Below are 144,179 nucleotides of genomic sequence, written 5' to 3'. Positions count from 1 at the left end.
TGTTCAATAAATAATTAAAAGAAAGAATGAAAAGATGAATGAATTAATTGTGACTATACATGGTGCTGATACAGCCATTTTGCATCAGAGTTTGTTCCTTCCACTCTGGGTCTGCACAAGAAGGGTTTTCTAACTATAAATAGACCTGCCCTGGTCTCCACCCCAAACTCCACTATTTCCCATAGTTACTGTGATCACTGGCTCTTCCACAAATTTGCAACATTTGCTGCTTTTAACAGGAAATCCAGAACTCAATCCTACTGTGAGATGAAAAACAACTGGGTTGTTCCAGTCCTCAAAATTTTGGCACAGAAAGACTCCTGGTATTGGACTCTCTTCTCACCCAAGAGACAGGAACTTTCTTACAAACACCACAAGGAGCTTCAGCTGAGAACAGGAAGGATGAGGAGATAGAAACACCCACCTTCAAGTAACCTGATATTCTCCTGGTTGTGCAATCTCTTCAGAGCTAGGAAAAGCCACTTCCTTATATAAACTTCAGAAACATCAGAAATGAAAAAGAAAATGTCATATCCATAATCCTCCAGCAAGAACATAGCAGTGGAATGTCTGATAAACTTTGTTTGAAAAGAGTGAGAGGGTCCATAAGGGGGTAAAAGAGGGTAGGAGAGATAATGAGTGTGAAAGTGTGAGGCTCTATTCCTTCAGAGTAAGAAGTGGGCAATCTGCACCTAAATAATCTTCAATGAGGTTTATATATGTAACATACTTTCATATTAAATGCTTTATATTTTTGATTAAAGTTTCTAACTAGAAGGTTTTTAGATTCCTTTTCCTATGGAAAAGTATCTTTATGGGCCCAGGAAAAGGCAAAGTTTCTAAGCATAAAGCTTTCAGAAACACTACAAAGTACCTGGTGAGGCGTTTTTGTCCAGGAAGCTGACTCCAGGACAGAAAGACTCTATGAAATTGAAATAGGGTCCCTTCAGTAGAGACCTTGGAATATTTCCCAAACACAACTCATCTTTCCTCTTCAGAAATTAAGACCCTACTTGTATCCATGAGGTTCTCTTCCCCCATTTATCCTAGTAATATATACCCCATTTACATAGTTTTTCAAATTTAATAAATGTATTCAATCATAAAATACTATTAAAAGTTATATGTGTATGTTTTCTTTAATATATAGCAAATGCCAAGATTAATATAACCATAACAAAACATCACATACATGGTATTTCAGGATAACTTATTTTACTTAGGTGAATGTACACATTTTAGAGAATTATAGCATTTTGTTTTGCACAAATAGCTAGATAGTCAAACTACCTCTGGGGGTCTTGACATGGAATCCAGTTCACCTGGGGATCTGGAATGTTCTCCAGATAAGGGAAAATGGTTTCCCTGGTAAATTGCCAACCATAAAGGGCATCTTCCGGAGTCACAATGATTTGAGCACCCTGTTCAAAGCAAGCCAAAATCAAAATAATTCCTCATGTACAGCAGAGAAAATTTGACACTCCAGGCTCCCACCAGCTTTCATTCTTTCCCACCAATTCTGACCAGCAGAAATAAAAGAATACCTTCTCAGCTGCCTGTTTTATCATCTCCCCCAGAATTTCTAGATTCTTGTACATCAGGATCAAGGCATCATCTTGAGAAACCGCTGTTTCTGTTATATTTGGCAATATGACAGCATGTTCGTAAACAGCAGCTTTAAAAGTGTCCTGTGCACTGGCATGCAGGATAATTAGGGCAAAAACTGCCACGGAGGATGGAAAAGAGGACACGATCATGGCCAAGGTCTACTGACTTCTGAAAATGAAAGCAACATTCTCGTAGTATTTATAGAAGGGGGGGGAGATTTCTATAACCTATCACTGTTAGATTTTAGGCTTGTATTTTATAATCTTATGCATATATTATGCCTGACAATTCTTGAGGAAAATAATATACAATGAATACAGTCAAAAAGAATTACAAGGCTTGTGGATCACACTCCCTTTATCCAGTGTATGGACGGATGAGTAGAAAAATGGGGACAGAAAAATTAGATGAAAAATAAGGTGGTGGGATGGTTTGGGTGTTCTTTTTTTACTTTTATTTGTTATTCTTATTTTCACTTTTTCTGGTACAAGGTAAATGTTCAAAAAATAGGTTGGGGTGATGAATGCACAGCTATATGATGGTAGTGTGAACAACTGATTGTAAACTTTGGATGATTGTATGGTATGTGACTATATCTCAATAAAATTGAATTTAATAAAAAGAATTACAAGGCTTGAACAACATGTACCATTGATAGGAGGCCAAATTTTATAAAACTAAAATTCAAATATCATACAATCGGGTCCTTTCATTAACAGAAAGAATATAGTAACTAAATCAACTCTGCTGTGAAAAATCCTATCACAACAAACATTTCAGTTACTAAATTACAAAAACAAAGTAACAACTTATTTCAGTTCTGTTGAGTAATATATCATGTTTGTTTTTGGAGGAGGAGAAACTTTAAAGATCATTTACTCTTAGGAGAATGTACTACACAACAAAATTTACCCAAATTGACACTCTGTCCTGACTTACTTTTTGCCCTTGAAGACGACGTGCTGTTTAAGAGTGGGATGTCTGCATCCAGTTTGCTTGCTGCATCCCTAGCACCTAAAGCACGGCCCCTCCAGGTGCTGATCTCTGGGATTTGGCCAGAGGAGAGAGCTTGGGGGACCTGAAGATTCAGGACACCATCAGGGACCACGTCTTGTTTTCCCCAAATTTCCTGTTTTTTTCCTCTCCTCGTGGCTGTAGAAGATAGGAATAATATTGGTTAGGGTCTTTGGCCTGTAGAAGAAATTATGATGGGAAGTCAAGATAAGCAAGTTCTCTTTTTTCTCTTTGTAGCATTTCAAAATCTCCTCAAAAAAAACTGAAAATCTGAGTCACAAAGGAAATTGCTAGAAAAACCAGAAGCAAGTAAATGATGCAACAATTTAAAGATCTGTGAGAGGTAAAGAAAAGCATATCTTCTTCACTGACATTTGCCATACAGGTAGTTGATAATTTTTTTTTAAATATTCAGAAGTAAAGAACTTCAAGAGTTTGCATTTTCATGTTTATAAAGGTGATTGATCACATAAAGCTTAAAGTCTGAAGTTTATCTCAGTTATGGAACAGAGTCACGTTACTTTGCCTCAAGGAACGATGACTAATTACAAACCACTTCTAACAGTGCCTACTCCCTATTTTTCATTTTGTGATTAATGAAATTAATTACAAGGGAGAAAAGTTAAAAATAAAATAAAAATTATTTGATCAAAGAGTCACTATATAAAGCCCTGGCTCAAATTTTTTTTCAAATTGGAAATCTGGTCACCTCTCAATTGGGCTAGTTTGTAAGCTTGCAATTTTTAAAAATTCATTTCCTCCAGTCTCTCAAGTGTAGGAAGCTAAGAGGTCTAGCTTCACTTGCACTTATGAGGTGTGCATTTTTAGATGACCCCATTTCTTTGAACCTCTTTTTTTCCTCTAAATGTCCAAGTAATCGTGCCTGTACCACCCCCTTCACAAGATTATTCTAAGAGTCAAAAACAAATGAAAGTCCTCGGTAAGATTATCAGAGGGGTGACAGTAATTAACAAAAATGGATAACAATTTAGTAAAGTAAAAATTGTAAGGCACACAGAATTACTATTGTTCCATGAAACTAATCTAGTCTATTTGAGGTACTGTGCTGGAGAGCTCCTGGGGACAGGGTGGGGGGGACAGAGTACCAAACACCAACCCCTGGATCCTGCCAAGCCAGGCCTGGAAGAAACCCTCCAGCTGGTGGCAGAGACAGAGCAGGACACCAAGGAAGGAGAGGAGCGGCTTGGATCCTGACACAGCCACAGGATTTGGGGGTCTGTCCCCTCTCAAATATGCAACGATGATAAGTGAAGAGAGATACGAAGAACTGGAGCTAGCATGTCCTTATGGCAGCAAGAATGGTGGATCAATGAGAGAAGCAAGAAGAAACCAAAAAATCCAGACCCTTATTTAAAACTATTTTCCCTGAAAAAATATTGAATTGTTTTGATGGCCAAAAACAACGTTCCTGTCTTCACCCCATTGAGGTCACTAGAGGTGTCTTTCTTTAGCAAGATTGTTTGAATCAACCTCCATGAAAAGGAAAATGTTTTGAGCAGAGCCAACTGGGACCTGATTGTCCTTCTGTGCTGGGTCCCACTCAGGTGAGGTGGTCTCCATCTCCGGCCATGAGTGGGCGTTCAACTCACCTGACAGTTAATGCAACTGAAAGTCAGAAACAATCTGGGAGGGTCAGAACGTCGCAGCCTGGGATTCCCTGAAGGGTCTACTGAAGGCAAAGTCTGCACCACATGAAATTGCCAACTTTCAGCTGGTTTTTACCTACTGAAACAGCAATTTCATGTGGTTCAACCTAAACTGCTTTCTTCTCTCAGAATTTCGGGAATGGGGGAGACCCTCTGGGCTGGTAGCGTGCTCCCATTGTCTGTTGTCCCCACTTTCTGAAAAGAAAAACAATAAAGAGCTCTCCTGGGCACTGTCTCAGTGCCAGTCATGAACTTTAGTGCTGAGCCAATGCACCCCAAAGCTCACTGCCTCCGTCAGCAGGTGCTTTTTACATTTCTCTTGGTTGGATTCAAAGCTTTGGGAAAAGTCAGGATGACTGTCACAATCAAAAAAAATCCAATGGAGCTGGATGAAACTCTTGTTTATTTAAGTACAGTCTGATTAAAAAAAATTAGATAAAACTGAAATTTCAGTTCATTACAGAGGAAAAAAAAAGAAAAAGGTAAATTAAAAATAGAAATGTGTCCAGCTGTGGTAATTTACTGTTTTACCAAACAATACGAGAATGTCATAAAAATTCACCAATAATTCACCCTGTTCATTCATAATGAACAAGGAAGATAAAATGCATATTTTATTTTTTTATTAGAGAAGTTGTAGATACAGAAAAATCATGCATAAAATACAGACTTCCCATATGCCACCCTACTATTAACACCTTGTATTAGTGTGGTACATTTGTTGCAGTTGATACAAGATTTTTTATAATTGTGCTAATAACTACAGTCCATGGTTTAACTTAGGGTTCATCATTTGTGTTGAACAGTCCTGTTCTAGTTTGCTAATGCTGCTGGAATGCAAAACACCAGAGGTGGATTGGCTTTTATAAAAAGGGGTTTATTTGGTTACACAGTTACAGTCTTAAGGCCGTAAAGTGTCCAAGATAACACATCAGTAATCGGGTACCTTCACTGGAGGATGGCCAATGGCGTCTGGAAAACCTCTGTTAGCTGGGAAGGCACGTGGCTGGTGTCTGCTCCAAGTTCTGGTTTCAAAATGGCTTTCTTCCAGGACGTTCCTCTCTAGGCTTCAACTCCTCAAAAATGTCACTCTTTGTGGGGCGTTTGTCCTCTCTTAGCTTCTCCAGAGCAAAAGTCTGCTTTCAAAGGTCATCTCCAAAATGTCTCTGTAAGCTGAAGCTCCTCTCTCAGTTCCAGTGCATTCTTCAAAGTGTCCCTCTTGGCTGAGCAGCTTGCTCCTTCTGTCTGATCTTATATAGTGCTCCAGGTAATTGAATTCAGACCCACCCTGAATGGGCAGGCCAACACCTCCATGGAAATTATCCAGTCAGAGTTATCACCCACAGTTGGGTGGTGTGCATCTCCATGGAAACACTCAAAGAATTACAATCTAATTAACATTGATAGGTCTGCCGACACAAGATTACATCAAAGATAATGGCGTTTGGGGGACGTAATACATTCAAACTGGCACAAGTCCCATGGATTTTTTTTTTTTAATTTTATTCTAGTAACATATATACCACCCCAAATTTCCCTTTTTAACCACATTCAAATATATATTTCAGTGCTGTTCATTGCGTTCACAATGTCTTGCTACCATCACCACCTCCCATTACCTAAATTGTATATTTGAGGTCTAGGAAAACCGCTCACAGCTTCCATTAGGGTGAAGCCCTCCACTCCTCTGGGTCCCCTCTGCTTTCTGCTTTCCAAGGCCTGGGCTCTGGCAGTCAGCTGGCAGACTCTAGGTTTTGCTTTCTGACTGGCCCAGTACCTTCTGGGGCAACAGGGGTGGGCAGGGAGAGCAATCCCAGGAGCAGCTGTCCAGGGGACTCGGTACCCTTAGGAACAGCCAGGAGAGAGAGCATCTACTTCTCCTAACCAAGAAATTATCATTTCTGGGGTTTTCTTTCAAGCACCCATAAGGCCAGGTGACACAGGCCAGGTGGAATGACATGATTTCTACTGAACAGTGACAAAATTCAGCAAGAGAAGTAACAGCAATAGAACCCAGGCCACTCTTACCTGCAAGAACTGTTCATGTCATCTTCTTTCTCTTTAGCACATTATTCTTTTACTGTAATGCAGATCCTATTCTAGACCTTTCCCCAAGGTGTAGATAGCAAAATTATGGATGATCCGGCATCTAGCTATTGTTAACTTGCGTGGTATGATTTTTTTTCTCGCAACAGGTATGAGAGGCCATATAGGGTAATGGTTGAGGACATAGACCTGAGGCAAGAATCCTGGGTTGGAACAAGTTAGTGGAACCTCTCAGTACCTCACCTTCAAATTGATGGTGATATTGGCAGACAGCACAACGTGTGTGCCAAATAATATTTGCCGTTGTTATTATCACCTCCTTCCCACAAGGTGGAGGAATTTATCCCAGGGAAATGAAGGCTTACGTTCCTGGAAAATCCTGGACACAAATGTTCATAGCAGTTTTATTTGTAATAACCCAAAATTGGCACCCAACCCATATGTCCTTCAACACGTGAAGAGTTAGACCAGGGAACATGTACTCCTCAGCAAAACGAAGAAATGAGCCACCAACACACACAACAACTTGCATGATCTCAAGGGCATGATGTTGAGTGAAAAAAAAGCCAAATCCCAAATGTCACATACTCTTGATTCCATGAACATTCTTGAAGTGAGAAAATTATAGAAATGGAGAGCAGATGAGTGGTTGCCAGGGATTCAGGAATGGGTGGAAGTGGGAGGAAAGCGGGTGTGGCTATTGAAGGACAACATGGAGCATCCTTGTGCCGGGAATGTTCTGGATCTTGACTGTCTCGGTGGTGTCCATGTCCTGGTTGTGATACTGGCAGATGTTACCATTGGGGGAAACTGGGTAAAGGGGACACAGAAACTCTGTGTATTATTTCTCCCAACTGTGTGTGAATCTCCAATTACCTCAAAGCAAAATTTTAATTAAAAAGTAAAACCTATGTGTGATTTATTTTTACACCACCTTGCATTGGTGTGGTCTGTGTGTGAATTTTTAATTTGTCCTTTTTCTTTTCCCTTTGGATTAATTTGCAGGTCATCTCATATATGTATAGGTTCCAATATAATCTTAGCATAAATGATACCTCTTATTCACTATTATATTATTCTACATTCTTCTGCCTAAAATACTAACTTTCATTTTTTAAAGGGGCTACCTTTTAATCTGAGCCCCAATGCTACATTTAGAAGAATATAAAACATATTTAAAAATTAATAAACACACACTCATATTTCCTTTATAGTTTTGACTTACTCTTGTGCATATTTTAAACTCTTTTTCATTTGTTTTAATACTTGCAAAATTATAAGTCATGAGTCAACCAAGAGATAACAAACTGAGCTGCAAGGCAACAAAGACATTTGTTTGGGATCTTAGAATTGCAATTCTGGGAACACAGACTCAAGGAACAACCCAAATTATGTCCTGTGTTGTGTATTCCAGACAAGGGTTTTTAAAGAAAAAGAAGATCACATAAGTTGTTTAAGATTGGTGAGTATATAGGGTACCCCAAATGTCCTTTAAGTTAGACAGTTTACTGATTTCTTTATCTTGTGCTTTGTTTATGGTGTCCAGATGTCCTTAGGGTTTCCAAGAACAACGGTGCCTTTAAGGCTTTGCATGCTTCAGCGGTTTGTGTTATCTGGCTGAGATTTGCAGAAGCCTAACTTCCTGAAAGTCCTCCTGACTCCATTTTAAATCTCTTAACCATAGTAACTCTACTTTGCTGTATTTCTTTTTAGTTTTGTCATTACAGAAATAAGTTTCCTAAGTGCAAACTTCGAGAACAATGGCTTGGTGCATTAGCGTGACTTAACAGGTAGTTGCAGCTGTTATCCTGGAGATGAGACAACAAACAAGAGGCATTGTGGTGACCATAATAAAAAAGGATTAGCAATGTTTGAAATATGCTGCAAATCCAGTCTCCCCAAGATCTAAGATTTAGCCAACTATATAGGTCTCAAGCTTCAGTGTTTCCTGGTTCACGTAATATTTGAATTTTATCTTTGAAGTCTTTAATGTTTATCTAGCTTTGAATGACTATAGGTGAGGCCAATACCTGGGGCCCTTCCTTGGGGTCTAAATCAGGGCAGACACAGCAGTTGGACAGGTTGCCTAGGGCAGCAGCCAAGGCTGGAAAAAAATGGTGATAAATGGCAAGGGAGCAGGAGGAAAGGGGGAAGGGTGAGAATGAGGAGATTTAAAGGGGTAGGATTCATTTTGGGAGGAACAGAGAGGGACTGGGGTATGAAAGGAAGACTGAGGAAGGAATGAAAAATGTGAATCAGAGATAATAGGATAATTATGAAGATTATAGCAGACGTTACTGAGTTCATTTCAGTCTGATGAAAATCAGGTCTGGTCCTGGTTCTTGGGTTGAGCCATCTACGTCAGATGCCACCTACTTCTGATACTTGGTAATTTTGAGCTTTAGGTCTCCAGTAGGAATGCATTTCCAGGCAGGGCTGGGAGCTTTCTTTAAATGGGAAATACGAATCCAAGAATGAATACCACCTCATTTAGCTGCTCCTGGGTTAGTTAAAAGTACCTGATAGGGTCCTTTCCCACAAAGTTGGAGTGCATCTTTATGGAGGTGTCTTTTCCAGTATGCAAAGTTGCCAGGCTGAAGATTATAGTTTTGAATATTTGTCTCCTGAGAGTGCACATTAAAAGGATTTCTCTACCAAGGTTTCATTTGTTTTTATGGTTTTGATTAATTCCTGACAATAGATCAGCATATTTCTTTTTAGGAGGCTGGGCTCATATATTCCAGAGTTTATTCTCATTGGTCTCCTTGTTATAATTTCAAATAGGGATAAGTTATGTTTTCCAAAAGGAGTGGATTTTAAATATAGTAAGACTATAGGTAATACTTTTGGCCATGGTAGATTGAGGGATTCCATGAATTTAGCTAGTTGAGTTTTAGTTATACCATTTGTTCTTTCTATGAAGCCTGAGGATTGTGGATAACAGGCACAATGAAAATAGTGTAAAGTAGGCTATATTTTGCATACTGTTTTCATAATTTGTCCTGTAAAGTGGGTTGTTCGGTCACTGTGAAATTCCAAGGGAATTCCCTAACTTGGAATTATTTTTTTCTAATAATAATTTGTGATAGTAGGTAGCAGCAGTAACTTGTCTACAGGGAAAAGCTTCAGACCCATGGGAGTGCATACAAATTACCACTAAAACATATTTATATCCTTGGGATGGGAGCTTACCCATTTTTTCAGTATTCCAGTAAGCCATATTATGAATAATTTTCAAAACTTTTTCCGGGAGGCGATTAAGGAAGACTGGTTTACCATTAGGGCCAAACCATGATTTAATTGCAGGCTTGTAAAGCAGACAGTGTTTTTCTACTTTTCCATTTCCTGGGTAGGAGCATTTTGCTGAGCCTCAAGGAGTAATTTTTTTTTTTCCTTCTTATGTTTCCAATGGAGTTATTTGGTTCAAAAGTCATTATAGAAACAGGAATAGGATTAGACTGTATAGCTGTACTTTCTGCAGCTGTATCTGCCATATGGTTGCCAGTGCTTTCTTCTGTATTTGCCCAAGAATGACCAGGAATTTTAATTATAGCCAAAGCCTTTGTTAACAGATGGCATCTAGCAATTCTGTAACATTGCTGTTCTGTTTTCTTTTTTAATTTTTTTCTCATTGGAGGTTAACAGAAAACAAAAACCTGTTTCCATAAAATCCCCAACTCATGAACAATCCCACAGGCATACTGACTAACTGTATATATTTGCTGTTTCTCCTTCTGCAAGCTCTTGTGTGGGCAAAAATCTCAGATTGCTGGGCTGATGTGGCATTAGGTAAGGAAGTTGCTTCTATCATTTCATGGTTAGTAGTATTAGCATATCCAGTACAATAGATTCCCAAATTATCTTTAAGGTAGGAACCATCTATATACCAGATAACATCTGCATTATCAACTGGTGTTTCTTGTAAATCTATTTGGGGGGTTAACAATTGGTTAGTTAAAGCTATACTGTCATGAGGAATTTCATCAGAAATAATAGGAAGTAAAGTAGCAGGATTAGGGTTGTGACAATGAACAAAGGAGACATTGGGAGGAGAAAGTAAGAGAATTTCATAAGAAGTTAATCTATTGGTAGAAAGGGCTTGAAGGAAAGAGGGACAAAAATGGTTAAAGGAGATCCCATAATTGATTCTTCAATTGATCCTAAAAGTTTTGCCATCACAGCAATGGACCTCATGCAAGGGGGGGGGGGGGGGTCCCTGTCCCTTGGCCATGGCATCCAATTGCTGTCTCTACTATCCTAGAGTTCTATGGTGGTCTCCATACTTTTGTGGAAGGAAACCTAAGGCATTCCCTTCTCATTCATGGACGAGTTGAAAATAAGTAATTTGTTATCAGGGTGTCTCAGAGTGCTGAGCAAATTATGCTTTATTTCCTTAAAGGAATTTTGACTAGTTTCATCCCAAATAAAGAGCTCAATTTGTTCAGCTTTCAGCAAAGTAGGTACAGGTTGGGCCAGCAAAGAAAAATTAGGCAATTTTTACAGTATCCTGCAAGGCCCAAAATCTTCTTAATTGATGTTGGGTCTCGGGAGGAGGGAAAGTCAGAATGCTTTGGATTTGGCCAAGGTCTAGGAGAAGATCCCAGGGGCCAGTATAAGTGGGACAGAAAGAATGGGGCCCATATCAGTAGGCACATGGACCCTAAATGGGAATAGTATCTAAAAAAAAGGGTGGTGTTTAAATTTTAGTTCTTTGACTGAAAGGACAGGGGTAATGTGGGACTGAATTCCTTGTCCTGATCTGCTGAATCTGGTCCTGAGGGTTCCAAATTAATTTCCCTCTTTTGGGAGAAAGATATGTGTGCTTGGAGTAGTCTAAGGAAATCTCTTCTGAGAAGGTGAACTGGGGCAGAGACTAACAAAAATTGATGAGTGCCTTGGAAAGGTCCTAATTAAAAGGAAATTAGGAGGGATTTAAAGATAGTCATGGGTTCACTGGAGACTCCCACCACTTGAATTGTTTCTGTACTCTGGAGTGGAGGATCAAGGAAGGCAGTGGGATCTAAGACAGAGAAGGTGGCCCCAGAATCTGATAGAGATTGTTTCCAATGATCAGATCTATTTCCCCTAAGGCATGGATAATTGGAAAGCCCTCCTCTGTATCCCCAGAGAAGCCCTAGCAGCCATATTGAAGGCACCTTGCTTTTTCAGGGGGCAAAGAGAGCATTCAGGGGCTTCAGCTATTTTCAGGTGTTTGGCATAGTTTCTTTTCCAACTTATTTATCTGCTCTAATTAGAAACTCATGGTTTGTGCTATTTGTACTTGCACTGTTTTAGCTTGGAAGGATTTCTTTTTTCAGCCTTTTTAAAGATTGATCTAATAGATCTATAAGATTTACTAAATCATTAGGTTCTGTTGTGGCCCAATTTAGTTTTTTACCTTTCAGAGTGGTACTCAGTTCTTCTGAAAGGCTAACAAAAGCAGAATTTAAAAGGGTAGAGTTTTCATAGTTAATATAGTCAAGACCTGAGATTTGTTTAAATGGTTTTTTTTCTGAGCCTGTATAATATTCATATATGGGTTTTACTGTGTGCCTTTCAGGGGATAGTTGTTTCACCTGGTGGACAGCCTGTGAACAGGTCCCCCTAGTTCCATGGAAGTTGTCTTGAGGGTGGTGGGTGACCTTGTGTCAATCTAGCCTGTCCGTGGCCACCTCATCCTTTCACAGGGTCTTGGTCTTCAGAAGCCGAGGTTTCTCAGCCTGTCGACCAAAATAATTATTTGATTGCTCACAATCAGAACATAGTTCATGTTGATTTTTAGGGAGGTGTCCCACCACTGAAGAGAGCTCAGTGGGAGTTTGAAAAGTCTCATTTGAGTACTCACCCAACAAGGAAAGATTCCTGTATACTCATAAAGGGCAAATAAAATGAGTGCTGCCACCAGCCCAGAGCAGAATTACCAAAGTTCAAATACACAAAAGGACTGCTGGAGCAGCCAAACTCAAAGAACCAAAGTTCAAAGGCCCTTTACCACAAGAGACCCAAAGAAAGGCCAGAACATCAACTAAAAAATGGGAAGTTCAGAATCGAGAGGACTCATCAGTGGAGTGGACAGAGCCGTCGGGGAGATGGCAGAGCACAAGGGGCTCTTGCAGTCACCATGCTCAAATCCAGTGGTGGCTCTGGAGTCAGTCAGGGATTGCTTTGCATCCTACATCTAACAACATATGGTGTCAACCAAGAAAACAAACTGAGCTGCAAAGCAACAAAAGCATTTATTGGGGGTGTTAGACTTACAATTAGGGGAACACAGACTCAGGTAGCAACCTAAATTTTGTCCGTTCTTGGGTCTTCCAGATAAGGGTTTTTAAAGAAAAGAAGATTACATAAGTTGTTATGATTGGTATATATTCAGGGTGTTCCAAATGCCCTTTAAGTTAGATCGTTTACTGATTTCTTTATGCTGTGGTTTATTGATTGTGTCCAGATGTCCTTGGGGTTTTCAGGAACATTGCTGCTTGAGGCTATGATCCATCAGTGGTTTGTGATTTCTGGCTGAGATTTGCATAAGAGCAACCTCCCAAAAGGCCTCCTGACTCCAGTTTAAATCTCTGAGCCACAGTAACTCTATTTTGTGTATTTCTTTTTACACAAGGAAGGGGTAAAGTTGGTTTCTGATGAAGCATCTTTAAATATACAGGTATCCGTGGTATGTATTGACCACAGAATATTAGAAATAGTAACAGAGAAAGTTCTCACCAGAAAGCTCCAATCTTTGCATTGAACTTGAACTCTCAACAGTCAGCTGTGATGGTAATGGTAAAACAGGTTGGACGTATTGAACTATTGATTCATGGAATCCTGATTTGGGGCATCCCAGCCCAGGCTGCAGCTGCCCTGCTGGCAGGTGAGAGCCTGATTCCTGCTGACCAGAATCTGGTGCTTTAATGGCAGCCCACATGGCAGTAGCGGGACTCCTGTCCATCTGTCGAACCCTGGTCACCCAGCTGAGGAGGGGCAGCCCATGAGAGCAGGCACTGAGGTTCAAAAGCACTGAAGTGAGGCTCAAGAGTGATCAAACCTGCTCTGAACTTCACACTGGTGCAGCAGGCCAGGGTCACACTCCATCCTGGTGCCGCTCTGCAAAGGGGGTGACAGGGCAGCTGGGGCCCCTCAGGCCCTGGACCACCCTCTGGAGGTCTGATGACCAAAGGGCTCAGGGGAGAAGGGAAATGAAGATTTTAGGGTGTGTATGTGAATATTCCACGTTGGCAATTAATACCACAAAATCTTCCAAAGCATCATACCAAGTTACACTCTGGCCAACAGTATAAGTTAGTTGCACATCTCTCTATCCCCCTCAATCCTTGGTATGGTAATTATTGTTAATATTTTTCATTCTGGTGGTGTGAATCGGTATCCCATCATGGTTTTTAATTGCTGTTTCCCCATCTCACTAAGCACTGCCACCTCTACCCTCAAGCCAAAACCCCAGGAATCATCCTAAATTCCTCTACATCACCCCTCACTCCCATGAGCAAAGCCTGTTCCACTTCCCAATATATCCTTTCCCCTGTCTCCAGGGCCACCGCTCTGGTCCAAACCATCATGTCTCTCTCAAAGCTTCCCAAGGTCTGTCTCCATCAGTACTAACCCCATCCCACTCACTGTCCACATACAGTGAACCTCCTGAAACCTGGATCAGTGCTGGCCTCTCACAGTTGAAGATGGCTCCTCCAACTGCCTCCTCCTCTACCTACTAGATTCCAGCCACATGGACCACCGCATCTTTGGCCATGCCAAGCTCTTTATCACGTGCAATGGGCCGCTCCCCTTCAGAATGAATAAATGGCTCCCTCATTCCCAGCCTTCAAATCTCAGCTCAAAGGGGTCCCCTCCACACCCTGTTTTTCCTTCCCAACATATCTGTAAGAAAATTAGATACTTGTTTCTTGTTTCTCTCTTCCATTGGAATATAAGTTACATAAAGGCAGAGATTGTATTTATCTTAATCACGGTTAAATACTAGCCCCTAGCACAATGCCAGTCCAGAAAGGGCACTCAGTAAATATTTTAGAATGAATAAATGGATAAATTTATTTCTTCTTAAAAAAAAAAGATAAATGTGGCTATTCCACCATAAAAATGGATCAGGAGGTATCAGATTTGCACAAAAGAGATCCTCTCATTTCAAGCAACAACAACATGACTTCTACATGAAGTTGGAGGAATCCTGTCATGGTTTAAAGCTGTATGTGCCCCAGAAAAACATGTTCTTAAAGTTAATCCATTCCTGTGGGTGTGATCCCATTATAAGTAGGACCTTTTGATGAGGCTACATCAATCAGGACATGTCTTAATCCTATTACTGGAGTCTTTTTTTTTTTTTTTTTTTTTGGAAAATTGACCTGTTTTTAATCATCTAAAAACAAAACATGACACAGCACAACATCACATTTCCTTTACCATCTATAATTCAGTTATATCCAAACACTCTAAGACCAACAAAATAACCCCCTGCCCAGGAGCAAGAAATTAAAATGAGACGCCGAAGACACACGAAGGTGAATGCTGGAGATCAAAGTTCTGGCTATAAGTCACAAGTCTTCCATTTAAACACTCTCCAACGCTTTTTGTTTCAGTTTGTTAAAGTGTTTTACAGGAAGTTCTTTAAAATAATTTCATTCCAGACACCAGGCTTCTACAATAATATACAGCTCCATGGAATTTGTTTTCATCTGATTGACAGAAATAAAAAGTAATTTTTTTTTTGTCTTATTGGTGGCATAGAGAAGTAAAACTATCAGCCAGATTCCTTTATAAGAAATGAGGAAAAGAAAAGGAAAAAAAAGATCTGGGCCATGCTGTGTGCTGGTTTCTATTTGTCTTTCCAAGGGTGTGACTTCAGAAGAGTTCAGTCACACGCCACTACAATGATTAGAATTAGTAACCTTTTTTTTTTTTAGATGATAAAAAGGAAAATATCCAAATGGACATAAAAATGGTCAAAAGATTTTTTTTACCGCAGGTCAATTTGTTTCCAAAATAAAGATAAAAAATAAGCATATATTGGGATGGTAACTCTGTTGGACATTCCAACTCATCCAGTCACTTGTCCCCCATATAGGAAAGGGGAGCAGGCATTAGGTTTTATCAGTAATGTGAGTGTAGTAACCAGATGTATTAATGGCAGCTCATTTGAGGTCCATCCGTCCTTCGAGTAATGTAGGAAAGCATGGCTGCAGTTCTCTGACTGCCCACTTCAGAACACATTCAGCTACCATGAAAACTAAAAAGGAAGAGAAAATATATTTATTCCAAGATCCATTTACTGGCAGTTTTTAAGCGCCCTTTCTTCTGTAGAACCCAAGCGTGGTGACAATGTGCTAGGAGCTGCTGCGTTTCCCAGCATGAGCGCCCATCCTCTGAGGGTCCTTAGAGGGATAGTGGATTGGTCCTGGAGCACTCTTGAAGGGAGGGGGTGGTCCCATTGGGTGGAACATGTGTGGTCCAAAACCTGGGGGTGGGGGCGGAGCAATACCAGGGGGTGGAGGCAGGGCAATGCTCACCACGGCTGGAGGGCCTCTTGGGGGTAGGTTGAAGCAGTTGGCAGAGGGTTCTTCTGTGCTGCAGGAGGAGGTGGAGCAGCTCCTGGCAGCCCTGGAACAGGCTCTAGCTTGATTCCAGAGTCTGTGGTTCCATCCTTCTCTTTTTCTTTTCCTCTAGCTGCTTGGGTTCTTCCCCATTTCATGTTGAGCCTGCGGCCATTAATAATCAATTTATTAAAGGATTTTTCAGCAGCCACTTCTGCAGCTTGCCTTGTGGCAAACTGGATGAAAGCACACTGCTGTCTCTGTACAACATTTATTGTCCAAATCTCTCCAAACTGGTAGAAATGATTTCTTAGATCTGTCTTAGTAATAGTATCTCCCAGACCACCAACATATAGAGTTGTGATGGTCTTGTCCTCTGGTGGGTCCAGACGAGGCATTGTTGAAGCCCACTTTAGAAGCTTATCTGCCACAGGCTCACTGATTCCATAATATCGGTCTTTGATATTCTGATCAGCAAGGGGGTCATCTGGATCTGTAGGTTTCTCATGTCTGTATGGACACTCCTCTCCTCTCTTACATTCTCCTTTCACCCAGAAGGAGCAAATGTGGGGTCAATTCCGTTTATAGTAGGGTGTGGTCCGGGCCAGTTTGAGCAGCATGCCACTGGTGGATGTGGCTTTCCCCAACATACCAACTGGTCCTGTTCCATCAGAGTTAGAAATTTCTCTTTCCATATTCTGTGTGTAGTGCTCTTTGTTGACTTCTGACTTTGGCATGTCATCCTTAAAAGATAATCCCGCATCACAAGCCTGGATGGGCAGGCCATATTCTAGGTCCAAGAGGCAGGTCTGGCGGACATTCTTCAATTTGCTGCAGGTTTGGCATTCTTCAGTCCTCTTGAAATGCATGCAAACCCCGGGGTACCAGCGAAACACTGTGAATGGCCTGGCACAGATTTTGCATTCCTTCCCGTACTTTTCTTTGGTCATTCAGATATACGGGTTTCCTCCAAGACATGTCTGGCACAATATGGGGAAGTCTGCATCCTCCCAGTTCTGCCTGCTATAGGTGTTGGAACCCAGAGAGGTTGCCATCTTGAGAGCATCCGGAGGCAGCGGTGGTTTTCCAGATGGGAGAGAGGACTGCCACAATCCCGTCAGGCTCCGAGCTGGAGTCTTTTATAGTGGAATGAAATTCAGACAAAAAGAGAGAAAGCCTTGGAAGCAAGAAGCTGAAAGCGACAAAACTTGGAAGAAAGGGGAGAGGCCAGCAGATGCTGCCATGTACCTTGCCAAGTGGCAGAGGAGCCCAGGATCACTGGCAGCCAGTCTTTGGGAAGAAAGCATCACCTTGACGATATCTTGATTTGGACATTTTCCCAGCTTCAAAACCATGAACAAATATATTCCCATCATTTAACCCAACCTATTTCATGGTATTTGCTTTGAACAGCTTAGGAAACAAAAACAGATTCTGGTACTGAAGAAGGGGCACTTCCCAAATTTGGGTCCATTGCTCGGCGCGGCTAATAGAAGTCACACTGAACCCGGCTGAAGAGGAAAAAGATGGTTTATTATTTTACACCTTTGGAAAGCAGGGGAAGTTTTCCCAAATATGCCTCCCAGAAGTGATTCTCCAATTCAGGTTTTATCCCCAGGTTCAGAGACAAAGAGAGATAATTATTCAATTAACATAGACAAAAGGCCCATCTATCTGGGAGGTTTGGGGCAACTTCCCAGAGATTCTTTAATTGGCTAAACCCATTAGAGAGAAAGGGAGTAAATTTAGTTATTTCCCATTTTCTTCAGGAGCCAGGTGGCAAGGTGCAAACTTTACATTTACATATCATGTAACAGGTTTGGAGAACTTCAGTAATTTAGTTATTTCCCATTTTCCAGTTTTCTTCAGGAGCAAGGAGACAAGGTGCAAACTTTACATTTACATATGTTTGCAGACTTACATTTAAAAATCGCTTCTTTGTGACAACGAGAGCTTCCACTGTATCCTGTCTCTAGCTTTAAATGTTACATTTCACAATTTCTTGCTTGCTTGCAGTTTAAGATTGTATTTTAAAAGTCAATGTTGCAGTACTGGGAGAGTGGGATGCAGCTATTGCAAATACCAAAAATTTGGACACGGCTTTGAATTTGGGTAATGGGTAAAGTCTGGAAGAATTGTGAGGTGCTTGATAGAAAAGGCCTGGGTTGCTTTTAAGAGACTGTTGGTAGAACTATGGATGCTAAAGGGACTTCCAGTGAGGCCTGAGACAGAAATGATGAATTTGTTATAGGAAACTTGTGTTAAAGTGGAGAGAACTTGGAGAAATTGAGTTTTTTTTTTTTTTTTTTTTTTTAATTCAGTTTTATTGAAATACATTCACACATCATACAATCATCCATGATATGCAATCCACTGTCCACAGTATGATAACATAGTTATGCGTTCATCACCACAATCTATCTCTGAACATTTTCCTTACATCAGAAAGAACCAGAACAAGAATAAAAAATAAAAGTGAAAAAAAAAACACCCAAATCATCCCCCCATCCCACTCCATTTGTCCTTTAGTTTTTATCCCCATTCCTCCACTCATCCATACACTAGATAAAGGGGGTGTGATCCACAAGGTCTTCAAAATCACACTGTCACCCCTTGTAATCTACATTATTATATAATTGTCTTCAGGAGTCCAGGCTGCTGGGTTGGAGTTTGGTAGTGTCAGGTATTTACTTCTAGCTATTCCAATACATTAAAGCCTAAGAGGTGTTATCTATATAGTGCATAAGAATGTCCACAGAGTGACCTCTCGACTCCATTTGGAATCTCTCAGCCACTGAAACCATTTTGTCTCATTTTGCAACCCCCTTTTGGTCAAGAAGATACTCTCAGTCCCACGATGCCGGGTCTACATTCATCCCCGGGAGTCATACTCTGCGTTGCCAGGGAGATTTACACCCCTGGGAGTTGGGTCCCACGTAGGGGGGAGGGCAGCGAGTTCACCTGTCGAGATGGCTCAGTTAGAGAGAGAGGGCCACATCTGAGCAACAAAGAGGTACTCAGGGGGAGACTCTTAGGCACCATTACATACAACTTTAGACTCTCCTTTGTGGTAATGAGCTTCATAAGGGCAAGGTCCCATGCTCAAGGGCTCAGCACATCAAACCACCAGTCTCAATGTTTGTGACAACATACGCTAGGGGATCAGCATCTCAAAGTTTAGAGATAGGCCTTACAATTCAGGGATAGACTTAACTGCTGTAAGAGCTTACAATCTAGGTACTATTACAATTATTGTGTCCACGTTAGGCTATGTTCTAAGATTCAATTCTGAGTTTACACATTGTAGTTAGTCCATATTGGTGAGGCATCATTGGTCTCACCATGTTTTCTCCAACACTTTTACTCCTATATATATATTTTCCTACAATTTTATAGACTTATATTCACATACCATACATTTATCCACAGTGTACAATAAGTTGTTCATGGTATCATCATAAAGTTGTACATTTATCACTACAATCAGCATTTGAACATATTGATTACTACAAGAAAAATTGGTTTTTTTTTTTTTTTTTTTTAGCAATAAGAAAAAATGTTAAAAAGAAAAATAACATGTCATACAATACAATATACTACTAAGGACAGCAAATAACACCACTACCAAGAATCCCATATTACTCCCCTATATCCCTTTCTCATATACATTTAGCAATGGCATATTGCCTTTGTTACATTTAATGGAGGTATATTACAATGTTACTGTTGACCATAGACTCCAGTTTGCTTTGATTATGTTTTTTCCTGAATACCATCCCTTTTTCAAATTTCTACATGGTTGACATTCATTTGCTTTCCCACATGCAAAAACATTTTTATATTTGTATATTTAGTAACAGTCATTGGCCACTCCAGTTTTTGCCACGTTATACAGTCCCAGTCTTTATCATCTATCGTTACCTCTGGTGTCATACATTCTCCTATCCCACCTCTTTCAGCTTTACTCACAGACATCTTTGTTCAGTGTACTTACAATACCGTGCTACCATCACACAGCATTATGCTATCTATTTCTGGATCTATGCGATCAATCCTAAACATTCTGTAGTCCTTCAGCATCAAATGGCTGATCTCTGCCCTCTTTCTATCTCCTGGTCGCCTGTTTGTCAGCTTTTAACTCCCAAAGTTTGTTCATTAATATCTGTTCATATTAGTGAGACCATACAGAATCTGTCCTTTTGTTTCTGGCTAACTTCACTCAACATAATGTCCTCAAGGTTCAGCCACATTATTACATGATCCATGTCTTTGTTCTGTCTTACAGCTGCATAATATTCCATCATGTGTATATACCACAGTTTGTTTATCCACTCGTCCTTTGATGGACATTTGGGCTGTTTCCATCTCTTGGCAATTGTGAATAATGCTGCAATAAACATTGGTCTACAAATGTCTGTCTGTGTCTTAAGTTTCAGTTCCTCTGAGTATATACCCAGCAATGGAATAGCTGGGTCATATGGCAAATCTATATTTAGCTTCCTGAGGAACCTCCATACTGTCTTCCAGAGTGGTTGCACCATTCTACATTCCCACCAACAATGAATAAGTGTGCCTCTTTCTCCACATCCTCTCCAGCACTTGTCATTTTCTGTTTTTTGGATAATGGCCATTCTGGTAGGTGTGAGATGATATCTCATTGTGGTTTTGATTTGCATTTCCTTAATAGCCAGTGAAGTTGAGCATTTTTTCATATGCTTTTGAGCCATTTGTATTTCCTCTTCAGAAAAATGTCTGTTCATGTCTTTTGCCCATTTTTTAATTGGATTGTTTGTCTTTCTGTTATTGAGATGCAGGATTGCTTTATATATTCGGGATATTAAACCCTTATCTGATATGTGGTTTCCAAATATCATCTCCCATTGTGTAGGTTGCCTTTTGACTTTTCTGGCAAAGTCCTTTGATGTACAAAAGTGTTTAATTTTGAGGAGATCCCATTTGTCTATTTGTTCTTTGGTTGCTCGTGCCTTGGGTGTGAGGTCTAAGAAACCACCTCCTTTCACAAGATCTCTAAGATACTGTCCTACATTTTCTTCTAAGAGTTTTATGGTCTTGGTGCTAATGTTTAGGTCTTTGATCCACTTTGAGTTAATTTTGGAATAAGGTGTGAGATGGACATCCTCTTTCATTCTTTTGGAAATGGATATCCAATTCTCCAAACACCATTTATTGAACAGGCTGCTCTTTACCAGTTGCTTTGGCTTCACTGCCTTATCAAAGATCAGTTGTCCATAGATGTGAGGGTCTACTTCTGAACACTCAATTCGATTCCATTGATCAGTATATCTGTCCTTATGCCAGTACCATGCTGTTTTGAGCACTGTAGCTTTGTAATATGCTTCAAAGTCAGGTAGTGTGAGACCTCCCACTTCATTCCTCTTTCTCAAGACATTTTTGGCTATTCGGGGCACCTTACCCTTCCAAATAAATTTAGTTATTGGTTTTTCTATTTCTTTAAAGTAAGTTGTTGGGATTTGAATTGGTATTGCATTGAATCTGTAAATCGGTTTAGGTAAAATTGCCATCTTAACTATATTTAGTCTTCCAATCCATGAACATGGTATGTTCTTCCATTTTTTCAGGTCTTGTTCAATTTCTTTTAGCAGTTTCTTATAGTTTTCGATGTAAAGGTCTTTTGTGTCCTTGGTTAAGTTTATTCCTAAATACTTGATTCTTTTGGTTGCTATTGTAAATGGGATTTTTTTCTTGATTTCCTCCTCTTGTTGCACATTACTTGTGTATAGGAACACTACAGATTTTTGCGTGTTGATCTTGTAGCCTGCTACTTTGCTGTATTCATTGACTAGTTGTAGTAGCTTTGCTGTAGATTTTTCCGGATTTCCTACATATAGAATCATGTCATCTGCAAATAGTGAAAGTTTTACTTCTTCCTCTCCAATTTGGATGCCTTTTATTTCTTTTTCTTGCCTAATTGCTCTAGCTAGAACTTCCAGCACAATGTTGAATAGCAATGGTGATAGTGGGCATCCCTGTCTTGTTCCTGTTCTTAGAGGAAAAGCTTTCAGTCTCTCCCCATTGAGTGTGATGTTAGCTGTGGGTTTTTCATATATTGCCTTTATCATGTTGAAAAAGTTCCCTTTTATTCCTATCCTTTGAAGTGTTTTCATCAGGAAAGGATGTTGAATTTTGTCAAATGCCTTTTCTGCATCAATCGAGATGATCATGTGGTTCTTCTGCTTTGATTTATTGATGTGGTGTATTACATTAATTGATTTTCTTGTGTTGAACCAGCCTTGCATACCTGGAATAAATCCCACCTGGTCGTGGTGTATAATTCTTTTAATGTGCTGCTGGATTCGATTTGTGAGTATTTTGTTGAGGATTTTTGCATCTATATTCATTAAAGAAATTGGTCTATAATTTTCTTTTTTTGTAGTATCTTTGCCTGGTTTTGGTATTAGGGTGATGTTGGCTTCATAGAAAGAGTTAGGTAGCTTTCCCTCTTCTTCAATTTTTTTGAAGAGATTGAGCAGGATTGGTACTAATTCGTTCTTGAATGCTTGGTAGAATTCACATGTGAAACCATCTGGTCCTGGGCTTTTCGTTTTTGGGAGCTTTTTGATGACTGACTCAATCTCTTTACTTGTGATTGGTTTGTTGAGGTCATCTATTTCTTCTTGAGTTAATGTTGGTTGTTTATGCTTTTCTAGGAAGTTGTCCATTTCATCTAAGTTGTCTAGTTTATTAGCATATAGTTGCTCATAGTATCTTCTCATTATCTCCTTAATTTCTGCAGGGTCGGTAGTTATATTTCCTTTACCATTTCTGATTGCATTTATTTGCATCTGCTCTCTCTTTTTTTTTGTTAGCCTAGCCAGTGGTCCATCGATTTTATTGATTTTCTCAAAGAACCAACTTCTGGTTTTGTTGATTCTCTCTATTGTTTTCCTGTTCTCAATTGCATTTATTTCTGCTCTAATCTTTGTTATTTCTTCCCTTCTGCTTGCTTTGGGTTTAGTTTGCTGTTCTTTCTCTAATTCCTCCAGGTGAGCAGTTAACTCTTCAATTTTTGCTCTCTCTTCTCTTTTAATATAGGCATTTAGGGCAATAAATTTCCCTCTCAGCACTGCCTTTGCTGCATCCCATAAGTTTTGATAAGTTGTGTTTTCATTGTCATTTGCCTCGAGGTATTTACTAATTTCTCTTGTAATTTCTTCCTTTACCCACTGGTTTTCTAAGAGGGTGTTGTTTAGCCTCCATATGTTTGTGAATTTTATGACCTTCTGCCTTTTATTTATTTCCAACTTCATTCCATTGTGGTCTGAGAAAGTGTTTTGTATAATATCAATATTTTTAAATTTGTTGAGACTTGCTTTGTGACCTAACATGTGGTCTATCCTAGAGAATGTTCCATGAGCACTTGAGAAAAAAGTGTATCCTGCTGTTGTTGGGTGTAGTGTTCTATAAATGTCTGTCAAGTCTAGTTCATTTATCATACAATTCAACATCTCTGTTTCTTTAGTGATCCTCTGTCTAGATGTTCTATCCATTGATGAGAGTGGTGTATTGAAGTCTCCAACTATTATTGTAGAGGTATCTATTTCTCCTTTCAGTGATCGCAGTGTTTGCCTCATGAATTTTGGGGCATTCTGGTTTGGTGCATAAATATTTATGACTGTTATGTTTTCTTGATGAATTGACCCTTTTATTAATATATAGTGTCCTTCTTTGTCTCTTTTAATTGTTTCACTTTTGAAGTCTAACTTGTCTGATATTAATATAGCTACTCCTGCTTTTTTCTGGTTGTTGTTTGCATGAAATATCTTTTTCCAACCTTTCACTTTCAGTCTATGTTTGTCCTTGTGTCTAAAGTGAGTTTCTTGTAGACAGCATATAGATGGGTCCTGTTTTTTAATCCATTCTGCCAGTCTGTGTCTTTTTATTGGGGAGTTTAATCCATTTACATTTAGTGTTATTACTGTAAGGGCAGTACTTTCTACTACCATTTTGTTTTTTGGAATTTATATGTCATATCTTATTTTTTCCTCTCTTTTTACCTTTCCTGATAATCTTCATTTCTGCACTCTTCTCCAACTCTCTCTCTCCTGTCTTTTCCTATCAGCCTGTAGCACTCCCTTTAGTATTTCTTGTAGTGCTGGTCTCTTATTCACAAACTCTGTCAGTGTCTGTTTGTCTGAAAATGTTTTAATCTCTCCCTCATTTTTGAAGGAAAGTTTTGCTGGATATAGAATTCTTGGTTGGCAGTTTTTCTCTTTCAGTATCTTAAATATATCATGCCACTGTCTTCTTGCCTCCATGGTTTCTGCAGAGAAATCTGTACATAGTCTTATTGACTTTCCCTTGTATGTGATGGATTGCTTTTCTCTTGCTGCTTTCAGAATCCTCTCTTTGTCTTTGACATTGGACAATCTGACCAGTAAGTGTCTTGGAGTAGGTCTATTGGGATCTATTCTATTTGGGGTACGTTGTACTTCTTGAATCTCTAATTTTCTGTCTTTTATAAGAGTTGGGAAATTTTCAGTGAATATATCTTCTATTACTCTTTCTGCCCCTTTTCCCTTCTCTTCTCCTTCTGGGATACCCATAACACGTATATTTGTGCGTTTCATGTTGTCACTCAGCTCCCTAAGACCCTGCTCATATTTTTCCATTTTTTTCACCAGCTGTTCTTTTGTGTGTATGAATTCGAATGACCTGTCTTCCAGTTCACTGATCCTTTCTTCTGCCTGTTCAAATCTACTGTTGTGTCCCTCCATTGTGTTTTTCATCTCCTCCATTGTGGCCTTCATTCCCATGAGTTCTGCCATTTGTTTTTTTAAGTTTATGAATTCTTCTTTATGGTCAGCCAGTGTCTTCTTTATATCCTTCAGCTCTTTTGCTATATCTTCCTTCATTTCATCAAATTTATTTAGCATTAGTTGCCTCCACTCCTGTGTCTCAGCTGAGCTATTAGTTTGTTCCTTTGGCTGGTCCATGTTTTCGTGTTTCCTGGTATGGCTTGTTATCTTAAGTTGTCTAGGCATCTGATTCTCTTGATTAGTTTATTTTGGAGCTTGTTTTCTGTCTTTTACCTAGTGGTTTTCTTGTTGGTTGGCTTTGTTCTCTGGCCTCTGTTATTCAGTTCAACTTATTCTAGACCTCTAACTTAGGTTCTATTTAGTTGATCACAATTTTTCCCCTCTTGTTTTTTCTGTTTCTTGCTCTGCCTCTATGTAACCTTTTTGTGAGTGGGTCTCCTTGGATATGGTCGACCCTAGTCAGATTTTCCCAGTCTAGTGAGGCCTAGGTCTCATTGGGAGGGTATGGAGTTTTCCTGAGAATGAGACCCTCCTATGAGGCCTTTAGAATTGGTGCTTTTCCTCTCCTGTCCAGCAGGTGGCGCTGGCCAGCCCGCAGCTCCCCCACCAGTGTAAGGAGGTATGGAGCCTTTAGTTCTCCTGGTGACTCTGAGCCTGTCAGGGGCGTGGCTGACTGAAGCTGGAATCTGAATTCCAGCCCCTGGGGTCTGAATTCCCAGAAGGAGGACTGCCAGTTGAGCTGGGCCTCCCTCCACTCTCCCAATCCTCAGACCTCCAGTTGTCTCTCAGGGACACTATTCCCTTCTCCTCTCTCCTCTTTGGGGCCTCTCAAGGTAGATTCCTTGGTCAGCCTGAGTTACCAATTAAAGATGGGGCTGGAGGCCTTCAGTAGTGAACACGGAATTCAAAGACACTGTGGGTACTCTGTCTCCCCTCAAGCCCAGCCTAGTCCCTCAACCTGGGCTTTCCGATAGAAAATAACCACATATATTACTTTTAGATTAAAAAAAAAAAGTAGAAAAGAAATCAAGAAAAAGAAAAAAGGGAAAAAAAAAAAGAGTCTCTTTTAAATGTCTTTCCCCAGCCTGGAAGTTTTGTCAGTGTCAGAATAGAGCATTTAAAGATACGCTTTGGGCTATTGTCTGATAATTACTCTCCAACCGCTTCAGTTCCACCCCTGCCAGGGGCTATTGAAATGCAAAGAGATAAGGGATCAGTGAGAAGCCAGAAGGGACAAAATGTAAGGGAAAAAAAAAATGGCTTTTTTGGAGTCTGGGAATGGGTGCCCGCTTTTACGTGCCCCCACTTCTTGGAGCCCAGCCCTTCGTTAGCACCCCAGCTCCCAAAGTTAGTTAATTAATTTGTTAATTAATTCTGCAGTTGAGGCTGGGTTGAGCCTCCCTTCTTGCCCTCAGCAGATTGCTGTTTTTTGGTTCTTCCCCCCCCCCCCCCTTTCAGGAAGCCGGTAGCAAGACTGTCTGTGAGGTCTGGGTGGGGAGGGGCGCCAGACCCCTGGACCTGGGAACTTACAATGTTCGCTGCGATCTCAGCTTTTCCTCCAATTCCAAACTTGAGTCCAATGTGTGACTGGTTACTGGAGACCCCGAAAACGCTGTTTCATATAGTTCTTGGGTAACTGCCAGCTGCTCTAGGGGAGAGACGAAATTCAGCTGCTGCTTCTTTTACATGAGGATCGAGGTCTCCAGAAATTGAGTTTTGATGTCAGATGGAGGGCAGAACTTAAAAGTGACGAACTTGCATATTTAGCTGAGGAAATTTTGAAGCTGTGTGTGGAAAAGGGCAGCCTGGCTTCTCCTTGCAGCTTGTGGTAAAATACAAGAAGAAAGGGATAAGCTGAAACTGAACTCCTGGACACAAAGATCAGAAATTGATGATTTGGAAAATTTTGAGTTTCCAGAAAATGAGTCCCCAGAAACTAGTGCCCCAGAAACTAGCTCAGTTTAACTGAACATGGAACCAGTCAGCAATTTCTGTGCAATTCAGGATTGGAGATTCAGTTATCGAGGAAGGATCTGTGGAACGTTCTCTTGTCTGATGGCTTGGATCCCTGCGTATCACATGCTTACATGAAAAATGAAAGATTTTTTGCAATATCTATATGAACAGAACCACTGCCAGCTAGGCTAACGGGCAGAAAACGGATAGAGTGAAGGAAAAGTCACTTCAAGGGCAGAACCATGGAAGCTGAGATCTGGACTGGAGACATCTTCTCAAGCCAAGAGAGCAGACCCACCCTCGAGTGTGGAAAGGGTGACTCTGCCTTGGTGCTTGGAGAGGGCACGTCTTCTGCCCCGTTGTTCAGGAAGAGCAGCTGCTACCCCAATGCCCAGAGGGTAGAGCCTGTGTCTCAGGGTCACCGCCCGATGCTTGGGGAGAGTGGAGCCTTCACCCCAGTGTTTGAGGGGAGCATGGCCACTGGGCAAGCACTGGAAGGGGTGGGGCAGCTGCTTCATCAGGCCTGGAGGACAGAACATCATACAATAGATGACTCTCAGACCTTGAAATTTAATGGAGCATGCCCTGCCGGCTTTCAGAATTGTTTGGGACCCATGACCCCTGTTTCCTTCCAGTTTCTCCCTGTGGGAATGGAAATGTTTATTCTATGTCTATCCCTCCATTGTATATCAGAAGCATGTAACTTGTTCTCTAGGTTTCACAGGTTCACAGACAGAGGGGACAGATCACACCTATATCTGATTTTGTTAAGACTTTGTATTAAGCATTTTTTTTCTGAAAGGGCTTAAGGCTTTGGGATATTGTGATGGAATGAATGTATTTTGCATAGAGAAAGAATATGTCTTTTGGGGGTCCAGAGGGTGGAGTGTGGTAGTTTGAAGCTGTATGTACCCCCCAAAAACATGTTCTTAAATTTACTCCATTCCTGTGGGTGTGGACCCATTATAAGTAGTGAGGCAGGATAGAAAAGGGCATCAAGGTTGTGCTTCCTGATCTTCTATTCAGCTTCAAAGGAGTTAATGCAGAGCTGCAAAGCTTCAACTGCTGACTTCAAGGAGCCAAACTTTCCCCTGAAGCTCTGAAGCCTCCCCAAACCATAAACACTTGTAAAATCATGAGCCCAAAGCAAATTCTCAGTTAATAACAAAAAGCATGGGGTCATAAAGGTTGTTAAACATCTGCCCAAAGACAAATTTTAGATATGCAAGGGCAGGTCACAAGTTCTAATAGCCATCTCCTTCTAGAACAAAGGAGACACCTAGCTAATGCAAAACATAGCTCATACAAAACTTTGAAGCCCCTAGTGTTCAAAGGTTACTATGGAAACCTGCTACCAGCAAAACTTTTCCATGTAACAAGGAAACCCACTCCCAATCAGGGCATGTTTCTCCTCAAACATGCCCACACTCTCTGTTTAGAGTGTCTTGTCTTTTTCTTTAATAAACTTTACTACTTATTTCTACTGGCCCTTCTCATCTCTGACTTCTTTCTGTAGTGAGAGTCCCAAGCCGGAACAGGTTTCAGCCCTGGCACTATTGTCAGCCAGTTACTTTAGGACCTTATGATGAGGCTACTTCAGTTAAAGAGTGACCCACCTCAATCAGGATGCACCTTAATCTTATTATTGGAGTCCTTTATAAGAGAATGAAATTCAGACACAGAGAAAGTCACAGAAACAAGAAGGTGAAATCAAGAACACTTGGAAGAGAAGGGAGAGACCAGCATACACTGCTGTGTTCCTTGGCATATGACAGAGGAACCAAGGATAGCCGGCAGCCAGTCTTTCTTTCAGGAAGAAAGCATCACCTTGATGATGTCTTGATTTGAGTATTTTCCTGGTCTAAAAACCGTGAGCAGATAAATTCTCATTGCTTTATCTGACCCATTTCATGCTTTAGCAGCCTAGGAAACTAAAACAGTACCCCAGAAAAACTTGTGCTTAAACTTAATTCATTCCTGTGGGTGTGAACTCTTGTAAATAGGACCTGTTGATGTGGTTACTTCAGATAAGGTGTGGCCCAGGATGGATTTTAGTCCTGTTACTGAAGGCCTTACACAGAAGGTCACAGAGAGAGAAAAAGCCACAGAGGGAGCAGCCAGAAGCTGAAGGTCAACAGAACCCAGAAGGGAAGGGAGAGACCAAGAGAGGCCACCATGCGCCTGGCCATGAGACAGAGGAGCCCAGGACCAAGGATCACCAGCAGCCAGACCCAGAACGCCAGTCTTTGGGAAGAAAGCACTGCCTAGATAATGCCTTGATTTGGACATTCAGCCTCAAAACTGTGAGCCAATAAATTCCTATTGTTTAAGCCAACCCATTGATATTTGCTTTAGCAACAAGGAAACAAAAACAAACTCTTTCTCTAACATACAAGCATTCCTATGGGATCACTTGCTTCAAGAACAGGATACATCTACCAAAAGAAAGAAGAAGAAGAAGAAGAAAAGATGGTAAAGATGAAAGACAGAGACATTAAGGGAAATGAATGTTATACCAAGAGATGTTTATACATCCAGGTCATAACTGAAAACATCATGAAAATGGAAGTCATAAATAATGTTACCCTCGTACCTTTCACACAAACAAAACCGAGCAGAGCTGAAGGCTCTTAAAGAGTTTCTGCATGACCCGCAGGAATTTTGCCTTTTGAACAAGAAAATAAATCGTGTATCTTTTGAAAACTGATTTCATACTAAGTGGTCTATATATTTTGAATTATGGTTGTATACTTGTAAGATATCAAATCAATTGATTTATTTCCCTGTCTTTTAAAAAAAGATACATTCACTGAATCAGTGCACTTAGAATAAAAAGTAAACAGAGGAAACAGGACCCTAAGTAGAACAAAATGACATCTTCAAGGACAGGAGTAGCCCCTTAAAATTATAAACTTGCTGTTTTTCAATTACTCTTTTCATGCAGAATGTTTCAAATATGGCTAGTTCAGCAGGCCAGTTTTTCAGGATGACAGTCCACATAGCCCAACTTGGGGTCATCTAAAAATACCCCCAGTCTTGACACTTTCTGGATGCTGGTGAAGGGTCCCTGGAGGTCTGTGCATGGGACTGAGAAGACTTTTCCAGCCATGGTGCCTGAGGCCAGAAGTGCCCATTTCCTGACTCTGGATCAAGCAGGATTCTGAGGCTCAATTTCATAAGGCAAGAGAGCAGTTCGTTCCTCCTCTGTGCCAAGGATGTTTTCGGGTTCAGATCTACATTGAGGGAAAGAAGAGAAGAAGTTCAATATTTCTCATCTTAGAAACACCCAATACCTACTTGTCTGCCAACTATCTCCTTCCACTGACTGGAAGAATGGATGTAAAATGGCATTTATTTCCACGCCCACAGGCCAACTTTTAAAGAGAGGAAAAAAGCCAGAAGTGATCATACCTTCGTCTTCTCCTTGAGTGCTCCAGTAGATAATAGAAACCCATCACTAACCCCTTTAACACAATAAAAGATATTGGTTAATGTAAATTCTGTAAGTCAAGTTTTTCTACAGAATGAGGAAAAATTAAAATAAAAGACTGGTTACTCACACTTGTCAGAGCCCACAGACCTTGTACACCTGCTGCCCATTCAAAACCAATTTTTTCATACAGAAATCCACCCAGCACTGGTCCTACAAAAGCACTAACAAAGGAAAGAAGAAAGAATGTTAAATAGTGCAAGAAAGAATGACTTCTCAAAAGCCATGATCCCCTCAATCTTAGGTCTTTGTTAAATTGGAATTCTAAGTCCCAAAGAAAAAAAGTCAATTTCTGAGCATAGATAGCATTGGATATATTAAAAAAAATAATTCTACCTGATAACAATGATTTTACAGTTTTTAAACAATTCTAAAATGTTAACTGCTTCTGAAAAGTTGATGCCTTATATAAAATAAAAAATTTGAAAGACAACATTCATTCAAAGCCATGTTTATATTATCTCTCTACACTTGTTCAGATGAAAAAAGGTTTCTTCTCTTCAGTATTTGCATTTAAAATAACTTCATTCAGTACGTATTTATTGAAGATATACTACATTGCCAGCATACAATTACCCCTCTGACATAGCAGAGGTTGAAAAATTAACACAAGAGTGAATGAATAAGTAATAAAAAAATCTGAAACATGCACCTGCTGAAGGAACTTAAAAATATCATTTAGTTAAGACAGAGTATATGAGACTATTGGGATTAGGTGTTAAACCCGCTAGTATAATCACTGATCTCGGAGTCAGAGGGGTTGCATTAGAACTCCGGCTCTGCCCCAGATGAACACTGTGTCTTTGGACAACTCATCCGACCTCTTGGCATCTCAAGTTCTTCGTAAAGTAGGAACAGTAGTTTCTATCTTGCAGGTTTGAATGAAATTCGACAACTACTCACCCAACTGACCACGTTGCACCAAAGAGCCCTGAGACAAGTCCCAGCGTACTCAATCCTTCTTCAAATCCATTTTCACTGCAAGGAAAGACAAGCATATATCCATTATCGAAAGGGAAACCAGCAAGAAGACACGTGAATGCCAATAATGAAGATAACCAGGCATGATCTGGACAAAGCCAACAGCAAAACTCTCCATTTCTAAGATGAAAAGCTGATCTAATCTGAAGGACTTTACAAAGTTATTTTTACTCCAGGTTTTTCTAAAAGTAGTTTTATCACCTATGTAAGATACATATATATATTAAGAACCATGACCCATTCGTAGTAAATGCTCATAAAAATATAAAATTAAGAAATTCTTAAAATGAGATGTACATTAAAGGGGAATCATGGGCAACTTTTAGAAAACAAGGGCCGCTCCTTACTCTGATGAGGGTTATTGGATACAATAGAGCCATAGTGTGGGAGATTGACTTAGGTACCCCCAAAAGCCTCATTCTTCATCTTACTCCATGTTCCTGTAGGTGTGAGTATATTTGTAAATGTTAAGGTGTGGAAACTAATCAGGGTGGGCCTCAATCCATATGACTGGAGGCCTTAGAAAAGGAAGAAACTGGAAGCCAGAGTTCTGAGAAAGCACAGGGAGGAGCTGGAAGTCAGCAGAAACCAGAAAAGAAACCCACATCACCAGGTGACACACGGGCAGAATACAAGCCCAGGAACCCCAAGAATTGACCGTATCCAGCACCAGAACGCTACAGATACCAGGAGAAAGCAAGCCTTGCCAATATCTCGATTTTGGACTTCTTCTAGTCTCAAAACTGTGAGCCAATGAATTCCTGTTGTTAAGCTAAAACCAGTTTGTGGCACTTGTGATAGCAGCTTTGGCTAATTAAGACACATAGATACATCCTATGGATTGAGTTGTGTTCCCCAAAAAAGATGTGTTCAAGTCCTAACGCCTGGCTCTGCGGATGTGAACTTAGTTGTAAACAGGGAGGAAAAGTGCCCTGCCATGTGACGGAAAAGCCACGGACCAAGGGTCACCAGAAGCCAGCCCCAGAATGCCACAGTCTTTGGGGAGAAAGCACTGCCTTGCTGACTCCTTGATTTTGGAATTCTCCTAGCCTGAAAACTGTGAGCCAATAAATTCCCATTGTTTAAGCCAGCTCACTGTATGGTATTTGTTTTAGCAGCTTGGATACTAAAAAACTGCTCAAACTGACTATTTGATTCTTCATCATGGTGCCCTATCAAATGGAAGACTGCTGGCCAGGTGACAGATGTCAGGTCACTCTAGGCTCTTTTTGTCTGTAGGAAAGCAACAATGCTGAGGTCTTTTTGTTTTGCTTTGACTCTTTAAAATTATACACACACACACACACACACACACACACACACACACACACACCAAGGTATACACCTAGCCAAGCCTCTATCCACAGCCCATTTTACCTATTACTGTTTTAATATTACTATCTAAAATCATTTATATTAGTGTATTATTTATGCTACTTATATTAAAATAATCTGTGATATATAATCCTGAAGACTTAGTGTTGGGAGAAACAACGTCCCATCAAAACTGAGAAATTCAAGAAAGCCTGGGATGCTCACTGCTATTCACAACACAGCTCTACAAGCAATGGAAATACTTACTATGCACAGCTGAGGAGCTCCGGGAAGGTTGGAATTATACTCATCCCAGCCGAGATGCCGTTGACAACCAACACCAACACCAGCAGCCAGAGCTGACTGCAAAAGAGTTTCAGAGGTTTAAAAAAAAAAAAAAATTATCATTTTAAGAGACACAAAAGCATAATTTGTGGGCTTGGTTCAAACAATTAAAAGAGAACAATTAGGCTTTTCTGCCAAGATGGCTGTGGCATAGCCAATGCCTATTTGCATGGCCAATCCTTTCACTCCAACAGAAAACCTAAATTATCTCCCCCTTAGGTAGAATCTGTCAATTTAATCAAGTTTCCTAGATACTTCTGAGCCTCTGCTCTAATTATTAAGATCAATGTCGTTGTGTTCCCTGAAAAATCTACATCGAGGGTGCTTTTTCCTATAGAAAATCTAATCCACGGTTTTTCACCATTTTTAGCATGATTCATCTTTTCCCAAGGAAGCAGTTAAAATTCCAGATTGCATGACTAGTCTCATAGGTTAACAGGCAGTGCTGATGTGGAATATCTGTTACAAATTAAAATTCAAAAATAGATATTAAAATTAAAAAAAAATTTTTTTTAATCTAAAAAAGCCCTTTTACTTTCTTTGCCATCCTCATGCTCATCTGATCTCATTTGATTCCATTCTAGCACCTTTTAGTCCATTTTGGGGGGGAGGGGGAATCAACTCACCCAGGGAATCAATCCCTCTGGCCATTCTGAAGCCATCCTGGCCTCTTCTCACCACACAGACTCCTTTCAAAGTGGATATAATGTCAGCAATAAAACCAATCTTTCATTTGGCTTGGTTTTGATATTCAATTGATTGAAAAGGGATTAAAATTCAGGTAAAGGGAAGGGCTGAAGGAACACATGCCCGTCACTTTACACACATCGCCCTGTTTAATCCCTGCATGATGCTATGATGAAAACAGTATCCGCAGCTACTGCTAGGAGATAAGAAAACTGGGGCTGAGGCTGTTGGAGTTTAAGTGTTTTGCCCAGGTTCACACCTGGAAGTGGCAGATCTGCATGCAAATCCAAGTCTGAAGGACTTTGAAATCCTGCTCTTTCCATGAGACCATGCTTTATCCCAGAGGTACCTGAAAAAATCTAAGAAGCTCACTCTATTTTATCAAATAAACTTTATACAAGCTTTAACTAGCATCTACCGCAGGCTAAGGATGACAGAGGGGCAAAAAGGATTTGGTCTGTGCCTCTTGGAGCAAGAAGGAATAGAGAAAACAAAAATACATACTGAGAACAATCAACTAAAGGTAGATAGCATCAAATGCTACTTTTTAAAAAAATTATAAACAAGCATTTTTCTCTGTTGATATAGATTTTATGCATTTCTGTTTGCTTCCACCAGTGCTAGCTTCTAGTAAGGTAAAAGACTGTCAATCTTAGAAACAATTACATATAGCCCTAAATAAAGGAAATTATTTAAATAAGGTAAAAAATTCGAAGACAAAAAAAATTTTTACACCATTTTAAAAATAATTCTTAATTGCTATTTGGTAAAAAAAATACAGAGGAAGAAAAAAATTACCTTTTAATGTGCAAGACTGGGATGGGTCCTAAGAGCATATAGCACCCTGCAGTGATTATGTTTCCAAAAACCAGAAGCCATTTCCTTAGATGCTAGTAAAGAGAAATAAGAGGCCAAAGAAACTCTCAGAGTCAGAGACTCTCCATTAACAAACCCATGTAAAAAATCATTAAAGGACATATCATGCTACTCAAAAATCCAAACGCTTCAGAGAAAATAAGTAGATGGCAAACTCAAAAGCCAGGATAGAGGCATATGGTATCACCTGCTATACTACAAAACAAGGAGTGAGCAAGCGCAAAGATTCCTTGTTCCGAAGAAAACACTACAAGTTTTGTACATGATGAACTATCCACACATGACAATTTAAACAGCGGTCATGACAGAGAGCCCACAGAGTAGGTGAAATACCTAGAAAAATCCCATTATTTATCAGGTAAACATCTGCTAAAGTGGTTCCTTATAAACTACTTGAAAGCAGCCTAAAAATTTCAGGGGCACAAAACTACATAAGACCAAGGCCTAGAACCAAGTTCCAAACACTGTTTAAGACACTTGATTTCACCTGGAATTACTAAGACATCACCATGAAATTTAGGTCTAGTTAAATTTATATGCAAATCTAATGAAGAGGGGGAATGTAAAAACAAGCAATAAGGTTTTAGAAGTTTGAGATTGGACTGACAGTACTAATGCTGCATGCCAGTCATCTAGACCAAATCCTTCAGACAATTAAAAGAGAACAATTAGGCTTTTCTGCCAAGATGACTGTGGCATAGCCAATGCCTATTTGCATGGCCAATCCTTTCACTCCAACAGAAAACCTAAATTATCTCCCTCCTAGGTAGAATCTGTCAATTTAATCAAGTTCCCTAGATACTTCTGAGCCTCTGCTCTAATTATGAAGGTCAATGTCATTGTGTTCCCTGAAAAATCTACATCAAGGGTGCTTTTTCCTATAGAAAATCTAATCCACGGTTTTTCACCATTTTTAGCATGACTCATCTTTTCCCAAGGAAGCAGTTAAAAGTGAATCTGCTCAGGGTGATGTCGGGTTGGAAGACACTGGAGCCTTTTCATCACTCAAATAACATGGTAATTCTCATCAATGTACCCCTAGAATTCTGGAGGTGCCATTGGAAAACCATTGGTCTAAAATGCAAACATGCAAAAGCAATTCTTGAATATAAATTAAGTGTACATACTGGCGCCTTGTCACTTAGTAGACCGAAGAGTGGGGAAGCAATGGAGTAGGACAATGCCAAACCCAGGAATACGAGTCCCACATATCCAGCTGGTAAATTAAACTGTAAAAGAAATCCTGTATTAAAGTTACATGGTGAAGTCATTTTTAAAACAAACACCCATCTTTTCCTTCTACCATTTCTACATCTCTTATTAATTGCCAGGAGTCCACTAATACCACTCAGCATTCTTCCTATTCCTTGTCTTACTTTTCTGTAAATGTTTACTTTTTACCTATGGGGAAAATAAGGAAAAAAACAAAACAAAACAAACAAAACTAACCAGTGGTCAGAAGACGTAGATTGCTTGCTTTTGTAGCATTTGACATTAAATATATAATTTTGCATGTATAAATCACAGTATTTTTAGGTGAAATCAGTGCTTCACAAACTTTCGTGTGTGTACAAGTTACCCAAAAAGCTTGTTTAAAGAGGCTCTTGGACCCCACCCGGAGTTTCTAATTCAGAAAGTCTGGGATGGGGTCCAAGAATTTGCATTTCTAATTAGCTCACACTCAGACCATACTTCTGAGCAGCTCTGGTCTAAAACACTGATGATATATCTACCTATCTCACAGGGATATTAACATCTAATTAACAAATTAGATAATATAAGTTTTAGAGGGCTTTTTAAACAAACATTCACATACTGCTACTATTGTTAACATGATATAACTGCCTTTTTTGCAATCCGAGTTATCATTTTCTTTAGTTTCAATTATATTTCTTAATTAAGCCCATAGGATTTCTTTGACTCAGTATAGAGTTTAACATTTAAACTGTTTAACAGTTTTTAAGACAAAGTTTAACTCATGCTAAGAAATCAGTTCTTTAAAAACTGTAGGGAGATACAAAAGTCAGAATCATCCTCTTCTAATTTTCCAACTAGAGGGAGACAGTTGGCACCAGGGCATCCTAAGAGGCTGGATTACTAATGTCACAGCAAATGCCAATCAAAACAACTGATAAGGCTGAGTCAGGACGGTGGCAGGGTAAAATAATTTGATATAAAAACTGAGAAGAAAATACAGTTTTAAAGATCTTATCAGTTATCCATGAGCATCTTGAGTTTCTTCGTGATTGGTTACAGATTTTTTTCACTATCTAGATATAACTTCACACGAGCACAGAAAAATGACTCTTGAAGGGATGTGCTGTTGAACACGCATTATGAACACAAAATGTTTTTCTTAAGTGCTCTCTCATGGATGTTACCTGTTTAAGTGAGATATTATACTAAATTGTGGGCCAGGCACTAAAATTACAATTCTGAAGTTTAACTGAAATGCCCAAAATGTCTTTAGTGACCTCAAGTGGTAGCATCAAGCAAGAAAAATTAATTTCAATCCCTGCATCATGTGATAGATCAGTGTTCAGAAACCATTTGAAAATACTGTATTAAACACGTGATTGGCACTTAAATGTAGGCAACTGTGCTACTTTCATTCTAGTATAATAAATAAATAAATAAATAAAGTCAGTATGGGCTTCATTAGTATATCTGTGTCTACTGACACGTTACTTATCCAGTATAACTAACGACAAGACTTGGTAATGACCTTTATGACATCACAGTGTTCTTTCAAAAATATCTAAGAACAAATTTCCCTGGCATCAAACTTTTAGAATTCAAAATTGATTTTTTCAACCCTAGAAAAGCAGAGCGAGACTCTTGGTCCCTTTCCCCCACCCCAGATCCATATAGTCTAGGGTCACCTGATTATATCCAATAGCCTAAAAAGTTAGTAGACCCAGAGAGGATTCATTAGAGAAGAAGAAAGAAGGACACCTCATATTAAACGAGCTACTCAGTACCCCAAATGCCTCACTGGAATTCAACCAGAGGAAACGTCTCCTTGGGAAGCAGCAAGGATGGTGGCTGAGACAGTCCTACAGCGGCACAAGCAAGGTCTGGGCAAGAAGAGACCAGCGTTTTGGCCACTTATGAAAAGCTCTTTTGTTTATTCTGAATTAGATCCAATTCATAGGGACATCACAGGGGGAAGGCGCAGGCCACCTCGGTGCAGTCCCCATTCTGCCTCCTTCTCACAGCCACTCAAGGTCCTTCGACAAAGCAGGTTGGGAGGAAGCTATCACGTCCGCCTGCCACAACACAGGACTGCTCAGCAATCGGGTGACTTACCTTCTCCAAAACAAAGAGAGACAGAGTAGGATCGAGGAAGCCCAAACATGCACTCAGCGAACTGATGACAAAGGCTATCAGGGCAACCTTGGGTAAAGTGATCAGTTTCCAGAATGAGTGCTCACCCGGATCAGACTCTTTGGGTAAAAATGAAAAGAGAAAAATATATGATCTTAGTCATTAAAACCATTTAACTTACAAAAATAAAATCAGTAAGGCCAATTTTATCTGGTCGTCAAAATAACTGCACCTCTTGAGTTTTGCCTAAAATTGTGTATCATCTATATTTGCATATGAGTTATTCAGACCTAGCGCACACATTCAATTTTCTTAAAAATAAATTTTCAAATTCAAAAAGAATCAACTAGAATCAGTGAAGGAGGGGAAGGGGGTCTTGGGTTACATATAGCCTAGAAGCAAGGAAGGTCTTCCCCAGATAGCACAGACGACTCTCAAGTTTAATTTGGTGCAGTGGAAAGGCATTGTGAGAGTTTTACCAAAAAACAAAGTGTGTGTGCTGAGGAGGGGCACTTTTTTTTCCACTGGAAAGAAGACCCTGGGTTGAAAGGGAGCTTCTGAATCATGCATAAGCTGCAGCTGATTCCAGGTCACGTGAGAACCAGCCTTCCTTCCCACCACTCCCTCACCTGTAACCCAACCTCTTCACTGGTCCAAGCAGCAGGGATGGCTCTTAAGTCTCCAGTCATGTCGTATGACTCCTTTCCCTCTGCTAATTTTCCAAATTCAATTCACTCTGTAAGCTCTGGCTCTGGCCCTAATTCTTCTACAATTTTTACCTTTCTGCAGCTTCCTGCTGCATTTCCAGTCTATGCCATATTAGCGCCTACATTCTATTCCACTTTACATTGTTTACTTGGGTTTGGTGACTTCTCTACCTTCTATTTAATTTTTTTTTCACAAAAAGTCAGAATTAAATTTTATTTCACATTGATACAAACTGTGAAAAACAATTACATTTTCCCACACTACAGCAAAACTTTTCAATGGAATATGGTAACTTAACCATAAGTAAGATGTTGATTTTTACAACTGAATATAACTGTTATATTCTTCAAACTAAAGGACAATGTGTTTGTAAATGATTGTTTTAAAAGTTTTATATCCAGACATAAACATATGGCTTCTATATTCTATACTGAATATAGAATCTATATTCTAACATTCTATATTGTACACTGCCAAATTATTTTCATTATCAATTAGCACCCATTTATACACTTGCAATCCCATCATTGTTTTGATCAGTTGGAATACAGCCCCCAAATTAACAATGCAAAAATACCAAGCATACACTTCAATTAAACATTAAATCATGTGGTAATTATACCATACGAATAAAGTCCTGACTACCCTTTATTACCCAGAAATGTAAATAAGTTTTACCAATAATCTGAAAATACTAACTATGTAAAACCAAAGGATTACTATTTTTATATTTGCACAAAAATTAATTTAAAAAATCATTTGACTAAAGTCAAAATTTCAAAGAAGTTCACTGGCAGATAAAAACAAAATAAATTTTTCTGATGGATTCTAATTTTCCACAGTAGCTGGTTTCAAACATGCACAAAGTAAATAAAATTAAACTCTATGCTACAAGAAGAATCATCTTAGATCAAATTATCTTAGAAATTATAGTTTTTAAGATCATCTTCAATATTTCAGAACATACTAAAGTATGATCTAATTATTCTTCCAGTTGATTATAGAAAATTAAAAATCACAGGACTGTTCCCTGAACTAAGGATTCTAATAACTGAATAAGTCTAAATTTGGATTAAGATACAATTGAAGAGGAGGCGGGGCAAGATGGCAGACTGGTGAGCTGTATGTTTTAGTTACTCCTCCAGGAAAGTAGGTAGAAAGCCAGGAACTGCGTGGACTGGACACCACAGAGCAATCTGACTTTGGGCATACGTCATACAACACTCATGAAAACGTGGAACTGCTGAGATCAGCGAAATCTGTAAGTTTTTGCGGCCAGGGGACCCGCGCCCCTCCCTGCCAGGCTCAGTCCCGGGGGAGGAGGGGCTGTCAGCTCCGGGAAGGAGAAGGGAGAACTGCAGTGGCAGCCCTTATCGGAAACTCATTCTACTGATTCAAACTCCAACCATAGATAGACTGAGACCATACACCAGAGAATCTGAGAGCAGCCAGCCCAGCAGAGAGGAGACAGGCATAGAAAAAAAAAAACACGAAAAACTCCAAAATAAAAGCGGAGGATTTTTGGAGTTCTGGTGAACATAGAAAGGGGAAGGGCCCTGAGGCGCATATGCAAATCCCGAAGAAAAGCTGATCTCTCTGCCCTGTGGACCTTTCCTTAATGGCCCTGGTTGCTTTGTCTCTTAGCATTTCAATAACCCATTAGATCTCTGAGGAGGGCCGTTTTTTTTTTGTTGTTTTGTTTTGTTTTGTTTTGTTTTGTTTAATCCTTTTTTCTTTTTCTAAAACAATTACTCTAAGAAGCCCAATACAGAAAGCTTCAAAGACTTGCTATTTGGGCAGGTCAAGTCAAGAGCAGAACTAGGAGAGCTCTGAGACAAAACGCAATAATCCAGTGGCTGAGAAAATTCACTAAACACCACAACTTCCCAAGAAAAGGGGGGTGTCCGCTCACAGCCATCATCCTGGTGGACAGGAAACACTCCTGCCCATCGCCAGCCCCATAGCCCAGAACTGTCCCAGACAACCCAGTGTGACGGAAGTGCTTCAAATAACAGGCACACACCACAAAACTGGGCGTGGACATTAGCCTTCCCTGCAACCTCAGCTGACTGTCCCAGAGTTGGGAAGGCAGAGCAGTGTGAATTAACAAAGCCCCATTCAGCCATCATTTCAGCAGACTGGGAGCCTCCCTACACAGCCCAGCAGCCCAGAACTGCCCTGGGGGGACGGCACTCACCTGTGACATAGCACAGTCATCCCTCAACAGAGGACCCGGGGTGCACGGCCTGGAAGAGGGGCCCACTTGCAAGTCTCAGGAGCCATACGCCAATACCAAGGACTTGTGGGTCAGTGGCAGAGACAAACTGTGGCAGGACTGAACTGAAGGATTAGACTATTGCAGCAGCTTTAAAACTCTAGGATCACCAGGGAGATTTGATTGTTAGAGCCACACCCCCTCCCTGACTGCCCAGAAACACGCCCCATATACAGGGCAGGCAACACCAGCTACACACGCAAGCTTGGTACACCAATTGGACCCCACAAGACTCACTCCCCCACTCACCAAAAAGGCTAAGCAGGGGAGAACTGGCTTGTGGAGAACAGGCGGCTCGTGGACGCCACCTGCTGGTTAGTTAGAAAAAGTGTACTCCACGAAGCTGTAGATCTGATAAATTAGAGATAAGGACTTCAATTGGTCTACAAATCCTAAAAGAACCCTATCAAGTTCAGCAAATGCCACGAGGCCAAAAACAACAGAAAATTATAAAGCATATGAAAAAACCAGACGATATGGATAACCCAAGCCCAAGCACCCAAATCAAAAGACCAGAAGAGACACAGCACCTAGAGCAGCTACTCAAAGAACTAAAGATGAACAATGAGACCATAGTACGGGAGATAAAGGAAATCAAGAAGACCCTAGAAGAGCATAAAGAAGACATTGCAAGACTAAATAAAAAAATGGATGATCTTATGGAAATTAAAGAAACTGTTGACCAAATTAAAAAGATTCTGGGCACTCATAGTACAAGACTAGAGGAAGTTGAAAAACGAATCAGTGACCTCGAAGATGACAGAATGGAAAATGAAAGCATAAAAGAAAGAATGGGGAAAAAAATTGAAAAACTCGAAATGGACCTCAGGGATATGATAGATAATATGAAACGTCCGAATATAAGACTCATTGGTGTCCCAGAAGGGGAAGAAAAGGGTAAAGGTCTAGGAAGAGTATTCAAAGAAATTGTTGGGGAAAACTTCCCAAATCTTCTAAACAACATAAATACACAAATCATAAATGCTCAGCGAACTCCAAATAGAATAAATCCAAATAAACCCACTCCGAGACATATACTGATCACACTATCAAACACAGAAGAGAAGGAGCAAGTTCTGAAAGCAGCAAGAGAAAAGCAATTCACCACATACAAAGGAAACAGCATAAGACTAAGTAGTGACTACTCAGCAGCCACCATGGAGGCGAGAAGGCAGTGGCACGATATATTTAAAATTCTGAGCGAGAAAAATTTCCAGCCAAGAATACTTTATCCAGCAAAGCTCTCCTTCAAATTTGAGGGAGAGCTTAAATTTTTCACAGACAAACAAATGCTGAGAGAATTTGCTAACAGGAGACCTGCCCTACTGGAGATACTCAAGGGAGCCCTACAGACAGAGAAACAAAGAAAGGACAGAGAGACTTGGAGAAAGGTTCAGTACTAAAGAGATTCGGTATGGGTACAATAAAGGATATTAATAGACAGAGGGGAAAAATATGACAAACATAAACCAAAGGATAAGATGGCTGATTCAAGAAATGCCTTCACGGTTATAACGTTGAATGTAAATGGATTAAACTCCCCAATTAAAAGATATAGATTCGCAGAATGGATCAAAAAAAATGAACCATCAATATGTTGCATACAAGAGACTCATCTTAGACACAGGGACACAAAGAAACTGAAAGTGAAAGGATGGAAAAAAATATTTCATGCAAGCTACAGCCAAAAGAAAGCAGGTGTAGCAATATTAATCTCAGATAAAATAGACTTCAAATGCAGGGATGTTTTGAGAGACAAAGAAGGCCAATACGTACTAATAAAAGGGGCAATTCAGCAAGAAGAAATAACAATCGTAAATGTCTATGCACCCAACCAAGGTGCCACAAAATACATGAGAGAAACACTGGAAAAACTAAAGGAAGCAATTGATGTTTCCACAATAATTGTGGGAGACTTCAACACATCACTCTCTCCTATAGATAGATCAACCAGACAGAAGACCAATAAGGAAATTGAAAACCTAAACAATCTGATAAATGAATTAGATTTAACAGACATATACAGGACATTACATCCCAAATCACCAGGATACACATACTTTTCTAGTGCTCATGGAACTTTCTCCAGAATAGATCATATGCTGGGACATAAAACAAACCTCAATAAATTTAAAAAGATTGAAATTATTCAAAGCACATTCTCTGACCACAATGGAATACAATTAGAAGTCAATAACCATCAGAGACTTAGAAAATTCACAAATACCTGGAGGTTAAACAACACACTCCTAAACAATCAGTGGGTTAAAGAAGAAATAGCAAGAGAAATTGCGAAATATATAGAGACGAATGAAAATGAGAACACAACATACCAAAACCTATGGGATGCAGCAAAAGCGGTGCTAAGGGGGAAATTTATAGCACTAAATGCATATATTAAAAAGGAAGAAAGAGCCAAAATCAAAGAACTAATGGATCAACTGAAGAAGCTAGAAAATGAACAGCAAACCAATCCTAAACCAAGTAGAAGAAAAGAAATAACAAGGATTAAAGCAGAAATAAATGACATAGAGAACAAAAAAACAATAGAGAGGATAAATATCACCAAAAGTTGGTTCTTTGAGAAGATCAACAAGATTGACAAGCCCCTAGCTAGACTGACAAAATCAAAAAGAGAGAAGACCCATATAAACAAAATAATGAATGAACAAGGTGACATAACTGCAGATCCTGAAGAAATTAAAAAAATTATAAGAGGATACTATGAACAACTGTATGGCAACAAACTGGATAATGTAGAGGAAATGGACAATTTCCTGGAAACATACGAACAACCTAGACTGACCAGAGAAGAAACAGAAGACCTCAACCAACCCATCACAAGCAAAGAGATCCAATCAGTCATCAAAAATCTTCCCACAAATAAATGCCCAGGGCCAGATGGCTTCACAGGGGAATTCTACCAAACTTTCCAGAAAGAACTGACACCAATCTTACTCAAACTCTTTCAAAACATTGAAGAAAATGGAACACTACCTAACTCATTTTATGAAGCTAACATCAATCTAATACCAAAACCAGGCAAAGATGTTACAAAAAAGGAAAACTACCGGCCAATCTCCCTAATGAATATAGATGCAAAAATCCTCAACAAAATACTTGCAAATCGAATCCAAAGACACATTAAAAAAATCGTACACCATGACCAAGTGGGGTTTATTCCAGGCATGCAAGGATGGTTCAACATAAGAAAATCAATCAATGTATTACAACACATTAACAAGTCAAAAGGGAAAAATCAATTGATCATCTCAATAGATGCTGAAAAAGCATTTGACAAAATCCAACATCCCTTTTGATAAAAACACTTCAAAAGGTAGGAATTGAAGGAAACTTCCTCAACATGATAAAGAGCATATATGAAAAACCCACAGCCAGCATAGTACTCAATGGAGAGAGACTGAAAGCCTTCCCTCTAAGATCAGGAACAAGACAAGGATGCCCACTATCACCACTGTTATTCAACATTGTGCTGGAAGTGCTAGCCAGGGCAATCCGGCAAGACAAAGAAATAAAAGGCATCCAAATTGGAAAAGAAGAAGTAAAACTGTCATTGTTTGCAGATGATATGATCTTATATCTAGAAAACCCTGAGAAATCGACGATACAGCTACTAGAGCTAATAAACAAATTTAGCAAAGTAGCGGGATACAAGGTTAATGCACATAAGTCAGTAATGTTTCTATATGCTAGAAATGAACAAACTGAAGAGACACTCAAGAAAAAGATACCATTTTCAATAGCAACTAAAAAAATCAAGTACCTAGGAATAAACTTAACCAAAGATGTCAAAGACCTATACAAAGAAAACTACATAACTCTACTAAAAGAAATAGAAGGGGACCTTAAAAGATGGAAAAATATTCCATGTTCATGGATAGGAAGACTAAATGTCATTAAGATGTCAATTCTACCCAAACTCATCTTCAGATTCAATGCAATCCCAATCAAAATTCCAACAACCTACTTTGCAGACTTGGAAAAGCTAGTTATCAAATTTATTTGGAAAGGGAAGATGCCTTGAATTGCTAAAGACACTCTAAAAAAGAAAAATGAAGTGGGAGGACTTACACTCCCTGACTTTGAAGCTTATTATAAAGCCACAGTTGCCAAAACAGCATGGTACTGGCACAAAGATAGACATATAGATCAATGGAATCGAATTGAGAATCCGGAGATAGACCCTCAGATCTATGGCCGACTGATCTTTGATAAGGCCCCCAAAGTCACTGAACTGAGTCATAATGGTCTTTTCAACAAATGGGGCTGGGAGAGTTGGATATCCATATCCAAAAGAATGAAAGAGGACTCCTACCTCACCCCCTACACAAAAATTAACTCAAAATGGACCAAAGATCTCAATATAAAAGAAAGTACCATAAAACTCCTAGAAGATAATGTAGGAAAACATCTTCAAGACCTTGTATTAGGCGGCCACTTCCTAGACTTTACACCCAAAGCACAAGCAACAAAAGAGAAAATAGATAAATGGGAACTCCTCAAGCTTAGAAGTTTCTGCACCTCAAAGGAATTTCTCAAAAAGGTAAAGAGGCAGCCAACTCAATGGGAAAAAAATTTTGGAAACCATGTATCTGACAAAAGACTGATATCTTGCATATATAAAGAAATCCTACAACTCAATGACAATAGTACAGTCGGCCCAATTATAAAATGGGCAAAAGATATGAAAAGACAGTTCTCTGAAGAGGAAATACAAATGGCCAAGAAACACATGAAAAAATGTTCAGCTTCACTAGCTATTAGAGAGATGCAAATTAAGACCACAATGAGATACCATTTAACACCGGTTAGAATGGCTGCCATTAAACAAACAGGAAACTACAAATGCTAGAGGGGATGTGGAGAAATTGGAACTCTTATTCACTGTTGGTGGGACTGTATAATGGTTCAGCCACTCTGGAAGTCAGTCTGGCAGTTCCTTAGAAAACTAGATATAGAGTTACCATTCGACCCAGCGATTGCACTTCTCGGTATATACCCGGAAGATCGGAAAGCAGTGACACGAACAGGTATCTGCAGGCCAATGTTCATAGCAGCATTATTCACAATCGCCAAAAGATGGAAACCACCCAAATGTCCTTCAACAGATGAGTGGATAAATAAAATGTGGTATATACACACGATGGAATACTATGCGGCAGTAAGAAGGAACGATCTCGTGAAACATATGACAACATGGATGAACCTTGAAGACATAATGCTAAGCGAAATAAGCCAGGCACAAAAAGAGAAATATTATATGCTACCACTAATGTGAACTTTGAAAAATGTAAAACAAATGGCTTATAATGTAGAATGCAGGGGAACTAGCAATAGAGAGCAATTAAGGAAGGGGGAACAATAATCCAAGAAGAACAGATAAGCTATTTAATGTTCTGGGGATGCCCAGGAATGACTATGGTCTGTTAATTTCTGATGGATATAGTAGGAGCAAGTTCACAGAAATGTTGCTATATTAGGTAACTTTCTTGGGGTAAAGTAGGAACAGGTTGGAAGTTAAGCAGTTATCTTAGGTTAGTTGTCTTTTTCTTACTCCCTTGTTATGGTCTCTTTAAAATGTTCTTTTATTGTATGTTTGTTTTCTTTTTAACTTTTTTTTCATACAGTTGATTTAAAAAAGAAGGGAAAGTTAAAAAAAAAAAAAAAAAAAACAAGGAAAAAAAAAGATGCAGTGCCCCCTTGAGGAGCCTGTGGAGAATGCAGGGGTATTCGCCTACCCCACCTCCATGGTTGCTAACATGACCACAGACATAGGGGACTGGTGGTTTGATGGGTTGAGCTCTCTACCACAGGTTTTACCCTTGGGAAGACGGTTGCTGCAAAGGAGAGGCTAGGCCTCCCTATGGTTGTGCCTAAGAGCCTCCTCCCGAATACCTCTTTGTTGCTCAGATGTGCTAAGCCAACTTGAAAGGTGAAATCACTGCCCTCCCCCCTACGTGGGATCAGACACCCAGGGGAGTGAATCTCCCTGGCAACGTGGAATACGACTCCCGGGGAGGAATGTAGACCTGGCATCGTGGGACGGAGAACATCTTCTTGACCAAAAGGGGGATGTGAAAGGAAATGAAATAAGCTTCAGTGGCAGAGAGAATCCAAAAGGAGCCGAGAGGTCACTCTGGTGGGCACTCTTATGCACACTTTAGACAACCCTTTTTAGGTTCTAAAGAATTGGGGTAGCTGGTGGTGGATACCTGAAACTATCAAAGTACAACCCAGAACCCATGAATCTTGAAGACAGTTGTATAAAAATGTAGCTTATGAGGGGTGACAAGGGGATTGGGAAAGCCATAAGGACCACACTCCACTTTGTCTAGTTTATGGATGGATGAGTAGAAAAATAGGGGAAGGAAACAAACAGACAAAGGTACCCAGTGTTCTTTTTTACTTCAATTGCTCTTTTTCACTCTAATTATTATTCTTGTTATTCTTGTGTGTGTGCTAATGAAGGTGTCAGGGATTGATTTAGGTGATGAATGTACAACTATGTAATGGTACTGTGAACAACTGAAAGTACGATTTGTTTTGTATGACTGCGTGGTATATGAATATATCTCAATAAAATGAAGATTAAAAAAAAAAAAAAAAATAATGCTGAGCAAAATAAGCCAGGCACAAAAAGAGAGATATTGTATGTTACCACTAATGTGAATTCTGTGAAAAATGTACAATGTTTTATACTGTAGAATGTAGGGGACCTAGAAATACCAATTAGTGGAGGGGGAATGATAATCTAATAAGAACAGATAAACTATGGAGGGTAATCTCAATGTTATGGGAATGCTCAGGAATGATTATGGTTTGTAAACTTTCTTGGATATAGTAAGATCATGTTGGAAGCAATAGAGTTATTTTAGGTTTTTTTTTCTCTTATTCCTTTGTTTTCTTAGGGGTTGTTAATTTTCTTGGGGTATGGTAGGAACATGTTGGAAGCAATGTAGTTATTTTAGATTATTTGTTTTTCTTACTCCTCTGTTTGGACATGGTTTATTAATTTTCTTGGGGTATGGTAGGAACATATTGGAAGCAAAGTAGTTATTTTAGGTTATTTGTTTTCCTTAACCCATTGCTTTGTTTGAAATGTTGTGGGGTTTTTTTGGTTGTTGTTTGCCTGTTTGTTTTTAATTTTTTGATAAACAAAGTTAAAAAATTGAAAAAAAATCAGTAGAAAAATGGGAGTAAAAACTAAATGACAAATAGGGTGGGATGGGGGGATGGTTTGGGTATTCTCTTTTCACTTTTATTTTTTATTCTTATTCTGATTCTTTCTGATGTAAGGAAAATGTTCAGAAATAGATTGTGGTGATGAACGCATAACTATATGACCATACTGTGAACAGTTGATTGTATACCATGGATGACTGTATGGTTTGTGAATATATTTCAATAAAACTGAATTTAAAAAAAAAAAAAAAAAAAGATTCAATTGAAGAAATACATAGTACCGAAGTTTTAAGTGATGTCTGGTTTCATTATAAGGATAAATACATCATAAATACCATATGTCCATAATTCAGAATGTCAAATTACAGCATCTATTAACACCAGATGTCTATGGCAGGGAAGCAATATTTGGTCTCCTATGAAGGATAATAAAGGAAGAATATGTGTCTTTTCTAGAGAAGTGAAAAGAGTATTAAATGGAAATGATAGGAAAAAAAGTCTGGTCCCCCAAAGAAAAGGGCCATTAACTGAGAAGAGTAACATCACTCTTTTGTTAACACTTAGAAGTATTATCCCTATTAATAATAATAGGAATAATATAATACCATCTCATTATTTTGTATCACAATTATTATGTACGTATAAATACGTATATAGAAATATAGCCACTGTATGGTGACTAGGCAGTTTTGGAATAAATCCATAGTCTAAGTTACAGCGAGCTTAAATCATTTATATCTTAAATGCTCATTTATACCTAAACAAATTTTCTTTAAGCATACTAATAATTTCCAAATGATGTAATAAATATTCTGGTTGCAGTACTTTATTATTTTTCTGACTTGCATTTGGGAAAAAAGCCAGCTGCTTCACCTATTTTAATACTAGAATTACTCTGGGATCACATTATACAGATACATGTATAGAAACTTAAAAGAACATACATTTCCCCTGAGGAGACATTATTTAATCTGTGTAATTGGTATGTATTTACAAAACTTTGTAACACTGCAAACAAGAAGTTTCAGGACTGGGCACATTTAACAGTTTCTACTCTACTACAATGATGCAGGTGTACTTCTACCCAAGGCCTCTTAGTGATGCTAATCAACTGATGGTAGGATTTGATCAATGAATTGCTTGATAGCCATCATTTCCTAGTGACATGAATTGTGCATAAAGCCCCCTTAGGTTTTGAAGGTTGCATTGGCTGGATTTACCAATGTTTTTAGCTTTTCAGCAATAAGAGAACCAAATATTAGGGGAACTAAAGGGTTGCACTCTTCATGGCACTGCAGGATAGACGTATTTTTATTAGCACCACTGATAAGAACCTATGGAAATGAATCCCAAAGTGGAAGCCAGCAACTGAGTGCAACTACACCTGCCAGTTTCTGCTGTGTGGTAAAAGCAGTATATAAAGATAAAGCTCCTTGGAAAAATCCTCCTAAAATAATTCTGTTAAATCAAACTCCATTCTTCACCTCTTGATCTATCAGAGATTTGACATTTTCTGCTGCCTGCTTGATTCCAGGTTCACCTTCTTGTGAATCGGGTGAAAGCCCGATGATATCAAATCAAGAAGGCATACTCATATTCATATTTAATGTAACAGAAACAACCGGAGCATGTGGGCAGATACATTTGATATGTGAACTTCTGATACCTACAAAGGCTTCTGCCCATCCATGCCCTATGTCTCCCAATCCGTGAAGAAAAATAACCGCCAAGGTGACCACCAGGGCGGCGGGCACGATGGCGGGCAGCTGGGCTGACATGTTCTTGCTGCACGTGCACGGCTCTGCCACCGTGATCTAAAGCAGAAGGGAGAAGGAGCTGGCACAGGTCCTGGCCCCAGACCAGCGAGTGAACAGCAGGGCATCCCTTCTATTTAATTTAAAGAATAAAATCTTTGCTGAGCCAGGCACCATGCCAAATTCTGGGCAAACGATGGTAGTAAGACAGATGCAGACCTTGTCCTTACAGAGAAGTTACCATGGGGAGTGGAGAGAGCCAGAATGGGGTTGGGAGAGTTCAAAAAAGCCAGATAGGGCTGGGAGATGGTTCATTTTTGTGTGTCAACTTGGTCAGGCCATGGTGACCCCGCTGTATGGTCAAACGTGAATCTAGATGTTGCACTGAAGGTATCTGTAGATGGGATCAGCACCTACAATCAGCTGGCTCTAAGTAAAGGAGATGACCCTCCATAAAGCGGATGGTCCTCATCCAGTCGTTTGAAGGCTTTAGGAGTAAACACTAAGATTTCCTGAAAAAGAAGTTCTGCCTCAAGACTGCAACATCAGCTCTTGCCTGAGTTTCCAGACTGCCAGCCTGCCCTACGGATTTTGGACAGGCCAGCCCCCATAATCAGATGAACCAATTCCTTAAAAATAAATGAATACATCTCTTTATATATATATACACACACAAGCATACCCATACCCTATTGGTTGTGTTTCTCCAGAGAATCCAACTGATAAAAGTTACATAGGGAAGACTTTCCAAAAAATCTAAGCTGGGGCCTAAAGGATAAGCTTGAGATGAACTAGCAAAAAGGGTGAAAAGAATAACCTGGGTATATTAATCCAGGAATGACATACTCAAAGATTATGAAATGAGTCTGTATTGGATGAAACAAAAGGGGAGTTGGAGGATCGACATTGGGTGGGGGCATGGAGGCCGGGGACCATTGAGGTAATGGGAAGGGCTCACACTGCAGAAGTATGTAACCATCAGATCATGCAGGACCTTGTAAGATATGCTAAGAAGGCTGAGAAACTACCACGAGGAACTGTAGGCAGGAAATGAGAGTCAGATTGGAGGTAGAAAGAAATCTCTTCTGTTGCCTCATGGAAAATAGGGGTGGTAGGCGGGGAGGCAGTTAGAAGGCTGCTGCAGTCATCCAGACCAAAGGTGATAACAGCCGGGTTGGACATGAAAGCTCTTTGAGAGCCTAGATCAGCCCCTATATGTCTCCCCTAGCTCTCAACACAATATTTGACTTGTTGCCTTAATGATCAAGTATGGGGCAAGACACAAAAAACTCACAAAGTGTAATTCAACTATCTTAAGCGCTGCATTTACACTTTGTCAGGAGACGAGGGGTAAAGTTAAACTTTGGTATTAGTTACTTCCTTCTCAGCAAATATTCAACTCAACTCTGAACCAAACAGGAGACCAGTCCAAGATGCTCAACTTCAGAAACAGCTTTGGGTACGCTTAGAAAGGACACGAGCGCCACCGTGTGGCTCACTGTGGGAATGCCAGCAGGGAGACTGCATTTTGAAATTCTATGTTAAATAGATGGTAGTCACTTTCAAATATAAATTATAAAATATTCAAGCTTTAAATGGTTACACTTTTCATGCATATGAAATGAAGTATGGATTTATGGTATCATATGTACAAATTATATTATAAATTGTTCCCTTCCCTAAAATCCAAGAAAAGGGGCTATCACCGTAAGGATATGCAAGAAGGTCCATAAAAATGAACGTGCAGTGAGTTTAATCAAGCTGTTGAAGAAGCCCAAGTAAGAAAACTCGAGGTGATACCTGTTTGTGGTACACACATCAGAGTCACCAGGGGAGCTTTTCCAAGCTACTCAGGTACTCTCTCTACTCCCCAGGAACACTGATACATTCTTGGAGGCCCATGACCCTCTAACTGGAAATCTCTATCAAGTAAACTACTGCTAGAGATGCGAAAGTGGGATGTCACCCAGGTGTGAGGGAGAGGAAAAAGCTGCCACAGTACACTGTTTACCCAATATCTATCTTATAACCAAGAAGGTGAGAAAACCCACCCAAGAAGAGGTGATAAAAATTAGGTTTTGAAAGATGAGAAAGAGTTAGGTAGGATGGGGGAGGGGTGAGGAAAGGCTCTTCCAAATCGTGTGATTGCAATGCTTAAATCTAGCAGCAGGTTCCTCCCGGCTTTCAGCACAAAGCTCACATTTCACAGATGGAGACATTTCCACAAGGGGATTGACATGTTCTTGTCTGTAACACATGCTTTAGAAGTACTTCTTTGGCATAGTATAGGAGCTTTAGAAGTACTTCTTTGGCATAGTATACTGACCAGATACAAAGGATGAGAGGGAGGGACCAAAGGTGACTCTAGTCACATTGTCTGTGGGTCTAAGAGCAGGTAAGGAAGTGGGTAGAATTTGTGGAATATGAAATTCAGCCAATATCATCAAAATAAAAGAAAACATTTAATTATATAGCTTCTATTTATAAGCTTTTTTAAAAATAATAACAAAAAAAATTACTCCTTAATGGGAACATCTAAATCTACATTTATAGCCTTCTCATTATCAATCTGAGAGATTTAGAAAATACTAGCTGTTGTTGTCTTTGTTTTCCCGTTCAGTCTTAATAAGAGATCCTTCAGAAGAAAAACAGCAAGGCCTCAAGCAGCAAAATGTGCTGGATTGAGTTCAGCACCAATCTCATATGTTCTAAACACCATGCCCTATCATGAATTAATTAGTAGGTTTTAGTAGTGTCTTTTTTGCTTATATGGTGTGGTAAAGTGTGAACAAAACTCTCCTCCTACATGAGACTGTGGCTTCCCATTAACTCTAACTGTTCCCCTAGTCACCTGGTAAGGATAAAATGCCACCTCTGTTACTGAGCAATATGGCTATGATAAAAATAACCCCTGATTGGTAAACTGCAGCTGGACAGGCACAAATGGAAATGGACCAGAAATATGTGACGACGATGTCACACTCTGAGCTGACCCTCATGCGGGGCCTGGAAACCACATCCATGGAGCTGTCGGAGAGGTGCACTCCTATGGGGTACATAGCTTCTGCACCAGGGTGACTGCAGTCACTGCCTGAGCGGGTGCTGTGTCCTTATACCTGGGCTGTGCTTTCCGGACCACTGCAAGGAATCCTGGGAAGGAAGGGCTGGTACTGCCCTCCCCACACACAATCTTCTAAGAAAACCAGTGCTATATGTGACCCATGGTTACATGTGGCTCCATATGGTGGTCATCACATATGGCGATGGGTTTTTACCAAAACATATCTGCTAGTTCGCAAGGTCAGAAAGAATTTGTGATATACAGAAATCTATATAAACTCATTGCCGGCAGCAACATTTCTGAAAACAGAATTAGATTTTTCAGGGAGCTCAAAAACTCTATTATTTATTCCATAAAAGAGGGAGGCTATGAAAAATTGGTCTTCCACAAAGGCACAATAATACTTATTACTCATTTCAAGAATCATAAATACAAGTGTGGTCTTACCATAATTAGGTAAAATGTACATGCTGAGTGGAACCAGCAGCAGAACCACGCATCCCAGAAAAATGAAAGGCACCTCATAGCCAAAGGATTGATACAAAAAGCCACCAAAAGGGGGGCCTAGCACTAGCCCCAGTCCAGAAAAAATCTCAAGAGTCCCCTAAAAGTAGGAAAACAAAAGAAAATAGAGTTAGTATATTTAGTTGAAAAATTTACAGATAAATATCCAATAGACACTATCCAGAAAAAAAAAAAATTCCACTCACTTCACAATTCACACCCCCAAGAAAGAAAAAAAGAAAATTCAAGGTGGATCAAAAATTTAAACATACATTGTGAAACCAAAAAAGAACTAAAGAAAGAAAATATGGAAGTGTTTTTCTTTTTTTAATTTTTATGGTAGGGAAGATTTTCTAATTATGGCAAACTCAACAGACATAATAGAAAAGTTTGACAGATGATTATAAAAAAATATGAAAAATCTATGCATTGCAAAATGCACTTTTATCAAAATCAAAAGACGAATGGCCAACAGGGAAAAAATACTTACAAAAGACTGATTTTGCATATCCATAGAGAGAGCTACTACTAATCAATGAGAAAAAAATAAAACACAATAGGAAAATGGGAAAAAGGTATAAATAGACTGTTGACACATAAAATGAAATACAAATAGCTCTTAGACATATAAAAAGAATCTCATCCTCACTTTTAAAAGAAATGAACACTGAAACCACAAGACATCAATTTTCACCTATCAAATTGGTATGACTAAAAAGGTTGAAATTTTATGCTGCCAAGGATGTGGGAAAAGGTGCACTTTCATACACTGCTGGTGGAATGAATTCTGGAGAGCAATTTGACAAAATCCATCAAATTACAAATGCACATACCCTCTGACTCAGAATGCCACTTTGTCGGAATTTGACAGATCCAGCCATACAGATATAACAGGCTGTAGGTACAAGGTTCTGCATTGTAGCACTGTTCATAATAGCAAAAGATGTAAATAACTGAAATATCCATCAACGGGACTGCTGAAATAAATTAGGTGACATCCATACAGTGAAATACTACAGAGTCATTACTGAGAAGTAAAGAGTAAGAAAGCTTGTTATATGTAGAAAGATCTCCAAGATGCATTGTTAGTGAAATCTGCAAGGTACCAAATGGTGTATAGAGTAGGCTACCCCCTGTGTAAAGAAACTAAGCGGGAGGGAGTCAGACTCTCAGTGTGTGTGTGTGTGTGTGTGTGTGTGTGTGTGTGTGTGTGTGTACAACTACATGGGATCTCTCCAGCAGAAACTTGCATTATCTGTTGCCTTCTGGGAGGAAAAACAGACAACCTGGATGGCTGGGCAGTTATGGAAGGGGAACTTTTCACTATATTCCTTTTTGTAACTTTTTAGTTTTGTACCATATAAAATTATTATTTGTGGTTAATTAAAGTTAAAATAAGCAAAACAGTGCAATGGAAGAAAACCACTTACTTATTATAGAACTACTAAAGAAACTGCACCATTTTATGCAACCCTAGTTTCTAGGGGCTTCAAAGAGACACCCATGGCTCACAGTCTTACATCGTCAGACCTCACAGAGTACACAAAGGTGATAACAAGAATCCATTAATGACGTTGAACATTTCACAAAGAATACAGTAATCACAATAGGGCCAACCTGGTCACATGCAATGTCAATTGTACTGGTTTTTGGCTGCAATTTTGTACAGAATTTGGTAAGGCAGCCTTTGGTGTGATGGCTAATTTCATGTGTCAACTTAGTTAGGTTAGGTGTCCAGTTTTGGTCAAGCAAGCACTAGTATGATTGCTACTGTGAGAGTATTTCGTAGATGGATGGATTTATATCATTAGTCAAATGATTGCATCTATAGCTTATTGCATCTACAATCAACAAGGGAGATTGCCCTTCGCAATGAGGGGAATCTCCTCATCCAATCAGCTGGAGGTCTTATAGCCAGAACTGAGGATTTCAGAAGTCACAAAAGAATTTCTGCCTCTTCTTCAGCCACTCAGCTTCTCTTCAGGAATACAAATTCACCTTCATTGGAGTTTCCAGCTTAGGGCCTACCCTACAGAATTCAGACTTGCCAATCCCCAAGTAGTGTAAGCCAACTCCTATAATTAATCTCTTAATAATTATTAAGAGCAAATATTCTTAAGAACCTGTCAGTTCTGTTTCTCTGGAGAACTCTCACTAATATGACTAGTTTTCCCCTGCTGGTCAGAAGATCCAATGGACTGTGGCCAACAGCATAGGAATTTCTTTGACAGAACCTTCCAGAGTGTTCCAATTCTTTAGGAGTCAACAAGCATTGTTTGAAAACAGTAGTCCAAGGTCAAACTGAGTTCTGAAACACTGAATAAAGTTAAATGCACATCTTTACTACAGGATGTCACGGTCTTAAACGCTAATGTGAACTAGACATTTCTAAGTTGAAAGCCAGCATATGGCGCACTCCAAACACACTTAGCCACAAAACCTTGTTTTATGGAGCATGTTAAGGGACTAGTGATTTACTGACCCCTTTTTGAGCAATGTGCTGCAGCTGCAAGCCAGTGAAAGCCAGAATGGCCGACAAATACCAGAAGCCAGGAAGAGGCAAGGAAGGACTTTGACACCTTGATTTCAGACTTCCAGCCTCCAAAACTGTGAGTCAATAAACTTCTGTTGGGTTAACCCACCTAGTTTGTGATGCAGCTCTAGGAAGCTAAGACACCGGCCTGCATGCATTTCAGCAAATGCACAAGAACGTAAATTGATATGATGCCACCAGCTTCTGGATTTTTATGGCAAAATAAGAGGATGCTCCTCGAGAGCACAGAAGAGCTCGAAAGACCTGGAGATGACCTCCAAGACCCCTCTGGGCATCTGGGAAGGGTAGAGGAAAGGCTCTCGTATAAACTGAGGTTTTGCCAGCAGGAATAATTCTTTTCTGAAGTTCAGGAATGCTTCAGGCATCCCAGCCACAGTCTAGGCTACAGAGACAGCAAAATACTGCTAGAAAGATGAAAAAAAAAATGGTACAAAGAATTTTCAGTTTGGACCACATTTACTCATCAAACTTCCATTCAGGAGATTGTAACTGGAAGAACACCAAGCAACTGGAACATGCACTGACTGACAGCCTCGCCGATGGAAGGAGAAATGAGGGGCCAAAGCAGCAAGGGCACGGGGGGCAGAGAAAAGCAGGTATAGAGAACAGACCCAGCTTTAGTTCTAAAGGTTAACTATCTTAGCCTGCACTAAAAGGAAAAGAAGGAAAATGTACAAAATACGTACCAATACTGTTGCCAGGTTATTTGGAAAAGCCTTTGCGAGGAGAGAGAACGATGCGGTTATTGCTGCAGCAAAGCTTATTGCATCTGCCACTCTCACAAGAAAACACATGACAATAAATACTGGCCCTGCTGGAACTTGGTCCAACACGCTGAAGAGAAAGAAGACAATTAGCAAACACCAGGTTGGTTCTTCGTTTTTTTTCCTTTTAACTGTATTCAGCAGTGGTAGACCACCCAGAGGGACCAGAATAAATCTCCTTAAAGTATGAGTTTTTGAAAGAATTACTTAGTCATATTTTCAGTAGCAGGAAACTTACTTTTTTTTTAAGTCATACTGATGGCTTGGTTGACCTTTTCTGCCGGCATAATTGGCCCCCAGATGATAATACTAATTATCATTAGTATTGTTGGAATGTGTGGAAACACATTGACAAGAAGCTATACAGAAGAAAGGACCTAGAATGGATCCAGATCCCACGCCTGGGCCTTAAACCTTCAGAAAAAGAATAAACGCAAGAAATAGAAAAGTCTCCTCCCTCCTTCCGCTCACCAAAAAAAAAAAAAAAAGAAGAAGAAAGAAGGAAAAGGGAAACCCCGCCTAAGGTGTGTTCAATATGAGGGTTTTCCCAAGCCTATTTCATCATAAATAATCTCATAAATGATACTCTGATCATTCCTCCACGTTCCCCAAGTACTTTTTTGAGCTCCTCTGTATGTTTTGCAACTGTGCTGCTGGCTTAAGTAACTCTAAGCTTAAGATCTTCCATAGTCACTTCACATCCACGAATGGTTATTGTTAAAGACAGAAGATTACAGAAATCATGGAGAGGATGTGGAGAAATAGGAACTCATTTGTTGCTGGTGGCAATGTAAAATGGTGCAGCTACTGTGGAAGACAGTTTGGTAATTCCTCAGAAAGTTACGTAGAGAATTACCATATGACCCAGTAATCCTGCTACTGGTATACACCCAAAAAAATGAAAGCAGGGATTCAAACAGATATTTGCACTTTAATGTTCATAGTAGCACTATTCACAATGGTCCAAAGATGGATGCAACCCAAGCATCCATCAACTGGCGAATGGATAAACAAAATGTGTATATACACACACACACACACATACACATACACACACAATGGGATATTATTCAACCACAAAAAGGAATGAAGTCCTGATACATGTGGTAACATGGATAAACCTTGAAAACATCATGCTGCGTGAAATAAGCCAGACAAAAAGGAAATATTATATGACCTCACTGATATGAAATAAATACAGTAAGCCAACTCTTGGAGTCAGAATCTAGATTATAGGTTACCAGGGGATGGGGTGGGGATAGAAAATAGGAAGTTAAGGCTTAAAATGTTCAGAGTTCCTATTGGGAATGATGGAGATGTTTTGGTAATGGATGGTGGTGATGGTAGGACAACCTTGTGAATGTAATTACCAGCTCTGAAATATATATATCTAAATGTGGTTAAAAAGGGAAATGCTAGGTTGTTCATGTATTAATAGAATAAATTTTTTTTTAAATCCATGGAACTGTACTACAGAGTGAACTATAAATTAAACCATGGACTATAGTAATATCACAATTATAAAACTGTGCTTGCATCAATTTTAACAAATGTACCACACCAATGCAAGGTGTTACTACTAGGATGGTATATGGGAGATCCTGTATTTTATGCCTGATTGTTCTATAAACCCACAACTTCTCAAATAATAATAAAGATCCTCCATAGCACTTAAGACCATCCTCTGACAGTCCTTTTCCCTCTTTTGTCTCTTGCTCTCTGAAGTGAACCCATGACCCGGGCCCACCTAATCACAGCGCTCTCCCCCTGCCTCCCCTCCCACAGCGGCTGAAGCAGGGAGGAGCCATCAACCAAGAGCAGGCCAGTGGGCTCCACCCTGCGTCTCTCCCAAGAGCTACTAAGAAAGCGGCACTCTCCCCTGCAGCTGCTGGCGGCCATCTTGCCACCACAAGGGGAGTCTGCCCAAGAACAAAGCACACAAAAAGGAAAGCAAAATCACGAAGTTGAGAAAGATTTCTGATGAGACTGTCTCAACATCTGCATGTATTTTGTTCTTCTTCAACTGATTCTTTAGGTAAGAAGTTCACTCTAAGTTTCTGTCACACACCATCATGAGTCCTAATGGACAGATTCAGTAGCCAGCTTACCTGTTCATTCTGGGGGACTCCTTCCTTAGGGGCAAGGCTGCTCATCCCTGTTCTCTACTTCACTCATCTCCCTTTGCCACTAGTCTCGAGCACAGGCTAGGCACTCAGCGGAGAGCAGTACTGACTGGTAAAAGATGCCGTAAATATTCTAAACTGAAGGCAGATAATGAAATCTGTTCCAACTGCCAAACACATCAGAGAATGACTTACCCAAAGAGAATTGTAACTCCTCCTGAGACAAATATTCCTGCTACAAACATAAATTTTGCTCCAATGTACACGAGCTGTAAAAAATGTCAGAGAACAGTGGTAAATTGATGACTGCTACAAGTCCGTATTGACATAAAGGAATCCACTCTGTCACGAAACACAAGATGTTGTGAAAACAGGTACAGTCAACATAATATAATAATTCAACTCAACATACATTAAAAACTCCATACAGAGCCATTTATCTGTTTAAAATCTTCTCTGACCAGAGCTGTGAGCATGAGAATTCTACAGAACCACTTTGCCCTACTAATGTTTTTCACATGAAATTCAAACATCTTTATGGAATGACAGCATACATCGCTTACAAACATGGAGTTTAAAAATCAATCAACTCTGAGACTAGAACTGTCAACAATGGCACAATTCATAAAATATAACAATGGTTATTTTATATCAACGGAAATTCTAGACAGCGAATTAGAATTGCTCACTACACTATTTTTAAAAATTAAAATGTGCATATAAACTTTAATACTTACATATTTTCCAAATGTCAAAGATGCCAGTAAGTCAGACAAAGCATAACATCCAAAGATCATACCAATAACTGTATTGCTGGCTCCCTTCTTTTCAGCCTTTAAAGAAACAGAAAAGGAAACAAAATCTGAAAGAAAAATTCACATCGGTATGGAAAAAATGGAACCACTAGATCAGAGCATCATCTCTTTGTACTCTTTATCTGTGTAGCAATTTCAAAGACTGTTATTTTAAAATTAACAGGGTAGAGAAGGAAGGGAAATTATGGTAAAAACTTGTCTCTGACATGAATATGCTTCACTCACCAAGCCTTATAGCTGGCAAAACTCAGAACTGGAGAGTGTACGGGTTGAATTGTAATCCCCCAAAAGGCAGGTTGAAGTCCTAATGGCCAAAGCCTCAGAAGGTGCCCTTATTTGGGAATAGAGTCTTGGCAGATGCACTGAAGTTAAGATGAGGTCACACTGGATTAGGGTGGGCCCTAAACCCAATAAAACTGGTGTCCTTATAAGAGGAGGAAAGGCCATGAGAAGACAGAGGCAGAGGCTGAAGTGTGGCAGCCACAAGCCAACGAATGCCAAGGGTTTTTGGCACCTTCCAGAAGCTAGAAGATGCGAGGAAGGACTCTCCCCTAGAGGTTTCAGAGGGAGCACAGCCCTTTCAACACCTTGAATTTGGACTTCTAGCCTCCAGCAGTGCAGGCAAAAAAAAGTTTCTGTTGTTTAGAGCCACCAAGTTTGTGGTACTTGGCTACTTCGACAGTCAAAAAGCTCAAGAAGAGGTGGTTCCACGAGCTGGCACGTGGATCACACCCAGGCCTGTTCATCTGGTCTTCTGCTTCTGACATAACACCAACCACCCGACACATGGAGAAGATAAAGTCTGCTTTCCTGACATCAACAACACGGATCGAAGATGCCGTTCCCACCATTCTACGTTCTCTTGAAACACCTCAGGGAGTTTATCCACCATCAGTTTTAAACAATTACGCTTATAGCCCATTCTAAAAGGGAGCTCCTTATTTGCTAACAGTTACATAAACTATTAATATACTAAGTATACTAAATACACCTCTTTTGAACTTCAAGCTACTCTCAGTTGTGATGTACAACTGAATTCATGTACATAAGTGGAGAGAAGATTCAAGAAATGTTAAACACTAAAAATATGCTATATCCTTCCATAAGATTCTAGTTATAGCAATTTAAGGAGTTGGAATATGAGTTTAATTTCTTTAAAATTGGCAATTTGGCATCCTATGAAGTGCCAAGCCTGAACAGCACAACCCTTGGACCTCTCAGACAGTCAACAACCCTTCATTCAACACCTTCCGCATGTCAGGCAGTGCACCAGGAAGTCAGCAGTAAAAACTGATGCCAAAAGAGCCAACTTAGACTCAACTTTTAGTCAGGGCTTCAGACCTTTCACAAATAAGAATTTTACACACATACATACGCCTCCTTCAAAATCAATTCTCTTCAACAGCATTCAATACATTTATTTGCCATTCCTCCCTAACTACATGATTAAGACAAAAATTTTTCTCCATCATTTCCTGTTTAAAGGTACCATCATCATCAATCCTTGTCCTTCTCAAAGATATTCTTTTCATGACAGATTATGTCTCTTTAAATAAACCTGACATTTCTCATAGTATCTCACAGGAAATCAGCTGAATTCCATTGTTCTAAACTTCAGGATGCCCCCCCCACACCATCTTACTTTAGGGAGACCCCCAGAAATGTGCTCCCTAAGCCCCTGGTTGGGGGCAGGGGTGAGGGTGGAAAGGATGGGCCCACAGCACTGCAGTAATTGCTTAAGCAAGATTTAAACCATAATTTTACAGGATTCAGAATCAGCATTCCCCTGTCAAGTACTTATAATTATGAGTTACTGGTGATTATGGAGATGAGAGAGAGCTCATTATAAAAGATGCTGTTACTGTTAGTGGCATCCTAGCAGAAGGCGATGCTGGATGCACATGGCAACGCGAAGCCTAATTCTACCACGTAAGGGCCAGGTACCCTGAAGCGAGGCGGCACACAAGGAGTCAGTTAAGATGTAGGAAGAAAATTCACTAGTCAAGTTACATTATCCACGTTCTTTACCAAATAGATCTGACAAGTATTTAACTCTATAGTCAGGCCAGAAACATAATGGTTATATCAACAAATATTTACTGGGCCCTGACTAAGATCCATAGTCTCTATTAAGTGCTGCTGGTTTACATGGTATCTTGTGACAATTAAATAAGGGATGTATTTTCTGCTGGCCGTCTTTTACTGATGAAAACATGGACTTGGAAAGGTTACACATCACTGAAGTCACTGCAGTTTCCATCTTGTGCCTGTACCCACATTCACTGCAGACACAAGGGACATACGATGTTCTAGAACCGTGGTTCATGGCTGCAGCAGAGCTCCACCTTTGGAACATGGATCCTGCTTCCCACTATGAAAAGCAGGAACAACTCTTAATGAAACATACTGTTGGGGACTGACTCATGTCCTGCACAAAAGGCATGTTCACGTTCTAGCCCCTAGTCCTGTGGGTGTGAACCCATGAAGATGTGATTAGTTAAAGTGTGCCCAAACTGAATAAGGGTAGGCCTTAATCCAACATGGCTGAAGTCTTTATATGCAAATAATTGGACACAGAGGGAAGAAGTCACAGGGAGAAGCCAAAAGCTGGAAGTCACTGGAACATGGAAGAGAAAAGAGAAGACATTGCCTTATGCACTGTTATCTGATAGAAAAGTCAAGGAACCCCAGGGACTGCCAGTAGCTAGCCCCAGAATTCCACAGTCTTTGGGGAGAAAGCATCGCCCTGCTGATGCCTCAATTTTGGACTTCTCCTACCCTCAAAACCATGAGCCCATAAATTCCCATCATTTAAGCCAACCCATTATACGGGATTTATTTTAGCAGTTAGGAAACTAAAACACACCACATATAGTCCTCTGACAGAGGAGGAAGGAGACAAGAAAAAGGGTGAGGAGAAGTGGGAATCCCACAGCAGAATTAAGGAGAAGGGCCCTGGCTTTCCCTTACCCAATTAGCTCTGGTAAATAGGAAAGATAACTTGAACATGCAGGAGGAAGTGGAGGTTTTATCAGGGCAATTGTCAGGAAAAGACTTTAATAAAAATGAAAAGAAAGAGCCCAATCTTCATACTAACAGCTTTTAAAGTTAGAATGCCCTCTCTTCTGCCTCTCTGTTTTCTTTCCTTTAATCTTCCCTCCTATAAGAAAAAAAAAAAAATTAAATTGGAAACGTAAAACACTCAGACACCTAAGGCTGGTTTTCCTTTGTTCCTAATGTCAGGAAACTAACATTAGCTGAGCTTGCAGTGTCCCAGCCAAGCCAGGAAATGCTTGCCAAGCTGGTTGGTCGGTTTTCTACAGTTCTCCATCTCAATTCCACAGGCTTGCATGCCATTTTCTTCTAAAACCTAAATCTGGTCAGGCTACTCTGTCTTGCTCAGACACCTCGATGACATCTCATTCCTTAAATCACTGACATGCCATGGGAACACCTCTGAGTTCCAGCCCCAACCTGCCCCATTAGATCCTCTGCTTCCCCATCAGCCCTGACCCCACCTTAGGTTCCAGCCACACACAGCTCTCTGCTGTTCCCAAGAACCTACTGTTTAATTTGCTAACTCCCTTGACAGGTTCCTGCTGTTTTCCATATCAAGAAAGCCCTTTCCTCTGTTGTCCACCCTGGGAACTACCATCTCTCAAGATCCAGCTACAATTTCTGCCGCGAAGTCCCTTTCCATACTCCCCAAGGCAGAAGTAAACATTCACTTCTCTAGAGTCTCTTAACATCTTGGACATTTATTTTTTTTCCTTAGAGAATGTCCAAAGAGTCTGAAACTATTTTTTTCATATTTTTTTCTCATCCAATAGGCAAGGAAAAGAGGGCCATTTTCCTCACCTTTTCTCCTGCCCTAACACAACTAATGCCTAGCACATTCTATAGTCAAACTCACAAAACCTGTTCCAAATGGCTCTGAAGTGAGCACATCACTTAACTTCTCAGTCTGTTTCTTCATATGCAAAATGAGGAGATAATCTCCACTCTGCCTCCCTTATGCGGTTCCTGCAGGGATCAAAGGGGATAAACATGTGGGAAAGTAAACTCAAATCTAGAGAGCACTGTGCAGGTACAGAGCACAATGGTTGCAGAACTGACACCATATAAAAAGGGAACTAGGCAATATTACTCAGAATTTCTCCTTTGTTAAACATGGCCATAGACTGCATAAGAAATTCAAGGCAGAAAAGGGAATGTAGTGAATCACATATTCCTAATTCCAATCAGAAATTCAAGGAGGCTGTCTTAATATAAACCTTTTTCTTTAAATGTATTTTTCATTACAGTATTTGTAAGCTTTCAAAAAAATCAGGCATAAAATGCAGAATTCCTACATACACCACCTCACACACAGTTTTCCTTATTATTAACACTTTGCATTAGTGTAGGACCTCTGTTACGATGGATGAAATGATATAATTATACTATTAACTATCATCTATAGTTTACTATGAGGTTCATTGTTTGGGTTGTACAATCTTGTGGGCTTTTTATTTTATTCTAGTAGCATATATACAACCTAAAATTTCCCCTTTTGACCATATTCAAACATATAACTCAGTGGAGGTAATTACATTCACAATGTTGTGCTACCATCACTACCTTCCATTACCAAAACTTTACCACCACCCCAAACAGAAATTCTGTACCAATTAAGCATTAACTTCTCATTCCCTACCCCCATCCAGGCCCCTGATAACCTGTATTCTGATTTCTGACTCTATGAATGTGCTATTTCTAATTAATTCATGTCAGTGAGATACTACAATATTTGTCCTTTTGTGTCTGGCTTATTTTATTCAACATGACATTTTCAGGGTTCACCTATGTTTTCGCATGCATCAGAACTTCATTCCTTTTTATTACTAAGTAATATTCCATTGTAAATATATACCATATTTTGTTTACGCATTCATCCGTTGATGGACACTTGGGTTGCTTCCATCTTTTGGTAACTGTGAATAATGCTGCTATGAACATTGGAGTGGAAATATCTGTTCAAGGCCCTGCTTTCAATTCTTTTGGGTTTATACTAGAAGTGGGGTTGCCAGGTCATATGATAATTCTATACTTAACTTTCTGAGGAAGTACCAAATTGATTTACACAGCAGCTGCACCATTTTCATTTCCGCCAAAAAAAATGAACAAGCATTTCTATTTCTGAACATCCTCTCCAACAGCTGTTATTTTCTGTTTTCTTTTTTTTTTTAACAGTAGCAATTCTAGGGGATATAAACAGTATCTCATGGTTTTGATTTGCATTTCCCTAATAGCTAACAATGTTGAGCATGTTTTCATTTGCTTATTGGCCATTTGTGTATCTTTTTTGTAGAGATGTCTCTTCAAGTCTTTAGCTCATTTTAAAATCAAGATGTTTGTCTTTTTGTTGTTGTGTTGTAGGATTTCTTTATATATTCTGGATATTATACCTTTATCAGATATGTGAATTCCAAATATTTTCTCCCATTCTGTAGGTTGTCCTTTTACTTTCATGATGAAATCCTTTGATGAGAAAAAGTTTTTAATTTTGATGGAGTCCTATTCATCTATTTTTTCTTTTGTTGCTTGTGTTTTTGGTGTAAAGGCAAAGAAACCATTTCCTAACTCAAGATCCTGAAGATGCTTCCCTATGTTGTCACCTAGGAGTTTTACAGCTTTGGTTCTTTTATTTAGGTCTTTGATCTATTTTGAGTTGATTTTTGCATATGGTGTGAGGATTCCACCTACATTCTTTTGCATATGGATATCCAGTCTTCCCATTACCATTTTTTGATGAGACTATTCTTTCCCCCTTGAATGGACATGGCACCCTTGTCAACAATCAATTGGCCACAGATGTGAGAGTTTATTTCTTAATTCTCAACTGGATTTCATTGGTCTATATGTCTGCTCTTGTACCAGTGCTGTGCTGTTTTGATTACTGTAGCTTTGTAATTAGTTTTAAAATCAGGAAATGTGAGTCCTCCATCATTCTTTTTCAAGATGATTTTGGATATTCAGGATTCCTGGCCTTTCCATATAAATTTGATGAATGCCTTTTCCTTTTCTGCAAAGAAAGATGTTTGAATTTTGGTTAGGATCATGTTGATTCTGAATTAAAATAAAAAAAATTTCTACCTTATGTTCACCCAGTGTTTTCTTTATAGCCTTCATCTCTTTCGTTATATCTTTCCTGAACTTGTTGATTTGGTTTTTTATTTGATTTAGCATATCTCTTTGAAAATCTTTAATAGATTGCTTCACTAAAGTGAAACAATATCACAACTGTATCTTGATTGAGGTATAAGTTTGTTCCTTTGACTGGGCTACATCTTCATTTTTCCTAGTATAGATTGTAGTTTTCTATACTGGTTTCCTTCTAGGCATCTGGTTTCCTTCGTTACTCCAGTCAGATTTTCCCAGATCAGAACAGGTTCAGGTCTCAGAACGGGGTTATATTCAGGCTGTGTCTTAGAGGAATGACAGAGCTTTCCTGTGAGGTTTCCAGTCACTCTGCTTTTCCTAACCTGTCCAGCAGGTGGTGCCTGTCAACCTGTCACTCCCAACTGCTGTAAGGAGGTATGTTTGGCTTCACTTTCTGTTCTAGTTTGCTAATGCTGTTGGAAGGCAAAACACCAGAAATGGATTGGCTTTTATAAAGGGGGTTTATTTGGTTACAAAGTTACAGTCTTGAGGCCATAAAGCATCCAAGGTAATGCATCAGCAATTGGGTACTTTCACTGGAGGATGGCCAATGGCGTCCAGAAAACCTCTGTTAGCTGGGAAGGCATGCGGCTGGCGTCTGCTCCAAGTTCTGGTTTCTAAATGGCTTTCTTCCAGGATGTTCCTCTCTAGGCCGCAGCACCTCTTCAAAATGTCACTCTTAGTTGCTCTTGGGGTGTCCTCTCTTAGCTTCTCTGGAGCAAGAGTCTGCTTTCAATGGCTGTCTTCAAACTGTCTCTCATCTGCAGCTACTCTCTCAGCTTCTGTGCATTCTTCAAAGTGTCCCCCTTGGCTGTAGCAAGCTTGCCCCTTCTGTCTGAGCTTTTACAGTGCTCCAGTAAACTAATCAAGGCCCATGCTGAATGGGTGGGGCCACACCTCCTTGGAAATTATACAGTATTATCATCCACAGTTGGGTGGGGCACATTTCCATGGAAACAACCTAATCCAAATGTTCCAACTTAATCCCCACTAATATGTCTGCCCCCACAAGATGACATCAAAGTTAATGGCATTTTGGGGGGCATAATACATTCAAACCAGCACACTTTCTGTTTGCCTGTTTTATCCCAGGATCTGGGGTCTGGTTCTGAAGGGAAAGCTGGGCCCCAACTTCTTACTCTTAGGGAAGATACACCCCCTAGGGAGTTATCATCTGCATTTGAATAGTCTCTCTGTCTCTGCTATCTCCACCCTTGTCTGGGTCAGAGTGCTATGAAATGAAAATGGTTGCAGCTCTCTCTTCTGAGCCCTTGAGGTTGAGAGAGAGAAAAAGGGACAGAAAGCCCCCTTTTGGAGCCAGTATACGGCTCTCCACTTTCACTTGTCAGCCAGAGGTAATACCCAGTGTTCTGGGCTCCCCCTCCTAGTACAGATGAGTCTTCTGGTTCTTTAAGGTCAGTCATCAATAAAAGCCTCTGTCTGCATGTTGAGGGGTTGTAGCTTGTATTCAGCAGTCTATATTTGTTAATTAAAACCCCAGTTGGAGCTCAGCTGAGCTATATTCACTCTCTCATAGAGTGCCACTCTCTACCACAGCGAGGTTTTGCAGCAAAGACTGCCTTGGGTGGAGGGGGCTGTTGGCGTGGTTCCACAGCTTTTACTTACAGATTCTATGCTGTGATCTCAGGCATTCCTCCCAATTCAGGTTGGTGTAAGATGTGTGGACAGTTACACTTGTCCCCCAGCAGTTATTCCAGATTATTTACTAGTTGTTCCTTGTTGTTTATTAGTTGTTCCAGGGGACTGACTAAATTCCACTCCTCTCTATCCCACCATCTTGCCCCTCCTCCTCTCATTGTGGTTTTGATTTGCATTTCCCTAATAGCTAATCAAGATGAACATTTTTTTTTCATGTGATTTTTAGCCATTTGTATTTCCTCCTCAGAAAAATGCATTTTCATATCTTTTGCCAATTTTATAACTGGGTTGTTTGTACTACTGTTGTTGAGTTGTAGGATTTCTTCATATATGCAGGATATCAGTCTCTTATCAACTATATGGTTTCCAAATATTTTCTCCCATTGAGTTGACTGCCTCTTCACCTTTTTGACAAAGTTTTTGAGGCACAGAAGCTTTTGACTTCGAGGAGTTCCCATTTATCTATTTTTTCTCTCATTGCTTGTGCTTTGGGTGTAAGGCCTAAGAAGCTGCCTCCTATTACTAGATCTTGAAGATGTTTCTGTACATTATTTTCCAGTAGTTTTATGGCACTGTCTCTTATATTGAGGTCCTCGATCCACTTTGACTTAACTGTTGTGTATGGGTTGAAGTAGGGGTCCTCTTTCATTATTTCAGTTATGGCTATCCAGTTCTCACTTTGGGTTTAGTTTGCTCTTCTTTTTCTAGCTCCTCCAGTTGTGAGGCTGGGACTCTAATTTGACATCTTTCTTCTTTTTTAATGAAAGTAATTATAGCTATCCCTCTCAGCACTGCCTTTCCTGCATCCCATAAGTTTTGTTATGTTTTTGTTTTCATTCACCTTAAGATATTACATAATTTTCCTTGTGTTTTCTCTTTTGACCTATTGGCTGTACAAGAGTGTGCTGTTTAATTTCCACATCTTTGTGAATTTTCCAGTTCTCCCTCTGTTACTGATATATACCTTCATTCCATTGTGGGTAGAGAAGATACATTGTATGATTTCAACATTTTCAAATGTGTTGGGATTTGTTTTGAAACCTCATTTATGGTCTATCCTGGTGTTCTAGTTTGCTAATGCTTCCAGGATGCAAAAACACCAGAAATGGGTTGGCTTTTATAAAAGGAAGTTTATTTGGTTACACAGTTACAGTCTTAAGGGTATACAGTGTTATCACCTACAGTTGGGTAGGTCACATCTCCATGGAAACAATCAAAGACTTATAGTCTAAGCAACATCAATATGTCTGCCCACACAACATTGCATCAAAGATAATGGTGTTTTGGGGGACAAAATATATTCAAACAGGTACACCTGGAGAATGATCCATGTGTACTAGAAAAGAATGCATATTCTGCTGCTGCTGGGTGAAGTGTTCTTTATATATTGTTAAGTTGAGGCAGTTTAGATTACCAATTAAGTCGTCAATTTCCTTATTGATCTTCCAACTAGAAGTTGTATCCACTATTGAAAGTGGTATACTGAAGTCTCCTACTATTAATGTAGAACTGTCCATTTCTCCCTTCAAATCTGTTAATATGTGCTTCATATTTTGGGGGGCTCTGCCATTAGGTGCATATATATAAATAATTATTCTGTTTTTGTTGCATTGACCACTTTATCAGTATTACTGACCTTCTTTGTCCCTCCTAACAGTTTTTGACTTAAAGTCTATTGCATCTGATATTAGTAAAGCTACCCAGATCTCTGTTGATTACTATTTGCATGGTATATTTTTTTCCATCCTTTCACTTTCAACCTACTTGTGTCTCTGAATTTAAGGTGAGTCTCTCATAAACAGCATACAGTTAAATCATGCTTTTTTTTTTTTTTAAATGAGTTAGGTAGTGTTCCATTTTCTTCAATGTTTTGAAAGAGTTTGAGTAAGATTGGTGTCAGTTCTTTCTGGAAAGTTTGGTAGAATTCCCCTGTGAAGCCATCTGGCCCTGGGCATTTATTTGTGGGAAGATTTTTGATGACTGATTGGATCTCTTTGCTTGTGATGGGTTGGTTGAGGTCTTCTATTTTTTCTATGGTCAGTCTAGGTTGTTCATATGTTTCCAGGAAATTGTCCATTTCTTCTACATTATCCAGTTTGTTGCCATACAGTTGTTCATAATATCCTCTTATAATTTTTTTAATTTCTTCAGGATCTGCACTTATGTCACCTTTTTCATTCATTATTTTGTTTATATGGGTCTTCTCTCTTTTTGATTTTGTCAGTCCAGCTAGGGGCTTGTCAATCTTGTTGATCTTCTCAAAGAACCAACTTTTGGTGATAGTTATCCTCTCTATTGTTTTTTTGTTCTCTATGTCATTTATTTCTGCTTTAATCCTTGTTATTTCTTTTCTTGTACTTGGTTTAGGATTGGTTTGCTGTTCATTTTCTAGCTTCTTCAGTTGATCCATTAGTTCTTTGATTTTGGCTCTTTCTTCCTTTTTAACATATGCGTTTAGTGCTATAAATTTCCCCCTTAGCACTGCTTTTGCTGCATCCCATAGGTTTTGGTATGTTGTGTTCTCATTTTCATTCGTCTCTATATATTTAGCAATTTCTCTTGCTATTTCTTCTTTAACCCACTGATTGTTTAGGAGTGTGTTGTTTAACCTCCAGGTATTTGTGAATTTTCTAAGTCTCTGATGGTTATTGACTTCTACTTGTATTCCATTGTGGTCAGAGAATGTGCTTTGAACTATTTCAATCTTTTTAAATTTATTGAGGCTTGTTTTATTTCCCAGCATATGATCTATTCTGGAGAAAGTTCCATGAGCACTAGAAAAGTATGTGTAACCTGGTGATTTGGGATGTAATGTCCTGTATATGTCTGTTAAATCTAATTCATTTATCAGATTGTTTAGGTTTTCAATTTCCTTATTGGTCTTCTGTCTGGTTGATCTATCTATAGGAGAGAGTGATGTGTTGAAGTCTCCCACAATTATTGTGGAAACATCAATTGCTTCCTTTAGTTTTGCCAGTGTTTCTCTCATGTATTTTGTGGCACCTTGATTGGGTGCATAGACATTTACGATTGTTATTTCTTCTTGTTGAATTGCCCCTTTTATTAGTATGTAGTGGCCTTCTTTGTCTCTCAAAACATCCCTGCATTTGAAGTCTATTTTATCTGAGATTAATATTGCTACACCTGCTTTCTTTTGGCTGTAGCTTGCATGAAATATTTTTTTCCATCCTTTCACTTTCAGTTTCTTTGTGTCCCTGTGTCTAAGATGAGTCTCTTGTATGCAACATATTGATGGTTCATTTTTTTTGATCCATTCTGCGAATCTATATCTTTTAATTGGGGAGTTTAATCCATTTACATTCAACGTTATAACCGTGAAGGCATTTCTTGAATCAGCCATCTTATCCTTTGGTTTATGTTTGTCATATTTTTCCCCTCTGTCTATTAATATCCTTTATTGTACCCATACCGAATCTCTTTAGTACTGAAACTTTCTCCAAGTCTCTCTGTCCTTTCTTTGTTTCTCTGTCTGTAGGGCTCTCTTTAGTATCTCCAGTAGGGCAGGTCTCTTGTTAGCAAATTCTCTCAGCATTTGTTTGTCTGTGAAAAATTTAAGCTCTCCCATGCTTTTTTAAAATCCATTCTGCCAATCTTGGCCTTTTGACTGGAGAGTTTAATCCATTTACCTTTAAAGTGACTACTGATAATGCAGGACTTTCTCTGTCATTTTGCTACAGGCTTGGTAAGTCTTAGACTATTTTTGTCCCTCAATTTTTTGTTTAATAACTACTTTCACATTTCTTTGATTGCTTGCACTGTACCAATTTGAGTCTCTTCTTGTTCCCTTCTGTGAATATTTTTCATATGTTTTCTTTGTGGTTACCATGGGGATTAATTTTAACACCCTAAATCTATAACAATCATGTTTTAGTTGACACCAACTCAGCTTCAATAGCATGCACATACACTGTTCCTATACCCTTATCCCTCCACCTTTTTGTTGTACTTGTTACAAATTATACCTTCATATATTGTATGTCCAGAACCAGAACCATATATATATCATAACTCTTTATATATGTGCATTTTAGAATCTCTAAGCCTGCCCAGTTACTCTAACCTGCCCAGTTACTGCAATCCTTTAATTCTTTTACAGAGTTCTGAGGAAAATGGCTCTGCCAAATTTTATTAGTTCTGCAAAGATTTTGTGGTGGAACAGCATCCTGCAGTATATTATGCCCCAACCATCGTGTTTGACTGGAAGTCCAATATAGACCTTTTGCAGTAACACTTTAAATCTCAGATATTCAGTACACCCTCTTTCATTTCAATTATGGAAATCAAGTAAAGATTAATCAAAGCACATGGTAAGCAAAGTAACCTTTAGAAGGTTAATTATATCTAGATCATTTACCTTCCAAGACGTTCTGTTTTTTGTGTTTTTTTTTTCTTTTTCTGATATAAAATATTCTGCAAGAAGTATTCTGCTAATTCTTTACTGTATTTAGGTTTTTATATATTTTCTACTGTAAAATGAAATAATTCAAGCTTTTTAAAAATTTAGTCTTTAGGAATATAAGATGTTCTTACCTCCTTGGGGAAAAAGGGTCCGAGGATAGAATCACACATCATGGAACCCAAGTTAATGGAAGCTGCCGATATCAGTACAAAAAGCCGTTTTCTGGAAAAACGCCTGGGAGCCTCTCTTGATGTTCCTGGAAGGTCATCATCTTGAATACAAATGTGTTACAATTACAGGCATGTAATGGGTACAACTGATAAGAGTACACAGGAGTCATTTCTGTACACAGACCATGCACACTGAAGATAACATTTGCTGAGCTAAGGGATGTTTTCAAAACAGCATATTTGATCAAATGTAACACAGAGCTGCCATTTTGGAAACATTGTTTTCATTTACATACCACCCACTATTAGAATTTTAATTCAGGACATATAAAACACTTGATCTGGTTTGCCTTCAACCTAAGGCCTAATCTTCCAATTTTAATAAATCCCTTCAGAGGAATGAGCAGGCAGGGTGATCCCCAAAGGATGTTTGCTCTCTAATGAATAGTGTCCCTTATTTTCTCAAGTTACTAGCTTCATTTGCTACATGGACTCAAAAATGTTTTAAGCATGTAATGTTAGCTGTTTATTACACATTTTAGGGCAGTATCTGAAGTTAAATGAAGTGTAAATAGGAAAAACAAGCTAAATCATTCAACTGGTTTGAGTTAACACCTAGAATGCTATGCTCTTGGAAAGATAAGCCCCACAAATCCGTAAGTGAATACGTTTTTGTTTTTTTTTTACAACAATTATTGGTCTTTTGCGTCAGTTCATTTCACATTTATTCCTGAGCTAAAATTTAAGGTACTGGCATATCAAATATCTAGCAAATCCATTACCCATCTTTAAATTAAATGGTTTTGGAAAAAAACATTTAAGAAAAGGATATTTGATTTGCTCACTTTTTCAGAGGCTGCCAATGCAATTCAGAAAAACAAAATCTGTGCAACATGAGGCGGACTTGTAAATTTTGTAACTTTCTGGAATAGATGAGGAAGGGGAAATAAGGGAAAGTTAAAAAGAGCTGGCACCAAGGGGAACTGAAACGGAATGTTCTACGTTTTCTGAATGGCATACCTAGTGGAAGCCGTTCTCAAACACTGTACTGAAAAGCCGGGCCACAGGAAGAACGTCACTGGAGACCGTCCAGTGTCCGAACCTCAGGCCCTCCCGCACGGTAAAGAAATGCTGACCCGACTCCCAAGACCAGGCCCAGCCTTTTCGAGAAGGAAATAGAGCTAAGCTGATTAAGTCCTTGCAAAGCAGACAGGACCAAAGTCCCCGATCACCTTCAGAGGGGCGTGGGCCCTCGGTGTCCCCGGGCGCGTCCATGAGCGGTGCGCGGACTCGGGCAGCCGCTCCCGCCCCAAATTCGTGCCTCGGACTCCACTTCGGACTGAAGGACGCGCCGAAGAGCAGGGGGCAGCGGTCAGCCCAGCCCTGGCATCCCGGAGTCCCCGCCGGCTGCCAGCACCTCTGCAGCCTGAGGGATAGGAGTGGCAAGGCCGGGGGCGGGGCCCGGACGCGGTGTGGGGCGTAGCAGCGTCGGAGGCGGGACTGGGGGCGTGGCGGGCCAGGGTCAATTTGCGGTGAGAGAGCGGCGGGGTGGAGGCGGGGCAGGGGGGCGGGGTGGGAGAGAGTGGCGGGGTGGGGGCGGGGCCGGGGGCGGGGATGGGAGAGAGTGGCGGGGTGGGACAGCGGCGGGGTGGGGGCGGGGCCGTGGGCGGGGTGGGAGAGTGGTGGGCTGGAGGCGGGGCCGGGGGCGGGGCAGGGGCATGGGGGCGGGGCCGGGGGCGGGGTGGGACAGCGGCGGGGTGGGGGCGGGGTGGGAGAGTGGTGGGGTGGGAGAGTGGTGGGGTGGAGGCGGGGCCGGGGGCGGGGTGGGGGCGGGGAAGGGGGCGGGGAAGGGGCGGGGCATGGGCGGGGCCGGGGGCGGGGTGGGAGAGAGTGGCGGGGTGGAGGCGGGGCCGGGGGCGGGGTGGGAGAGAGAGTGGCGGGGTGCAGGTGGGGCCGGGGCGGGGTGGGAGAGAGTGGCGGGGTGCAGGCGGGGCCTGGGCGGGGTGGAAGAGCGGCGGGGTGGGGGCGGGGGTGGGAGCGAGTGGCGGGGTGGGGGCGGGGCCGGGGGCGTGGTGGAAGAGCGGCGGGGTGGAGGCGGGGCCGGGGGCGGGGTGGGAGAGAGTGGCGGGGTGGAGGCGGGGCCGTGGCGGGGTGGGAGAGTGGCGGGGTGGAGGCGGGGTCGGGGCGGGGTGGGAGAGTGACGGGGTGGAGGCGTGGCCGGGGGCGTGGCAGGACCGGGGGCGTGGCGTTGCTGAGGCTGTTGGTGTTTTTTTTTCCCTAAGGCTCTTGTCCTAATAGACCATCGTGGCTGGCGTTTTTCATCCCTTATGAGGAAAAGAAAAGAAAAGGCGAGTTCATATTCAATGTACTTGAAAGCCCTAAACCTTTAAACGAATATAAATTATTTCTACTAAAAGGAGGAAAGGAAGTTCGTGCAGACACAAAAAGGTAGGGAGTACCCATACTGAAAGACGCAAAGATGAATTAGAAAATCAGGCTCATACCGAATATTTTGAAAAGTGCATTATTTTTTTCACAGTGTGTAAACACTGAAGCCACACATTAATGAACTGATGATAGACTGAATGAATTAACTAAAGTCAAGCATCTGGCACAAATTAATGTTTGTAAGAATTGTTATGAATGTTGAGGAAGCCTGGTGGCTAGGAGCACGACCTCTGGTGGCAGATACCTGGATTTCAGTCCGGGGCCCTTACTAGCTGTGTGTGACTTCAACGTGACCATCAGTGCAACTTGGATTATAACACCTAGCTCGTGGGGAGGCTGTGAGCATTAGTGAATAGGTGTGTGAGTAGTTGCCCTCACACTCCCATTTTCTGTCACAGAAATAGACGTGAAGACAGCTATTTTCACCTAATTTAATATCCGGGAGAGGTTAAAGTTCATTAGGGGACTGGGAAATTTTGAATTAGAGCCAAGATAAAACTATTGAGTTATCACCTTATGCCAGGCAGTGTGAATTGAAACATGAAGGAGCCTCATGTATTCTCTGTCCTCAGTACCTCCTCTCCTTCCAGCAGATAGAACACACCCTGTTTAATAATTTACTATATTGCAGTGGGTTAACTGCTTAATAGAAATACATTGGAAGGACTGTTTACTTTGGCAGGTGGAGTCTGGGATGACTTCCTGATACAGTGTTGTTACCCGAGTCTTGAAAGATAAGTGAAAATTCCTGTGTAGGAAGAGCTCCAGCAAAGTCTCCTAAAAGTGGCTTTCCAGAATCTTTATGATCTGACCCCGTCAGCTTCTCCAATTTCATTCAACTCTACATTCTGTCTCCAATCATACATCCAACCATAGAGGGAAACTTTCTTGAATTATTTCTTTGATGATTAAGTTCCCTTTTTTAGTTCTCTTTCTAGGACACTTCATTCAGGTGTCGAGTGACTTTTTTTCTCTCCTACTTCTCAAATCTTTCTCCGTTGACTCCATCTTCAGGACATTTCCCCAACTTTATCTTCCAATTCTTTAACTGAATTGTTCATTTCTGTTGTCATCAATCTATTTCCCCTTATCCCGATTCCCATTCCCCTACCCCTTTAGCAACCATTCTTGCATGTTTAATGCATATCTTTTTGTTTGTATATGTTCTCATAAAATGTGTAGTCTTGTTTTGTATTCATGTATGTTTTAATTTACATAAATGGCATTGTAATTATGTATATACATAATAGTATATGTATAATATACTCATATTCCCATCATCTTTTCCATTGCTAACCTCCTCCTTCCATTCCCCCTCCCCAGATGATCACTGTTATAGTTAAATACATTTTATCTTAATCTCCTATGGCTGCTGAAACAAATTATCACAAATGTGGTGGCTTAAAACAACAGAAATATTCTCTCACAGTTCTGGAACCCAGAAGTTCAGCATGACTTTCACTGAGCCAAAATCAAGGTGTTGGCTGGCCATACACCTTCCAGTGGCTCTTGGGGAGAATCCTTCCTGCCTCTTCCAGCTTCTGGTGCTGCCTGCATTCCTTGACTTGTGGCCACATCCCTCCAATCTCTGGCCCCATGGTCATAGGGTCTTCCTCCTCTTCTGTGTGCATAATTTCTCTCTACTTCTCTCTTATAAAGACATTTGTGAGGCATTTAGGGTCCAACAGATAATCAGGATGATCTACTAATCTCAAGACCCTTAACTTGACATTTATACAGACCCTTTTCCCAAACAAAGTAATATTTAAAGGTTGCAGGGATTAATATTTTGCCATATTTTGGGGAGCAAATATCAGCCTACTGCACTTATCAATTCATATTTTTATATACTCACCTAGACGTTTTTCTTCATAAACCAAAATGTGAGAATATGGTCTCAGTCAAATGTCACCTTCTCAGAGAAGCTTATTCTACTCCCCTGATCCAAAATACATCCCTGGTCACCCTCTGTCCCTTCATCTTTATTTTCCTTCCTAGCATTTGTATCAGTCAGGTTTCCCTGTCACAAACTTGGCTAATTTAAGCAGAAAATGAATTTGTCATAGACTATTAATTAGTACCTACTATCATCAGGAGGACCACACACATGATGTAGAGACTACAGAGCTTTAAATCACACATGTGGTATGCCCAGTACACAGACCACTACAGGACTGCTTGACACATACTGTGACATACAATGCCAACACCGAAGCAAGACACTGGCCCCTGGTGTTAGCCTTTTGTCCCTACTCCTCTGGAATGCTGCCACCTTCACCAGAGTAGATTTTAGGGGGAGCCAGACTCTTCCTCCACTTGCTTTCATCACATATCAAAAGCTGGTGTTTTGAAGTCAGGTGGTGTATTAGTTAGGGTTCTCTGGGGAAACAGAATCAATGAGAACGATATATGTTGATGTTAGCTGTAGGCTTTTCAGATGTGCCCCTTATCAGATGGAAGAAATTCTCTTCAATTCCTAATGTGTTGAGAGATTTTTACATGAAATAATGTTAAATTTTATTATGTGGTTCTTCAGTACTTATTGTAAAGCTTTTTATTCTTTATTCTGTTTATTTGATGAATTACCTTGATCAATTTTCTAAAGTTAACACACCTGCATTCTTGGGATAAATTCAACTTGGTGAGATGTATAGTCTTCTCATATATTGCCAGATTCAATTTGCTAATATATTATTAAGCATTTTTTGTGTCTATCATTATGGTAATTTAATATGTAATTTTCTCTTTTTTTTTTCTGGTCAGACTTTAGTATCAATATTTCTGGACAAATAAAATACATCAGAAGTTTTCCCTCTTCCTGTATTTTCTAGATGAATTTGTATAGGTTTGGTGTTATTTTTTCCTTAAATGTCTGACAGAATTCACCAGTGAAACTATCAGGGTCTGGAGTTATCTTTGGGGGAAGGTTGTTGATAAGAAATTTTATTTCATTACTGGATATAATTCTATTCATATTTTCTATTTCATCTTGTGTCAGATTTGGTAAGTTTTAAATATTTTAAAGAAATTTTCCATTTCATATGTGTTGAATTTGACTTAAAAATTCTTCATCATATTACTCTCTTAAAAAATATCTATAGGGTCTGTAATGATAATTCCCCTTTATTCCTGATATTTTTAAAAATTTTTATGCATTTTTATTGTGACCTTTAACTTACATACATATCAGTGAGTGATAACTTTCAAAGTATGATTTAACCAGTAGATAGGGAGCAAATTTCAAAGAATGCTATGGATTACAGTTCCACAGTTTCAGTTATTTCCATTATCAGAAAATATAACAAATATACGGAAAGGTGTTAACTTTCAAACCACAGTTCAACAAGGAGTTACATAGGTAATTTCGAAAAATGTTATGGGGTTACAGTTCCACAGTTTCAGTTCTCTCCTTATTATGAAATATACAATATATACAGAAAGGTGATAACTTTCAAAGCACAATTCAATGAATAGCTATAGGGCAGATTTCAAAGTATGTTATAGTCACAGTTCCACCTTTTCAGTTAAATTTACTTCTAGCTATTCTAATATCCTAGCATCTAAATATATATATATGTATATAAAGTTTCAGTATTAGTAATCCTTTGTTAAATCCTATCTTGTCTGTTGCTACCCCTTCCTCTCATTTAATCACTTTCTTGATCGTGAGGGGTGTCTAGTCAGTGACAACCCTAACTTGTTCATATTGAAAGGGGGTGTCAACACTATGGGGAAGAGAGCTGCATCTGATTGTTGTTCTTAAAGAGGCTGTTGTCTCTGTGTTTCAGGACTTGTCTGGCATAAGAACACTTTGGTGGATTTAAGTTTCTGTGAGATAAAACTTAGTGGATGAATCTTTTATAGAATCCATTTCAAACTTTTTATTTTTTTCACCAGCTGTTCCTTTGTGCTTTTGCATTCCAAAACCCTATTCTCTAGTTCACTAATTCTTTCCTCTGCCTCTTCAAGTCTGCTGTTGTGTGTCTCACATATATTTTTAATTTGACCAACAGTATCTTTTATGTGATGGTTAGGTTTATGTGTCAACTTGGCCAGGTAATGGTATCCAGGTGTTTGGTCAAGAAAGCACTGCCCTGTTACTGCAAGGACATTTGTGGCTGGCCAATAAACGAGAAGTTTGGTTTATTAAATCATCAGTCAATTGACTGCACCTGTGACTGATTATGTCAATGAAGGGTGTGTCTTCCACAATGAGATAATTCAATCAGCTGCATACAATCCAATCAGTTGAAGAATTTTAAGGAAGCAAGAGAGAGGACCTTCACTTCTTTGGCTGGCCAGTGAAGTGTTTCCTGAGGAGTTCATTGAACACCTGCATTGGAGTTGCCAGTTTGCTGCCTGCTCTACAGTATTTGGACTTGTGCATTCCCACAGTTGTGTGAGACACTTTTATAAAATCTTATATTTACAGATATCTCTTGCTGATTCTGTTTCCCTAGAGAACCCTAATGAATAATGAATACATTTTATTTCCATAAAATCTATTTTTAAATTTACTTTTTTAAATTCTTTTTTATGCTCTTTTAGGGTCTTCTTTATTTCCTTTATGTCCTTATCCACCTCACCTCATTGAAGTTGTTTTGGAGATCTGTATGTACTTTGATTAATTGCTTCAAGTTCTGTGTCTCCTCTGGCTATTTAATTTGGTCATTTGGGTTGTCAGTATATTCTGGTTTCTTCATACACTTTATAATTTTCTGTTGTTGGTCTCGTGACATTTGCTTGTCTTGAAAAGGTTATTTTGGGATATGCAGGATTCTTTGAACATTTCTCTATAATTTGGCAGAGATACAGCTTGGTGGAGTGCACTTTCCCTGTCTTACCACAAATGGTGCTCTTTTTTTTAATTTTTTAATTTTTTTTTCATTTTTATTGAGATTGTTCAGATAACATACAATTATCCAAAGATCCAAAGTGTACAATCACTTGCCCCTGGGTAGCCTCATACAGCTGTGCATCCATCACCACACTTAATTTTTGTTCAATTTTTAGAAACTTTTCATTACTCCAGACAAGAAATAAAGTGAAAGATGAAAAAAGAAAAAAAGAAAAGGAAACTCTAATCCTCCCCTATCCCTAACCAACCCCCCTCAATTGTTGACTCGTAGTATTGGTATAGTACATTTGTTACTGTTTATGAAAAAATGTTGAAATACTACTAACTGTAGTATATAATTTGCAATAGGTATATATTTCTTCCCTATATGCCCCTCTATTATTAACTTCTAATTGTATTGTCATACATTTGTTCTGGTTCATGGAAGCAATTTCTAGTATTTGTACAGTTGATTTCCAAGCATTTAAGTTCATCCTAATTCAACATTCTGCTCATACTAAGCAACCACTCCCCATTCTGAAGTCTCGTCCTATATCTTGGTACCTTATATTTCATGTCTAGGAGTTTACATATTGTAATTAGTTCCTATCAGTGAGACCCTGCAATAATTGTCCTTATGTGTCTGGCTTATTTCACTCAGTATATTGCCCTCAAGGTTTTGTCATCAACCCATTTTTTTTTTTAATATGGTTTTGTTCACTCACCATACATTCCATCCCAAGTAAATAATCGATGGTTCTCTGCATGGTCATACATTTATGTGTCCACCACCTTCACCACTATCTATATAAGGGCATCTACATTTCTTCCATAAGGCAGGAGGGAGAGTCAAAGAAGGTAGAGAGGCAAAAGAAAGAGGAAAAAAAAATGACAGCTAGGAAGCAGCAAAAGCAAAAATAACCTTAAATCAAAGTAGAATAAAGAATCAGACAATACCACCAATGTCAAGTATCTAACATGCCTCCCCTATCCCCTCCTCTTATCTGGATTTACCTTGGTATATCACCTTTGTTACATTAAAGGAAGCATAATACAATGATTCTATTAGTTACAGTCTCTAGTTTATGCTGATTGCATCCCTCCCCCAACGCCTCCCCATTTTTAATACCTTGCAAGGTTGACATTTGCTTGTTCTCCCTCGTAAAAGAACATATTTCTACATTTTATCACAATTGTTGAATACTCTAGATTTCACCAAGTTACACAGTCCCAGTCTTTATCTTTCCTCCTTTCTTCTGATCTCTCACATGCTCCCCACCTTCCTCTCTCAACTGTATTCATAGTTATCTTTGTTCAGTGTACTTACATTGTTGTGCTACCATCTCCCAAAATTGTGTTCCAAATCACGCACTCCTGTCTTCTATTACTCTGTAGTGCTCCCTTTAGTATTTCCTGTAGGGCTGGTGTCTTGTTCACAAAGTCTCTCATTGTCTGTCAGAAAATATTTTGAGCTCTCCCTCATATTTGAAGGACAGCTTTGCTGGATATAGGATTCTTTTTTTTTTTTTTTTAATGAAATTCAGTTTTATTGAAATACATTCACACACCATACAATCATCCATGGTATACAATCCACTGTCCACAGTATGATAACATAGTTATGCGTTCATCACCACAATCTCTCTCTGAACATTTTCCTTACATCAGAAAGAACCAGAACAAGAATAAAAAATAAAAGTGAAAAAAGAACACCCAAATCATCCCCCCATCCCACCCCATTTGTCCTTTAGTTTTTATCCCCATTTTTTGACTCATCCATGCACTAGATAAAGGGGGTGTGATCCACAAGGTCTTCACAATCACACTGTCACCTCTTGTAATCTACATTATTATATAATTGTCTTCAGGAGTCCAGACTGCTTGCTGGGTTGGAGTTTGGTAGTTTCAGGTATTTACTTCTAGCTATTCCAATACATTAAAACCTAAGACGTGTTATCTATATAGTGCATAAGAATGTCCACCAGAGTGATACCTTGACTCCATTTGAAATCTCTCAGCCACTGAAACTATTTCGTTTCATTTTGCATCCCCCTTTTGGTCAAGAAGATACTCTCAGTCCCACGATGCTGGGCCCACATTCATCCCCGGGAGTCATATTCTGCATTGCCTGGGAGATTTACAACCCTGGGAGTCGGGTCCCATGTAGGGGGGAGGGCAGCGAGTTCACCTGTCGAGATGGCTTAGTTAGAGAGAGAGGGCCACATCTGAGCAACAAAGAGGTACTCAGGGGGAGACTCTTAGGCACCATTACATGCAAGTTTAGACTCTCCTTTGCAGTAATGAGCTTCATAAGGGCAAGTCCCATGATCGAGCGCTCAGCACATCAAACCACCAGTCCCGATGTTTGTGACAACATCAACACCAGTCCAGGTGAGGATGTCCAACACATCCGCACCTTCCCCCAGATCCTCGGGGCTGGGGAGGGGGAGGCTGTAAATATATTTTTTATTATCTGCCCAAATTACTCTGGGATGTGTCACTATTTCACTCCAGCCTATATTAACCTACAGTATCTCATTTCCTATTCAAAGTTCCATGAAATTGTGGTGTTTGAACAAATTGACTGTAGAGTTGTACAGTTTAGAAAATTTAGATCCTGTACCATATAGATATCTCTTCCCTTGGTCTCATATGGAAGTTGAAATTTTGAAACACAATCAGTTTCAACCTTTACCCTTTGGCCTGGCTTGCCCTGGTCTTAACGAGACCTGCTTTATTCATGGATATAGGATTCTTGGTTGGCGGTTTTTTCTCTTTCAGTATCTTAAATATATCACACCACTTCCTTCTTGCCTCCATGGTTTCTGCTGAGAGATCCGCACATAGTCTTATTAAGCTTCCTTTGTATGTAATGGATCGCTTTTCTCTTGCTGCTTTCAGGATTCTCTCTTTGTCTTTGACATTTGATAATCTGATTATTAAGTGTCTTGGTGTAGGCCTATTCATATCTCTTCTGTTTGGAGTACGCTGTGCTTCTTGGATCTGTAATTTTATGTCTTTCATAAGAGATGGGAAATTTTCATTAATTATTTCCTCTATTATTGCTTCTTCCCCTTTTCCCTTCTCTTCTCCTTCTGGGACACCAATGATACGTACATTATTGTATTTTGTTTCATCCTTGAGTTCCCGGAGACGTTGCTCATATTTTTTCATTCTTTTCTCCATCTGCTCCTTTGCGTGTAGGCTTTCAGGTGTTTTGTTCTCCAGTTCCTGAGTGTTGTCTTCTGCCCCTTGAGATCTGCTGTTGTATGTTTCCATTGTGTCTTTCATCTCTTGTGTTGTGCCCTTCATTTCCATAGATTCTAATAGTTGTTTTTTTGAACTTTCGATTTCTGCCTTATATATGCCCAGTGTTTCCTTTACAGCCTCTATCTCTTTTGCAATATCTTCTCTAAACTTTTTGAATTGATTTAGCATTAGTTGTTTAAATTCCTGTATCTCAGCTGAAGTGTACATTTGTTCCTTTGACTGGGCCATAACTTTGTTTTTCTTAGTGTAGGTTGTAATTTTCTGTTGTCTAGGCATGGTTTCCTTGGTTATCCAAATCAGGTTTTCCCAGACCAGAACAGGCTCAGGTCCCAGAGGGAAGAAATATTCAGTATCTGGTTTCCCGGAGGGTGTGTCTTAGAAAATTGCTCCACCCTGTGATGCCTCAGGTCACTGTGCTTTTCTGCCCAGCAGGTGATGCCTGTTAGCCTATAATTCTTGACTGGTGTGAGGAGGTATGGCCGTGTTCCCCCAGGCTCTGGGGTCTGATTCTGAATGGAAAGGGCCCCACCCCTTTTCTCCTAGAGAAGACAGACCCCCCAGGTGGAGGTCATTAGCATTTCAATGGTCTCTCTCTGCTTGTGCTGTCTCCACCCTTCCCTGAGTCACAGCCTTGGAAACTGAAAATGACTGGGGTTTCTCCACTGAGCTGAAAAAGAAACAGATAGTCCTCTTCAGACCCAGTCCAAGGTGACCCTCCGGCTCTCCAAGGTCAGTCGTCACCCAAAGCCTCTGTCTGTTTTTTGGGGATGTGTACCTGTAGTGAGCAGTTCACACTTGCTACTTAAAACCCCAGTTGGAGCTCAGCTGAGCTATATTTGCTTGCTGGGAGAGAGCTTCTCTCTGGCACCATGAGGCTTTGCAGCTCAGGCTATGTGGGAGGGGGTCTTGCGACTTGGATCCGCAGGTTTTACTTACAGATTTTATGCTGTGTTCTTGGGCATTCCTCCCAATTCAGGTTGCTGTATGATGAGTGGATGGTCTCGTTTGTCCCCCCACAGTTATTCTGGATTATTTACTAATTGTTTCTGTTTTTTTGTAGTTGTTCCAGGGGGACTACTTAGCTTCCACTCCTCTCTATGCCGCCATCTTGCCCAACCACTCTACAAATGGTGCTCTTGAGCACCTCTTACCCTCAAGCCAACTCTCCCCCAATTTCATCTATGCACTGGGTGGGGTTCAAACCGGCTGGAAATCCAATCAGCACACCAATTTTACATGTGCACTGGGGACTGTGGGAGGGGAGCAGGTTCTGTGCAGTTCAACAAGGAGACCGCTACAGGGCAGAGTGGTCCCTACAGTTCCTGGGACTGCGGGTGGACTACTATGGGACTGCAGAGCTGCACATCTCATCTTCCAGCTCAAATACACCACAGTCCCTGTCCACCATGCACCCACAAGTCTCTGGGGTTGGGGAGGGGATCCTGGAACTTCTGTGCAGCACCCTAGCCTCTCAGCTGTGCACACTGCAGGCTTCCATGGAGAAAGAGTGGTTGTGGTAACAAGTCTGCTGAATCCCAAGTTCCCTCATGGGAGCTCTCGGCTGTGGGTCTGTGAAGATTTATCTCCCCAGCCAACTGCTGAGATGGGTCCCTGATATTTTTGATTTGTGTTCTTGTGATGGGTATGTTCATGTGTCAACTTGGCTGGGTTATGGTGTCCAGTTGTTTGGTCAAGCAAGCACTGACCTGATTATTACTGTGAGGGTAGTTCATGGATTTAAATCATCAGGTCGATTGCATCTATGGCTGATTACATCTACAATCAACAAAGGAGATTACCTTCAGCAATGAGAGAAGTCTCATCCAATCATTTGAAAGCCTTAAAGGAAAACCTGATGATTTCAGCAATCAGAAAGAAGGATTTATGTCTCTACCTCAGCCAGCCAGCTTCTCCTTCATCAGAGTTCCCAACTTGTAGCCTGCCCTTCAATTTCAGACTTGCCAATCCCCACAGTTGCATTAGCCAATTTCTATAATAAATCTCTTAATATATATATTACATCAGTTCTGTTTCTCTTGGGAACACTAATACAGTTCTCCAGTTCTCTTCCCTTTTTCTTAATCAGTCTATCTAGCAAATAATAAATCTTTTTGATCTTTTCAATGAAACAACCTTTGGCTTTTAACATTTTCTCAATTATTTTCCTGTTCTCTATCTTATTTATTTCTGCTGTTGCTTTTTTTCCTTTTGCTTTCTTCTTTCATTTGGTTTACTTTGCTATTATTGTTTAAGCTTCTTATGAATGAAGCTTAGATCATCAATTTGAGCCCTTGCTCTTTTCTAAAATTAGTATGTAAGGCTTTAAATTTATTTCCGTTTTAGCTACATTGCACAAACTGTGGTATATAATGTTACAATGTCATTAAGTTTGAAATATTTTCTCATTTCCCATGTGATTTCTTTTTTATTCATGTGTTAATAAGAAGAGTGTTTCTAACTTCCAATTATTTGGGGGTTTTTTGGATCTCTTTATATTATAGATTTCTAATTTAATTCCATCATGGTCAAAGAGCATATTATGGATTTCAATTTTTAAAAATGTATTGGAAATGGTTTAATGGCCCTGCATGCATTCTATCTTTGTGAAGAGTATCATGTGCACTTGAAAATAATAGTATTCTGTAATGTTTAATTAAAGTCAATTAAGTCCAAGTAATTGATTTATTTTTTCATATTTTCTATCACCTTATTGATTTTTTTTTGTCTAATTGTTCTAGCATTTCCTGAGAGGGGGTGTTCAAATCATCAGTGATGATTTTAGATTATGCCAAGTAATTATGTCAGTTTTTGAAGCTCTGTTATAAGGCATTTTGGTTTTCTAAAGCTTCAAGGATGCAATATACCAGAAATGGGTTGCCTTTTACAATGGGAAATTATTAGCTTACAAATTTACTGTTCTAAGGCCATAAAAATGTCCCAATCAAGGCACCAACAGAACAATATCTTCTCTGAAGAAAGGCCACTGGCATCTGGTGTTCCTCTGTCATGGGAAGGCACATGGTGACATCTGCTGTTCCTTTACTCCTGGGTTATGGTTTCAGTGACTCTCTCAGCTACTCCAGGGGCTTTTTCTCTCTCCAAGCTCTCTGGGTGCTTCTCTTTGAGCTCTCTAGGTGTTTCTCTCAGAGCACTCTCTGCTTTTTTCTTTTATTCTTTTCATAGAGGACTCTGGTAAGAGGATTAATATCCACTCTGCATGGAAGTTTCTGCTTTCTTCTTTCTAAATGGTGATAACAGCAATAGGATAGGATTTCTATGATCAAGGGAGAAAATACATGTTAAGAATTTAACATAAAATGTCAATAAGAGGGAGATAAAAGGCTATGGGATTTCTGGTGTTGCTGTTTCTCCTTTCTATTTTATTATTATTTATTTATTTATTTTTATTCTTTATCCCCCCCCCCCTTCTGTTTCCGTTGCTGAATGGAAATGTCCTCATTTCCTTTTTTTTTTTTTTTTTTTTTTTTGCTGATTGTGGTGGTGAATGCATATCTATGTGATTATACCAGGAATTATTGACTGTTTTCTTAGGATGGATTGTAGGGTGTGTGAATAAAACTGTTTAAAAATAAATGGAAAGATACAAGGGCTGGAGAAGATATGGAGAGAGATATATACCTATTCACTGTTGTAGGGAAGTAGAATGATGCAGCCCCTCTGGAGACAGTGTGGTGGTTCCACAGGAGGCCAAGTGTAGGGTTGCCATATTGTCCTGCAACCCCATTATTTGGTATATGCTTGGAAGAACTGAAAGCAGGGACACAAATAGACATTTACTCACCGGTGCTTATGGCAATAGTATTCATGATTTGTTACGAATGGAGGTGGCCTAAGGGAAGATTGGTGGGTGAACGGAAGGGTGAATTGTGGTGTATACATACAACAGAATCTTGAAAGGCTGCAAGAAGGAATTCACCTAGAAATGCAACTAGGTGAATGAAACTTGAGGACACTATGTTGAGTGAAATAAGCCAGAAACAAAAAGACAAATATTATAATGCCTCACTAATATGGACTAAATATAATGTGCAAACTCTGAGAATTGAATTTGAGAGCATAGGTTATCAGAGGAAGGTGCCTAGATTGTAAGCTTTTACTGTAGTAACATCTACTCCTGAGTTGTTACAATTATTTCTAAATTCTGAGATGCTGAGCTCTTTGCATATAACTTGGCTGTTCCTTGGAACTTTGGGTATCCGTGTGACATCTGAGACTCAGAGCTAGAGTTCTGCAGCTATGAAAGTCAGCATTACCTCATACAGCAACTGTTTTAAAAGCTGAAAAAGAGATCAGACTTCAATTAGAAATATGAATGAAGCTGATCTGGTTAGGACTAAAGCAAATCAGACTGAATGGTAAAAGGCAATATTGACTCTGTTTTAAAACCTCAGCTTCTATGTGAGGCCAAAGGAAGAGATGTTTATTTGTGCAAAATTTATGTTTTCTGTAGCACACCATCTAATTTCACTTGAATGGTCAGTTTATTTGAACAACATAATTACCAGGAACTTTGAATAGGGAGTGAGATCTTGTTGCTTTGCACTGGTTTGTGTGATGCCCCAATATATCCCAGAGTTATTTGGGCATAGAATACAAGAGTATTTTCAAAGCTCCCTTGAGGAATGTTCTAGTTTGCTAATGCTGCTGGGATGCAAAACACCAGAAATGGATTGGCTTTTATAAAGGGCGTTTATTTGGTTACAAAATTACAGTTTTAAGGCCATAAAGTGTCCAAGGTAAGTCATCAACAATCAAGTACCTTCACTGGAGGATGGCCAATGGTGTCCAGAAAACTTCTGTTAGCTGGGAAGGCACGTGGCTGGCATCTGCTCCAAAGTTCTGGTTTCAAAATGGCTTTCTCCCAGGACATTCCTCTCTAGGCTGCAGTTCCTCAAACATTTCACTCTTGGTTGCTCTTAGGGTGTTTGTTCTCCAAGAGCAAGAGTCTGCTTTCAGTGGCCATCTTCAAACTGTCTCTCATCTGCAGCTACTCTCTCAGCTTCTGTGCAATCTTCCAAGTGTCTCTCTTGGCTGTAGCTCCTCTTCAAAATGTCACTTTCAGCTGTACTGAGTTTCTTCTGTTTGTCAGCTCATTTATATGACTCCAGTGATTTAATTTAGACCCACCCTAAATGGGTGGGATAACACCTCCATGGAAATTATCCAGAGTCATCACCCACAGTTGGGTGGGGAGCATCTTCACAGAAACACTCAAAGAATTACAATCTAATCAACTCTGATATGTCTGCCCACACAAGATTACATCAACAATAATGGCATTTGGGGGGACATAATACATTGAAATTGGCACAAAGGACTGCGGAAAAATATGGAAATATTAAACTTCCCCACCTGGGGAATTCCTGAGATTCTCATAAGCAGTGGGGATTACCAATTTAATAGGCCAACCCTTCGATCAATCATGGGTCTTGCCCTTATGAAACTTTTTCCTACAAAGGAGAAACTAAACCTACTTATAATTATGCATAAGAGTCACCCCCCAGAGAACCTCTTTTGTTGCTCAGATGTGGCCTCCCTCTCTAAGCCAACTCTGCAGGTAAACTCACTTCCCTTTCCCCTAAATGGGACATGACTCCCAGGGGTGTAAATCTCCCTGGCGTCATGACACGTGACTCCCTGGGATAAGCCTGGTCCTGGCATTGTGGGATTTAGAAAACCTTCTTGGACCAAAAGGGGGCAGAGAAATGAAACAAAATAAAGTTTCAGTGACTGAGAGATCTCAAATAGAGTCAAAAAGTCATTCTGGGGGTTATTCTTATACATTATATAGATATCCCTTTTTAGTTTTTATTGTATTAGAATAGCAAGAGAGAAATACCTGAAATTGTTGAACTGTAATCCGGTAGCCTTGTTTATTGAAGATGATTGCATAACTATATAGTTTTTATGGTGTGACTGTGTGTTCTGATTTGCTAATGCTGCTGGAATGCAAAACACCAGAGATGGATTGGCTTTTATAAAAGGGGGGTTATTTGGTTACACAGTTATAGTCTTAAGGCCATAAAGTGTCCAAGGTAACACATGAGCAATCGGGTACCTTCACTGGAGGATGGCCAATGGTATCTGGAAAACCTCTATTAGCTGGAAAGGCATGTGGCTGGCATCTGCTCCAAAGTTCTGGTTTCAAAATGGCTTTCTCCCAAGATATTCCTCTCTAGGCTGCAGTTCCTCCAAAATGTCACTCTTAGTTGCACTTGGGATATTTGTCCTCTCTCAGCTTCTCTGGAGCAAGAGTCTGCTTCCAATGGCCATCTTCAAACTGTCTCTCATCTGCAGCTCCTGTGCTTTCTTCAAAGTGTCCCTCTTGGCTGTAGCAGCTTGCTCCTTCTGTCTGATCCTATATAGTGCTCCAGTAATTTAATTCAGAACCACCCTGAATGGACAGGCCAACACCTCTATGGAAATTATCCAATCGGAGTCATCACCCATAGTTAGGTGGGGCGCATCTCCATGGAAACACTCAAAAGAATTACAATCTAATCAACACTGATACATCTGCCCTCACAAGATTACATCAAATATAATGGCATTCAGGGGGACATAATACATTCAAACCGGCACACTGTGAAACTGTGAAAACCTTGTGACTCACATTCCCTTAATCCAGTGTATAGACAGATGGGTAAGAAAATAAAGACAATAAATAAATAAATAATAGGGGGTGGATGAGGGGTATAGGGTGTTTTTTCATTTTTATTCTTATCTGTATTTTTGTGGGGGAGGAGTAATGAAAATGTTCAAAAATTGATTGTGGTGATAAATGCACCAGTATATGATGATACCATGAACCTTTGGTTGTACACTTTGGATGATTATCTGGTATGTGAATATATCTCAATAAAATTGCATTTAAGAAGAAAGAATTTAGCAGAGACTTCAGGGGAAGATGGCAGAATAGAGAGCTGTAATACTCAATCCTCCTCCCAAAACAGCAAGTGGATAGGCAGAAACTGTCTGAAACAACTGCTCTGGAAGCCAGGGGAGCATTGTGCAGCATCCAGGTAAGAGCAGGAAGAAGAGGCTGAGACACTTGTAAAGAACTGTGAGCAAAGTGCTCAGCAGTGCCAGTACCCAACGCCAACTCTCAAGGCTAGCTGCTTCATTCCAGTTCCCAGGAGGCTGCCATGGATGGAGAGGCCCCCTTCCCCAAGAACAGAGTGGGATATGGCTGAGTACTATTCACAGCTTTTGATCAGCAAATCACAATTGCTGGGTCCAAGCTTTGAGCCATGATTTTAGTCTGCCCTGGATAGGGACCGCCTGGCCATTGTTTCAACTCTGCGACTAATGGGTAAAGTCAGTGGAAGTTCAAAGATACAGGGTCTCTTTAGGGCTGCAGGGAGCAGTTCACTGAAGAGTGCCACCTGCTGGACTGGCCAGGAAAGTGCAGCTTCAAGGAGTCATCAAAAAGGCTTTTGGGCATCTTTCCTGGCCCTTCCCCAGATCTCTTCAGAACTGGTCTGTGCCCCACTTCGTGGGTCCCTTGCCCTGTTTGGCTGCTAAATACTGCCTTGGGAAAGTCCTCTCGGGTGATTCTCCTCCCAGAACTTGCCCCCCTGGCAAAAACAGTTAGAGGCAATAAAAGGAGGCAGGGAGGACAAACTAAGATGGCAGCTAGGAAAGACAGGGCAAAAAAACGCCTCCATGAAAAATACTAGATAGAGGCAAGAAAGTGACCCAGAACACCAGTTCCAGCAATGCACCAGCTGGGCAAAGTCTGCTAAACCCACAGGGACCGTGCCCTTGGTGAAACCAGGAGTCGGCATTCTGAAACAAGTAAGTTCGCTGAATGTCCAGCAGCCACTCTGCAGTGTGGGGAAATCATGGGTTGACATTTGGAGGCAGACTAGTTCTTTTAAAAAAAAAAACAAAACTCAAAAGCAGCTGCAGATAGGGCAGCGAGAACCACACAGTGAAGCGCAGCAGGAAAGGGCTGTGCAAATGCCTCAATATCTGACATGGAAGATAGCCTCTCACGTACCCACTGCTAGTTGTCTCAGAGTGAGGAGGGCAGAGGAGAGCCCAAAGGGGAAAAAACCACATCCCTTGCAGCCATCTTCCCGGCGGGCAGGGACTGCTCCTGCCCAGCACCGGAGCCTCAGCCCAGAGCCACGTCAAGGGACCCAGTATGACGGGAAGTGTTTCCAGCAACACTGCACACACGCCAAAATATCGGGCTTGGACAACAGCCTTTTGTGCACCCACAGCTAATTGTCCCAGAGCTGAGAAGGCAGAGCTGTGTGAAAAGGGGGAAATTAACATGCCCCATTCAGTCATCTTTACAGCAAGCTGGGAACACCCCTGCACGGTCCGGTGGCCCAGGGCTTCCCTTGAGGGACAGCACACATTTGCGATGTAGACACCCTTCCCTCAGCAGAGGCCCTAGAAGTGCATGGCTGGGAAGAGGAACCCATCTGGAAAACCCAGGGACCCTAAGGCAATACCAAGGACTTCTGGGTCAGCAGCAGAGACAATCTGTGGTGAGACTGAAATGAAGGTTTAGACTCTTGCAACAGCCTTAAATCTCCTGGAACATCTGGGATGCTTGATTATTAAAGCTGCCCTACCTCCCTAACCGTTCAGACACATGCCCCACATTCAGGGTGGACAGCACCAACAACGTACCCAAACTTGGTGCACCAATTGGACCCCACAAGAACCAGACCCCCACACATCACAAAGACAAAGCTGGGGAGAACTGACTTGAGGGGAATAGGTGACTTGTAGATGCCATCTGCGGGTTAGTTAGAGAAGGTGTACGCCACCAAGCTGTAGATCTTACAAATTAGAGATTGGTGTCTGAATAACCTTTCATATCCTAATAGAATCCTACCAAGTAAAGCAAATGCCAAGAGCCCCCAAAAAAACAGAAAATTTTAAAGCATATGAAAAAAACAGACGATATGGATAACCCAAACCCAAACACCCAAACCAAAAGATCAGAGGAAACACAGTACTTGGAGCAGTTAATCAAAGAACTAAAGACAAACAATGAGAGCATGGCAAAGGATATAAAGGACATGAAGAAGACCCTAAAACAGCATAAAGAAGAAATTGCAAGAGTAAATAAAAATATAAATGATCTTATGGAAATAAAAGAAGCTGTTGACCAATTAAAAAGATTATGGATACTCATAGTACAAGACTAGAGGAAGCTGAACAATGTCTCAGTGACCTCAAGAACCACAGAATGGAAAATGAAAGAACAAAAGGAAGAACGGGGAAAAAATAAAAAAAATCAAATTGGATCTCAGGGATATAAGACTCATTGGTGTCCCACAAGGGGAAGAGAAGGGTAAAGGTCTAGAAAGAGTATTCAAAGAAATTGTTGGGGAAAACTTCCCAAACCTTCTACACAATATAAATACACAAAGCATAAATGCCCAACGAACTCCAAATAGAATAAACCCAAATAAACCCACTCCAAGACATATTCTGATCAGACTGTCAAATACTGAAGAGAAGGAACAAGTTCTGAAAGCAGCAAGAGAAAAGCAATTCACCACATACAAAGGAAACAACATAAGACTAAGTAGTGACTACTCAGTGGCCACCATGGAGGTGAGAAGGCAGTGACATGACATATTTAAAATTCTGAGATAGAAAAATTTCCAGCCAAGAATACTTTATCCAGCAAAACTCTCCTTCAAATTTGAGGGAGAGCTTAAATTTTTCAAAGACAAACAAATGCTGAGAGATTTTGCTAATAAAAGACCTGCCCTACTTCAGATACTACAGGGAGCCCTACCAACAGAGAGACAAAGAAAGGAAAAAGAGATATAGAGAAATTTAACAGACATATACAGAATGTAACATCTCAAATCACCAGGATACACATTCTTCTCTAGTGATCATGGAACTTCCTCCAGAATAGACCATAGGCTGGGACATAAAATGAGCCTCAATAAATTTAAAAAAATTGAAATTATTCAAAGCACATTCTCTGACCACAATGGAATACAAATAGAAGTCAATAATCATAAGAGACAGAAAATTCACCAACACCTGGGGATTAAAAATGAGGGGGAGATGAAAACATTCCTGGATAATCAAAAGCTGAGGGACTTCATCACCAGTAGATCAGTCCTATAAGAAATGCTACAGGGAATTGTGCAGGATGAAAGGAAGGGACACTAAACAATTGACTGAAACCACATGAAGAAATAAAGATTTCCAGTAAAGATCACATGGTAAATATAAATACCAATACAACTGTATTTTTGATTTGTAACTCCATTATTTACTTCCTACAGGATATAAAATACATAAAGTGCAATGATAAATCAGTGGTTTTGGTCACAATGTAAAATATGTAATTTCTGACAAGAACTACATAAAGGTGGGGGAATGGAGGAGTATAGGAACATAGTATGTGTTCTACTGAAGTCAAGTTGAATCAAAGAAAACAAGATTGTTATAGACTTAAGATGTTAAATTTAAGCCCCACAGTAAACACAAAGAAAGTATCAAAGAATATGATCATAGAGATGAAAAGCAGAGTATGGGTTACGAGAAGTGGGGGAAAGGGCAATGAGGAGTTAATAAGAAATGAGTGTAGGGTTTCTGTTTGGGGTGAAGGGAAATTTCTAGAAATGTATGGTGGGAAGGTGATGGCATTGCAACATTGTGAATGTGATTAATCCCACTAAATGGAATGCTTGGGAGGGGTTGGAAGGGGAAGATTTACGCTGTATATATGTTTCCGCAATTGAAAAGACAGTCTAAATAGATGATGATAATTAAATGCCATAGATGATCCTGCATGAGATCTTAGAGGAGAAAAGGCTCAAAAGGACACAATTGGGACATAAGAAAAAAATGAAATATAGAATGTAAATTTTATGAACTTCTTAACTACACTTAATGTGATTACAGAAATGAATATTCTTGTTCATAGGAAATGTATATGTGAATCATATTATTTGTTCAAGGATGTGTGCAACTTGCTCTCATATGTTCAGAAGACAGAGCAATAGATGATGGATGATAAACAAGGAGGGAGGGAAAGAAAGAAATGGTATAGCGACAAAATATTAAAGTTGGTAGATCGGGGTATTTGTGGAGGGGGGTTGGGGTATGCTGGAGTTCTGTGTATGGGGTTTGTATTATTTTTGCAACTGTTGCTGTAAGTTTGAATTTATTTCAAAATAAAAATTTAAAAAAATAAAATAAAAGGGGGGGGGATCTCGAAGACAGTTGTATAAAAATGTAGCCTATGAGGGGTGACAATGGGATTGGGAAAGCCATAAGGACCAAACTCCACTTTGTCTAGTTTATGGATGGATGTGTAGAAAAGTAGGGGAAGGAAACAAACAGACAAAGGTACCCAGTGTTCTTTTTTACTTCAATTGCTCTTTTTCACTCTAATTATTATTCTTGTTATTTTTGTGTGTATGCTAATGAAGGTGTCAGGGATTGATTTAGGTGATGAATGTACAACTATGTAATGGTACTGTAAACAATCGAAAGTACAATTTGTTTTGTATGACTGCGTGGTATGTGAATATATCTCAATAAAATGATGATAAAAAATAAAAAAAAAAAAGTATTTGGACATTAAAAAAAAAAAAAAAAAAGGAGGGGGGGGAAACAACTTTAGAGGCAAAACAAAACAAACAGAACAGATCCATGATTCCTGGAGAAGGAACAAAGGAAAGGAAACTTTCTTCTGGGGGTGAAACAATTGCACAAATAAAAAATTGTACCACATACCCATGGCAAGAATCAGATGGAGAGGAGCTTAAAAACTCTGAACTGTTAAAAAATGGGCAATTCTAAAGGTCTAGAATAATTTGAACCAAGTACCAAAGAAGAGACTTAACACAAAGCCATTCAACAATAAAACCCTAGGCAAGAGAGAGAAACTGACTTTCAGAGTAAAGCCATCAAGATAATCAGATGCCTAGACATAAATATACATGTCTAAAAGGAAAACATACTCCAAACAAAATAAATCCTAATAGACCTACTCTGAGACACATACTGATCACAATGTCAAATGCCACAAATGTAGAGAGAATCCCGAAAGCAGCAAGAGAAAAGTGATTCATCATGCAAAGGAACTCCAAAAAATTATGTGCCAGGGTGACTTCATCAACATGGTGACATAAACAGCTACTGAAAACTTCTCTCCGGAGATTCAATGAAGAAAAGGACAATTCTGAATTGTTTGAAACTCTGGAGGATGATATAGACTGGAGAAAGACCCTGCAAATGCTGAATTGAAGAAAGAAATATCAGGTAGGAATTTTCTGTCCCAAACCAGCTAGTCGTCTCCCCTCCCCCTCACTTTGTCTCTGTGTGAGAAAGGGACAGAAACAGTGGATGGGAACCCTCCCACCAGGGACACAGATTTTAAAATCTCATAGCAGTGAAAAATACCCTCACTGTTTGAAGACCCAGTGGACAGAGGAAGACATTTCAAGGCCCAGATCAGTAGGGACAAATAAACTGAGAAAATGTGGACAGAGATGTGTTTCCAGCCCTGGGTCTGAAAGTCCTTCCTCAACCTTGAGGGAAGCAGCAGGCAGTGGCTGTTTACTTGCCTTGGAGACAGCTTGAGTGCTGGGTCAGCTGAGAGAGCCCCACATTAAGCCAGATTTTGGCCGGCAAAGTAAGGGCATAGGAATCCCAGAGTTTCACTTGGCTGGGTCAAATAAAGCCTGTGCAAAGCAGCCTCTGAGGATGATTAAGTTACCAAATAGCCATCTGCTGGACAGTCTACAAGCCCTGTATGGAAACCCAGCCATGTTTTCCCTGAGAAATAGGGAAGATCCAACTGTTAAAGGAGGGCTCCAAAACAAACCCGGGTCTTGCCAGCCCGTGGAAAATAAAGCACCACTGTAAGCCAGCAGATTTGTTACTACACACAGTGAACTTGCTAGGGTGCCCAGTGCCTACTTCCCATCCCTGTGGCAGGCCATGGTGGACACCTGATTTGGGGGGAAGACTGGGGGACACAGTCAACCTGAAAACTGGCCAGGGAGAGAAAAAAGAAAAGATAGAGATCAAAGTCAACTAACAAAAAAACTTTAGGCAAAAGAGAGAAAACAACCTCCAGAATAAAACCAATCAAGAAAATCAGATGCCAACACACCAGCAAAAAATTATAAGCCACATTAGGAAAGAGGAAGATATGGCCAGTCAAAAGAAAAAAACTTACATTTCAGCTGAGATTCAGCAGGTGAAACAACTATTTATAGATGTTCAAAAAATATTTTAAATCAAATCAGTGAGGTGAGAGAGAATGTGACAAAAGAGATGAAGGACATAAAGAAGACACTGTGGGATCATAAGGAATAATTTGTAAGTTTGAAGAAACAAATGGCAGAACTTATGGGAATGAAAGACACAATAGAAGACTTGAAAAACACAATGGAGACATACAACAGCAGACTTGGAGAGGCAGAAGAAAGGATCAGTGAGATGGAGGACAGGACATATGTAATCTTGCACACAAAGGAACAGATAGGGAAAAGAATGGAAAAATATGAGCAGGGTCTCAGGGAACTGAATGACAACATGAAGTGCATGAATATGCATGTTATAGGTGTCCCAGAAGGGAAAGAGAAGGGAAAAGTAACAGAAGGAATAATAGAGAAGATTACCAATGAAAATTTCCCAACTCTTGTAAAAGACATAAAATTACAGGTCCAAGAAACACATTGTACCCCAAACAGAATTGATCCAAATAGACCTACTCCAGGACATTTACTAATCAGATTTTCAAATGTCAAAGACAGGATTCTGAAAGCAGCAAGAGAAAAGCGATCCATCACATTCAAGGAAAGCTCAATAAGACTAAATGAGGATCTCCCAGCAGAAACCATGGAGGTGAGAAGGCAGTGGTATGACATATTTAAGATACTGAAAGAGAAAAACTGCCAACCAAGAATCCTATATCCGGCAAAACTGTCCTTCAAAAATGAGGGGAAGTTTAAAATATTTACAGATAAACAGACACTGAAAGAGTTTACAAACAGGAAACCTTTTCTATAGGAAATACTAAAGGGTGTGCTACAGACAGATAGGAAAAGACAGGAGAGAGCGGTTTGGAGACAAGTGTAGAAATTAAGATATCAGGAGATAGAAAGAGGGTAGAGATCGGGCATTTGATGTTGAAAGAGTATAGAATGTTCTAGAGGATTGTGTAGCTCTAGAAATGGATAGCACAATATTGTAAGTACACTGAAAAAAAATGACTGTGAATACAGTTGAAAGAGGAATGTTAGGGATCTTTACGACACCAGAAGGAAAGATAGAAGATAGACTGGGACTGTATAACTTAGTGAAACCTAGAGTGCTCAATGAGTGTGATTAAATGTACAAATATAAGAATGTTTTTGCATGATGGAGCAGCAAGAAGGAATGTGGGGTATGAAATGAAGTGAATGGACTGTGAGAACAGTATGTTGAATGAAATAAGCCAGAAATGAAAACACAAACATTATAATGCCTCACATGGGTTATCAGGGAAAGGCTTATGTAAAGGTTTCTAGATTGTAATCCCTAACAGCAGTCACATTTATTCATGAGTTGTAACAGTTATTTCTAAATTTTGAGATTCTGAGCTGTTTGTTTGTGATGTGGTCAGTGCCTGGAGCTTTGGGTGTCTGTGTGGCACCTGGGACTAAGAGCCAGAGTTCAGCAGTGTGAGTGTCAGCATTGCCCCATGAATCAACTGTTCAAGAGGCTGAAAAGGAGATCAGACTTCGATTGGACATACGAACAAACTGGACTTGGTTGTGATTGGGGTAGATCAGACTAAAGGGTAGAGGATGATATTAAACGTGTTTTAAAACTTTGGCTTCTGTGTGGAGCCAAAGGAAGAGATGGTTATATGGTGCAAAATCTGTATTTTCTGTAGCACACTATATGATTTAACTTGTGTGGTCAGTTTACTCAAATGCCATAATTACATGGAATCTTGACTATGGAATGAGACCTTGTTGTTTGTACAGGTTAGCACAAAGCCCTGCTACAACCCAGAATGATTTGGGCAAAGAATAAAAAGCGTCTGCAAAGCCCCTGTACTGGTTTGTATATAATACGTCCCCCAGAAAAAGCCATATTCTTTAATGCATTCTTGTGGGGGCAGACATATTACTGTTGATTGGATTGGAACCTATTGGTTCAGTGTCCATGGAGATGTGACCCACCCAAGGGTCACATCTGTAGGTGGTAACACTGAATAATTTCTATGGAGGTGTGGCCCTATCCATTCAGTCTGGGCCTTGTTCAGTTTACTGGAGCACTACGATGCAGACATTTTGGAGAACGCCATTTTGAAATGCAACCTGGAAGCAAGCAGATGCCAGCCACGTGCCTTCGCAGCTAACAGAGGTTTCCTGGATGCCAATGGCCTTTCTCCAGTGAAGGTACCCTTTGTTGATGGACACTTTATGGCTTTAAGATTGTAACTGTGTAACCAAATAAACCCCCTTTTATAAAAGCCAAACCATTTCTGGTGTTTTCCATTTCGGCAGCATTAGCAAACTAGAACAGCCCCTTTGAGGGACTGTGGAAAAATGTTAAAATATTAAACTTCCCCAGCTGGGGAATTCCTGATGTTCTCACAAGCATTGGGACCACTAGCTTAGTAGGTCAAGCCCCCAATCTTGGGGCTTGCCCTTATGAAGCTTGTTACTGCAAAGCAGAGGCTAAGCCTACTCATAATTGTGCCTAAGAGTCACTCCCAGAGGGCCTCTTTTGTTGCTCAGATGTGGCTTCTTTCTTAAAGCCAACTTGGCAGGTGAACTCACTGCCCTCCCCCCTACATGGGCCATAACTCCCAGAGGTATAAATCTTCCTGGCAATGTGGAATGTGACTCCTGGGGATGAGCCTGGACCCTGCATTGTGTGATTGAGAAAGCCTTCTGGACCAAAAGGGGGAAAAGATTTGAAACAAAATAAAGTTTTAGTGGCTGAGAGATTTCAAATCGAGTAGAGAGGTCATTCTGGAAGTGACTCTTATGTGTTATACAGATATCCCTTTTTAGTTTTTAGTTTATTAGAATAGTTAGAAGGAAATATCTGAAACTGCTGAACTGCAATCCAGTATCCTTGATTCTTGAAGGCGATCTTATAACCATATAGCTTATATGGTGTGATCGTGTGATTGTGAAAACCTTATGGCTCAACCCCCCTTTACCCAGTGTATGGACATATGAGTAGAAAAATGGTGACAAAAAGTAAATGAATAATATGGAGGAAGGGGGTATGGGATGTTTTGGGTGTTCTTTTAACTTTTATTTTTCTCATTTTTATTTTTGGAGTAATGAAAATGTTAAAAAAATTGTGGTGATAAGTGCACAACTATATGATAATACTGTGAACAATATTTTTACACTTTGGATGATTGTATGGTATGTGAGTATATTTCAACTAAAAACTTTTTTTTAAAAAACAGTAAATGAGGTGGAGAGGAGGAGTATGGGATGTTCTGAGTGTTCTCTTTTATTTTTATTCTTGTTTTCATTTTTTGGAGTAATGAAAATGTTCAAAAACTGATTGTGGTATGGATTCCACAACTATATGATGAAATTGTGAACAACTGTTGTACCCTTTTGATGATTGTATGATATGTGAATATATTTCAATAAAATTACATTAAAATATCAATTGGAAAAGAAAAAATTAAGTGCCAATTTCTCATTAGAACCACCAAGGTGAGAAAGCAGAGGTATGATATATTTAAGATACTGGAAAAGAAAAACTACCAGCCAATAATTCTTTATCTGGCAAAACTGTCCATCAAAAATGAGGGGAGGAGAAACTAAGATGGTGGCTAGGTGAGACAGGGCAAAAAAAACACCTCCGTGAAAAACACTAGATAAAAACCAGAAAGTAACCCAGAATACCGGTTACAGTGATGCACCAGCTGGACGAGGTCTGCTAGTTCCACAGGGGCCGTATACGTGGTGAAACTAGGAGTCTGCATTCTGAAACGAGTAAGCTGGCTGGAAGACCCGCAGCCATGAGGTGGTCTGGGGAAGCCAGGGTTTGGCATTTGGAGACCGACGGGCTCTTCTAAAAAAAAAAAAAAGGAAAAATCCAGGAGCAGCTGCAGCTGCGATGGGAACCACGCAGTAAAACACAGCAAGAGGGGGCTGGGCCAGCCTCTCGGTGTCTGGCCAGGAAGATAGCCCGCTGCAGACACCCTTGGGGCTGGGGGAATGGAGGGGCGAGCCAACGGCAGAAAGAAACCCCGTGGCTAGCAGCTGGCTCCCCAGAGGGCTGGATAAACTCCTGCCCGGGGCCGTGCCCACAGCCCAGAGCCCCACCAGTTGTCCTGGAGCTGGGAAGGAGGAACTGTGCGAGGAGGGGGATGTTGAGACACCCCGTTTGACCATCTTTGCATCAGGTTGAAAGCACCCCGGTATGGCCCGGCATCCCAGGGCTTCCCTTGAAGGATGGTGTGCACTGGTGACATAGCATGGCATTCCCTTGGCAGAGGTCCTGGAGGATCGTGGTTGGGCGGGGGGACCCGCTCGGAGAACCCAGGGATGCTACACCAAGTCCGGTGGTATGTGGGACAGCGAGAGAGAGGGTCTGGGGCCGAAATGAAATGAAGGCTTACTCTTGCAGCAGCCTTGAATCTCCGAGAACCTGGGGGATTTGAATATAAAAGCTGTCCTTCCTCTCTGGCCACCTGTACACATGCCCCATATTCAGGGCGGATGGCTCCAGCAACACACCCAAACTGAGTTCTCCAACTGAACCCCACAAGAATCATTTCCCCACACACCGCGGAGACAAGGTGGAGAACTGACTTGAGGGGTACAGGTGACTCACAGATGCCATCTGCTGGTTAGTTAGAGGAAGTGTATGCCACCAGACTGTGTTTCTGAAAAATTAGATAGGTATTTTTTTTTTAACAACTGAAAGAACCCTATCAAGCAAAGCAAATGCCAAGAGGCCAAAAACAACAGAAAATATTAATGCATATGATAAAACCAGACGATATGGAGAATCCAACTCCAAACACAGAAATCAAGATATCAGAAGAGACACCGTACTCGCATAATTAATCAAAGAACTACAATCGAGGAAAGAAAACATGGCAAAGGATTTAAAGGACATCAAGAAGACCATGGCCCAGGATATAAGCGACATAAAGAAGACCCTAGAAGAGCAGAAAGAAGACATTACAAGAGTAAATAAAAAAATAGAAGATCTTATGGAAATAAAAGAAATTGTTGGCCAAATTAAGAAGACTCTGGATATTCACAATACAAGACTAGAGGAAGGTGAACAACATCTCAGTGTCCTAGAAGTCCACAGCACATAAAATTAAACAAAAGAAAGAATGGAGAAAAAAATTAAAAAAATCGAAATGGATCTCAGGGATACGACAGATGAAATAAAATGTCCAAACTTAAGACTCACTGGTGTCCCAGAAGGGGAAGAGAAGGGTAAAGGTCTAGAAAGAGTATTCAAAGAAATTGTTGGGGAAAACTTCCCCAACCTTCTACACAATATAAATACACAAAGCATAAATGCCCAGCCAACTCCAAATAGAATAAATCCAAATAAACCCACTCCAAGACATATTCTGATCAGACTGTCAAATACTGAAGAGAAGGAACAAGTTCCGAAAGCAGCAAGAGAAAAGCAATTCACCACATACAAAGGAAACAACATAAGACTAAGACTACTCAGTGGCCACCATGGAGGTGACAAGGCAGTGGCATGACATATTTAAAATTCTGAGAAAAATTTCCAACCAAGAATACTTTATCCAGCAAAACTCTCCTTCAAATTTGAGGGAGAGCTTAAATTTTTCACAGACAAACAAATGCTGAGAGGCTTTGCCAATAAAAGACCTCCCCTACTTCAGATACTAAACAGAGCCCTACCAACACAGAAACAAAGAAAGGAGAAAGAGATATAGAGAATTATATATAGTACCTTACATCCCAAATCACCAGGACACTCATTTTTCTCTAGTGATCAAGGATCTTTCTCCAGAAGGGACCATAAGCTGGGACAAAAAACAACCCTCAAGAAGTTAAAAAAAAAAAAAAAAAAATTGAATATACTCAAAGCACATTCTCCAATCACAATGGAATCCAAATAGAAGTCAATAATTTTTGAACTGTAACTCCACTGTTTACTTCCTACATGATATAAAATACACAAACTCTAATGACAAATCAGTGGTTTTGAACTCAATGTAAAATATGTAATTTTAGACAACTATATAAAGGGGGGGAATGGAGTAGTATAGGAACATAGTTTATGTGTCCTACTGAAGTGAAGGTGGTATCAAAGAAAAACAAGATTGTTATGGATTTAAGAGGTTAATTTTAAGCCCCACAGTAAACACAAAGAAATTATCAGAGAATATAACCATAGAGATGAAAAGTAGAGTTTGGGTTAAGAGAAATGGGGGAAGGAGCAATGGGGAGTTAAGAAATGAGTGTAGGGTTGCTGTTTGAGGTGAAGGGAAATTTCTAGTAATGGATGGTGGGAAAGAGCATTACAACATTCTAAATGTGATTAATCCCACTAACAGAAGGCTACGGAGGGAGTGGAATGGGAAGATTTAGGCTGTATATATGTTACCACAACTGGAAAAAAAAAAAAAGTCTAAATAGATGACAACTGAATGCCAAGATGAACTTGAATGGGATTGAGGATGGAGGACAGGTGGCTCAAAGAGACCACAGTTGAGATATAAGAGAAAAGGAAATAAAGAATGTAAGCTCTGTATCATTGTTGAATCTCTTGTACTTCTTAGCTGCGCTTAATGGGATTGCATAAAAGAATGTTCTTGTTCACGGGAAGTGTATACGTGAATTATAGTGTATGTTCAAGGATGTGTGCAGCTAGCTCTCGTATATTCAGAAGACAGAGCAACAGATGATGGATGATAGATAGGGAGGGAAAGAAATAGCGATGTGACAGCATGTTAAAGTTGGTGGATTGAGCTATCGGGGGAGGGGGGTCAGGGTATGATGGAATTCGTGTATGGGGTTAGTATTGTTTTGCAACGGTTCCTATAACTTTGAATTTAATTTTCAAAAAAAAAAAAAAAAAAAAATAAGAAAAAAATGAGGGGAAGCCTAAAATATTCACAGATAAAACAGAAACAGAGTTTATCAATTAGAGACCAGCCCTACAAAAAATACTAAAAGGAGTTCTGCAGGCTAAGAGGAAGGAAGAGGTTAACTAAAAAGGTAAAAAGAGAGACAAAAATAAGATACGACACATAGAAACCAATGAATAAAATGGTTGAAGTACTGCCTTTACAATAACAACACTGAATGTTAATGGATTAAACTCCTCAATCAGAAGACACAGATTGGCAGAGGATAAAAAAAAGTATGATCCATGTTATATGCTATACACAAGAGACTCAACTTAGACCCAAAGACTCAAAATGTTAAAGTGAAAGGTTGGAAAAAGGGATTCCATGCAATCAGTAACCAAAAAACAAGCTGGGATACTCCACTACCATTAGACAAAATAAATTTTAAATGCAAAACTGTTACAAGAGACAAAGGACACAACGTATTAATAAAAGGGGCATCTGCTCCCCATTCTCTACCCCCATTCTATTCCCTGGTAACCTCTATTCTAGATTTTAACTCTATTTTAATTAGTTCGTATCAGTGAGATCATACAATACTTGTCCTTCTTTGTCTGGCTTATTTCACTGAATGAACATAATGTCCTCAAGGCTCATCCATGTTGTTGCATACATCAGGAATTCATTCCTTCTTACAGCTGACTAATATTCCATCATACATATGTACCACATTTTATCCATTCATCAGTTGCCCATCTTTTGGCAATTGTGAATAGCAGCACTATGAACGCTGATGTGCAAATGCCTGTTTGAGTCTCTGCTTTCTGTTCTTCTGGGTATATACTTAGCAGTGGGATTGCCAGATATGGGAACTCAAGTACTTCGCTTCCTGAAGAACCACCAAATTGTCTTCCCCAGCAGCTGCACCATTTTACATTCCCAACAGTGGTGAATGAATGTTCCTATTTCTCCACATCGTCTCCAACACTTGCAGTTCTCTTATTCTAATAGTGGCCATTCTAGTGTGAAATGATATCTCATGATTTTAATTTGCATTGCCCCAACAGCTAGTGATGTTGAGCATTTTTCCATGTGCTTTTTGGCCATTTGTATTTCCTCTTTGGAGTAATGTCTGTTAAAGTCTTTTGCCCAGTTTTTAATTGTATTACTTGTCTTTTTACTGTTGAGTTGTAGAATTCATATATTCTGAATATTAAACCCATATCGGATATATGGTTTCCAAATATTTTCTCCCATTGAGTAGTCTGCTTTTTTACTTTCTTCACAAAGTCCTCTGAAGCACAAAAGTTTTTAATTTTGAGGTCCCATTTATCTATTTCTTCTTTCGTTGCTTGTGTTTTGGGTGTAAAGTCTGAGAAACCATTGCCTACCACAAAATCATGAAGATGCTTCCCTACATATTCTTCTAGCAGTTTTATGGCCCAGGTTCTTATATTTAGGAATTCGATACATTTTGAGTTGATCTTTGTAGAAGGTAGGAGATGGGGTCCTCTTTCATTCTTTTACATATGGATGCCAGCATCATTTCTTAAAAAGACTATTCTGTCCCAGTCGAGTAGACTTGGCAGCCTTGCCAAATATCAATTGTCCATAGATGTGAGGGTCTATTTCTGAACTCTCAATTTGATTCCATTGGTCAATAAATCTATCTTTCTGCCAGCACAATGCTTTTTTTACCACTGTAGTTTTGTAGTATGCTTTAAAGTTGCAAAATATAAGTCCTGTAACTTTGTTCTTTTTCAAGATGTTTTTGGCTATTACACCTAATGTAAACTATGGACTATAGTTAACAGTAATATTTTAATATTGCTTCATCAATTGTAACAAAGGTACCATACTAATGCAAAGTGCCAACAACAGGGTAAAAGGGAATGTATTATTTTTTACATGACTTTTCCAAAAATGTACAACCTAATTAAAAAAGAAAAAATGAAAAAAATAAGCATTATGCTAATGAAAGAAACCAGATGCAAAGTACTACATATTGTATGATTCCATTTATATAAAATGTAAATATAAATACATTTATAGAGGATTAGTGTTTACGTAGGGCTGAAGAAGAATAGAGGATTGAGAGGTGACTGCTAAGGAGTATGGAGCTTTTCTTTTTGGAGTAGTGAAAACGTTCTAAAATTGTGGTGATGCACACATGATTGTACTAAAAGCCACTGATTACATGCTTTGGTGGATTGTGTGGCATGTCAATATATCTCAATAAAACTCCTCTTAAAACAAAAGAATTTAGCAGAGTACCTGGTACAAAGTACCAAACAAAATTACCTATCATTACCATTATTGTCCCTAAAACAAACTTTAGAATTCATTTATTTTCATACGTATTTCAGACTCCCATTTGAGTACAGTATTTAAGTATTATAATCTGCTGGTTTAAGATTGGCTCTAATCACTACCTCTATTTAGTATTGTCTTCCACCTTTAACAACACCTAAGATTCAGAAGCGGTAACCTCTGAAAAGTGAACAAAGAGAACCTGTATTAAAGAACCCTCAATTCATCAAAAATAAAAATTTTGACGTTAGAACCAGTTTTATAATGAAGAACTGTTTTTTCTTTTTTTTTTTTTTTAAACGTAGCTTCAGTTTTACGGAGGGAGGCTTGTGAGGAGAAGAAAAGGTATTTTAAGGTGAGACATCAAAGCAAACGCCCAGAAGACTTGAGTTAACAAAATAGGTACATGCATTAGAAGCTAGAAACCAAGCCTGCGTTGGCTGGGGCTACACTGGACACAATGACATCAGCTGAAAGATACTTCATCATTTTTTTTCCCTCATAAATATGTTGTTTTGAAACGATTATTTTTTCCATTTATATTACCAAAGTCTTTACCAAGCTGAATAAACATTTGCTTAATTAAGTGAACAACTTTTGGGTATGCAAGGATAACAAGAAGCAGGTTCAACACTTTTCAATGAAATATTATACTGGAAGGCATTTTAAGTTAAAAATGAACTACATCAATTATTAGAATTTCAGTGCGGATCTGCTTTGGCCAACTCCTCCCGACATTCTTTATCACTTTACGGATTTTTGTTTTCTTCACGGCTCTCATGAGTCCGGCAACAATACTGACATAAACCAAGTGCTTAATAGTTGCTGACTGGCTCAGCGCCTTTTGAGGAAATAAGTCTAAAAAAAGTTTAAAAGACTGTAATGACTACATTCGGGCCTCACGTGTTCGCTTTGCGAGTGGGGTGACGTAAGAGATTTGCCAACCACGCGCTGCAAATCCAAAATGTTGCCTCGATTAAAAGTCGAGATAACGAAATAATGCTGGATTTTCCAAAGACTACGCTTTTCTGCTCTACGTTTCCAAACCATATCCCCATGTCTAGCAGATTGTTTAAAATGTACAAAACGAACAGATGTGCCGAGGATTACGGATTCCAGGCACAACCTAGCGGGAGAAACAATTCGTTTAGAACCGAGTATCTGGAAACCGGAACCAAGCGCGCGGTTGGAGGGTCACCTTTACCAACACTTTACGAGCAAACCCGGAGCCGAGAAAAGCGTCGCTGCGCTGTGCTGAAGAGGAGTGAACACATGACAGCCTTTGTTCTTGAGAACACACACACACCCTTGAAGACGGTCACACAATGACAAACACTCCGAGCGATTTAGTGACATTCACAAAGCAAAGGAAGAGCCCGGGCCGCTCAGCATGTCCCAGTCTGACCGGGTCAGCCACACGTAGGTGTGGCGAAGGCTGAAACAGTTGGGTTAACCGGAAGTCGAGCCCCGAAGTCTCGACAAGACCACGAGAACAGGCCGTTTCGTCCCTTCTCGCTCACCGTAGAACGTGCTCTTCGGTCCTCGCAGGCCCCGCCCCCGGCAGGGGACCACGACTCGAAGCTGCCCGTGTGGTGCCTGTTGCACGCGCCAAAGACCGGCGCAGTAGAGACGGACGACTCTAGAGCCTCCTCCATTAGGAAACATAGATCCCGAGGCCCGGCACCGCGTGAGCCACCTCTGCCGTGGGCGGGAATGCACATGCGCGCAGGGGTCCTTAGAAGCCTTAAATATCGTTCTGCGGGCACGTACGGTCTTTTTCCTTGCCGCCGCCGGTTTGCGCGGAGGCGGAGGCTCGAGGTGAGTTTGTGTGGTTACGGTGAAAAAGAGTTTGGTACTCTCGGGCTGGGCTTGAAGATTGTAATCTGCGTTTCAGTGGGATAGTTTAGAGAACTAGTATCTTATTTTTGTTGTAGTGCTTTCAAGATTCGGCTCCACCCGTAATCCACCGCCATGGCCGAGGAAGGGTGAGTTCAGGGCCGTGTTTTGGGGGCTGGCCCCAGGGGAGCACTCGAAGTGCGCCTCCTTAAACCTTTGTTGGGGAAAATTATTGACGTTCGCATTCTCTTGTGTTTCAGCATTGTTGCTGGAGGTGTAATGGACGTTAACACTGCTTTACAAGAGGTGCTGAAGACCGCCCTCATCCATGATGGCTTAGCACGTGGCATCCGTGAAGCTGCCAAAGCCTTAGACAAGTACGTGTATCAGTCTCAATACTGTGGGTTGGTGCAACCGGAACAAAACTTCAGCCAAGGGAAGAAGGCGTGAAGTACGTGGTGTTAGGACAGATGTTCTGAATGGCATCCGTTCTACAGGAAACCTAGGAAAAGGTATCAGAACTCAGTTGTATCATAGCCCATTTGAAACGGGAGTAGCCATTTAATAGTAAAACTGCAGCGTTTGGATGATGACTTAGATTGTCGGATACCCCTTCACTCCCTTAATGAGTGAAACGTGAAGTCTGACAAACCTGTAGATTGTGGGGTGGGGATTAGTGCTTTTGACTAAACAGATGAATCTCGTTTGATCTGCCATTTTATACATTTGAATCCTTGATAATAGAAATTGAAGTAATGTTTGCAGTTGGAAAAGCCGGTAGGATTTTAGATGAATTTAGTAACATAGGAAAATGAATTAGCATGTGGAATACTTTGTAAAAATATCTTAGTCTAATAAAGTTCTTTTGTCCGGTTGCATTGGCAAAACAACTTTATGTGTGGAAATACTATTTGAGCTGAATTTAAGTAAGTTTTACTTAAGATGAGGATTTCTGTGGGTGAATTAAAAGGTTGTGTAAGAACCAGATGGATCCCATTTACAAATGTTGCATGTGTTTTGCCAGTATAGTCAGTGTACACAACCTCCTTAACAATTAAAAGCAATGATTGTATACCTGAATTTTGGTTTCTTCAAGTAGCCTTTTGCATTTTCAGGCGCCAAGCCCATCTTTGTGTACTTGCATCCAACTGTGATGAACCTATGTATGTCAAGTTGGTGGAGGCCCTTTGCGCAGAACACCAAATCAACCTAATTAAGGTAAGTTGTATTTCGAGAATGTATATTTGTTTAATGAAAATTGGACTACTTAAGGCACTGTCAGAATTAATGTTATCTATAGAGATTTTTGCATCAAACGATGGCAAATTTTGTCGAGTCTCTAGCTCATAGTTTTACACAGGTCCGAAAATCACAATCCTGACATTGTTGGCTGTGCTAAAGCTAGTTGTATAATCATTTTACACATGCAGAATTAAATGCTAATTTTGATGTTGGTGTAGAATAAAAAATAAGTAGTTACAAGTGATCTTATTGACTGTACATGATGACAACTGGCTCCCTCTACTGAACCTGGTGAGGAAACCTGCCACGTCACCATTTCTGACTACAGTCACCTTTTGTGTTTTATTTAATGTAAGTAGCATTGATTCATACTAATAGGGTGGTTTTTTTTTTTTTTTTACTCCCCAATAGGTTGATGATAACAAGAAACTAGGGGAATGGGTAGGCCTCTGCAAAATCGACAGAGAGGGGAAACCACGTAAAGTGGTTGGTTGCAGTTGTGTCGTTGTTAAGGTAAGATCTTGAGAGGAGTAAGGATGGTGCTGTGTAGCCGTGCATAACCCTGTGTGGAATCTGAATCAAGTTGCAAAATGGAGGCTCTTTAAAAGGAAAACCTGATTGTCAAGAGGCTTGAAAACAGTTCCTCCATATCAGAAGTGGAAGATGTATTTTTCAAGCCAGCCAATGACTCTGCTTATCTGAATGTGTTTTTGCAGAAATTTAGAGAAAGCTGGCAATAGTAAAGCCATGCTACGAGCCTTAAAGACACTGAAGTCCTTAAGGTCCCTGAAAATGGCTACAACACGTTGTTATTAAAGCTTTGTTCTAACTAGTGCCAAGAACTTAGTGAAGTTCTCAAATGTTAGCAAAAAATTACATATTTTATTTTTTATTTTTTTTAGGATTATGGCAAAGAATCTCAGGCCAAAGATGTCATCGAAGAATATTTCAAATGCAAAAAATGAACAAATAAACATGGCTCTCACTTGTCATCTCTGTGGTTATTTATTTGGGGCAATAAAATAAGTATCTCCCCATAAAGGGTGAAGTATTAGGTAAAGTACTGACAATTTTTGCATCAAAATCTAATGGCTTTCAACAGGCTGTTTGTTTGCAGATCCCAACCAGTTGACTAGTGTTGGGGAGAATTAAAACACGAGAGTCCTAAGCAAAGCTAGTCAGGCCTGTGCCAAGGTAATTGTGTGACAGCCAGCATTAGATGGTATGGCCAGTTGCTTGCTTAATGTGTGGAGAAATGGGCTGAGGGTACCCAGTATGGATATGGATAATTACCTAGAGCAAGACAGTAAAGGCAAAAGCTGGCCAATAAAGTGGATGAAGATGGTAGTATTGAGTCTGGACTGTGGGTCATTAGCAGTAATGATGCAATGTCAAGGAGTCCTTGTCAAGGTCAGAATGGCCGCTGTTCACTTGAATTCTGGGTCTCCTAATGGTGTCTCACAAGGTGGCCTAGTCGCAAGAATCTTAAGGGAGTATTGTGATGACCCTTGTATTAGGAACTTATCAAGCTGCCGTGGCTAAGTGGAAAGTAGGCTGTGCTTGGAGTAAGGCTGTGCTGTTGGTAGCTTTGTAATTGGGATCCTTGATCAGCTGGGATACTTCCATCCTTAGTTTTGCTATTTTGCCAACAGATACAGGTCAAGACCTTGGGCTTGAGTCAAATCTGGCTTTGAATATTTGTACCTTCGTTAATTTTTTGCCTATTTTTCATGTCTCTTAGAAGTATAAGAATACATACTGAATTACCCTTACTTCCTTGGCTTCTTAAGAGTCTTCATATCTTCAGTTAGACTTGAATAATGGTGCCCACCCGTTTAACGTCATTACCCGCAAATTAAACAATTCTTCCCCTTCTCAAATTAAGCTTGCTTATCAATTCCCTTGTAATTTCCTTCTAATGGAAGGTGAATACTTCCTATTTAGTCTGGCTTCTCAGCTCAGGGGAGCTTTGCTGGGGAAAAATTCTGGTACCAGGGTGATTGATGTGACATGCAAGTGTTTTAGAGCTTTTGCAGCTTGCTAATCTTGTTCTGTCCGATGGAGTTGGCTTTTTTCCCTATGCACTGAAGTTGATTTGTACCTTGAACTGTTAAGACCCATCTTTATCATACTCTTGGCTCTCACAGGGCCCTCTGTTATGACCTTTTCCCCTAACCCTCCCAGAAGATCTTTCTGAAGCTAAACTGTTCACTGACTCTTACCCTTTCCTGTCTACTTTTGGAATTCGCCAACTTTTTGTCAATGTTTCTTAAAATAAAGGACCATTGTCCTAACCCAAACCTATCCTTGATCTTACCCCTTCCCCTAAGTACTATTGCTGTCTGTCTTTGTTCATCAAAATCACGGTACTCAAAACTTCATCCTCTCATTTGTGCTTTAATCTTACCAGGCTCTGCACCAATAGTTGACACCTTTATCACTTGTTCCTCTACCGGTTTCCCACACTGCTCTCAGAGTTGTCATTACAAAAATAAAGTGATGGTGCCTGGTTCTTCCTGACTTCATCTGTTAGCTCACTGTGCTGCTTGAGGTGCTGTCCCTTTCTTTTTTGATTGTTGAGGCGGTGGGGGCTTTCTACAGGAAAAGGTATTATAAACCCTAGAAAAGTGCAGAAACAAATCAGTCTTTACTAATCATCTAGCCCTAAGCTAAGATGGAGCTTGGAATGTTTTTATCTCATTTTTTGAGCATACTTTTAATCATTGTTAGGCTCAAAGAATACGTTAGGCACAAGCAAGCTTTTAATGCCTCTTCCTGCACTTCTGGGGTCCATGGAGGAGGAAGGGGAGAATACCAGGCCAAGCAGGAACGTAAGATCACAGCTTTCACCCCTCCAAGGAGAGGATCGGGCAGGCTGATGGCCCAGAGGGGTAGGGGATAGTCCCAGCCACGTGTCTTCGGAAAGCTCTAGACACAAGCCAGAAGAATAGACCTTCCACCCCGAGTTCCAGCAAGAGCAGTGGAGGCATTGTGTGGGGCTAAGGGCCCAGGAGACCAGCCATCATGCTCCCCCATCCACCCTCGGAACAAGTTGGGTGAGGTCTAACTCACTGCTGGTGGCCAGGTGTTGGGAGGTGTGGGGGGGAGGCAAAGGTGTTTTTAATCTCATGGGGGTCATCAGGTATTTAGGGCTTGGGCTGTGTAAAGTTTAACGCATCAGAGTGTTAAATAGATCACGAGTTGTTTTAAAAAACAAAATCTGACTTAACACTTTTAGTATTAGCATATCAAATCCAAACTTTTATTAGGAGTAAGGTGTTTCAGCCATTTCTTACCAAAGACCTACACAGCTTAATTGCAATCTGCCTTTTGCTTGGAAAGGTTTGGAAACGAGGGAGGAGGCTTATCCTAGGATTCTTTACCTTCAGAGAAGGGGCAATTTTCCAAGCTCTTCGCTAGCTTGCATGAAACAGCCCTTAAGAATAGGTCTGTTCTGAGCCATCTCGACAGGTGAACTCGCTGCCCTCCTCCCTACGTGGGATCCGACTCCCAGGGTTGCAAATCTCCCTGGTAATGCAGAATATGACTCCCGGGGATGAATGTGGACCTGGCATCGTGGGACTGAGAATATCTTCTTGACCAAAAGGGGGATGCAAAATGAGACGAAATAGTTTCAGTGGCTGAGAGATTTCAAATGGAGTCGAGAGGTCACTCTAGTGGACATTCTTATGCATTATATAGATAACACCTCTTAGGTTTTAATGTATTGGAATAGCTAGAAGTAAATACCTGAAACTACCAAACTCCAACCCAGCAGTCTGGACTCCTGAAGACAATTATATAATAATGTAGATTACAAGGGGTGACAGTGTGATTGTGAAGACCTTGTGGATCACACCCCCTTTATCTAGTGTATGGATGAGTAGAAAAATGGGGATAAAAACTAAAGGACAAATGGGGTGGGATGGGGGGGATGATTTGGTTGTTCTTTTTCACTTTTATTTTTTATTCTTGCTCTGGTTCTTTCTGATGTAAGGAAAATGTTCAGAGATAGATTGTGGTGATGAACACATAACTATGTTATCATACTGTGGACAGTGGATTGTATACCATGGATGATTGTATGGTGTGTGAATGTATTTCAATAAAACTGAATTTAATAATAAAAAAAAATGCTAAAGAAAAAGAATAGGTCTGTTTTTTTCCTGCTGCTCCATGTTTCTTTCACCATCCTCATCATGACATTCCTGATAGGTTTTCCACTGTGCTGTGGCTTTGGGAAGGAAATGTGCCAGAAAAGAGAGAAGTGTTTCCATAGTTAGAAACACAGTTTCTGTCAAGTTGCCTCTTTATATGTGAACTAACCCAAATTGGTTGCAAGACAAGAACAGGCCCTCTGGAGCCCTGACAACCTTGAGGTCTGGTTATCCTGTCATTACTGATGGTGAAGGGAGAACAAATTGTAAAGCATCAACTCAGAATGTCTTTGGTTAAGAAAACATCTATTCAAGCAATTTCAGAATTCATCACAGAGCTACTTTTCTTGGTTGGAGGAAAATGATTAGGTAAAATGTGCTATATTTGCATAATGGAATATTACAATACCATAAAATGGGATAGAATAGAACATTTTAAATATAAATATGGTTTTTAAAAAGCAGCATTGAAAACATTAGGATTGTATGAGGTAAAAAAAAAAAGGAAATAGAAAACATAAGGGGGCAGGCTAGCAGAGAAAAAAGGTTGAAAGGATAAAAGGATATACTTCAAGATGTTAATAGCTGTTTTCAGAAAGGTGAGATTTTTTGGTGTTTTTGGTTTTCCTTTTGCTTATTTTTTTCTTCTTTCTCTAATAAACATATTGCTTTTGTAGTAAGAAAACAGTATCTCGTTTTTGTATTAGAGAAGTTGTAGGTTTGCAGAAAATCAGTCATAAAATCCATAAAATATAGAGTTCCATATACCACTCTAGTATTAACACCTTGTATTAGTGTGATATATTTGTTACAATTCATGAAAGAACTCTGCAGAGCAGTTTGCATTAGATGTCAAGGTCTGAGTGTCATCAGTGAAACAATGTTTTGTCCTCCGGGCCTGACGGGATGAAGCACCACCCTTTCCAAGGGCTTTTGCAGTGGCCATGCTCTCCCCAAACACTAGGGTGAAGGCTCCACCTTTTTCAAACATCAGGATGGTGGCCAGGCTCTCTTGGAATACTGGGGCACAGGGTCCACCTCATCAAGCATTGGGGTGGCAGCCAGACTCTCCACAATCCCCAGGTCATAGGCTCCAAACTCTGAGAACAATGGGCAGACAATAATTCCTGAACAACAGGGTTGAAGGCCCACCCTCTCCAAGTGCTGGGGCAGGTTCACTTTTCCACACACATGGGTGAGCCCACGCTCTTGGACCTAGAAGATGTTTTGGTCCAGACATGAGTGCCCATGGTTCTGCTCTTGAGGTGGTTTTTCCAATTTGTCCCTTTTTTTGTCCCCTTTAGCCCAGGCTGTTAGTGGTTCTGTTCATACAAGTTTCACAGAAAAAGTGTCAGTTTTGCATTTAGTACACAGGGCCAAACCATCAGACAGTAGGACTTTCCACAGATCCTTCCTGGATAACTGCATCTCCCATCCTGACTTCTATGGAAATTGCTGACTGGTACCATGTTCAGTTAAACCCTCACATGGAGCACTGTTCTCTGGGGACTCACTTTCTGGAAGTTCAGAATTTTCCAAACTATCAATCTCTGGGTTCTTTATGCCCAAAAGTTTACTTCTCAATTTATCCCTTTTCTCTGTCATTTTACTATAAGTTGCAAGAAGAAATCAGGTTGCATTTTCCACATTTAGCTTGGAAATCTCCCCAGCTAAATATCCAAGCTCATCACTTTCAAATTCTGCCTTACATCTGACATCAGAACTCAATTTCACCAAGTTCTCTGTCACTTTGAAACAAGAATTGCGTTTCTTCTGGTTTCTAATAACACCTTCATCATTTTCTTCTAAGGCCTCATCAGAAGTCCCTTTAGCTTCCATATTTCTACCAACATCTCTTCAAAGCAATCTAAGCCTTTTTTATCAAACCCACTACCCAATTCAAAAGCCATTTCCATGTTTTTGGTATTTGCAATAGCAGCACCCCACTCTCTTGGTACCAAAATCTGTTTTGAGTTTCCTAGGCTGCCCAAGCCATACCATGAAATGGGTTTCTGCTGGTTTGGATGTATCTTGGCCCCCAAAATGCCATGTTCCTTGATGCAATCTTGTGGAGTCAGAATATTAGTGTTGATTAGGTTGGAATCCTTTAATTGGGTGTTTCCATGGAGATGTGACTCAATCAACTGGGCAAGACCTTTGATTGGATAATTTCCATGGAGGTGTTACCCTACCCATTCAGGGTGGGTCTTAGTTGGCTCACTGGAGTCCTATAAAAAGAGTTCACAGATAGAAGGAGCTCGGAGCAGCTAAGAGTGACATTTTGGAGAGCAGCTGCAGCTTAGAGAGACATTTTAAAGATGGTCATTGGAAGCTGATGCTGACATTTTGGAGAATGCCAGTTTGAAATGCAACCTGGGAGCAAGCAGATGCCAGCTGTGTGCCTTTCCAGCTGACAGAGATTTTCCGGGTGCCAGTGGCCTTCCTTCGGTGAAGGTATACTTGTGTTGATGCCTTCATTTGGACATTTTCATGGCCTTCAGACTGTGGCTTTGTAGCCAAATCAACCCCCTTTGTGGAAGCCAATCCATTTCTGGTATTTTGCATGGCGGCAGCATTAGCAGACTGGAACAGAGTTGGCTTAAACAGTGGGAATTTATTTGCTCATGTTTGAGGCTGGGAACATGTCCAAATCAAGGCATCATCAAGGTGACGCTTTCTTCCGGAAAACTAGCTGCTGGCGATCCTTGGCTCTTCTGCCATATGGCAAGGCACATGGCGCATCTGCTGGTCTCTGTCTTCTCTGGGCTTCATTGCTTTCAGCTTCTTGCTCCTGTGACTTTCTCTTTCTCTGAATTTCATTGTCTTATAAAGGATTCTTGTAATCTGATTAAGACACTTCTTGACTGAGGTGGGTCACACTTTAACTGAAGTAGCCTCATCAAAAGGTTCCACTTAAAATGGGTTCACACACACAGGAATGGTTTAAATTTCAGAACATGTTTTTTCAGGCATATATACAGCTTCAAACCACCAAATGTACTATTAACTATAGTTGTACCATAGTCCATTGTTTACAATAGGGATCACTCTTTGTGTTGTACCATCTTATGTTGTTTTTACTTTAAAAATTTTTCTTCTGGTAACGTATATACAACCTACAATTTTTCCCTGTTAACCACATTCACATATATAATTCAGTGCTATTAATTACATTCACAATGTTGCACTACTATCACTACCCTCCGTTACCAAAACTTTACAATCAACCCTGAAACTCTGTACAGCTCAAGCATTAACTCCCTATTCCCAACCCCAGCTTGGCTCCTCGTAAGCATTACTCCAGATTCTGATTCTATGAGTTTGCTTTTTCTAATTATTTCTTATTAGTGAGATCATACAATATTTATCCTTTTGTGTTCGGCTTATTTCACTCAACATGATGTCTTTAAGTTTCATCCATGTTGTCGCATGTATCAGAGCTTCATTCTTTTTTACAGCTGAATAATATTCCATCGTGTGTATATACCACATTTTATTTATCCATTCATCAGTTGATGGACACTTGGGTTGCTTCCATCTTTTGGCAATTGTGAGTTATGCCACAATGAACATCACTGTGAAATATCTGTTTGAGTCCCTGCCTGATTTTAGTTCATTTGGGTATATACTTAGCAGTAAGGTTGCAGGTCATATGGTAATTCTATACCTTACTTTCTGAGGAACCACCAAACTTCCACAGTGGCTGCACCGTTTTCCATTGCCATCAGCAATGAGTGAGTGTTCCCATTTCTCCACATCCTCTCTGACATTTGTAATTTTTTGTTCTTTTAAGAGTAGCCGTTCTGGTGGGTGTGAAACGGTATCTCATTGTGGTTTTGATTTGCATTTCCCTGATAGCTTATGATGTTGAGCATCCTTCCATGTACTTTCTGACCATTTATATATTCTCTTTGGAGAAATGTCTATTCCAGTCTTTTGCCCATTTAAAAAAAATTGGGTTGTTATCTTTTTATGGTTGAGTTATAGGATTTCTTTATATATTCTGGATATTAAACCTTTTCAGATATGTGGTTTCCAAATACTTTCTCCCATTGTGTAGGTTACCTTTTCACTTCCACAATCAAGTCCTTTGATGCACAAAAGGAAAATATATCTTTTTAATTAAAGACTTGAAATAATGATACGTATCTCTTGGGGTTGATTTTAAGCACAGTGGGTATGATGGATTTTAAAATTTATAAGATTAATGAACCACATGAATTTATAGACTTGTCTAGTAAAATTGCACTTGTATAAATATAGAACTGCTTAGAAAGACTGAATTCAGACTTAGCCAGCAGAGGGCAGAAAAAAGCTGGTGCCAGTGGTGGGAACTCAGTGAAAAACAGGAAGATAAGGTGAGAAGGGCTGACTACTGGGATTCCCACAGGAAAAGATTCTTTTTCCATTTCTTTGAAAATTTGGGGAATTCTAGTTGTAGATGAGAGACTGCAAGGCGTTGCTGAGCCTTAGTTTACTGGTTGCATTTGCTTTTTGCAGATAGTGTTGTGAGAATTAGATTAAGTTTAGCTTTCCCACAGGGTGGGGGTAGCTCAGGGGAGTGGCAGAGGGTCAAGAAGCCAAGATATAATCGGTGGCTGGTCCTCCTGTTATCTGCCCACTGTCCTTGCAAGGTGGAGACTGGGGGTGGGGGTAGAGGTTCCTAAAATAGCTTCATAAGTTGTTACCAAACTAGCTCAGACTGGCTCTACAGCTTAAGAACAAAGGAAAGAGGAGTGGAGACCTGTTTCAAATGTTTCAAGTTTGCTCAGGAGACTTTTTTCAAATGTTTCCAATTTGGGAAGGCTGCATGTTTCAAATTTGCTCTGGCTTGTTAGGCTTGTGTAATAGAATGTAACCTCTGGAGTATCCAGCCACTGGAGAAACAGGGAAGAGATTTGCAGTTAGGTGTAGGGAATAAATAGTGCTGGGTGTATTGTTCTGTGTGCCAACCGCCCACATTTTGGTTGGGTGCCTGTTCTTGCAAGATCATGAATAAATTCTTTCCTTCTCCACAATCGGGTGAGCATTTATTCCTTTTAGGAATAGTGCTTGTTTCTCACAATGTCATCATTTGAGATTAAGTTTACTGAAAGCTTCTTCCAATGTTAATAATACTGTGAAATGGACTTACCCTTGTTTTTTGACCCTTTACATTTTGAAAATTTAAATATTAAAAGATTTTAGAATATTCTAACTTGTATAGGAATATCAAGTAGCTTGAAGGTTATCTTATAAGAAATAGATACTAATTAGAATTCAATAAATCATTGATGGATATTGGTTGCTTTTATTTTTCTTTCTTCAAAGGTTACTTATTTTGCTGGGTTGCAAGATACATGTATGAGATAAAAATTGGAAATTATAAAAATATTAACATTCAGCTGATTTTCAGTGTATGTCTACAGTACAACACAGTATGAAAGTCAAATTTACTTCCCCCTCCCTTGGTCTGTAACCTTTTACTTTCTCACTTTAATTCAGGGTATTAAGTGGATTTCATTATGAGATCCTTTTGGCCAATTTTCTTATTTAATGTTTGAAAGTTCTTATCCCATTGCAGGGCAATTATTCAGGAATTCAAGGCATCAACAAATAATAATAGGCTAAATAGTGTGTAGTTTTCATTTTTATTGGTTTTTCTCCCTTTTGTATTCTTTAAGATAATCCCCCCAAGATTTTACCCTTTTTAAAAACACAAAAATGATGTTACATCTAGTTATGCTTCTGTAACTTGCTGTTTTTCATTTAACCATGTATCGTGGGCATTTTTCCACATCAGCATGTTCTTCTTAATCAATACCAGTATGTACTTCTTAATCACATTTCAGATATTTTAAACCTTTGTCTGTTTTGAAGAAGCAAGAGTATTGAAAACTTATCCCAGGGACTGAAGTCAGATTGAATATTCTGCCTTGATAATGTAGAATCCATGCTATTTTATTCAGGGTTCTCCAGGGAAACAGAACTGACAGGATTTATATATAATGTAAATATTATGGAATTTATTAAAAGAATTGGCTCAGGCAACTATGGGGATTGGCAAGTCAGAATTCCATAGGGCAAGCCGCAGCTGGGAACGCTGATGAAGGTTTTGATGAATTCCCCAGGAGACGCTGACCAGCCGAAGTAGAGAGAGAAATTCTTTCTGACTGCTGAAATAATCAGTTGTCCCTTTAAGTACTTCAAATGATTGGGTGAGATGTCTCTCATTGTTGAAGGCAGTCTCCTCAGTTGATTGTAGATGTAACTAGCCATAGATGCAATCAACTGACTGGTGATCTAAATACATGAAATATCCTCACAGTAGCAATCTGGCCAGTGCTTGCTTGACCAAACAACTGGACACCATCACCTGGCCAAGTTGACACATGAACTTAACCATCACACATGCTTCCCAGCTGGTGAGGTCAGTGAACGGGTGATGTTTGTTCATGTGCTTTGGGAGGTTGTCTGCTGAGGTTATTGCAGTTATTTTATGTACTACTTAGAAATTGAAACCCTATGACATACTACTAAAGGAAAAGGTTTTTATCTGTAACACTGGACTGTAATTGTGTTTGTTAGGCCTTTCTCTTCCACTGTGTTGAGAATTTGCCTAGAGCTATTTGAAGACCAAAAGGTGCCAGAGCAGGCCTATTCTGGAAAAAAAGAGTATCATTTGGGGAGTATCAAGGCAGTGGATAGATTTTGGAGATTATAATCTCCACGAAGTAGCTCCCGGGAAGAAGTGAATTTGCCCAGTGCCGAGTCTCTGGTGCCTGGAACAGTATGTAATGCTGTAAGCAACCAAATAAAGCTTTGCTGAATGACTAGATTTCACCCTGCCTTTTATTATTTATTATTATTATTTTTAATTTGTAGACCTAACCTCCCCTCAACGTCTTTTGACCTTTTAATTCCTCAAGCTCCTTTCTTTCTGGCAAAGAAAGTGAATCTCTTAAATTGGGCCTCATTTCGGCTAGTATGGTGCCAAGCTGTCTCAACTTCCCTTCTCTCCAACTCCACTCTGGGGAGCTGGGCAGAGAAATATATCCTATCACAATCTGGGCTATATTGCTCTAAGAGTCTGAAAAAATAACTTTAAAGGCCATTTTGAGACCTGGGAACAGTAAAAAACATGTGAATTCAGGGAAACTATTTTTACACTGCAATAATTTCTTTTTGAAGCCTATTTATTGAGACATATGCCAATAGTGCAGTATGGTACAAGCTATGTGAAATAAACCTTACACAAATGTAGTATTTGTCTCTTTATTTTTCCTTCTTTCAACTCAACTGCCCCCAACTGAAATTAACAAACGGGTATAAAATTCTTGTTTGTACCTGGTTGGCTTGTTAGAGAAATACTGAGCAAAAGGCCTGTGATATTTCACAGTGCTGCCACCAGGTTTAAAGGAGCAAAATGCACGTAAAAAAATAAGCAAATATGAGATCCATAAGGGGGAAAAAATATTAACATACAAAATACTACAAATTAGCAACTTCTTTTGGATTTAATGCTGACTCTACTTGGGGAGTCCCAGAGGTCAGAAAATATTTTGCTAAATGGGTGCATGTTGTGTCTTGCTGGGAGGTACTTAGCCACACTTAGGTCATAAAGTGATATGTTTTGCCATTATTTTGTGGGGGATACACATTCAATTTTTAGGAAGAATTTAAAACTTTTTCTACCTCCACCTATAAGCTGCATTTTGAAATAAAAGCCTCCAGTTCAAAAATTCTATTCCAAAATTCTGTCATGTAAAGATTCTAGAAAATTTTACTCTAAAATAAGCAATTAAAATGATACACTGTGAAAGATGCTGAAGTATGAAAGCAGAATTCAGAGCCCCGTGTGAAGAAGAAAGCAATAATAACCCATGCAGATTAAATCCGTTAGGCTTTTGCTTTTATATAACAAAATCAAGGCATAAAATGTTTAATTGTTATTCCTTTTTTGTTCCCCAGGATTGGGATTTTGGGTTGCATTGCTGGGGGATAGAATGCCTGCAGGACGAATATCAGTGTAACTAACCTTCAGTTTCAGTTTGCATTGGGTGAGAGTAAAATTAAATAGGTAAGAAATGAGCCAGTCTTCAAAGAAACTTCTATGTTGCAGCAAAACTGCTAATGTGTTTCTCCCATCACAGCAGTGGGCAGCAACAGGACCTTTGACAAACAGTAAACCTTCCTGGCCAGTGAATACAGGTACATCCTAGCATAACACCAATTTGACAGCAAGTGTGCAAAACTCATCTGCAGCAAATAAAGGTAATACTTTAAAAGCAATCTGTGTTTCTGTGGGAGGAAAGTGAGAGGGGAGAGAGGGAAAGATGGGGGAAGGCAGGGAAGAATGAGAGAGAAACAGTGGGAGAGAGAGAAGAATGTTCAGGCAATTATAAATTAGTACAAAGGGTTTATTTAATTTATTTATTTTTACTCCATGCTGATTATTTTTTTTTAAATTTTAAGAAAAAGGGCAAGCACCAGCTTCCACCTTTCATTTTGGAAAGACAACAATCACTTGATGTTATGGATCATTAGTTGAAAATACATATAAATGAACTGAATATTAGCTGATCGGTTCCACTTTGATTGTGTTGAGTAGAACCCAAGTAGTCATTTTCCTGGGGATCACAGGTAATCTCAATGACAATGGCATTTTATTGAAATGGAAAGTACCCATAGTGATCACCAGTCCACAAACCTGTACTTTTCACTGTGGCAAAAATTTTCTTAGACAGTGAAGTAAAAAATTGTATCCTTTCTGTGAGGTTTAACTCTATTTTCCTAGGAAGATATTCAAATTTGGAGATTTACATTGGTCAGTTTGGATGAGGGATGCAAATATTTATTTAAGGAAAAAGTACATTTAATAAAATTTGTTTATTTTATCTTAGCTGGAAAACAAACAACCAAAAACCCTCCCAAAATGAAATAACATTTAAATAATCAAAAGAAAACCCCACTGTGAGTTGAGTAGGAGATCCTGTGGACTGGCTTTAACCCTCTCATTCTATGATTCTTTGATTTCTGCCTTGATGCCTCATTAATGAAAGTTAAATAACATTGCAAAGAAATAACAACATTCCTTCCACTATAAAATTCTACTGTCTTAGGCAATTCCTGAATTGCTTCATGTTTGATTTTAGTCCTTATGAAAAGTTCTATCAGGAAGGGACTGTTGCATAATCCAAGGCTCCATTTAAAACTAACCATTTAGGGTAAAAATAATAAAATCAGTATATTTATTTATCTGTCATGATCACCTCCCATAGTTAGCTTATTGCCAAATGATACAAACCTTAGGGGATTCAAACAAACTATTATAGTATTCTGGATAATAACCCAAGTGATATTCTTTAATAATGAGACAAAGTAAATTATAATGGCAACTGTGGCAAATTATTTTCAGCAGTCACTTTGTCTCCATCACCATGATTGGCTCTCTTACTTTCTAGAAGTGACTATGTGGCCTGACCAAAATGCCATCTCTCTATTTTCTTCCTGTATTTCTGAAGAAGATGCTTTCTTTTGCGCAGAGTATTGGATCAGGGGTTTGGTCCTGAGGTGACAGCATTTCTCCATTGCAGACTCCTCGTTCAATTACAGTCTGATTTTTTAAGCTGGAACTGACCTGAGAAATAAATCTAGTTTGAGTCCCTCTGTTTGCAGCTGAGAAGACAGAGCCTGAAGTCCTGGGACATGTCCCCTAAAGTCTTGCTGAAGATTGAAATATTCCGTATTTAATATATTAGTGTGTGTGGAAGGATTGCATTTGGTGACTTGATGTGTGTATGCTGTTGAAGAATATCAGTGATGAGAACTATAAACCTGCTTTGCTTTTTGGTGCCTGATGAAGGAGCTAACAATGGCAATTCATTTGGCTCCCATAGGAGGCATGCACAGAGTTGGAAGAATGGTTATGTAAAGCTAAAATGTACATGCATGATCTTGCACTGGCTGTCCATTTGCAGTGCTGTGCACTGCAATTTTGTGCAAGTCCACAATCAAGATGCTGGCAGGGCCACGCTCCCTCTGAAACCTGTTGGGGAGAATCATTCTTTTCCCCTGTGTTCCATTTTGCAAAAGCTGCTGGAATGTGCAATACCAGAAATGGATTGGCTTTTACAATGGGGGTTTATTAGTTCACACATTTACTGTTCTAAGGCCATGAAAATGTCCAAATTAAGGCATTAAGAGGTAGATACCTTCTCTGAGGAAAAGGCTGATGGCGCTCGGAACACCTCTGTTAGCTGGGAAGGCACATGGCTGCTGTCTGCTGGTCCTTTTCTCCCAGGTTGTGTTGCTTTCAGCTGCTGATTCCAGTGGCCTTCTCCTTAAGTGTCTGTGGGTTCTCACTTAGCTTCTCCAGGGCAAACTTTGGGCTTCATCTCTTAGCTTAGCATGTCCAAATGTCTGGGTCTGTGTTGGCTCTCTCCAAAATGTCTCTGGGCATTTTCTCTCTAAGCAGCTCTAAGCTCTCTTCAAAATGTCTCCGCCTTTTCTCTCTCAGAGAGGACACCAGTAATTAGTAAACTTAATTAGTAAACTAATTAAGACCGACCTTGAGTGGGCAGGGTCACATCTCCATGGAAATAATCTAATCAAAAGGTATCACCCACAATAGGTCTGCCCCCAGAAGAGTGGATTAAAAGAAGTGTCTTTTCTGGGGTTCATAATAGATTCAAACCAGCACACCCTTCCAGCCTCTGGTGTTTGCCAGCCATCCTTTGCATTCCTTGGCTTGTAGATGTACCGCTCCAGCTTCTGCCTTCCCCATCTTCACCTGCCTGCTCCCTATGCCTGCCTCTTCTTTCTTATGAGGACAATGAGGACACCAGTTGTATTGCATTAGGAGCCCACCCTACTCCTGTATGCCCTAAACTTCATGGACGTATTTCCATCTGCAATGACCCCATTTCCAAATAAGCTCACATGCTGAGGGACTGGGGGTTAGGACATCAACCTGTCTTTTTGGGGGCCACAGTTCAACCCCAAGCAACAGCCCTTGTTTCATGTCATCCAAGCCAATAACAGTGGTGCAGAGTGGTGAGGTCTCCAGAACTGGGGATCTACAACAGATTCCCTCTGGGGAAGTCCTCTGTTTAGGGGAACAAGGCAATTAACTGGTCCAAGGAGGTGCCTCAAATAAAAGAGAAGGTAAGGGGAGCTGGCTGTCAAGAAAAAGAGTTATTTGAAGGAAACCTGTTTTGAAGTATGTGATGAGGGTGTATTTCACAAGGGATCATAGCCAACTGTTTTTCCTTGCCAGGAAATATGATAAACAAATGAGTGTTAATTTGCACTAGAGGTTATAAATATCTGTGAGAGGAATTGATTGGAAGAGGACTGGGACGTTTCTATTTTTACTAATACTGTCTTGGATATCCATTCTTCTGGGATGCTGTTAGCAGAATGCTGCTGGTGTTTGTGGTAGTCAAAGACTCCTTAAAAAGAATGAGCAAAGACTCACTCACATCCCAGACCAGGATGCAATTCCTATTCACAGAAATCTGGGGAATGTGACTGCATTAACACATCAATGTTACTGATTTATGACAACAACAAGAGCAGGAGAAAAACTAATTTCTTTTTTGAAGATATGGGCTTCTCTGGTGGATGCAGTTTTGGATTTTGAAATTTAGAGATGAAAAGAAACTTTTGAAAATTTCCTTTATTTTATTGTATGTGTGCTTCGGCAAAATTCCAAAATAAGACAGTAATGTCCATTGCTGTTGTTATCTTTTGTCTTCTGTGTGTTGCCATTTCTGTGAAGGTTTCTAAATTTGGAATTGTTGGAGAGGAATCAATTTCCTGAGAAACTTAAGCTAGTATTAAAAATTCAATGTAAATGATTATTATTATAAGTTTTAAAATGTTTCATCCATGTTTACATTGTAAAAAAAAAAACATGGATAATTGACATTAGGTAATACAAAAACAATATTCAGAAAAATCAGAAGAACTACCAATGTAATGTTTAGATAAAGAGTCCAGAACTTCTCCAATAACTTCTATCTAAAAACATATCAAATGTAAAACAAAACTATAGCGTTTTGATTTTGAATAAATTTGGCTTTTATCCATGGCTGAAAAATCTCGTAAATGAGCCGACTGTCTTTAGTTTCCAGTTTTACATTTCTACTTTTTTCTATTCCCATTTGAGGGAAATTTCATTGCATTCTCTGAAGTGAACAGGAGATGGCAGTATCACTTCAGCTGTTCAATAAAGCAGCTCAAACGGATTCCTTCTTAAAGAGGGAGCTGATGGAAAGTAGAGTTATCGCAGCAGGTGCTACAATGCGTCTATCAAGAAGGGTACATAGGAAACAAATGTGAAATAAAACTGTTTAATGCCTCTGAATGCTGCAGATTTTTACGCGTATTTTCCAGTGTAATAGCCCCTTCCCTTGTAAAAATGAAATGAGTCAGATGTTGAGGTTTTTATGGGATTTAGAAAGCTCTGAATGTGTAACGAAGAGAATGGCTCTGCAGCTGTGAGACTTTTAATCTTTATTTTTTTATGGAGTAGTAACTTTCTAAGAAAGCTGGACACTCATCTTCCTTACTTCTTCTCAAACTTGTGCATAATGTAAAAATGATGAATAAGGAAACTGGGTCTCAAGTCAATAAAAATATGCATATGAACCGGAACGATTAATATCTATTTTGTTACAACTGTTGGTGCGGGAGAGGAGAGATTGGCTTGGCAAATTCATGGGCCGCAAGTCTGTGGAACTGTAACCCATAACCCACCTATATGACTGCTTGTTGAGCTGTATATCAAGAGATGACATCTTTCTGTATGTATGTTATATTTTACAGTAATGGAAATGGCTGAAGTTGTGGAACTGTGACACATGGCATACTTTGAAATTTGCTCTTTAACTACTTGTGGAATCTTACTTTGAAAGTTATCACTGTTGTGTATATATGTTAAAGTTCACAATAAAAAAAATAAAAAAAAAATTCTATCTTAGCTTCTCTCAGAGATTTTAACCAGCTATTGGAAGAATACCCAGAGAATCAAAATTTGTGGACTTTACCAAAAAAAAAAAAAAAAAAAAAAAGAGGAGAAAATGAAAGCCTAATGAGAAAACTTTCTTTGCTGCCTGTGTTAGGTCTTTAATCTGGTTAAGAAAGAAAAATTCAAAGGGTTGTTTTAATTTGGAGAATTGCATTCCTTTGTCTTCATTTAAAAATTCTGTATTCTTAGAAACCTTTTTTAGGAGATATTTCCCCAAACACCACACTTAAAATTTAGATTTATGTTGCTCACTTTCATTAACCTTGGGGCTTTAATTTCCTCATGTCTGCATATAATCTGCTTTGGGCAACTATTCTTTTTTTTCTTTTTTTCTCCATTTTGAAAAAGATTCCATAATGGCATAAATTTGACTTGTGTGTACTAAACAGAACATTTTATGAATATGCTAACTCTTTAATCATTAAAAGCCAAGGCTATCAAATACATAAATATGGCTTTTATGGCTTCACCAGAGACCCAAAGGTGAACCTGACATTTAGTCTACCACATGGCAGCTTATGTCCCTGGCAGGGTGACTGCATCAGAAATAATGACCTGAGTGTGAGTTTGAATAAATGAAAAGCATAGATGTTCAATCATAATGCAGCCAGAACTTTGTCCTGGGCTCCTGAAAGAGTGGGCATACCTATCTTTGAAAACCATTTCACCTTTCTTTTTCAGCATGCTGGATCTCCTCGTTAAACAGTTGTGAACACAGATGCTGGGACTGGTTTTCATCCTTTTTGCCAAACAAAGAACTTTAAAATGGGACTTGGGACAGAGACCCTTGGTGCGTTTGTCAGGCCAGCTGCTGGGCGTCAGATTGCTTGGTAGAGATTCTTATGGTGTGTCCACACTGATCCATTTTGTAGAGTGGATCGTTTTAAAAACGTTTATGGTGGTTGATCAGCGCCCACTGGCTTTATAGTCAGGGGCCTTGGGTCCTTCACCAGGTAGTGATAATAGGTCCACTGAGAAGTCATTTCACTTATATGAGCCTCAATTCTTCACCTCTGAAATAGGAATAATAATATTTGTTGTCTTAGTCTCCCGAGGCTGCCATAATAAAGTGCCACAAACTTAAGCACAGAAATTTATGGTGTCCCAGTTCTGGAGACTAGGAGTCTGAATCAAGGCGACAGCCGGGCCACGCATCCTTCGAGGTCTGTGGGGAAGAATCGGTTTCATGACTCCGCTGGTTTCTGGTGGTGGCTTGTTTGCAATCCACGGCCTCCTCCCGTCTCTCTCCCACTGGCTGTGTCCAAATGTCCTCTTCTTAGAAGTAAACCGGTCACATTGGATTAAGGGCCCTCCTTTCTCCAGCCTGAACCCATTTAACTTGCCAAATTCTATCTGTAACAAATCCAATTTCCAAATAAGGCCACATTCTTAGGTACCAGAGAGTAGAGCTCCCCAAATCTTTTGGGGGGACACAATTCAGTCTGCAACACCTGCCTTAGGGAGGTGTTGTGGGGATTTACTTAGATGATGTGTGTGACGTGCTTATCCCAGTGCCAAGAGCATCAAGTGGTTGTCATGATGATGATGCAGACATATCCACACAGATTTGCATATATGTAGGAATCTTAAAAAAACTACAAACAGATTACTTTTTCTTTGCAAAACCCTAACTTACATCAAGATAGTTTTAAGATCTGTTAAATCTCAGATATCCCCTAAGGAATAGATTACAACTTTTAGTTACACAGTGCTTGAGACAATATATTTGTGTAACCGTCTCAGAAAAGTTTTATAAATTGTTTCATAGGCAGGGCTTTATTAAGGTCCTAGTCCTAAGGGGTTCATAGAAGCAGGTCTAAAGATTATTTGGAAAGATTATGGAAAGCTCTTCTACCCAATGCCTGTCCAGACGTCTGCACTTGGCGTCAGCTCTGAACCGTGACTGTGTATCCGGGGATGGCAGCTTGCTGAGAGCTTTGGCCGTGGCCGTTTAGGTCTACTGCTCTGAGCATTTCCCAAACAGAGCATTGAGTTTTGTACTCTGCTTTCATCCTGAATGCTTAACACAATTGTTTTACTTTTTTTTTTCTGTAGAATTGTTGTTGTTACCTCAGAACAAAATGAGTTTAAATATTTCATTTAAATACTTCCAATGTCTAGGCCTTCTGCCTTGAAAGTTCTTTACCCTTGGGTCTGTTGTGTTTTCTTACAATTACAAATTAGGTTTTTAAACAATCAGGTCAGGTAATACTGTCCCTGAATCTGCATTCTCCACCCCCCCACCCCCGCTTTACTCATCTCCTCATGCCCCTCATTTCCACAGCCCTCAGGAGTTCCCAGGAGATAGGGAACTTGGTTCTTAAATGCTTTCTTCAATGGCTAATATGATTTGTTCAAAAGGTGCTTTACAAATGAGAAAATGAATCTGTACTATGTTCTATTTTGTGGGTTGGGAGACAAGCCCTGCCAAGTATGTTTAGGCCAAACTGGAGGCTCTTCATCTTGGAAAGGGGACAATTGGATAGTAAGACAGGAATCATGAGTAGCATAGATTAAGCAAACACAGTCTTATCCCCATTACCATTTAGGCTTATCTGTGAAAGAACAGCATAAAGCAGAAAGCTACTTTACATATTGAATAGATAACTGCTTACTCTGAGAGGGAATGCAGGCTGAAAAGAGAAAGGTTTGGGTAAGTGTAGAGGCAAGATGTAGAAAGAGTAGTTAAGGGAAGCAGTGCATTTTGAGCTCATTTCTAAACTTCAAGACAAATGTTAGCTGCCACTGTAATGGCTTCTCTGGCAAGACTGAGCCCTTCTACTGGCCTGGAAGGATCTGCTTTGACAGTAGGGTAGTTCTTATGTCCTCAGGAGCCGTAAGGAATAGAATATATCACAGTTTTCACTTTACAATCATTTGCTTGATTGGAGGCTTTGTCCTGAGCACCCTTCATCATGCTCATCGAGCAAAACCCCAACCTGGTGAAATACCACACTTCTGGTCCAGTCTATATCCCTGAAGCCAAACACCACTGCCAAAAAGCACCCAGCCAAGCCAGCTGGCTTCAGGTGGGATAGACAGGATGCAGGTGGTGGTGCCAGCATGGGGTTGCTCCCTCCTGATGGTTTCTATTTTCTCCTGATGAAATAGGGAAGCCAATTCATCAGCCAAAATGAGGAAGAGTATAGAAGCGATGGAGACTTGAGATGGGAGACCTCCAGCAGTGACAGAGTAGAGGCAAGATGTAGAAAGAGTAATTAAGGGAAGCAGTGAGATTTGAGCCCTTTTCTAAACTTTAAGATGAAAGTCCACTGCTACAACACATGGCAGCATGTGGACACAACGTGTGCTCCCACATCCTCTTCCACTAATGACCCCATTTCTTGATTCCCATTCACAGCAAAACTCCTCAAAAGAGTTGTCTATACTCTCTTTCTCCAGTTCTGTTACCAATCTGCCCTGAAACCACTCCAGTGAGATATTTGCTCTCAACATTCCTCTGAAACTTCTCTTGTCAAGGTCACTTGTGACTTACATGTCGTTAAATTTAATGGTTGGTTCTCAGTCCCCAACTTTCTTGACTTCACAGCAGCTTTTGGCAGTTGATCACCCCCTCCCGGTGAAACACATTCCTCACTTGTCTTCTAAGCCACTAGACCCTTCTGCTTTTGTTCCTGCTTCATTGGCTCCTCCTTCTCAATCTCCACTACCCATTTTTCCTCCTGTCCTTGACCTAAATATTGGGGGACTCCAGGTTTCAGTCCTGCATCTCTTCTTTTCCCTGTCCACACCCACTCTGTTGGTAATCTCATCCACATAGTTGTGCAGTTTCCAAATTTCTCCATCCCAGACCTTTCCCTGAACTCCAGATGCATATACCCAATTGCTCACTTAACATCTAATCAGCTTCTCTAACCAAACTTCTGGTCTTTCCTAAAGATTCTCCTTTCTCCTCTCCAGCAACTCTATCCTTCTAACTTCTCAGGCCACAGTCCTCTTTGCCTCCTCTCTTTCTCTCATACTCGATATTCAACCCTGCCAGAAAATTCTGCTGTTTCTGCCTTTAAAAAGTAGTCAGCATATGGTGATTTCTTACCACCTTCACAGCTTCCATTCTGGATCTTGGTCACCACCGTCCTGCACCTGGATAATTGCAGTAGCTTTCTAACCAGTGTCTCTGTTTCCATCTTTGACCCTGACAATCTGTACTCCAAACAGCAGCCAGAGTGAGCCTTTGAAAACTTACGTTAGATCATTTCACACCTCTGCTCAAAATCCTTTCAAGGGTTTTCATCTCATTCAGGGTAAAAGCCAGTCTCTCCATTGACCTCTAGGCCCTACCTGATTTGACTTTTGTTTCCTATATGGTCTTTCCTCCTACTTTCTTCCCTCACTCACTTCACTTTAGTCACGCTAGCCTATGTACTGTTCTCAACTTGAATTGAGATATGGAAGAGGAGGAGGAGCTGAGTATGTTGGGAAAAGAGAAGATCCTTCCAGGCAAAGGGAAATACACGTGTGAGAGCTTCCTCCTGTGGGAGGAAGGCTGGTGAGAAGAGGGGAGTAAAGAAGGCCTCGTTCCCTCATACCTGACCCCCATGATGACCATGTTCATAGCCACTGGGATTTGCAGGCCCAGCTCACCTCATTCAGACTATCTCTCTGGCTCCAAGTTAGACAATCCCAGGGAAGGACTTCAATGAGCCCTCTTGGGCCAGGGGACTAGTTGGAGGGGTGAAGCACTATGCCTGACCCAACTCAGGTCACTTCCTTACCCCTAAACTGATCGCTGTCATCAGGAAGCGGGAGTCTGCAAAAATAGGGGCAGCTACCTCTCAGGTTACATTTTAGAATAGTGGAAAGGCCTTCCCTGAAAGAATAGATGTCCACTATCATAACAGAGTTTGAGGGATTTGTTTTGTGTGTGTAGTCCAAAAATCAAGAGGTTGGTGACATACTATTCAAGGATATAAGGAGATGATGACACACTGCCTTTGAGGAGAAAAACCTTAGGAGACATTCCATGCATCAGCCAATGGCAAGTGAACTTTAAGAACAGTATTGTTTTAGTCAATTCTAGTTGACTGCTGCTCAATGTAGTAAACATCTTGCAAAATTCTCAGTGAAAGTAAGTCTGTTACATACTGCAGCTTGTGTTAGTGAGGCCTTATGGAATTAATAAGATCCGATGTGTCCTCACTAGAGGGAAGCAGTTTGATAGAAGATAGAAGCATGCAGAAACAGGTGTTACATGAAGTATGGTGATTGTGACTTGAGCTGGGAGTTGGAATTTTTCAGTAAGAGAGAGAAAGGTGACAAGGAAACCATCAGGAAAATGTTAGCACCGTTTTTTTTTCTTTCAAAATGTTTGCATCATCTTAGGAACCAGAACCAGACTTGTCCTAGTTATTTTCTATTTGCCTCTGTAAATCCGATCTCCACCATTATCCAAGTCTGTGGAGAGACTAGCTCAGGTGGCCTCTAGTAAGGTGCACCCCTTGTGCTCTACCAGGGAGAGGCACAAGCAGCATGGGGAAAGAGGGAGGTCAGGGGGTCTAGTTCCTGGCCCTCTCCCTGCTGGTTCATCATGGCCCATGGGTTTTTAGGATAGCCCCTACTCTCTCCAAGTCTTGGGGCTGCAACAGCTTTCTGCTATTGCTAGTCCTGGGATCCTACATCACCCCTTGTACCATCTCCAAACTTGGTTTACTTTTTTTGTAAACAATCCCTTTTTTCCACTCTACTCAGTTTGAGGCACAACCCCGTTCCTTCTAGGACTGAGAGAAGTTCACAGGGTTTGACGAAGCAAAAGAAGATGGAAGAGATGACGAATGGTTATATGGAGTTCGTGCAGAGGCCCAAAGACCAATCTGAGGAGAGTGAGGGTCTAATTCAAACGTCCAGCAGAGGACACTAGCACTCATGAAACTAGACACCAGCAAATAGAGAATAAAGAAGCCTGACGTCAGATTGTCCTGACCCATGGTGGTAGTCATAAAGGTGGAAAAATGAATTAGCTTACATTTTGGGGAACTTTACAGACTGATGATACCCTTTCTGCAAGGTTGATCTCCATTACAGTCAAAGGTTCATGGAAAGGTGATAGTAAATCACTTTTTCTATTTCCTTGGTATTTAAACCCTCCAGCCTTTAGTTATGTGCTGTGATTCAAATTCATGCATGATATTAATTTGTAAAGTAGGATTAACAAATGTATCACCAACAGTTCACCTGCATCAAGGGAATAGCCCAGGGAGACGTCTGGAGAAGAGCAATGAACAAGCACTTACTCAGCTGGGGGAATCCAGTATAAACAGGGTGATGAAATAACACAGTCTTCAAACCATGGCACAGGTTTTGAATGAGTGTGCATTGATATTACAGTTGTATTTGTGAATATGCACAGTGCTGGCATGTTGGACATAAAGAATGAATTATTGTGGAAATAGTAAGCATCCCCACCTGGGGAATTCCTGACATTCTCACAAGCATTGGGGATTACCAATTTAACAGGCAAGCCCTCAGTCTTGAGGCTTGCCCTTACGAAACTTATTCCCACAAAGGAGAAGCTAAGCCTACTTATGCCTACGAGTCACCCCCAGAGAACCTCTTTTGTTGCTCAGATGTGTTCTCACTCTCTAAGCCAACTCTTTAGGCAAACTCACTGGCCTTCCCCTTACATGGGACATGACTCCTAGGGGTGTAAATCTCCCTGGCAATGTGGGACATGACTCCTGGGGATGAACCTGGACCCAGCATCGTGGGATTGAGGAAGACTTCTTGGACAAAAATGGGAAGAGAAATGAAACAAAGTTTCCGTGGCTGAGAGATTTCAAATGGAGTCAAGAGGTCATTCTGGAGGCTGTTCTTATGCATTTTATAGATAACCCTTTTTAGTTTTTAGTGCATTGGAACAGCTAGAAGGAAATACCTGAAACTGTTGAACTGTAATCAGTAGCCTTGATTGATTCTTGAAGATGATTGTATAACTATAAAGCTTTTAGGATGTGACTGTGTAATTGTGAAAACCTTGTGACTGACACTCCCTTCATCCAGTTTATAGACAGATAAGTAAGAAAACAAAGACAAAAAATAAATAAATAATAAGAGGACTAAAGGGTATGAGATGTTTTGGGTGTTCTTTTTAAAATTTTTATTCTTATTTTATTTATTTATTTTTTTTGAGTAATGAAAGTGTTCAAAAATTGATTGTGGTGATGAATGCACAACTATATGATGATACCATGAGCCAATTGGATGATTATTTGGTATATGAATATATATCAATAAAATTGCACAAAAAAGAATGAATTATTGCAGTGTCTGTAATGTATTTTATGTATTGTTCTGTGATGTAACGTGTATCACCCACCAAAGGCTTCGCATGTTAAAATTGCAAGCATTAGTTGAATGAATGATAAAAATCTGTCTACTGGAAATGAGCACTAACTAGTGGCATACTAATAAGTTAACTCATCTGTTCTCAGTGTAAAGTTTTGCTTATTTAACTGATGGTTGTTGTTGTGATTGGACTCTATTACTTGACAGCAGTATTTATTTACTGAACCTATCAAAGAGATAAGTTGAGTCTCTGTGTACTCTACTAAAAGTTAATTGGTATGATTCCAGACACCTTTTGGATCTATCCCTAAATGAGTCACAGTCAGATCTATTAGTTTTTTAATCAGAAAAGACAGCTATTGTGCTTTGTGCATGTAAATACACAGGCAAATGCCAATATTGTGAAGTTACTGGTTGTTCCTAATTTAGATCCTGAGTTTCCTTGGCCACTTCTAACCTGAGCAAAGGTATAGATGACAGAGCAGTGAAAATCCAATGACTCTATTGGATGAATAAGTTACAGATACACCCCAGAGAGAAGATCACTACTGTCATCTTCATATATTTATGATTTTGCATACTAAGAATTTATTTTTAAGTTTAATTATTAGAATTTTATCAATGCCTCTATAATTGCATTTAAAGCTAATTTTGTTAAGCCAGATGCAAAAGAACAAACATTGTATGATTCCATTTATATGAAGTAACTAGAATAAGCAAATTCATAGAGACAGAAAGTAGATTACCAGAGGCCAGGGAGAGAGAAGAATGGGGAGTTAATGCATAATGGGTGCAAAGTTTCTATTTGGGTGATTGTTTTAGTTTCCTGGCTGCCAAAGCAAATACCATGCAATGGGTTGACTTAAACTATGGGAATTTATTGGCTCCTAGTTTTGAGGCTAGAAGTCCAAAATCAAGGCATCATCAAGGTGATGCTTTCTCCTCTAAGACTGGCATTCTGGACCTGGCTGCTGGTGATCCTTGGTCCTTGGCTTTTCTGTCACATGGCAATGCACATGGTGGCCTCTCCTGTCTTCTCCTTTCTCTTCCAGGTTCCATGAATTTTCAGCTTCTAGCTCTCCCCTCTGGCTTTCTCTCTCTCTCTGTGGCCTTCCTATAAGTCCTTCAGTAATAGGATTAAGACTCATTCAGATCCAGTTGGGCCCCACCTTAACTGGAAAGGTCCCACTTACAATGGGTTCACACCCACAGGGGTGGATTAAGTTTAACAACATATTTTTCTGGGGTTCATACAGCTCCAAGACACCATAGTGATGAAAAAGTTTTTGTAATGAATGGTGGTGATGTTGGTGCAAAACTGTGAGTGTAATTAATACCACTGAATTGTATACTTGAAAGTGTTTAAATTGGGAAATTTTATGTTGTATATATGTTGCCACAATATATGTTTTTTTAAAAAAGCTATTTTTGGGCCATTTGTGGCCACTGAATGAAAGGAAAAAAGGAGAAAAATCTATGTCAGGAAATAGGTTAGATTCATATGTAAATTGAAGAACAACTTTAGGCTTGAGATTAAGCACTGGGCTTCTATAGAGATTTTTGCATACTGTATAATAAAAGTGTGCAATCTGATACCTCACATATATCCAATAGCCTTTGACATTGAATGTGTTCTATTCTGATTGTTTTTTCATTGATACATGTGTTTGGTGAGGAATTAAGGAGGTTTCCTTTGCAAATGCTTGGTTTGATTTACAGTGTTTGGGGCAGTGATATTCCTGGTTAGAATACTTTGCTGTTGAAGTCTTTAAAATAGCATTAGTTGAATTCCCAAAGGATAATGTGCATCAGTTCTATGTTAAGCTCTTTGTTCAGACTTATTATTTCAGCCCCCAAAATGTGTTTTCACTAACATAATAGTGTGATAAATGCAAGAAATGTGTGCACAGCTTAAAACATTTGGAAATGGTTCTACTAGGTGCTTTTACATTGGGGAGTTTGCTTTCTCTGTAAAGGTATTTGTGTTCCACACTCTACTGTCCCACAAGTTTCTGAAAGGTGAGCATGAACTTTGGATTTTTGGATTTAGAAACTGGAGTTGCATGGCAGGCAGTTTTTACTCTTGTCTAGCTCGAGCTCCCAAACTTTCTCCCTTCTTGTGCACATGGGGATCAGTTTCACTTGTTTTCCTTTGAATATTTATGTGAGATTCCTTAACATACAGTAACTAAAACTTCCAGTTACGGGTCATGTTAATCCTGTATTTTCCATGCCTTTTATTTATCCTTTTTGACCTTCCTAATCAATCCTTTCCTTAAGCACTTAAGGGTTGTGCACCATCCTAATACAGTCCATCAATGACACAACCTACATCGCTAAAACAGTCTACCCCTTTATACCTTTTATCTGTCTGTGCCAGTTTAAAACTTTATGGACCCCAGAAGAGCCATGATTTTTTAATCCAATCTTGTTGGGTGGAACCTTTTGATTAGGTTGTTTCCATGGGGATGTGACTCACCCTACTGTAGGTGAGATATTTTGATTAGACATTTCCATGGAGGTGTGGCCCTGCCCTTCTGGGTGGGTCTTAATTAGATCACTGGGGTTCTTTAAGAGAAGCAGAAGCTGCCAGAGATGCTTGGAAATGCAGACAGAAGGATATATGGAGATGTTAAGCTAAGAGAGGAAGCCCAGAGTTTGCACTGGAGAAGCTAAGAGAGGAACCCCAGACACTTACAGAGAAATGCCCTGGACGAAGAAAGCAAAGCCACACAGGAGCTGAGAGAGAGAAGCTAAGACAGAAGCCCAGAGACATTTTGGAGAAGGTCATTTTGAAACACAGCCCGGGAGCAAAAGACCAGCAGATGCCAGCCACATGCCTTCCCAGCTGACAGAGGTGTTCTGGATGCCATCAGCCTTTCCTCAGTGAAGGTATCCTCTTGTTGATGCCTTACTTTTGACACTTTTATGGCCACAGAACTGTAAATTTGTAACCTAATCAATCCCCTTTATAAAAGCCAATCCATTTCTGCTATTTTGCATAATGGCAGCATTAGCAAACTGGAACAGTCTTTCTCAATATGGTAGCCAGTAGTCACTGTGGCTGTTGAGCACTTGCAATGGGGCTACTCCAAATTGAGAGCTGCTGTAAGTGTAAAATTTCCAAGATCTAGTACAAAAAAAAGTGTAAAAAATGCCATTTAAAATTTTTATATTGATTGCATGTTGAAATAATACTATTTTGAGTTTATTGATTTAAATAAAATGTATTATTAAGAATAGTTTTATCTCTTTTTAAAATGAGCTTTCTGGAAAATTCTATTTTAAATGTGACTACTAGAAAAAGTGGCTCACATTTATGGGTTGCATATATTTTTATTGGACATCACTGCTCTATGTCAATAGTTCTCAAACTTGGTTATTCATCAGAAGCACCTAGGAAACTTAAAAAAAAGGGCCCCATGCCAGACTTCCTAAATCAGATTGCTGTACATGCATCTGAGAAATCTGAACTTTCAGAAAACTCTCCAGATGATTTTGAGGCAGCCAGTGAGTAGAGCAACATTTGAGAACTACGATTCTATATACCTACTTCATGGCAACACTTTCTGGTTTGGGCTCCCACATGCTGCAGGAAGTTCTCTTTTATGGAACTGAAGATGGGTGTGGATAAATCACAAAAATGAATCCTACCTGCTTGCTTTCCCTTCACCTATTTGAATTTAGAACTCTTTAAGAAAGTTCTTAATGGGTAATGGCATTTGTGTAATGCAGCAGAAACCCTCCTATCTGATTCAATTGACACAAGCAGTGATAGTTTACTTTTTAAAAGACCATTTAAAGGAGGAAAAATGGTATATTCATATATCAAACATTTTCTTTTAACTTAAAGAATGTATATATACATATATACAGTCCGTTATCAATCTTTTGATACCGGGCCAGACCTTAGCTTATTTGTCTTCTGATTGGAGCTCTGTAGTATCTTACTTTATAAACAACACCCAGAATGCATCCTTTACAGTTTTCCACCTCCAAGTCTTTAAAATGAAGAAAGATCCTAAAGACACTTATGAGACAACCTAAGTGCTGTGCCTTCTCGATGATTGTGATTTCTTTCTAACCTTCTATAGTTGTGTCACTCACACTAATTTGGCAGAAATCATTTTTCTACTTACCTTTCCAAAGCATTTCAGTTAGTTTTCACAGAGATCACAACTTTTTGTTTATGCTCTTATGATTCATGAGTTTATAAATAAATAGTATTTATTAAGTTACAAAATTCAAGTAACAATTAAAATGGACAAAACAGGTTTGGGAATAAACTTAACTTTATTAATTAATTTTTAATTTATTAAATAAACTATATAAACATATTTAATTGTGGGAGCAGTATCATACAGCCCTTTTAGGACACAGTCTGCTTTTGAGAGAAGTTAGAATTCCATGCACATTAGTCAATATGTTCAACAGAAGGAATGGAGAGCTTGGTTAATTAATCTGGCAAATCAGTTACTTGAACGTCATTAAGAGAAAAAAATAATGATATCGTAATAGTAATAGTAACTAATATTTATTGAGTAGTTACTGTGCGTCAGACATAGACTCTTTATATATGAACTCTCATATCAGACTCCCAAACATCCAGTGAGGCATGGTTTATAATTAGTTTCATTTTCCACATGAGGAAATTGAGGCTTCCAGAGGTTAAGTCACTAAGGCAGAACAGCTTTAAGCTTGAAGATAAAATTCAAACCTAGGTCAGTCTGATCCCAGAATCTAGGATCAACTTTTAGCTTCAAAAGCCTAACCTTGGGGGAGAGGGTTCATGTTGTCCCCTGCTAGAGACCTCACTTTGCTTGACATTGATCCATGTGGCTGGGTCAAGGGCACAACTCTGCAAAGCAAGCAATCACCATAACAAATAACTTGCATGTGTGGTGTGTCCCTCCTAGATCAGTGAACAACTCTATAAGCCTTTTTAGAATATGATGAAGCATCATGTAATTAATATATTTAATGCCTTAAGCCAGTGAAAAGATGGGACATTTTGAAGAAAACTTTGTTGAGAATATTATTTGAGCTGGAGCCTGGGCTTCAAGGAGATAAATTCTTATCCCCATTTCTGGATACTCTATTCTGAAAGCCTGAAACCAGGTATTTGTCATGCTGTCTCCTTTGTGGTCCATTTCCTTGGTGTGATAAATGTGGCTTCCTGCAAGGGCTGTTTTATGCCATGCACCAGCCTGGGGGTAGAGTCCTTTTAGCTAAAAGAAAAATAAATTGGTTTCAGAAAAAAAAAAAAAAAAAGAAAAAATCAAAAACCTACTGTCAACCTCTTAATCCTGCCTTTTCCATCTTTTTTTTTCCTAACTATGGCACCATGCATACCTTAGTCTTTGGGGATTCATTGTTCATTTTTAGAAGGGCATCAAGTGACACAGATGTGCACTTTGAAGGCCTTTTATACACTTTGTCACACCCATCTTTGTACATAATAATTAATCACCCATGGATCGATCTCCTAAAATACTGCCCTAGGCTTTCTCTCACAGTACAGCTGGGAGAATAGCTTTGCTGAGGTGTCATTTGGTGATAAAATATTTTTCCAAAGAGTTTTCCAGGGAACTACGAAGCACATACAGCGATTTGCACCTATTTTCTTGTCTTTGCCAGTGACTAATGGTGTTTCTTTTCTTTGAAGTGTAATTATGCCCAAAGAAATTTTTTGTACTTTTTCCTAGTGGTGGTTCCAGATTTTCTGAGACTTTAATTTCAAAACTGCCATGTATGAAATACATATATTTTTTAATGGTAATTTTGACTTGAGTGTTAAAAAAATTCAAGCTGTGTGGCTTCTCTTCCACCCCACATAAGAGCAATCAAAATTATTCTGTGAAGTTTTGGGTTCATAAAAACTTGCTGCCAGAAAAGTGAGTAGCTTTGTTAGAGTCTTAAACTCTGTTGGACTTAGACTGCCTGGGCCATGTCACTTGGAATGAAAGACTTCTGGCTGCAAGAAAATAAGCAGCTACCACATTAGGCCCAAAGAGAACAGGAATACTGAAATTTCTCTTCTCCTAGGACTGTCTCTACATGTCTATGGGCTAATATTAAAAGTGCATTTCATTTCATTTCAAAAAAGTTAATTTCATGGTGAAACCAGCTTCATCATGAAAAGAGAGTCTCATGGATGAAAAGAGATTCTCTTATTTTTCCTTAGCAGAGTTGCATTTTAGGATTGGAAATAAAATTGAATATCAAGAGTGGGTGGGGATATGAACATGCTTGGCAGGTGGAAAAACTCAAATAATTTGCAGGGGGGCATTGGAATTTGGATAATGGCCCACATATGCCTTGAGAAGTAAATATTGCTCTGTGCAGTAGACCAGTGATCATTAAACTGTGGCCCCAGATCAGTAGCTTCAAGCATCAGTTTCAACTTAGTAAAGCAAATCCTCAAGTCCTACCCCAGTCTTCATGAATCAAAAGCTCTGCGAGTGGGGTCCAGCAATCTGAGTTTTAACACACTCTCCAGCTCGTGTAGACTAAAGTTTGAGAACTGCCGACACGCACAATTATCTTAGTTGAAAGGAAATTTCAATATCATCTGTCCAATCCAATTGTTTAATATATGAAGATTGGAGGTCCAGAGAAGTCAAGCAATTTACCTAAGGTATTTGTTGCTTCAAGTTAAAGAATAAAGTCAAACAATAACTTCTTAGTTAATGGAAGTTTATTGTAAGATATTGTATGTTTATTGTAAAGGAAGTAAAACAAAAACAAACTGTGGTGGTAAGGATCCCAGAAAAACATGTTCTTAAACTTAACCCATTCTTGTGGGTTGTCCCACCATAAATAGGACCTTTTGATGAGGTTAAGGTGTGGCCAGTTCAATCAGGATGAGTCTTTACCCTATTACTGGAGTCCTTAATAAGCAGAATGAAATTCAGACAGAGAGAAAGCCATGGGAAGCAAGAAGCTGAAGTCAACAGAACCTGGATAAGAAGGGAGAGAGATGAGAAGGGAGAGGCCACTCTGTGCATTGCCGTGTGAGAGAAGAGCCCAGGACCAAGGATCACTGACAGCCAGCCCCAAAAAGCCAGTCTTCAGGAGGAAAGCATCGCCTTAATGACACCTTGATTTAGACTTTTTCCTAGCCTAAAAACCATGAGCTAGCAAATTCCCATTGCTTAAGCCAATCCATTGCATGGTATTTGCTTTGGCAGCCAAGGAAACTAAAACACAAACAGAAATGGGAAACTGTCTCAGTAGCCTTGCTAGCTGTGGTGACTCTGGGCTCAGCCACTCCCTTGCAACCTGGTTCCCTGGTCTTCTTATTGGTACATGCACCCACTGATACGGAGTCTGAGGCTCCATCACTATGTGAACTTGGCCTTCTCTATTTCTTTGTATCTGCTGTTTCCAATACCTCTAACTGCTTCTCTTCTTTCTACCTCATGGCTTCTTCATACTTAACGTTTTTTATTGCCTCATTACTTCTGCTTAATATATTTTCTCTCCTTGAGTATCTTTGTTTTGCTTTGCTTTTCAATTCTTCATCAGTTCACAGCCTGTATCTATTACGTGTATACTATTTAAGGTCCTAAGAGACAAAATAAAGGGTTCTTCTATTAGGCAGAGCTTTCATGCCAGGCCATATCTTTCAATCATTCATTCCTTCCTCATTCCACAGATATTTATTGAATGTCTACATTGTGTCATTCGTTATACTGGACTATGGAGATACAGTAAAGAAAAAGACAAAAACTCAGATATCCATGGCTCTTGAATATTAGTTGCAGGGAGGAAGAAAATAGACAGAGTTTTCTTATCTGTAGTTCCAAAATTCTAAAGTTCTTACAACTGCAAGATATTCCGTAACTAATTTGGCAAAAACCTGCAGATGAACTCATCTGGCAGCAAAGCCTCACCTGAAGAAAGGTGAAGATGTTTATAGTCTATTTATTCCATTTAGTATGACTCTTCATGCATTGCACTCAAGAAATATTCATGTTTGATTATGGGGGCTGCCCATGTCTCTGATGGGAGTCTACCATAAAACCGGTATAAAAATGTTTTTAATAAAGACTTGAATTCTGAAACACAACAGGTCCCAAGAAGTTTTGGATAAGGGGTTTTGGACTGCTAATAAAATATCAGGAAGTAATAAGTGCCATGAAGAAAAATTAACCAAGATAAGGGGATAGAGAAAAAAATAGGAAATGCTCTCTATAACCTAAGTATTAATGATTTTTATTATTCTCTCAGCAAGCATCCAACTGTAGGAGCAGTCATTAACATGTGGGGATGAAGAAATGCAATCACTAGTTGTGGGTAGGGAGCTTTTGCAAGTAAATCATTAACTAGGACTTGAATTAACTTAAAGAATTCAAATCAGTTCCCATCAAGTCAGTCCTTAAATACAATGGAAAATACTACCAAATCTGTAGCATAATATAGAAGGACATTAATGCTTTTAAAACATTTAGCATCAAGGAGATGGATTTAAACAGAGTATATGCCCTTTTAGAATTATGGCATAAATATATGTTACATAATGATAACTAAGTAGCTTAATTAGTGACATGGTGTTCCAGGTTTGCTAATGCTGCTGTTATGCAAAATATCAGAAAAGAATTGGCTTTTATAAAGGGGATTTATTAGGTTACAAATTTACAGGTCTATGGCCATAGAAGTGTCCAAACTAAGGCATCAACAAGAAGATAACCTTCACTGAAGAACGGCCGATGGTGTCTGGAACACCTCTGTCAGCTGGGAAGGCACGTGGCTCATGTCTGCTGGTCCTTTGCTTCTGGGTTGTGTTTCAAAATGGCTTTTTCCAAAATGTCTCTGAGTGTCTGTCTTAGCTCCTTTCTCTCAGCTCCTCTGTGTCCTTGCTTCTTTCTTCCAGGGCATTTCTCTCTAAGCATCTGAGAGTCCCCTCTTAGCTTCTTTGGGGCAAACTCTGGGCTTCGTCTCTTAGCTTAGCATCTCCAAACATCCTTCTGTTCGCATTGCCACACATCTCTAAGCATCAGCAAGCATCAGCATTGGCTATAATTCAATCACAGGTTTCACTCTAATCAACAGACTAATAAGTCTGCCCCCACAAGATTGCATTAAAGAGTATGGCTTTTCTGGGGGACATAATATATACAAATCTGCACATTCCACCCCTTCGACCCCAAAAAGGTGTATTCTTTCCAAATGCAAAAATACATTCATTCCCTCACAATATAGATAAGTACAAAGTCCTAACATTCTCCTCTTGCTGTGGACCTGTGAAACTCAGAGCAAGTTGTCTGCTGCCAATGTACAAAGGAGGGACAGTCATAGGATAAACATTCCTGTTGCCATGGGGAGAAATTAAAAGGAAAACAGAGTTCAAAGTTCTGAAACAGTTCCTAAAACCCGCAGGGCATACTTTATTAGATTTCAAAGTCTGAGAGTCATTTATAGACTGATGTTTTATTCTCGGAACTAAAGAAAGTGGCAGTCCCCATCCTTTCCAAAGGCTTATGCAGTAGCCTTGCTCTCTCCAAATGCTGGGGTGAGTGCTCCAACATATCTATGCATTGGCGAGACCTCCTTCTTGGCCCCACGCTCCTCAAACATCAGGGGCTCTCTTCCATCTCTGGGGCACCCACGACCCCTTCAGAAAGTGGGGTGGTAGCCAGCCTCTCCCTGATCTCTGGGTAATGTGCTCCACCCTCTCTGAGGCCTGGGGTGTCAGGACTCTTCCTGAACATGGAGGTGGAAGGCCCACCCTCTGCCTCTGGGGCAAATTCACCCTTTCCACATGCATGGGTTGTTCTGTTCTCCTTGCCTGAGATTTCTTGGCTTCAGACATTGGCTTCTATGGTTCTGCCTTATCTGAAGAAATTTTTCCTTCAATCTGTCCCTTTTCTTTCCCTTTTAGTCCAGACTGGCAGTGGTTCCATTTATACAGATCTCACAAAAAAATTGTTGGCTTGGCATGCAGTATACAGGGGTCAAAACTGTCAGACAACAGGACTTCCACAAATCCTTTCTGGATAACTCCATCTCCAATCCTGGTTTGTAGTGAAATGGCTGGCTGGTTCCAGTTTTCATTAAATCCTCATGTGGGGCTGGAGCCTCTGGGGTTTCACTTTCTGGAAGCCCAGAGTATTCCAGGCCATCAATTTCTGGTTTCTTTGTACCCAACAGTTCAGTTTTCAGCTTATCTATTTCCTCTCACATTTTACTGCAAGCTGCAAGGAGAAGCCAGGCTGCATTTTCCATATTTGGCTTGGAGATCTCCTCAGCTAAGTATTCCAGCTCGTCGCTTTCAAATTCTGCCTTCCACCTGACACCAGGACTGAATTTTTCCAAATTCCCTGCCACTTTAAAACAAGGATTGCCTTTTTCCAGGTGTCAATGATACATTCATCATTTCTGTCTGAGTACTCATCAGAGGACTCCATGTTTAGAGTCCATATTTCTAATAACAGTCTCTTCAAAGCAGTCTAGGCCTTTATCATCAAGCTCCTCAGAATTCTTCCGGAATCTTCCTCTTATCCATTTAAAAAGCCATTCCAACATGTTTGGTGTATGCAAACACAGAAGTACCCCACTCTCAGTACCAAAATCTGTTCCAGTTTGCTAATGCTGCTGCTATACAAAATATCAGATATGGATTGGCTTTTATAAAGGAGATTTATTAGGTTACAAATTTATAGGTCTATGGCTATAAAAGTGTTCAAACTAAGGCATCAACAAGAGGATACCTTCACTGAAGAAAGGCAATGGCATCCGGAACACCTCTGTCAGCTGGAAAGGCATATGGCTGGTGTCTGCTGGTCCCTTGCTCATGGGTTGTGTTTCAAAATGACTTTCTCCAAAATGTCTCTGGGCATATGTCTTGGTTCCTTTCTCTCAGCTCCTGTGTGTTCTTGCTTCTTTCTCCCAGGATGTTTGTCTCTAAGCATCTAGGGGTCCCTCTTAGCTTCTTTGGGGCAAACTCTGGGCTTCATCTCTTAGCTTGTCATCTCTAAACATCCTTCTGTCTGCATCTCCAAGTCTCTCTAAGCATCAGCATTGGCTCTGGAGCACTCTTAAGTAGTCTAGTGAACTAATCAAGACCTACCCTGAATGGGTGTGGTCCAAACTTCATGGAAATAATTCAATTAGAAGTTCCACCCTAATCAAGAGACTAATCAGTCTGCCCCCACAAGATTGCATGAAATAATATGTCTTTTCTGGGGGACAGAATATATCCAAACCAGCATACATGGAGAAGAAAGTCTGAGGAGCAAGGGAATTTGAATTATCCCTCTGTGTGTGTGGTCCAACTTAACCAAATTTGTGGCCGTTTTTTTTTTTTTAACATGCAGAAATGACAAATGGAAATCTTCTATGAAATATTAGTGTTAGCATGAGCTTTGTCAACTTCAAATTCTGGTACCAGAATATTCATTGTTTATATTTAAAATTTTTCTCATGTTACACTGTATGTAATATCATCTTCACCTACTAGGGAGTACTATTACTAAGTTATTATTAATATGGTTCAGTAATATAAGTGGTGTCTGACTCCATAAACTTTACTTATTATTTTATCTTAAATGTGCAATTTATAACAGTATGTCATATGCCCAGAAAAAGCCTAGTGAATATTAAAGATGGATATGTACCTGTGTTGAATACTAGATATAAACTTTTAAGTGATTTCTGGCATTTTGATTTCTCATATTTTAAAATAAAAGCATCATTTTGGAAAATAATTATTGACTAAAAAGTTAAGAGTATCTTTCCCATCCCCCTTGGCACGTCACTCAGCCCCGGTTAGGAGGCTTGATGAACTGCTAAGCTACCACAGTTTCTTTTTACCCC

At 39.9% G+C, this 144,179-nt stretch overlaps 3 protein-coding genes, 3 non-coding genes and 2 pseudogenes across 13 annotated transcripts in view; 4 read left to right on the top strand and 4 right to left on the bottom strand.

The window, feature by feature from the left end:
• LOC119540183 (vascular non-inflammatory molecule 2-like) overlaps positions 1–2,816 on the bottom strand; it is a 22,259-nt gene extending 19,443 nt beyond the window's left edge. The window contains exons 1-3 of the mRNA XM_037844250.1: positions 2,548–2,816; positions 1,545–1,776; positions 1,291–1,421 (exon numbers count right to left, since the gene is read on the bottom strand). Of these exons, the coding sequence (XP_037700178.1) occupies positions 1,291–1,421; positions 1,545–1,757 (344 nt within the window). The 5' untranslated portion in view covers positions 1,758–1,776; positions 2,548–2,816. The remainder of the gene's footprint in view (positions 1–1,290; positions 1,422–1,544; positions 1,777–2,547) is intronic.
• A 12,866-nt stretch (positions 2,817–15,682) lies between these two features.
• On the bottom strand, positions 15,683–17,090 carry LOC119540474 (annotated as a pseudogene).
• A 12,307-nt stretch (positions 17,091–29,397) lies between these two features.
• On the bottom strand, positions 29,398–73,313 carry SLC18B1 (solute carrier family 18 member B1). 8 transcript variants are annotated; one of them, XM_037843983.1, is made up of 17 exons: positions 73,107–73,313; positions 72,720–72,797; positions 71,836–71,975; positions 63,380–63,447; positions 62,522–62,584; positions 59,347–59,442; positions 58,805–58,878; positions 56,409–56,556; positions 53,112–53,268; positions 37,646–37,782; positions 35,464–35,565; positions 34,259–34,350; positions 32,696–32,791; positions 31,037–31,111; positions 30,204–30,297; positions 30,055–30,107; positions 29,398–29,876 (listed from the first exon to the last, which is right to left on the bottom strand). In XM_037843983.1, the coding sequence occupies exons 4-17, from the start codon at positions 63,398–63,400 to the stop codon at positions 29,792–29,794; spliced, it is 1,293 nt and encodes a 430-aa protein (XP_037699911.1). In that variant the 5' UTR covers positions 63,401–63,447; positions 71,836–71,975; positions 72,720–72,797; positions 73,107–73,313; the 3' UTR covers positions 29,398–29,791. The 8 variants fall into 8 exon arrangements, with proteins under 8 accessions (XP_037699911.1, XP_037699910.1, XP_037699909.1 ...); XM_037843982.1 differs by lacking the exon at positions 63,380–63,447 and having other exon boundaries at positions 72,895–73,313; XM_037843981.1 differs by lacking the exon at positions 63,380–63,447.
• LOC119540022 lies at positions 48,238–50,148 on the bottom strand (annotated as a pseudogene).
• Positions 73,314–106,542: 33,229 nt separating the features above from the next.
• On the top strand, positions 106,543–108,883 carry RPS12 (ribosomal protein S12). The gene is made up of 6 exons (XM_037843388.1): positions 106,543–106,631; positions 106,748–106,798; positions 106,910–107,026; positions 107,765–107,867; positions 108,303–108,404; positions 108,794–108,883. Exons 2-6 carry the CDS (start codon positions 106,785–106,787, stop codon positions 108,854–108,856), a joined length of 399 nt encoding a protein of 132 aa, XP_037699316.1. The 5' UTR covers positions 106,543–106,631; positions 106,748–106,784; the 3' UTR covers positions 108,857–108,883.
• Positions 107,230–107,301, top strand: LOC119541021. The gene has a single exon (XR_005218157.1). It is a non-coding gene; the product is annotated as a small nucleolar RNA SNORD101 (small nucleolar RNA).
• Positions 108,144–108,220, top strand: LOC119541032. The gene has a single exon (XR_005218167.1). It is a non-coding gene; the product is annotated as a small nucleolar RNA SNORD100 (small nucleolar RNA).
• LOC119541027 lies at positions 108,566–108,695 on the top strand. Its single transcript, XR_005218163.1, has one exon. It is a non-coding gene; the product is annotated as a small nucleolar RNA SNORA33 (small nucleolar RNA).
• Positions 108,884–144,179: the final 35,296 nt, after the last annotated feature.

Source organism: Choloepus didactylus, chromosome 7 (assembly GCF_015220235.1).
Source record: "Choloepus didactylus isolate mChoDid1 chromosome 7, mChoDid1.pri, whole genome shotgun sequence".
NCBI classification, from domain to species: domain Eukaryota; kingdom Metazoa; phylum Chordata; class Mammalia; order Pilosa; family Megalonychidae; genus Choloepus; species Choloepus didactylus.
This window is presented reverse-complemented; position numbering and strand designations above follow the sequence as displayed.

Bases quoted from the DNA above. Each gene is read 5' to 3' on its own strand.
- SLC18B1 (XM_037843978.1), bottom strand. From the start codon at position 73,149: ATGGACGCGCCCGGGGACACCGAGGGCCCACGCCCCTCTGAAG. The intron at 71,976-73,106 runs GTGATCGGGGAC...TTTGTATTCAAG, and splicing joins GGGCCCACGCCCCTCTGAAG to ATGATGACCTTCCAGGAACA. The intron at 34,351-35,463 runs GTATGTACACTT...TCTCTTTACTAG, and splicing joins TACTAAGTGACAAGGCGCCA to CATCTAAGGAAATGGCTTCT.
- RPS12 (XM_037843388.1), top strand. The intron at 107,027-107,764 runs GTACGTGTATCA...TTGCATTTTCAG, and splicing joins GCTGCCAAAGCCTTAGACAA to GCGCCAAGCCCATCTTTGTG. The intron at 108,405-108,793 runs GTAAGATCTTGA...TATTTTTTTTAG, and splicing joins GCAGTTGTGTCGTTGTTAAG to GATTATGGCAAAGAATCTCA.